At 44.2% G+C, this 121,896-nt stretch overlaps 2 protein-coding genes and 1 pseudogene across 4 annotated transcripts; all 3 read right to left on the bottom strand.

The window, feature by feature from the left end:
* Positions 1-1,499: 1,499 nt before the first annotated feature.
* LOC147058852 (USP6 N-terminal-like protein) lies at positions 1,500-44,954 on the bottom strand. 2 transcript variants are annotated; one of them, XM_085907169.1, is made up of 14 exons: positions 44,469-44,954; positions 35,422-35,493; positions 31,997-32,082; positions 31,859-31,898; positions 31,427-31,507; positions 30,929-31,036; positions 30,497-30,606; positions 28,734-28,782; positions 10,751-10,871; positions 9,064-9,158; positions 8,887-8,952; positions 7,672-7,771; positions 2,530-2,682; positions 1,500-2,182 (listed from the first exon to the last, which is right to left on the bottom strand). In XM_085907169.1, the coding sequence occupies exons 2-14, from the start codon at positions 35,485-35,487 to the stop codon at positions 1,860-1,862; spliced, it is 1,398 nt and encodes a 465-aa protein (XP_085763295.1). In that variant the 5' UTR covers positions 35,488-35,493; positions 44,469-44,954; the 3' UTR covers positions 1,500-1,859. The 2 variants fall into 2 exon arrangements, with proteins under 2 accessions (XP_085763295.1, XP_085763293.1); XM_085907167.1 differs by lacking the exons at positions 8,887-8,952; positions 9,064-9,158; positions 10,751-10,871.
* A 1,991-nt stretch (positions 44,955-46,945) lies between these two features.
* Positions 46,946-74,752, bottom strand: LOC147058850 (uncharacterized). Of its 2 annotated transcripts, none has more exons than XM_085907166.1 (10): positions 74,627-74,752; positions 72,785-73,055; positions 70,345-70,765; positions 69,608-69,715; positions 67,978-68,174; positions 65,783-65,982; positions 65,648-65,706; positions 61,903-62,070; positions 49,710-49,937; positions 46,946-49,545 (listed from the first exon to the last, which is right to left on the bottom strand). In XM_085907166.1, exons 2-10 carry the CDS (start codon positions 73,046-73,048, stop codon positions 49,403-49,405), a joined length of 1,788 nt encoding a protein of 595 aa, XP_085763292.1. In that variant the 5' UTR covers positions 73,049-73,055; positions 74,627-74,752; the 3' UTR covers positions 46,946-49,402. The 2 variants fall into 2 exon arrangements, 1 of the variants encoding a protein (XP_085763292.1); XR_015065615.1 differs by having other exon boundaries at positions 49,399-49,545; positions 49,710-49,846.
* LOC147058851 (uncharacterized) lies at positions 52,305-59,762 on the bottom strand (annotated as a pseudogene).
* Positions 74,753-121,896: the final 47,144 nt, after the last annotated feature.

Genomic DNA, 121,896 nt, shown 5'->3' with positions numbered 1-121,896 from the left:
ATCAAACCATCTGTGTCACTCTATATCATTAAATCCATCGATCAAATTCCTCGTTCTTATGTCAACAACGCCGCGCGTGCGCTTCAGAGATCTAGTATATAACTATATTGTAGCGTTAACAAAGTACCAGGAAAGACATAAACGGCTCTTTATTTAACAAAACAAGAGTTCAACGAGCCAACAATTACTGAACTGTAACAATAAAAACATCTACAAGTTGCTACACTAAATAAAATACAGTGGAGTCTCGGTTTTCAACCACAATCCGTTCCGGAAGGCTGTTCGAGAAGTGAATCGATCGAATTCCGAATCATATTTTCCCATTACAAATAATGGAAAAAAAAATTATCCGTTACAACCAAAAAAAAAAACGCCTTTTTTAAAGCATTTTTTCATTCGCGCATTTTTGTCCGATCACGCAACCGCAGCGCACTGCCAATGCGCAACCGTGGCGCGTCGCCGACCGTAGAACTGCACTGGTCGCATTATTGTGACAGAGTCGTCGCTGAAATCTAGAAAATATTTTTAAAGTCCTGATGTACTTTCCAAAATTTAAGTGGACCTCAGTGCGCAGGGAGCTTGATTTTGTCCGATCGCAAAAGAAAGCTCCGTAGAGTATGATCGATCGTGCGTATGAGCCATGTCCGAGCCCCATCCATGGTCCCCGGACAGCCACCCGGCCGAGCACCGGTCCCCGACTTCCATCCATGGAGGTGAAAGAGAGCTCCCGTCGAGAAGGACCGGGCGTGCGTAAAAGCCATAATAGTTCTTCAAACATTCTGTGTCACTCCAAATCATTAAATCCTTCAAAAGCTTCGTCCTCCATGTCACTTACAAACAAAGCCGCTAATGATGCCGGTAGTACGTGGGGCGTGCGTAAAAGCCATGTCCGAGCCCCATCCACCGTCCCCGTTATTCAACAAAACAAGAGTTCAACGAGCCAACAACTACTCAATCGTCATCTTCGTCATCCCGTGATTGAATCCTTTGCCCTTTATGTAAACAACCGCCGCGCAGCACGGGTGACGTCACTTGCAGTTCAAATGCTACATCGCGGTTTGTTTATCGCAGTTTCACTACGTTGCGGATTTTTGAATTTTGAAAATTTGTGAAAATAATCACATATAAGTCGCTCCTGGGTATAAGTCGCCCCCCTACCCAAACTATGACAAAAACCGCGACTTATAGTCCGAAAATTACGGTAATTTTTGACCCTTTTAGAGTGAATGAGCCCTAGCGCCCTCTATTGATGAGCAGCCACTGATCATGAGGCAACAAAACGAACTGTAAAACTGACTGTGTGTGTGTGTGTGTGTGTGTGTGTGTGTGTGTGTGTGTGTGTGTGTGTGTGTGTGTGTGTGTGTGTGTGTGTGTGTGTGTGTTCATTTGTGCAAAAATCTATTAGAAAATCAGAAGCCGAACTGATGACATTTTTTTGTCTAACGTTTGTGGAGCATCAGTGTCTGTAAAGGCAACCCTTTGTTGTGATTTTGCTGTGAAGTAAAGGCGTGAAGCTTGTGGATTTCTTTTGCTTCATAGTGCAGAATTGGAGATTTAAAATACTGTCCCTTGAAAATGAGAATCTGTTCTCACTTTCCTTACCTGGATAAATAAGGGTTAAATGAAACAAAAGAGTGCTATTTCTAAAGAGTGCTATAGGAAACAGAATGCGTTGCAAATGTACCTCATGCTAGCCTGTTCACAGAGCAAAGCATTTGGACAAGGCAATTAAAATTTAATGTTCATAGAGAGTAACAAGAATAGGCTGGTATTGAACATACAATGAGCATTTTCATCAAGTGTTCAGGGCTGGACCTGGGTCAGGGTCCTATTGGAGGACAGAGAATCCGACAGCTGGCCTAGGGAAGTAGGGGCTGGTAAGGCGGTGGCCCGGTAAGTGGGAATTCATCTGAGTTGTACAAGGCCTGGTTGTGGATAATAACGGGATCTGGGGAAGGAAGCGGAACCTGCTCATCATTAACAGGATGCAGATCATTGATATCTTTGCAAGGGCTCTGGTCTGGGGATATGAAATCTGGCTGGTTGGATATGATGTGGAAGCTGAGTCCTGCTTTAGGACAACCACTGGCTGAGGAGCGCTTTCCTCTGGATGGCTCCAGTGGACTCAGCAGCAATGGCAGCTCCTGGCCTAATGGCTTACGTGGTAACTCTTCAGGCTTCCCTGAGAAAACAAGTGGATAGTATTGGTGAAAGGAATATATTGTGTGTGTGTGTGTGGGGGGGGGGGGGGGGGGGGGGTATTGAGATTGGTTAGCACTCAAAACAAACAAACAATTTCAGGTCAAATATGTGTTTCCTCTTTTTGTGTGTCAGATTTATTTTGGGCTCACAGAATTTTCTATATTGGCTGTAGATGTGAATGGTTGTATCTATGTTATTCCTGTGTTGTCCTTTGAGACTGTTGGAAAAAGCACGATGTATAAGTTAATGACTTATTTTAGTGCTCAGTGTGTTGGTTGTTATGCACTAAAATAAGACAATCTGGAAGCTGTCAAAACTGTTATCTACCTGGGGGAGGAAAATCCAGCTTCATCTTTCGTAATTCAGTCATAGAGGCCTGTAGCTGTTCAATGACTATGTCGTCACTGTAAAAAAAGGTCTGAGCAATTCTCTCCAGCAGGAATTCTCGAAGCTCCTCCAAAGACATCTTCATGAGATGCTCTGTGCAAACAAAAATGCACTTGCATCAGGCTATGTTCACATCATACAAGTGATCCAAAAAGTTGTATTCTTACAATTCCTCAAAGTGATCTGAAACTTTACAGTTTCAGCTGACTGTCTCTTTTTCTTAGATGAAATGCTAAAAAAAAAAATGCAAGTATAAAGAGATAGAATGTTAATAGAAAGGTTTAAAATGTATAGTACATTTTGCTTTTGGGAGCTAAACCAAACATGTTAGTATGAATTCATTGTCACTTGACTGGTGCCTCAAATGCTAAAGTTGGTTACAGGGGTGGAGCTAGAAAATTGTCAGTGGGGTGGCCAGCGAATCACTACAAAGTGGCTTTAAGATGGTGCATGCAGCCACAAGCACACAGCTGTGACTTTACACCTCTACCAAGGCTACATGGCGCACATGGCCTAGAAGTAATTTTTATCCACAGTCAGGGTTTCATGAAATAACATGTACATATAACCAATACCATAATGCCCATAAAACACAACCTTGCCCAACGCACACATAATACAGGCAGGAACACATCAAAGTAAAAAGCAATGTTTATCTTCATATTATAGATAATGCCCTTTGCTTTGTTGTTGGCTTTTCTGCATAATTGTAGTAATTTGTGCAGTAATTCACCCTTTAACAGCTAATCAGAGTGATCGGTGTCACCACGTTTAGCATGTACCCTATTTTCTGGACAACAAATCACAGGTTTTTTTTCATAGTTTGGCTGGGGGTGTAACTTATTTTCTGGAGCGACTTATGTGTGAATTTATTAACACATATGATACCATTTTACAAGCTATTTTTACACTAAACCGCAAGAGGTCACTCTAGGCCTGTGTTGATAATTTCTGCAACTGACGAGTCTGAAGTAAGTGATGCAGAAGAGAAAGCGCCGCATCTTCTATCTTCGGAGTTTGCGAAGTAGTTTAAAAGTGACACTGAGGATGAATATTTCATTGGATTTAGTGATTTGGGGTGACACGAATGGTTTGATAAACTTGTGAGCATGTTATTCATGCTATAGTTATCTGAATAACTCTTAATATGTTATGTTAACATACCAGGCATGTTCTCAGTTCGTTGTTTATGTGTCATGTAATGGTAGCATACCGTACAATTATTCAGGCTGTTGTTGCCTCTATTCTATTTTTATTTTAAATTGCCTTTCAAGATGACATGTCTGTTCTCGGTGTTGGATTTTATCAAATAAATTTCCGCCAAAAATGTGACTCATACTCCGTTGTGACTTTTATATATTTTTTTCTTCTTCATTATGCATTTTATGGCTGGTGCGATTTGTACTCCGGAGCGATTTATAATCCAGAAAATAGGGTACTGTTGATTATCCATTCAAGTAATACCTAGGAAGCATTGCTATTAATAATGTTGATGATGTACCATAACCATTGTGGGTTGGGCAGACACCATAAGCATCGAGTGAACCATGCTGAAGTGCATTTGCAGTTGTTTTGGTGACATCAGAGTTACCGTAATTTTCGGACAATAAATTGCTCCGGAGTATAAGTCGCACCAGCCATAAAATACACAATAAAGTGAAAAAAAACATATATAAGTCACACCGGAGTATAAGTCGCACTTTTGGGGCAAATTTGTTTGTCAAAATCCAACACCAAAAACAGACACTAACCAGCAACAACAGGCTAAACGATACGGTATGCTAACGTGACATATACACAAACGAGGAGCTGAGAACGGGCCTGACGTAACATTCAGAGTTATTCAAGTAAGTATTACATAAATAATCGCTGCTCCGCTGTTTTCCTGTCTGGCCCGTGCATCATACATATTATCAACCCTGCTGTGAGCTCCATGCTCTGGTGGACTTCCCTGTCCGCCATGATTCATCCAGCATGAAGTCAACCCGGATTCGTTACACAAACGCAGTGCTTCTCCAGCTCCGGCACTGCCGGTTTGCTCCCCCACTTGCACTGCGACGCTTTCCGGACATCGCTCGCCGTCACCACCGGAGATACATCCACCGTGGAGCTCGACGCAACTACCACATCGATGACTCCACTGCCATAAACACCATCTGGTCCTACACCCGCCGCCATCCACCGAGAAACATGAATAGGAAGGTGGATCACAGTGCATTGGCTAGCCTAGCTCGGGTAGCTCAAACCAACACTGTGACGTCAATCTGGGACTACTTAACATTCGCTCCCTCACCGGCAAAGGACAGCTGCTACAGGACCTCCTCCTTGACAGCAAGTTTGACTTTCTGTGTTTGACTGAAACATGGCAACATCCTGGTGACTTTTCTCAGTTGAATGAATCATGTTCACCCGGGTTTGTTTATATGAGCAAACCACGCCTCAATGGTCGAGGAGGAGGTCTAGCAATATTTCATCGTGAGACTTGGAAGGTCTCATCTGTTTCGGTGCCAGAGACCAGTTCTTTTGAATCTGTTGCTCTGCAGCTAAATGGACCCACTCCAATTATTTTAGCTAATATCTACCGTCCACCCAAACCAAATAAGGACTTTATTTTGGAATTCACTGCATTCCTCACTCACATCTGCTCACTTTCCTCCAACATCATTCTGCTTGGGGACTTAAATATCCACATGGATAACTCCAACACCACTCTCACTAAGGATTTTATCTTCTGCCTGGACAGTTTTGGACTTAAACAATACATTAATTTCCCCACCCACACCAAAGGCCCTATTTTAAATCTAGTCTGCTGCTCCGGTGTCACTCCTCTTAACTGTTCTCCTGTTGATCTGGGAGCAGGTCTCTCTGATCATTTATTAGTTTCTTTTAATCTCAGTCTAACACTGTCCAAAATCAAACAATCACGTACCATATCCTCCCGCAATATCAAAAATATCAATTTAGCAGATTTCACCTCAGCCATTGGCAGTCTCCCCACCGTCACCCCCCCATATACCCTGGATCAGCTTGTTTCTGCTTCCGACACTGGACTACAAACTCTGCTAAAGTCATTTGCCCCCTCATAACCCGAACAGTTTCTTTCCCCCACTCTGCACCCTGGTTCTCAACTCATCTACGTCATCTGAAAGCCAAAGGACGACAGCTGTAGCGGCTTTCTCGCAAAACTCGACTCATGATTCATAAACTGTTGTACCATACTCACATAATGCAATATAAGGCTGCAATTTCCTCCGCAAAATCACACTATTTTGCGGAGAAAATTGCAGCTGGTGCGGGGAACACCAGAGCCCTGTTTTCCATAATTAATAATTCAACCCGCCCACGTGACTCCCTCCCCCCACACTTCTACTCTACCGGTCACTGTAACACCCTGATGTCCTTCTTTGACAATAAAATAGCCACTATCCACCAACAACTGACCTCTCACATGTCGAGCTATTCATCTTCTTTCCTTCCTCATCCCACCCCCACCTCTCTTTCCTGCTTCCAACATCCCTCTGCTGCTGATCTATCCAAACTCATTCGGAATTTAAAGCCATCTACATGTCAACTTGACCCTCTGCCTACTCCTCTGGTTTTAGCCTCCCTCCCCTCTCTGCTCCCCCTGATTACTGCTATTATCAATTCTTCCCTCACCTCTGGTTCTGTCCCTCTATCTCTCAAATCTGCTACAGTTACTCCAATTATTAAAAAAAACAGGTTTAGACCCCAATATCCTCAGTACCTTCCGTACCATCTCCAACCTGCCATTTCTGTCCAGAATTCTCAGATCCACACCCACCTCACTAATAATAATCTATACGAACAGTTACAGTCTGGTTTTCGCCCTCGACACAGTACAGAAACAGTCCTAATCACTAATGATCTCCTGATTGCAGCCAACTCTGGTCTCATATCCATACTCATTCTTCTTGATTTAAGTGCAGCTTTTGACACTATCTCCCACTCCCGGTCCTATTTATGGAGCTCTCTTCCACCTCCGTAGCTGGAAGTTCGGCACCATGTCCGAGCCCCATCCACCGTCCCCGGACAGCCACCCGGCCGAGCGCCGGCCCCCACTTCCATCCACGGAGGTGGAAGAGAGCTCCATAGAATAGGAGCGTGCCTGCGTAAAAGCCATGTCCGAGCCCCATCCACCGTCCCCGGACAGCCACCCGGCCGAGCGCCGGCCCCCAACTTCCATCCACGGAGGTGAAAGAGAGCTCCCGTCGAGAAGGATCGGGCGTGCGTAAAAGCCATAATAGTTTTTCAAACCTTCTGTGTCACTCCAAATCATGAAATCCTTCAAACCCTTCGTCCTCCGTGTCACTTACAAACAAAGCCGCTAATGACGCCGGTGGTACGTTGGGCCCTTCGTCATCTTTGTCATCCCGTGATCGAATCCTTTGCCCTTTATGTAAACAACTCCCGCGCGGCACGGGTGACGTCACTGCAGTTCAAATGACAGTAATCCCTTGCTACATCGCGGTTCGTTCATAGCGGTTTCACAACATGGCGGATTTTTGAATTTTGAAAATTTGTGAAAAAAATCACATATAAGTCGCTCCTGAGTATAAGTCGCCCCCCGCCACACCCAAACTAAGAAAAAAAACGCGACTTATAGTCTGAAAATTACGGTAGTTTGATGTGTTTACACCTGTCCAAGTGAACTGCACAAAGATGGAATATGAAGTCCAGTTCAATTAAAACATACAACAGGGTGGTGGTGCACTATTTTGAAAGCATGAACAAGATCATGGTGACTGAGGCAAGGATATCTTCATTTAGGATAATAAAAAAATCTTGGTGATTGGTTATTACATTATACAGAATCAAACATGAGGTTATTTTTGCGAATGGTTTTAATTCTACTTCTTTGGCCAATGATATCTCATTGGGTGATAATGTTGATTGATGAAATATGTCCCATTATCATGTAAGACAGAGGCAAAGCAGACAAATTAATGTCCTAGTAAGGTTACTTCTTTACATTACAGAAAAGATTCACTAAAGAATGTGCATTCATAAATCTGTAGTAGTCTAGTATGTCAACAAAAAATGGCAAGCTGTTTGACATCTTACTTTTGTGTATCTTCAAGATGGTGTAAGACATGGCGGTGAGGAGCCTCTCTCCCTCCAGAATGAAAACGTCCCAAAGGCGTAGGGTCAAAGTAAACGGTGTCTGCAAAAATCACATCATCACTCTGGATTAATGAATTTATGGCATCTCCTAGCATCTCCTTCTTTTGTTTTGTTTTAGCGTCCAGCAGACTATACCGAAACGGCAAAATGACTCAGTGGGAAAGAAAAGTGCTGACAGTGGTGCCAAACCCCCACCACAGGATTGTAGGCCTGAATTGGTTTGGAATAGATAGACACTTCATATTGCTTCTAATGTATATATATATATATATCTCAATAATAATGATGTTGCATGACATTTCAAAGAGATTTTGTAATGGTTTTGTTAGGACCCGCCTCTCTAAGCCTCCTTCCAGGACCAGAGGTGCTTCATCTCGCACCTGAGGCCAATCAGCAATTAACCATCTGCAGCTCATCAGCTCAGCAGGGCTATATAGCTGCCTGCCTCCCAGTCACCAGTTGCAGGTTCGTGTTGTCAGCTCCAGGGTGAGGATCTCTTCTCAGTCACCAGTGGCAGGTTTGTGTTGTCAGCTCCAGTGTGAGGATCTCTCTCTAGCTGCTGCTGCTGGATTCCTTCTTGATTTGGATCACAAGCCTCCTCTCACCTGTGGTAATTCCTGACTTTCTGTGGATTTCTTTTTGTGAATTACAAGTCTAGTTCCCCCCCCCCCCCCCCCCGAGTTTTTCCTGTGTGGATTTTTCTAGAGACTAAAGAGAATTACCTTTGTTGCCGTTATTTCCTGAGTTCTCCTAGACCGACTTGTCTTGTACTCTGAGAATTAAACACGCCTTTGAAGGCTAAGTCTCACTTCCGTTGTGTCGTGCGTTTGGGGTCGAAGACAAACCTTAACAGGTTTAGCTTTAAAGAGTGCCTGCCTGTAGTTCATCCAAAGATGGCTTGAGGTTATATAGTACATGTTCTTCCACATATAATCATCCGAGCATGTCTCTACTACCATGCTGGAACAGAAAAAGGCATTCCCCGAACTGTTGAAAAAAAATCCAATGTCCATCTTGAAAACTTTAAACCAACTACTAAGAAAAAAAACCCAAAGATGAAGATTAAAGAAAAAGATGGGTCCTATCCTTCCCTTTCAGTATTGTGTTCATAAATCTGTCTCGGTCAATGGAGTATATCTTGATCAATTTACTCACCCTATCAATGAAACACTGTAAGAACCATTTAGTACTGTAAATCCCTGCAGACATCTGTTCTTTGTCCTACAGAGAAACATTTAATGGTTAACCAACAAACCTTAATAAAATTGAAGAATTGGACACTCCACTGTGTGTTCACAGATGTACTGGTAATGTAACAGTGTCACGCCTCACCATATGTTTTTTTAGTTTGGGAATGAGTTTGGAAATGATCTGATCATGATGTGCCTGGAATCGCTGAAGTTTTGGGAACCCAGGAATAAAATGGCCTCAACGGCCAGTCAGAACCGCAATCGGCAGCTACCCGGGGACATGAACTGCAACCGGCGGCGTTCCTGGAGCCAGGGCCACAATCGCGGCACACACTGGGGACCTGAACCGCAATCGGCGGCAAACTCGGGGACATGAACCGCAATCGGGGGCAAACTCGGGGACATGAACCGCAATCGGCGGCAAACTCGGGGACATGAACCGCAATCGGCGGCAAACTCGGGGACATGAACCGCAATCGGCGGCAACTCGGGGACATGAACCGCAATCGGCGGCAACTCGGGGACATGAACCGCAATCGGCGGCAACTCGGGGACATGAACCGCAATCGGCGGCAACTCGGGGACATGAACCGCAATCGGCGGCAACTCGGGGACATGAACCGCAATCGGCGGCAACATGAACCGCAATCGGCGGCAACTCGGGGACATGGACCGCACTCGGCGGCAAACTCGGGGACATGAACCGCAATCGGCGGCAAACTCGGGGACATGAATCGCAATCGGCGGCAAACTCGGGGACATGAACCGCAATCGGCGGCAACTCGGGGACATGAACCGCAATCGGCGGCAACTCGGGGACATGGACCGCAATCGGCGGCAATTCGGGGGCATGAACCACAATCGGCGGCAACTCTGGAAGTCCGTACGCCAATCGGCGGCAACTCTGGAAGTCCATACCGCAATCAGCGGCATTCGGAAGGCGAGGCTGTGCGCAGCGGTAAGAGCCATCACGCGCCCCAGCTGTGGGAGTGGGGCCAGGGACGATCGCGGGTCCGGCGCAACTGGCTCAAATTCCGGTGACGGTCGCAGGTCCAGCGACAGCCGCGGTGGGGCCCGATGGCGGCTACGGGTCTAGCGCCGCTAGCAGGAGCTCCGGTTACGGCCGCGGCTCCGGCGTCGCTAGGATGACGTCCGACGGCGGCCGTGGAGCGGATGCCGTGGTGCCGATGCCCGATGGCGGCCAGAAGGAACTCCGATGGCGGCCGCGGAACTGGTGTCGCTGGAGCGAAGTCCGACGGCGACAGCAGAGCCGATCGCGCTGGAACAAGCTCGGATGACGGACGTTGATCGGGCGTCGCTGACGGGAGCTGGTGGAGGATGTTGGTCCATGTGCTGGTCGCTGAAGTGGTCGGATCATTCTGTCTTGCTTAGGAAATGGAGCAGGGCGACCAAGTGCAGCTTGGACCAGGGTTTATTGGAGGAACTCAAAACAGACTCGGCAAACTGACATGACTTGACAAAACGATAACATGACTGACTACCTGAAACAGACTTGAAAACGACAGGAACCAAAAAGACATGAAGACGACAGCAACCGCGACAAAAACAGACACATCCGACGGGGCATGGGGGGCAGACAGGACTTATATACATGACAGGTAACAAGAGGCAGGTGAGCATAATCAAACTAATCAGGGGCACACAGGAGGGGAGAGGCGAGCACACGGGCGAAACCATGACAAAAGACACATGGAGGAACGGCTGGGTACGAGACGTGACACATGCAGCAAACTGCAAAATAACTATTTCCTATTCTTAGGAGCGCAACATCTCAAAAAGCATACGTCATCTTCAAAACATAATCTCACCATGCATGGCGTGTTTCTGGTTTGCCAGTAGCTGTGTCAGAGCCCAGAAAGCATCTTCCTCATTCATGTACATGAGCAGTAGTGCAGCGATCTGACTCATGCCCTGGCAATAGCTCACCTCCTGCAGACCACAGGAGAAGGTGAAAACAATTACATAGACGGGTTTCCACAGCTTGCCTGATGCTGACAGAGCAGCACAGCTTAAGGATGATTTGTGGCATTGTGCACAGTAGTTGCAGCCAACAGCTGAACAGAACCTAATTCCTAGCATACCTTCCCTCTCCTTGCCACAGTACTTTAACACTATACATTCATGCACAAAAACCCTTCTTCAAAAAGAAGTAACTACAAAATGAAATGTTTGTATAGAAACTACATATGTGAATGCTCATGAGCTGACACTGAGCTGAAACACTGTGAATTTGATTGATTTGCTGAAATATAGAATGTGAGTCTTTAATTTGGAAAATTGCAGCCATAGCTAAGTGTCTTTCCTGTGCCGGTCCCAAGCCCGGGTAGTAAATGCAGAGGGTTGCGTCAGGGAGGGCATCCAGCGTAAAAATTTGTCAAAATTTCCTATGTGGCGACCCATGAGGGAAAAAGCTTTCAAAGTCTTTAATTTGGAAAGGTTTGACACAGTCAAAAAAATGTAGCAGAATGAGGTAAATATGTAGACAATCTTAGAATTTGTGTATTTCATTGTGAATATTTTGGAGATAATAACAAAATATACAGTGCATAAGTTATTCTTGAATTCACCAAGCTAAATCAATGATGAATTGCACCCCAAATTCCATGATGTACAGCCAACTCTATCACCATGGATGGCGATGCAGTCTTATACTTGGAATGCACATTTATCTTCTCCGTTTTGTAAGTGAACTCCAAGGTATGTGGAAACAGTTTCTACTAGGGATGTCACAGAATGCCAAAAAATAAATCAACATAAACCCAGAACTGAAAAAAGAACTGCAAACAACTAGCGCTATTTTTTTATGCAAATAAAATACTCTCCAACATGCAAAATAATAATAACATATCTGATAATGAAATGTTAAAGAAATGATAATATCATTGTTTTTTAGGAAACCACAATATTGATAGCTTGACTTATGGGGTGATACATTGTATAATACATTTCTGGTTTATTCCGTATTTTTCGGACTATAAATCAAGTTTTTTTTTCCATAGTTTGGGTGGGGGGGGGGGCGACTTAAACTCAGGAGCGACTTATACGTGATTTTTTTTCACAAATTTTCAAAATTCAAAAATCTGCGATGTAGTGAAACCGGGAAAAACGAACCGCGATGTAGCAAGGGATTACTGTAATTTGAACTGCAAGTGACGACAGCGGCGCGGTGGTTGTTTACATAAATGACAAAGGATTCAATCACGAGATGACGAAGATGATGAAGGGCACCACGTTTGAAGGATTTAATGATTTGGAGTGACACAAGGTTTGAAAAACTTATTTATGTTATAGTTATTTGAGGCGGCTCGGTGGGGCAGTGGGTAGCACGTCCGCCTCACAGTGCGGGTTCGATTCCACCTCCGGCCCTCCCTGTGTGGAGTTTGCATGTTCTCTCCGTGTCCGTGTGGGTTTTCTCCGGGCACTCCGGTTTCCTTCCACATCCCAAAAACATGCTTGATAGGTCGATTGAGCACTCCAAATTGTCCCTAGGTGTGAGTGCGAATGGTTGTTCGTCTCTGTGTGCCCTGCGATTGGTTGGCAACCAGTTCAGGGTGTCCCCCGCCTACTGCCCGATGACGGCTGGGATAGGCTCCAGCACGCCCGCGACCCCCGTGGGGACTAAACGGTTCAGAAACTGAATGAATGAATGAATGAATAGTTATTTGATATACAGTGGAGCCTCAGTTTTCGAACGTCCCGGTTCTCGAACAAATTCAAACAAAAAATTCGAGATTTTTTTTGCTTAGGATGTCGGACGAAATTCTGTTGTCGAACCTCGCGAGATGAGCCGAGAGGACCCGCATCCCAACTGACTCCGTTCGTTATTACATTCTCGTTACTCTGGGGATTGCATCAACTCTAATCATGCCTCCAAAGGAAGCAAGTGGGAGCAGTAAAGCCATCCTAAATCACATAGCTGGCCGGGCAACGTTAGCCTAGGCGACTCTCGCGGGCATTCCCCCGCCCGCCGCGACAGCGTATCCCCCTCCCCCTTGCTACTTTTCCGTGCTTTTTCACATTTGCCATTCTCATCCCTGTATTAAACAAATTAGCTTTCAAACATTTACTTAAAAGACCAAGCGATAATAGCCGTTACTAAAATTACTTAACAGTAAACTGACTTCCCTGGCAAAGTGCGCTTGCCCGCCATGATGGGAAACCAATAGAAACAAACCACAATAATCGCCCAGTAATTTATCAAAATCGGGGACAAAAACAGCTTTAAACTGCTTTTTGGCCTTTAATTAACCTGTAGTGGCCGATTCGGCTGGAGTTTGTTTTTGCTCCCTCTCCCCGACCCCACTTCTCCCAAGCTGGGAGACATATGTGACATTAGGTGACACCCAAGCTGACAGCGGCTATCTAGATTCTCGTGGACCAAATTCAGGATGAGGGAACTGCAGCGGATTACCCCTCCTCGAAGACACTGCCAGTACGATCGAGGGCTCCTCCGACAGCTCTTCGCTTTGGCCTGGACATCCACTTTTTGATTTCCATATTATGTATTTTATGTGCCCTCTTTGCATCCATTGCAGCCTAGTGATTCTGAAAGGGGGATCCTTCCATCTGTGGTCCCTTCTCAAGGTTTCTCATTTTTCCCCTGGTAGGGTTTTTTTTAGTTTTTCCTTGTCCTTTTGGGAGCTCAAGATCAGTGGATGCTTTGAGAATAATTGTCAATTGTTTGTCTATGTGAAGCCCTTTGAGACTGCTTGTGATTTAGGGCTATACAAATAAACTTGACTTGATTTGACTATCACAGATACATACCAGAGAGAAAGACAATGCTGCTCGCTTTGATGTCTATTGTTATGCAAATGTAGCAGGTGTTTATGCTAATGAGTATAGCATCCTTGTGTGACATCCGGTCAGGTGTCACATCCTGTGTCAGGTGTCACATCCAGTGTCAGGTGTCACATCCGGTCAGGTGTCACATCCTGTGTCAGGTGTCTCATCCTGTGTCAGGTGTCACATCCTGTGTCAGGTGTCTCATCCTGTGTCAGGTGTCACATCCTGTGTCAGGTGTCTCATCCTGTGTCAGGTGTTACATCCGGTCAGGTGTCTCATCCTGTGTCAGGTGTTACATGGTGATGCTCGTCCCATCCGGTCAGGTGTTCTATCCTGGTGTCAGACAGAGAGGCGTCATCTCCCCGTGCGTCAGACAGAAAGGCGCCATCTTGGCTGGCCAAGATGGCGTCTTCCTGGTTGTCGCGGGGGGAGATGACCCTATTGGTTATTGCGGGCGGCGGCATGTCTGGGCGGGCGGCGGCATGTCTGGACATGTATTTTTTACTTTACCAAGCTATTTTAGCTATTTTATCTATCGCCATATTGGTCATGGTTAATATTACGCAGGTGTGCATGCTAAACATGCTAATGTGTTTGATGGCCTGATGGTGCATGTATTGGGGGGTATCACCAGTCAGTGTGTAAATTGATGAAAGCGGATGAAGACAAACTGTCTTCATTTTACCAGTTCGCATCACATATGATGTGTAAATGTATTTGGGGTGTCACCATATTGGTTGGTGGTATTATAGCTTTAGCCATATTGGTGGAGGCAATGTCTGTGGCCCCACATGCTAATGTGTGGTATTTTAACACGTTAATGTATTTGGTAGCATTTCATGACTGTATCCGTGTCTCTTATAGTACCTCTATATACGGTTCTGCATGTTAGTGTGTGGTATTTTAAGCCATATTGTTGGAGGCATGTTGGAGGATGGTTATGTATTTGGTTGCATTTTTTTTCTGCTGTAGCCATGCCCTTTGGAGGCCTGTTGGGGGATGTTAATGTATTTGGTTGTAGTGTTGATGGCTCTGCATACTAATGTGTTTGACGGTATTTTATTTTTTATTTTTTTTTAGCCATATTGGTGGAAGTGAGTTGGGGTATGTTTATGTATTTGGTTGTATTTTTTGATTGTATCCATACTTCTTGTAGCAATGTCTGCAAAAGAAAGCATGGTCAATGTGTTTTTTCACATGACTAGGCCATCATAGTCGTCTCCATTTGATGGCTCTAGCCGTCTCCTTAGGGGGGTGATGATCAGACAGGATGGAGCCGTTGGTGGAGGTAAGTTGGGGCATATTTATGTATTTTGGTTGTATTATTTATTTATTTATTTATTTTTTTGGGTTGTATCCATGCTTCTTGTAGCAATGTCTGCAAAAGAAAGCATGGTCAATATGTTTTTTTCACACTACTAGACCACCGTGGCCGTCTCCATTTGATTGTCTCCGTTTCTGCATTGGTGTTGATGGCTCTAGCCGCCTTCTTAGGAGGGTTGGTGATCAGACAGGATGGAGTCGTTGTATGAGTCGTCAATGTGCAAATTGTTGAAGGTGTCTCAAGACAAACCGTCTCCGTCAACCATTAGCTTTAGCAGAGCGTTCTAGTGCAGGTTGTATCTCTGATAGTTATAATTTGTTTAGATGGGTTTATGAAAGTTGTGTAAGTTAATAGCTTTTGACTAAAAAACATGTGATACAGAGAGGTGTGGTTTGAAAAGGGGTGGGACCGGTAGCATCTATATTACGGCTCGCTTGAGGGGTGAGTTCACAGAAAAAATTTAAGCTAAAGCTACGCTGCTAAACCACAAACCTGAAGATCGGATCATGATTGCGGAAACGCCGGTCAGCATCCACCTATGCCACAAAGGCTCAGCTGGACTTGCGGATGCTCCCAAGAGGAAGAAAATGTTTCTCCAACGTGTACAGAGGCCTCCTACAGAGAAGCTTGAGCAAAACTGGCGCTTAACACCGGAGACCATGTGGGGATTTAGATTTTCTTATGAGGTTGGTGAGGTGTCATTCTACATGAGGGACGAAGCCCCGCCAGGAGCAGCCAACGTCTGCAGATTTGACGATGCAAGCACAGCATGTGGTGATGACAGCTCAAAAGGATCTTTGAACTCAAACGACTGGGCCATCGTAAGTGAGCTGGCACCCAGAGTGATGGAAGATTTTCTTGATGAATATGGAACACAGGGCGAGTTGTACATCACTTGGGTATCAAGGATTACAGCGAGCGGGAAATGTTTTTTACGTCTTAAAGTTTCTCCTCAAACTATTGATGGCCCTGAAGATGGGGAGGTGAATGAAATACTGTATTTCGCCATACAAGTGTTTAGCAGTGAATGTGGGATTTTTCAGACATTATTGAATATACCGCTTTCTGAATGGTATCAAAGAATGGAAGGCTGTGGAGACACTATTTCGGAACTTTTTCTTTCTAGCCGCGCTTGGATCAACATTGTAGGAGTGAAGCGGCGGTTAGTTTTAGACTAAATTAACTTTAAACTGTTCAAAAAAAAATCTCCCCAAACCACACCCCCACCTCACCACCCCCCTCCTTCACCTCTTGTCATAGAAAGGCGGGATCGTAGTCATTAGCATACCTGTGTAAATTGTATAAGAGAGGTCATGATCGTATGGCCCGTCCCACATGCCTTCCCAAGCCGTCACAGCTCAACCATCTAAGAGAGACCGAAGATTGAAAGCAGCGATGCCTCAAAGAAGACCAACAAGACGACTTCTGCCAAGTTTTCCTGCCATGGAGAATGGTCCAGGAGAAAAGACTTCCAGAGGTGTGCAGACCGTGCCTGATTGTACAGTTACACTCTGGTCTACTCCTGACAGCTCCGACACAGAGTCGGGTCTGGGGGGCAGCATATCACCAAACTCAGAAGGACCAAGCACCAGCTCATACGTGTCTACAACGAGGCCGCAGCCAGAGAGACCGAGCGTCGACTTTTCAACAGCTGCAACGAGGCCGAGCGTGTCACCTTCAGCTATGGGGCTGCCTCTCATCACGTCTGCAGCTGTATCCCCGTCGCTATTGCAGCAAACCGACCTGGAGGCAAAGGTGTACGCACAAGCCAGCCGATTCGACCGTCTCTTCCCAGGACCCGGCGTCATTTTGCCATCATCATCATCAGCCTTCGATGCATTTGGCAGTCCTGCAAGCCCCCCACAACCATCACCACAGAGAGGTGACGGACCACGATATGCAACAGCGGAGGAGGAGTTTTGGTCAGCGTCTCCTTCCGTAGAGCTGATTGACAACGCAGGCGTCTCATATCCGATAGCTGGTATGTACATGGCGCCATTAATGGAGGGTGACGTGACACATGTGCTCAGTCCAGACCAGGGCATCATGGTAGCCGGTGACTGTGGTTTTGCTGGCTATGAGGATGCCGTTGTGAGCCACCCCGTAAGGCCCGATGACCAACACCCCGTCATGGACCCTACAGTGGCCGGGGAGCTCACGTCAGCAGAGGACATGGATATAGGATGGTACCTTGATATCCTGGAACAACCTACAACGACAGAGGCCTGCAACAACCAACCAAAGGAGTTCGTCCCGCTGGGTGAGGATGCTGACTGGGATGAATTCGCTATGGAAATACCACAATTACCCTGGTTAGTAGTTGAAGATTACATGCGTGTCAAACTTTTGATTGTTCATCTTCTGTACAATACATTGATGGAGCATGCTAAGGAGACGTGTGACGGTTGTATTCTTGATGATCTGAGTCAAATGCATCATACCTGCCTATATGTTGAAGAGAGCTACTTTTATTTTTACAATAATTACGCTAAGATAATGGCTGAACTATGCAATACGAATTTTCTCCACACATTATCGACCATGCTTTTCTATTTCAATACAGCAGCCCCTCTTAAAACGATCCGCAGTACAGCTACATTCATTTTACAAGAACTGGCCCCAGAGTGCAGTATCTTCACGCGATTAAGGGCTATAAAAAAAGAATATAAAGCTAATGTGGAATTGACCGAATCAGACATTGATCTTCTATTCAGAACTTTTGGAAAACGAGAATGGGTAACATTATCAGGAGAATGATTGTGAGATATTACTACCGTATCCAAAATTGGACGGATATTCTAGAGAAAGTCATCTCACAAAACAATGTCAATGATGTTTCTCTCCAGAAAATGCTTGCATTAATGTCAAAAGTCCGATCGCTGTCAGAATCATTGTTTCAAACACCATGGGACAATTTAGTCATCCACTCTGTCATGTCAAGTTTAGCAGGTTTGTCTGAAAAAATGAACTGTATTCTTAATGTGTGGGCTCAAATTGGTGTAGGGCAATTGATGACTGTTTTGACTTTGTTTACAGATTGTGTTAAATTTCACATACAAAACAATATACCAATTGATATTACAGGAGAGTTAAAGAGATTTAAAAATCTAATTGAGTCAAAGGTTTCCCCCTCTGTATTATATACTCTGATCAGTGTTTTTACTCAATAGTGTTTTAATAATGTGACCTGATTGCTTTTTACTCCTTAGTAGTGTTTTTTTTTTTTTTTTTGGGTTGTTGTTTTTTTAAATAAAGTGTATTATGTTTCTTTTAAACACTAATGTGATCTGATTGTTGTTGTTTCTTTTAAACACTAATGTGATCTGATTGTTTTACTATTAAAAAAAAAAAAAGGGAAAAAAAAAAAGCGTTTCTGTGTGTGTGTGTGTGTGTTTCATTAATCCCACCACACGCCGATTTGCATCATAACAAACCTAACAATGCCTCGGAAGAGATGTCTCGAGAGAGTCTATTATAATGCTAAGAACCCAGGTAGTTTTGGTGGTCCAGAGCGTTTACATAGAGCAGCGGTTGTTAGCTGTAAAAACATTAATATAAAAAAGGTGAAAGCATTTCTATCACAACAAGACACCTATAGTCTGCATAAACCGGTCAGAATAAACTTTCCTAGAAACCGTGTTTTTATAAGAGCCCCAAAAAGACAATTTCAAGCAGATTTATGCGACATGCAATCGTTTGCCCGGTGCAACGACGGCTATAAGTATATTTTAACCGTGATTGACATTTTCACAAAGTATGCATATGCTCGAGTTCTGAAAGCTAAAACAGGAGCGCATGTTACAAAGGCATTTGAATCTATCTTATCAGATAGCGATGCTCCTTTACGGCTCCAAACAGACAAAGGAAAAGAATTCTTCAACAAGCCCTTCCAAAAATTAATGGCCCACCATAATATCCAGCACTTTGCAACGTCTTCAGAGACGAAAGCGCAAACTGTGGAGAGATTCAACAAAACATTAAAAACACGCATGTGGAGATATTTTACAGCTAAAAATACACATAGGTACGTGGACGTGATTGCGAGCCTTCTAACCAGCTATAATAATAGCTATCACAGCAGTATAAAAATGGCCCCAAGTGCCGTCACCGTTGGCAACATAGATACTGTGTTCCGGCATCTGTATGCAAATGCTCCTATCCGTCATGAAAAAAAGCCCCGTTTTGCCCTGGGGGAAATTGTTAGGATTTCCAAATTAAGAGGGGTTTTTGATAAGGCATACCTGCAAAGTTTCAGTGATGAGCTATTCAGAATAACAAAATGTCTCCGCCGTGTTCCACCCGTCTACAAGATAGCTGATTTAGATGATGTGGAAATAGAAGGTACTTTTTATGAAGCAGAATTGCAAAACGTGAAAATTAGTAATAATAAAATTTTCCGCATACAACGAATTTTGAAATCACGCGTCGTGGCGGGTAGACGTGAGATGCTGGTGCAATGGGTCGGTTGGCCGTCCAAATTTAACAGTTGGGTACCAGCGAGCAGTGTCAAAAACATATGATGCAAGATAAAACAGCCATTGTGTGAAACATACAAGATGAGTGAAGTTCAAAGAGAATTTTACGTCACGCTGGCTTCGAATGCTAGCATGCATGTTTTCAAAGATAATAGCTTATCCGAATTTAAAATTGAGTTAGCGAGACACATAGAGTTAGAGGGGTCATGGGAAGTCGGTTTATGCGAAATATCCTACGTTAATTCAATCCTCGACATCCCTGAGAAAAAGCGCAGCTTTTACCTCAAACAACCCAAGATGGATACACCCCGCGGAGATGGGCTTCAGAGCGACCTGGAATCACGTCATATGCTGAAAGTACGAGGCGGGATCTTCAAAAGCTACGACTCCTTAGCTTCTGAAATTCAAACCTTATTAAGTAAAGCTAGTAATAAAAAGACCGCTGTGAAATTTGATCATCATAAGCAAAGGTTCGTGTTTACGGGGGAAGAAGGTTTAAGAATAATGTTCAAAAGCCCTCTAGCGTTTGTTTTAGGAACTAACCATGAACATTGGATAGCACTGAAACCGGAAGGTGTCATTGCCCCCCACCCCGCTGACAAGAGAGCTGGACGTTACCACATGTTTGTTTACACTGATTTAATTCACCACCAGACGATCGGAGACGCATTCGCGCCCATGCTTAGAACAATCGCTATCGAGGGTGAATACGGTGATGTTGTTTGCAAGACATTTAATCCTGTTTACTATTTAAAAGTAAGCCGCAGGCATATTGAGACCATTACGATCAGTCTACGGTCAGATCAAAACACTCCGTTAGATTTCGAATACGGCAAAGTAATTCTCATTCTGCATTTTAGATTGAAATAAAAATAAAATAAAAATGATGCCCTTAACTACACACCCCGACTTGAACCGTTTTATAAACTATTACGAGAACCAAGCCGGTGGCTCATTTACAGGCTTTCAAGGTAGCCCGGTCCAATACGGACGAGGCCTAGGTTCTATTTTCTCTAAACTTTTCCGTTTTGTTGCGCCGATGTTCAGAAGTGGATTTAACCTGGCGAAGCCACACCTCCAAAACGCTGCTAAAAACATAGCTTCAGATGTAGCAGGCCGTGTTATACAGAGAATACAACGGAAACCGGAAACAACGCAAGAAGGCTCGGGACTTGTAGTTTTATCACGCAGAGGCCTGCATCCTGGTGGGCGGAGGAAGAGAGCTGTTAAGAATAAAAAGAAAAGGCGCTCTACCAGCCGCAAGTCAGTCGTCAGACGAAAGCGTTCGAAACGGAGTAGAGATATATTCTCTTGAAAGAAATGGCCCTCCTCCACTATCGCTCACAAGAATGTGTTCTGAGTGAGTTAGATTTGTTTACAGCGCCATTGACACAATTATCTATCGAGGACAATCAATATGTAGAGATTCAGCCTTTATCCGCTATATTGGACCAAGGTCCAATTGAATTTTTCATCCCTGGAGACGGTTCAAAATATCTGGATTTATCTGATACGCTACTTCACCTACGTTTAAAACTTACACGGAGAGATGGGAGTAATTTACCACCGAATGAACCTGTAAGCTTAATCAACTTCCCGCTAAATACAATTTTCGGTCAAGTCGATATATCTCTCGGAGATCGGCTCATATCACAATCCAGCGCTACACATGGTTATAGGTCTATTATAGAATTGTTACTAAACTTTTCAAAAAGCTCGTTAGAGTCACAATTCACAGCCTGTATGTTTGCAAAAGATACAAGCGGGCGTATGGATTCCATCGCTTTCGAAGGGGCGGGAGTGAATGAGGGCTTACTCAAGCGCGCACAGCGGGTAGCCGGGTCACGCGAGTTCCATCTCCTAGGCCCGCTTCATGCCGACATATTTTTTTCTGAGCGCCATCTGTTGAATAACGTGGATCTTCGCGTGAAGCTGACTAGAGCCCCTGATGATTTCTGTATCATGAGCCCTCCTGACAGTGATTCTTGTCTTAAGATACTTGGAGCTTCACTGTTTGTAAAAAAAGTTACAGTGTCCCCAGCAGTGGCTTTGGGTCACGCGTCCGCTTTACTTAAAAACAATGCCCTTTATCCACTTACAAGGGTGAATATTAAATCTTTTTCCATACCTCAGAACTCACGGATTTGCCACCAAGACAATCTCTTTCTAGGACATATACCCAAACAAATTGTAATAGGTTTGGTCAATCACAACAGTTTTACAGGGCGTCGTGATTTGAACCCCTTTAATTTTTTTCATCACGATGTCGAGTACCTGGCTTTGAGCCATGAGGGCCGTCAGATTCCGGCTAAAGCTTTTCAACCCAATTTCGAGGCTGGGATATGTACACGGGAATTCCATAATTTATACACCGCATCTGGACGTTTTTTAAAAGATTTACCTCTATGTATCGATCAACAAGATTTTAATCACGGCTACTCCCTTTTTGTTTTCAATCTAAATCAAGCAGATGACTCAGGAGCTTTATCGACGATTAGCAATGGTGTATTAAGACTTGATATGCGCTTCCGTGTGCCCCTCCCACACACAGCTACTCTTATTGTGTATGCAGCTTATGATTCAATTATAGAAATCAATGCAAAGAGAGAGGTCTTGATGGATTATTACTAACAAGATGAACGGACGCGAACTAGATTTGATCATGACTCGAAAACAAAGATCCCTTTTCGGAGGGGTGTTTGCATCGGATGAGATCGGTGACATCAAAGACACACACCCTAAGCATTATATTGTGAATACCGACCCCCGCCATCTTCCAGGGGAGCATTGGCTCGCCATAACACTGGAAAGCGACGGAACCGCCTCATTCTTTGATCCTTTTGGTTTACCACCGAATAACCCATACTACCCATCTACTATATATGAATTCCTGAAAAAACGCTCGAGTCGTATAACATACCACAACAGACAACTCCAACACGAACTGACGGACACCTGCGGGCAGCATTGCGTGTATTATTTGTGTCAACGCGGATACGGCCTTACCTACCTGGAGGTGTTATCTCATTACACTACTGACCCTTTAAAAAACGATGTTATGGTCCGCAATTTTGTCAAAAAACTACAAAGGCCAGATCGGATGTGTGGAGGACAGATAGCTTGCTCGCTGCATAAATTTAAAAAATGCTATTGTTTGAAACAACGTTAATGTTTTATAAACCTCTTTATTCAATAAACAATGTTAAAGAGATTTACAGAGTCATGTGTTTTTTTTCCGGTAACAGTTCGTAATACAACAAAAAAAAACATTTTCATATCTAATAACTAACCCATTTTACAGTCGACATTGTTTTCTTCCTTTTTCGTTTACTTATAACGCTTACATCTTTCTCGTAAGAAGCAGCCACATTGTCATCCTTAGCATATTTCACACGTTGAAGATCAGCACGAGCCAGGGGGTTGGAGATTGAAGATTCAGGTAGGTTAAGATTAGCTAGTGTATTTAAAAATTCGCTCCAGCCAACAGGCTGACCAGGTAGTTTTTTTCCACTCACAACTAGATGTTTTAACAGATCACTCATATGGGAGCCTTTGACCGTTTTTCCTTTAAAAATAAATTCATTTAGCGGTGTCCATTTCATGTCAGCGGCCGACAATCTTTTCAGCACATAGCTGGCGTTGCGACGATAACGGGGTCCGATGGCATCCAGAATATCTCCCCAATCTCCATCGGTTGTCTTCTCAAAAGTCTTTCTTTCAACCGTCTCCCTCTCATCGCTTTGAATCGTGATAGGTATTCGTTCGATGTCCTTTTGTTTCACCACACCCATGTAACGTTGTAGCAGAGTTTGATACATTTTGATTTTCTCATATTGATTTAAATTTTTATTTTCCAAAACCTGTTTCATTTCACGATCGAGATCGTTTTCAAGCGTATCACGTATGGTTGGTGCAGGTCGGCTTAGCTTCTCTAGCTGATAGGGTGAGATCATGTACATTTTTTGGGCTGTTTTCAAACTCATTTCTCATTTGTTTATGAAAGCGCCGGCGAGGCTCCCCAGAACAGGTGCAAAAGCGGCCAGCAGTGGTAGTATAAAACCGCCCTTCTGAACCAACACAGCTCTTTTCTTCTTCAACGTATTTTTCTTATCAGCCAGAAAGCGGATGTTTTTCTTTTGTTTTTGAAGTTTTTGATAATGTTTTGATTTTAGAGGGATATGCCCTTTCAAAAGATTCAAAGCAATCTCACACAATGCTTTCACTAGACTAGCAGGACCTCTAAGGAGTAAATGCTTACGTTTGGCAGGTTTGGATGTAAACAAAGAGCGGAGTAGCGATGCGTTTGTTTTTAATAGTTTTGTCATGGTTTTATTGTTTAGGGATATAAACAGTAGGCCACAGGTTATGTAGTACACCTGTCCGCAGTCTATATTGTTCTGGACAAGATGGTGTCAAATCTATCAGTAAATAGCCATGCGGGTCCTTTGTAGCATCCTCAAAACACTCTAGGAAAAACTTCCGATTGCTAGGGCAAATCTGATTTGCCAGAACATTCACTTGTAATTTATCGCGCGGGTTTTTGAACAAAATCAAATAATTACTGTTTAAACTGATTGTGCGGCTGAATTTCCCCTGGTGGAATACATTCTGCGTCAGCATTATAACGCTTAAATTTTTATGATGTCGATATTGAGTGAATATTCGAACCACTTCTGGATTATCTGAAGCCTGGAAGACGATGTCATCCAAAATCAGCAGATGATGTTGCTGCGGCGGGAACAGCTTCTCGTCATCAAAAGATTCAGGCAGTCCTTTGATAAATGTGATTTCTTTATTCAACCTTTTGAGCTCATCGTACATCGGTTGATATGATGTGTAGACCCACACAATATTATCAGGTTTTTTTCTCAAAACATGTTCAGGATTTTCCAATACATTTTTTACAAAAAAGGTTTTGCCACAACCAGAAGGCCCTGCTACTAAAGATGAAAAAGGAAGTTCTAATCTAGGGTCAAAATCAACCTGATTAAAAGCCATTTCCACACACACACACACACACACACACACACACACACACACACACACACACACGTATGGATAGAGAGTTGTCAATAACCAAAGGGTTCAGTGGTGCCTCGCTCGAGTAACCTCCTTTTATCATAGACCACACGAAGCCGTTTGGAGAATGACGTGTTTCTGAGATGAAACCCTCTCTTATCACGAACAATGCTGTGTTGGGGGGCGTATAGCACATCTGAGTGGGCACCTGCTGTGTCAATGTAACCCTGAACCAAACCGAGCATGCTATCGAGATTGATGTTTTGACCGCTCTCGTGAGTCTGCGTGATCCCCTTAACCTTCATTACAACGCGACCTGTCTCCCTCGTTCGGTAAGCGTACGTTTTTGGCCCTGCAGAGACAAATTCTTGAATGGTGTCATTCGAGAGCTCATCTGTCAAATCACCCAGATAATCCCCTAGAGGAAGAACACTCTCACCCGGTTTCACAGTGTACACGATGCTGTCGGTGTCTGTGTAAAGCACTCTCCTCTGTAAAACCTCCAAATAGCTATACATTTTCAAACGTGCGTAGGCTGTCGTGAAACACGCTGCAGCCACATTTGATGTTTTTGACGCAGGTATCTCTGTGTTTGTGTGGAGACAATACTGTACAATCGAAAGCTTTTCACTAATGAAGTGGAAAAACCTCACGTCGTACAGGCCTGAAAACAGAAGTTCAAAAAACTCCTCAGATTTTGTCACAATTTTGGTGTTTGCCATGTTCTCACGCTGCGCGAGCTTACCCCACAAGTTGTTTAGACAGAGTTTTGACACTTGTCTTTTTCCTGGGTTTACAGCAATTTTAGAAGGGTCGAGCTGGATACCCTGGTGAGTTGCGTAATTTTCGATGTATTTTTGTCTATCAGCTTGGTTGACCACGTGAGCCGGATAACCTGAAGACTCTTGTTTACCTTTAAGAAATGTGCGCATATAGCCCTGAAAAATTGTGTCGCTTGTTCTTGTGTAGTGCCATACTTCTGTAATACTTGCAACCGTGTAGCCAAGGTCAAGTGCCTTAACAAATTCAGGGGTTGTCCAAACACCTGTTAACGATCTTTGATCATCATCATGTCTACATGCTGTTTGTTGATTATTGAGCTCAGCGCATGTACGACACAGTGTGAAGACAAGTTTACCTTTAGCTGTTTTGAAGGGTAAGATCGGCAAATACAAACCACGTGGTGGGTTGACTGTGGCGCTGATGAAGCCGAAATACGATCTGGGGTCTTTAAAACCATCATGGATAATCGTCGGATGCCCGATGGGGTAGATGCCTGTGCTATTTATGTAAGGGTATAATGACGTTACATCAACATACAACACACGCTCGTCAGGTTCTGCTGTGTATCTTAAAACAAACGCGTTTGTTCGACCTCCAAAGAGGGCTTGCCTCGGCTTGAGAGGTGTGGGGAATTTGGCCTTTTTCAGGAATTCCTTCACCTGTATGTTCACCTTTTTCATCTGCAACCACTCGTGCTCCCACATGATTACAAGGTGCACATCCTGTTTAAGCTGTAGTTCCTGAATTTTCCTTTGGGTGCTATCAAACCTCTCCTGAAAGGGGCGTTTTGTTGTCGGGCATATTTTGGTAAGATCGTAGCATTCTGAACAGCCATGGTGATAACAACCAAAATACTCAAACACTACTTTTACACCGTCAATTTCGGTATAACCATCCACAGTGTACTTATCTATCATGACCTCACCACCGTTCAACGCATGTCTGATGTGAATATTCTGGCTATGCATGATCCATAGCAGGTATTGTATAGCATCATGTGAGAAGGCTTTATACTGACGCATATAGTTGTCTGAAGGTGTGATGGCTAGTGTTTGGGGGGTGAGGAAGTTAGCGCGAAAAACATTCATGCACGCCGACGCAATTGTCACAGCTTTGAATGGATCTGTTCCTGTGGCTTCAAAAGACTCACCCCTGAATTTCTCACTCCCCAACATTAACAGGTCAACATCATTCTTACATTAGGCTATCGCCTGCTCAGCAAAATCGAACACACCATTAGCTTCATTGTCGTACCATTCATCAAACTTAGCTCGTTGAGAGGGTGACATCCGATCGACACCGTAGTGTGCACGGTCAGGGTAACACCCTACATAGTTTAGATGTTCTAAAGAGCTGAATTTGTGCGGAAAATACCCCTTTGATTTATCTTCAAACCCGAGGGCCTTAGGCATCGCACTTAAGGGCATGGTCAGAAATGAGAGAGAGTCTATATATCGGGATTTCATGTCTAAATCGACAAATGACAAAACTTTACTCCCTTGCATCATAATGCGAGAGGTTTTGATTCATACATCTTGATAAAGAGAATGCTCGAACTCGGTATCAAACTTGACATTCTGATGCAAGGGAGTAAAGTTTTGTCATTTGTCGATTTAGACATGAAATCCCGATATATAGACTCTCTCTCATTTCTGACCATGCCCTTAAGTGCGATGCCTAAGGCCCTCGGGTTTGAAGATAAATCAAAGGGGTATTTTCCGCACAAATTCAGCTCTTTAGAACATCTAAACTATGTAGGGTGTTACCCTGACCGTGCACACTACGGTGTCGATCGGATGTCACCCTCTCAACCCAGACATGCCGCCGCCCGCCCAGACATGCCGCCGCCCGCAATAACCAATAGGGTCATCTCCCCCCGCGACAACCAGGAAGACGCCATCTTGGCCAGCCAAGATGGCGCCTTTCTGTCTGACGCACGGGGAGATGACGCCTCTCTGTCTGACACCAGGATAGAACACCTGACCGGATGGGACGAGCATCACCATGTAACACCTGACACAGGATGAGACACCTGACCGGATGTAACACCTGACACAGGATGAGACACCTGACACAGGATGTGACACCTGACACAGGATGAGACACCTGACACAGGATGTGACACCTGACACAGGATGAGACACCTGACACAGGATGTGACACCTGACCGGATGTGACACCTGACACTGGATGTGACACCTGACACAGGATGTGACACCTGACCGGATGTCACACAAGGATGCTATACTCATTAGCATAAACACCTGCTACATTTGCATAACAATAGACATCAAAGCGAGCAGCATTGTCTTTCTCTCTCATACCTGTCTTAGAACGGCAATGTTTTGTCTCTGGGATCTCTTTTCATGACGCTGCTGCGTTTTTGCATCAGTTTTCCTCTGTTTATGGGCAAAAATTGTTGGCACTGCACCAACGCTGGTGACGAGATTGGAGCCAGCCAAGATGCTATCAACTTGCTGACGTCACGCAGCTGCCTGATCTGGGCCACAAACTAAGCAACATGGATGCTCCCAGTATTTCCATGTCACACTTACTAAAAGCCATGTATTTTGTACATGAGTTGCTTTTTTTAATAAACTTCAGGGATTTGATTAAGCCATATTCGTAGAATAGAAAAACGTTAATATGGCTAATGACCAAAGGTACCCTTTAAATTTTAGAAAGTACATCAGGACTTGAAAAATATTTTCTAAATTTAAGCGACCGCTCTGTCACAATAATGCGTCCTAGCGCGGTGCAGTTGCGTGGTCGGCGGCGCGCTACGATTGCATGTTCGGCGGTGCGCTGCAGTTGCGCGATCGGACAAAATCAAGCTCCCTGTGCACTGAGGTCCACTTAAATTTTGGAAAGTACATCAGGACTTTAAAAATATTTTCTAAATTTCAGAGACGGCTCTGTCACAATAATGCGACCAGCATTACCAGCACTTTACATAAAGGACGATCGATGGATTTAATGAATTAAAGTGACACAGATGGTTTGATAAACGTGTTATTTATGTAATAGTTATTTGAATAACTCTGAATGTTACGTCAGGCCCGTTCTCAGCTCCGCTTTTTGTATATGTCACATTAGCATACTGTACTGTTTAGCCTGTTGTTGCAGGTTCTTGTCTGTTCTTGGTGTTGGATTTTGACAAATAAATTTGCCCCAAAAGTGAGACTTATACTTCGGTGCGACTTATATATGTTTTTTTTCCCGTTATTCTGCATTTTATGGCTCATGTGACCTATATTCCGGAGCGACCTTTAATTCGAAAAATACGGTAGTTAGACTGAAGGCGTGTTATGAAATGAATAAAAAATTTAATCATCTTCACTAACATTCAATGAGTTTCACTAGTACAAGAGTGGGTTTTGTGATGGAGGCAAAACTGCCACTCACTGTGTTGTAGGCTGAATACGCTGACAGAACATTGAAGAGAGACTGCTGTCTGCAAAAAAAGGTTCAAAGTAACAATGTCAGAAAATGAGTAACTTATTTCCACGTTTTTATTGTTCTGTTCGCTTAATATGCTTGTGCCCATTGTCTAGAACACTACACATCTTTCAAACATACAAATAGTACTAACATCAAATGTCCAAATTACTCACAACTAAAATGTGCTAAGATGATGTGTGTCTTGGAATCACGCTTCCTACCAATGAAACAGTTAACAATAATAATTTGTGTATTTTATTTAAAGCACTATTCGGTACACTCAGGGTCACTGTACCAAGAATTTGCTGAATGATTTGATTACAACAGTTGGACATATACATTTCAGACGTTGACCTGCATATCTCAACACAGTTTTTTTCATCCTCAGAAGTACCACTGTTTAAAAACACTGTGGAAATACCTCTTAGGTAATGCATCCAATTTCATTGAAACATTAACAAAAACTTTCTAAAGCCACTGTTCCTTCTACAGAAGCTTACAACACTGTCCAAGTCAGCGTTTTGCATCACAGATGCAAAAACACAACATCTGCAATGTATACATTCTAAATCATAAACCACAACATTAGACTGACCCTTGCTTACAGTGAGGTGAATTGAGCGATCAACTACACAGTGGCTGCAGAATTTTCTTAATAAAATGGAGCTCAAACTCGCCAACACTTTTTTTATATTCAAATCTACATTTTGCAGTTAGGTAAAGAGACTATTTGCTGCTCCATACTTTCCAGTGCCTCTTCCAAAATAGGCCTGCGACATCGCACTATAGACCATAAATTCCACTGAAACCCATCCAAAACATAGCCTGCACTTCACTCTGTCTTAGTCCACACTGAGGTCGCAAACGCAATGGGTAAGAAAACCCTCCCTGATTTCATGATGTAATGACATCTACCCAATTTAAATCAATTGATAAGATTAAGATCCTCAATCAACTCTCAAATATGTACATATATTTTCTATCCATCCATCGGTTGTCTGTACCGCTTGTCCCCATGGGGGTTGTGGCCGTGTCCTGAACCCATTGCCAGCCAATCGCAGGGGACACAGAGACAAACAACCATAAACATCCACACTTACACCTAGGGGAAATTTGGAGTGTGCAATCAGCCTACCATGCATGTTTTTGGGACTTGGAAGGAAACCGGAGTGCCCGGAGAAAATCCACGCAGGCACAGGGAGAACATGCAAACTCCACACAGAACCCGCACCCTCTGAACTGTAAGGTGGAATTGGTAACCAGTGCAACAGTCAGTGCTGCCAGATGAATATTTTCATTTTCAATATTATGGTACTTGTTATCAAATCTTGACCTCTTATCTTCCCATAAGCTCTTTGAGTGATTAACTGCTATTGGTCAAAGACACCTGAAGATGCTGATCACTTGGACGTTTCTGCAACGAACTGCGGATGCTGGTGATTACATCTTTAGCAAGATGGTGCAATGCCACACTGTTACCTCGCTGTAAGGACTCACTTCTTTTACAGCACATCAAAAATAGTGATAATGATTGAGTAAAAATCCTCACAGTCTGAATCGGCCTGCAGATATACAACATAACTGACAAATAATTACTGTCAGTCACTATGATGGTCAAATTCAAAACAACATCAAGAAGTAGGACATTTTTTCAAAAAATTATTGTATGTTTGGTCTTTTGAGGTTGTCCTTTTTTTTTTGTCTTTTATGATGATTTGAATACTTACTTGACTCCAAATCGATCCATGAACATGACATGATTGCGGAAGGTCCTGTTGATGTCAAGGTCAATCTGTTTGATCTCAGATGAGTAGAGTTTGGCTTGCTCCTTCATTTTCTTCGACATCAAGATATTATAGTCAGGTTAAGATACTCATATGTATGTTTATGAAAAACAAAATTCAATGAAAGTATGATGATTGCAATTGCTTTATGCAGGAAAAACATTATGCAAGGAAAAGCTGCATTCATAGCTTCATGCGATAACCAAAAGCTAAAGAGCATGCAGTATGGTATTTCATTTCACAATTTGTCCCATACCAGTTTTGCAGCAATGACAGTGAACATGGTATTGTCTGAATTGCTGTTAATACGTGAAAGGCCTTCGACAAGTCCTGGAACACAATGCTGGCATCGTGAATAAGTATTCTTGTCTTTACCTCATGTTTACTCTCGTTGAGCTTCTTGACGTCCTCCACATCCAACAGCAGACACCAGACACGACCTCTAAGCTGCACAGGGATGCCTTTGTACACCCTTTTCACCATCTGACAACATGAAGTTGAGCAGAGGGAGGTACAAATGTGGCAAATACAAAACCAGAAATTTTAGTCAGGCATGGTATAATAATAATAATAATAGTAATATTTATAATAATAAAATATAATAATAATAATAATAATAATAATAAAAGTGTCAGTATTTTGATGCAATAAAATTTAAGCAATTTTCAGATGCATTAAGACATCTGGGGTTATCAGAGTTTAGAAACAGCTTATTGCAAATAGCACAAAACATCAAAAACATTACTATGAAAATTTGCATTTGACTGCTGGCTCTTTTGTAGTACTCAATAATGTCAGCCCATTTATTGTCATTCGGGATAGACAGACTACTTTTACATCATTCTTTCTTTAGATATGTTGGCTGCTACTTACTCTGTCACTGTTTTTGTATTTATCCCACTTCTTCACCATCTTCAACCACTTCTCTGCTCTCACTACCGCTAGTTGCTTCAACTGTGGAAAAGCAAACAATGAAATATACAATTGAGTGTTAGGAATGTATGTTAAACTTCACACATCCCTTACACACAGCCTCAGTTACTACGTTCCTTTCTGACACTATGGACTTTATATTTTTTGAAGGTGTAGATGCGCTCGAGTGTAAAAACTGGTGAATCTGGCGCACCTGTCAATTGGAAAAACTTTGGCCTGCTGGAATCACGTGTAATTATTGGTGCAGGTAATACGTGGCTTTAGTGAATGGGATCCAGGAACACTTCAACTTCACCTTGCTCTGTTAACATTAAACGTTTCTGTGCATTGATTTTGTATTTTGATCAGGCTATTAAAAGGTGCATAGCGTACCTTTTCTTCACTAGCAGTTGGTGCAGGCAGCTCATCTTCACTGGAAAATGAATAAATAAATAAAATAATTAATAGGAAGAAAATATTAATTCCACAATACATATATAAACTCATCAAAAAGATCAAGAATCGACTTACCGCATGAACCCGAGGCGATCAATGACTTTATAGACGCTGTAGTCAGCATCTTCCCAGGGGTCAATCTTGACCCCACCCTGTCTGCCCTGGAGACACATTCAGCACCAATAGGTAAAGGTTATCTCAGGATGAAAAATAATTCAGTGGGTGTGTTGAACTGGGTGTTGGTAGTCAAATCTAGCCAATTATTTGATGGCTGGGGAGTGTTGGAGAACACCAACCCAACCCAAACCAAACAGTACAATTGAGAAGGTGAGAATTATGGGCCAATGTCAATGAATAAACTCAAGGCTACAAGCTCCTTAATAATAATTCCCATTCCGTCTGGCAGTGTTGCATCATGAATCCGTTTTCATTTTGAGAAGATAAAAATTACATTGGTTTACAATCAGTAAACCTTCGATTGTCATCATCATCATAGCTTGTCACGCCAAACAGCCAACCATTCTAGGGTGTTCTGATTCACATTCAGCAGGTCAGCGTTGTTCAGGCTGTATGATAAGGGGCGCGCTCGGAGGATATGCTCGATGGTCTGGGCGCCCTCTCCTTCTCGGAGGCACCAGACTCTGGCCTGGAAGTCAGCGGTGGGCACAATGGGGATGGGTGCACCCTGTTTGCCAAATTTCCTCTCCAGACTCTCCTGCACCGACATGAGCAGGTGGTACGCTGATATGTTCTCAAAACTGTTTCGATTGTGAAAATCAAACTTGATGTTAAGAGACGATGACGGTGATGATAAATTCGTCACTGCGCTTTTTACTTTTTACTTTATTACTTTTTACGCTTTACTACTATATCAGGCCAGCATCAATTCAAAGATAAGTCAGCCACCTCAACTATTCATTCCAAGGGACAACTTCAAAATGTTTGCACTTCAAGCAACAAACTTCAAAATAAATGCAAGGTAAGTCATTGATATCCATGTGACCCTCGCGGTGCCTTCCATAGTAGCCTATGCACAACTGTTGTCAAAGCTGGCTTGACGAGGCTCCATTCCATGCAAGACAGTGGCCAAACACGTCACTGGAGGACGACTTCAACCGTCTGTCAAAATATGTTCATGGTGCAAAAAAAGACGGCAGCCCAAGAGAACATTGCCAAGCTATCTGATCACAGGGTCCCATACTCCAAGTCAGAGGTGGTCAATTAAGTTCTCGAACGGGCCAGGCAACTCAAGTGTGCCAAATATGAATTTAATGTCTCCTTTCAATCAAACAGTAAATTGTCTCAATAAGATGCCATAGTGTAGCTAACATGTGAAACATATGTATATTCAATTATATAAAAATTGAATATCCACACATAAACCTTGCCCGGTGTGATGTAAGTCTCTAAGTTCATCCATAAAGGTCAGTGGGTCGGGGGAAATATGAGCACCAAACAACAATCTCTGGTGCTTATTTGAGAACCCTGCTAAAATGTTTAGGTGCACCTCTGATAATAATTTTTAAAAATGACATACAGAATATTGTTCAAAGTCTTGATTGTGCATTTCTGGGCATGCCTAATTCTATAAAACAATGGCAAACACATTCTATGAATCAGAAATATGCATTGAAAAAGAGAATGGGGCTTGCCTTACAATAATAGTCTTACAGTGTTTGCGCATTCAATACCGAAACTGGCTGAAATATAATAATTCCTTTTCAGTTTTGCCAAGAGTATTTTAATTGTGTTAAAGGTATCTCATGAGCAGGGAGACATGCAAAACAGGGTAAGCAGTTTATTCAAAACAATCATGCTGAGCTTTATTTTGTTCCAGCTATGATCGTAATACAAACCTTCATTAGAATGCATGAGTCTCTCCCACTGAGAATTTAGCCTGGAGTATGGGAATGTCAATCAGTGCAAAGTGTGTCTAGAGGCTAAACAGAGCTCACCCGTCCACTGCACACCCCACCTCTCAGACATTGAGCTAAATTTAACCTCACTGTCTATCTTCCATCTCCACATTAGCCTCTATAAAGCTACCAAATAACTCGATAAGCAATTCTGCTTTAACAAAAACCTTTATTAATGTACAAAAAGTATTCATTTATCCATGTGTTGGTCTACCTGTCAATCTATCCTCAAAAATCTACAAGACACTGGTGTCGTTCTGGGTGAATGATGAAAAGAACGAGTTTATGGCTCACAGAAGAACCACTGTTTAGCATTTCTTCAAACATTTCCACTCAACCAGTATCATCTGAAAACATTTCAATAAGGTTGCTTTATCTTGTTGACAATTTAGAGCTGTTTCATACTGTTTGTCATTTTAACTAATAGAATTGGTCCTCATTCCCCCCATCACATGCACAGCCACTGTAAATGCCTTTGGCAACACAAATGCATCGACCTGCGCACGGCCACACTAGTTTGTTCTGTTTTCATCCCACAAAGCAAAATACCGTGTTTTCCGGACTATAAATCGCAGATTTTTTATAGTTTGACCGGAGGTGCTCCCTCCCTAAGACAGTGCATGTTTTGATTAATAAATAATCATTTAAAAATGAACAACATATACAAATATTTTTACTTTTCCTCTCTATTGGTAGATATCTTTCTAGGGTACATTTTTTAGATTAAAATGAACATCTCAATATTATGGTTAGTTGTTAATCTCCGTATTACAAATATATAATTACTATATTCAAACATTGATGTGAATTGAATGAGCAACCAAATAAAGAAAAAATGGATGGATGGATGGATGGATGGATGGATGGATGGATGGATGGATGGATGGATGGATGGATGGATGGATGGATGGATGGATGGATGGATGGATGGATGGGCGGATGGATGGATGGGCGGATGGACAGATGGATGGATGATTTAAAGTTTAAATCAATTTAAATCTTAAACTGTTCACTGAAGGTATGGCAGACCAAAATATTAGTTTACAAAAATAATGAACAAGACTGCTTGTTATTGACCACGTCTTGCTTGCCACCCATCCCGACCATCTGCCCGTTATTGATCACGTTCTGCTCGCCGCCCTTCTTGACTCCTTGCCTGTCCCTGATCACCGCAAGCGTCCCACTTTGCTACACGCTCGCTTTGCTGCTCTCTCCACTAGGTCAGCTCCTGCCCACTTGCTTCCCAGCGCACCATAGAGAGCGTTCCACCACAAAGCCGTTGGCTAAAGTCAACTCCCACGCCGTGAGCCGATCACCGATCAGGTTCCAACCTGAGCTCCAGCACTCCAATTCCCTTTCCCGAATCCTCATTAGTCTTTGTCATTCTGGACTTGGCTGCTCCGTCTGATCTGTCACAACGTCTCACTGGACTACAAGCTGCAGGGTTCAAAGCTTGTGGAAAAAGTAGCGTCTTATAGTCCAGATACCTTTCATGTCTGAATGTTACAACTGTAGAAAATGTCGGGTTAAGTTTCTTGTGAGCTAAGTAAAAAAATTATGTTGTACTTTAAGCCACAGACTCACCGTGGCATATTTTAAAATGATGTCAGCTCTTTCCTCAGCTATGAATGTCTCAATGTCTTTCTTCATGTCAATCTGTGGAATAGAAGGAAAAAGCAGGTAAAAAAAAAAAAGAACACGAGTGCAACAGGCTAAAGAAAAGTTTGCAGTATTGGGCTCCATGTGTTAATAGAAAATATTCTATTTAGCAGCCATTCTTCTGTAATAATGCTGAGTTTCTGGTACTGTTTATGATGATTAACAGTATTATTCTGTTATACAGATATTCTCGGTCAGGAGCTGTTGAATGCTCAGGGAAATGTGAGCAGGTTCTTTGTCATGGTGAAGCATACACAAGTCAAGTCAAGTTTATTTACATATATAGCCCTAAAGCACAAGCAGTCTCAAAGGGCTTCACATACACAAAAAATTGACAATTGTTCTCAAAGCATCCTTAAGCTCCCAAAAAGGGCACGGAAAAACTCAAAAAACCTCTACTAGGGGAAAAATGAGAAACCTTGAAATATTTAAGACACGTTTAAAGACGTATTTTTATGATGTGGCCTTTAATTAACCTGTAGTAGCCGATTCGGCTGGAGTTTGTTTTTGCTCCCTCTCCCCGACCCCACTCCCCCCACCCCTCCCCGGCTGGGGAGGTGGTTAGGTGACACCCAAGCTGACGACGGCTATCTAGATTCTCGTGGACCAATTCAGCATGAGGGATCTGCAGCGGAATACCCTCCTAGAGGACACTGCCAGGACAATCGAAGGCACCTCCGACAGCTCTTCGCTTTGGCCTGGACATCCACTTTTTGATTTCCATATGATGTATTTTATGTGCCCTCTTTGCATCCATTGCAGCCTGGTGATCCTGAAAGGGGGATCCTTCCATCTGTGGTCCCTTCTCAAGGTTTCTCATTTTTCCCCTGGTAGGGGTTTTTGAGTTTTTCCTTGCCCTTTTGGGAGCCCAAGATCAGGGGATGCTTTGAGAATAATTGTCAATTGATTGTCTATGTGAAGCCCTTTGAGACTGCTTGTGATTTAGGGCTATACAAATAAACTTGAACTGAAAAAATTGAGAAGGGACCACAGATGGGACGATCCCCCTTTCAGGATCACCAGGCTGCAACTGATGCAGAGAGGGCAGCTGCCTTGTCCCAACTCTCGGCTTTTCTCACACTTTGAACTAAGCAAACGTCACAGGATCTCTTTGAAGATATGCTGTTTTATTGTCTAGCACACATTGATTGGTCAAAATCAAAGTCAAAAAGTCAAAGTCCGCTTTATTGTCAATTTCTTCACATGCCAGGCACACAAAGAGATCGAAATTACGTTTCCCACCGTCCCACGGTGACTAGACAGTACACAACACTCACATCAAACAGCACAAAGAGTAAAAACGAACAGACAAGAGCAACAAATAAGTAATAAGCAAATAACCCAAATAATAAACAATAAATAAATAAATAGACAAATAAGAGCAGCAAAATGGAGCAAGCGTGCTAATAGCAGACAGCCAGATCATAGCGCAAAAGAACAGGACGTCATGTAGCAGAGGGTGGAGGGAATTCAGGATCCGGACAGCTTGGAGCACGAAGCCGTCCCTGAGTCTGGTGGTGCGGGAGCGCAGGCATCTGTATCTCTTCCTAGAGGGCAGAAGTACAAACAAAGAGTGAGCGGGGTGACTCTCATCACACACAATCGCAGCCGCTTTGCGGGTGAGACGGGAGGCGTAAGCTTCCTTCAGGGAGGGGAGTGGAGCCCCGATGATTTTACTCGCAGTGGTCACTATGCGCTGCAGGGCCTTCATGTTGTACTCAGAGCAGCCACCACCCCACACAGCGATGCAGCTGGAGAGGACGCTCTCAATGGTGCCACGGTAGAATGTGGTCATGACGGCGGGAGGAGCACTTGCCCGCCTGAGTTTCCGCAGAAAGTACAGGCGGCGCTGGGCCTTCTTCGCCAGCAACGCAGTGTTGGTGGTCCAGGAGAGGTCCTCACTGATGTGCACCCCCAGGAATCTGGTGCTACTCACTCTCTCCACCACAGCTCCGTCGACGGTCAGCGGCAGGTGGTGGGCGTGACCCTTCCGGAAGTCAATGATAATCTCCTTGGTCTTGTTGACGTTCAGCAGAAGGTTGTTGTCCCTGCACCAAGCGGCCAAAAGGTCGACCTCCGATCTGTAGTGAGTCTCGTCGCCACCGGTGATCAGACCCACCACAGTCGTGTCGTCGGCATATTTCAGCACGCGGTTGCTGCTGTAGATCGCAGTGCAGTCATGCGTCAGCAGGGTGAAGAGCAGCGGGATGAGCACGCAGCCTTGAGGGGCCCCCGTGCTCAGCGTGATGCTGCCGGAGACACTGTCGCCCACACGCACTACTTGAGGCCTCTGACAGAGGAAGTCCAGTAGCCAGTTGCAAAGGGAGGTACTGAGGCCCAGTAATTGTAGTTTGGCTTTGAAAGATTTCTTTTGTGACACCAGTCTTATAACCTTTCGAACACCCCTCGAAGGCAACTGTGTTTGCAGCATCTGTAGCATCCGTCCATTCTCTTCCACCCATCCGGGATCAAGTCGTGTATTTGAGCTTGGCTTTGTTTGGTCCTTTACCTTATTTGGCATAAGAGACCCTAGCAGTGACACAATGCCCCAGACATCTTAGCTCCTAGGATAATTGACACAAAGATCCCTCCACCACAACAATGTGACGGTTCAGGGAGTACGTTGGTTGTCTTGTAATTTATACTGTATTTTAAGGGACGTGTATAGTATACCAAAATGTTTCACCCCACAATTTTTTATTATTGCTTTCTTTAAACTCTTACTGTGTTCTTTAAAATATATAAGATCTTCGGCAGTTGTTTTAGTCAAAACAATAAAAAGACTCCAATTATCTTAACTTGGCATAGAGAAGGGAATGGAACAGACAAGAAAACAGGCTGTGGATTAAAGAAGCAACCATTTATCGCGTAATGTGACAGTGTGGCTCCTTTTGGAAAAAACAAATCCCAGCCCCAACCAAAGAGACACTACAAAATAATCCCAATACATTAGAACTAGGGTACTACTAATCCTACTTGATCTGCATTCTGTGGGCAGATCTCCTCTAATGGCATCAATGGCAAACTTGGCACGCAACACCACAGGGCACAAAACCAAAACATTTGTATTAAGTATTTATGTCAAGTGGAATTACAGAGTTCAGTTTTGGGATGGGGGAAATAATCAGATTACAGAGCCCACAATTGGGTCACTGAATGATTATTGTTGGGTTGTGAAAAAGTTACAGAGGGTCTGTCCTTGGGTCATGACTGTGCCGATTTACGACTTTTCATTTTTCATGTTTTATATTCATAGTTTTTCATAGAAGTCATGTATTTACTGTATTTATTACTTTATTACTGCATTTTCATAGCAGAGACGCGATGCTGAGGTCCCCAAACCGAAACCCCTCAACGCCTCAGCTGCGCCTAGAAATTCTGGCCGTAAAAATTATGAACAGAATCGGTGACAAAGGGCAGCCTTGGCGGAGTCCAACCCTCACCGGGAACGAATCCGATTTACTGCCGGAAATGCGGACCAAACTCTGGCATCAGTTGGCTCGGCACCACGTGCTCCCGAAGCACCCTCCACAGAATTTCCAGAGGGACGCGGTCGAACGCCTTCTCCAAGTACACAAAACACATGTGGACTGGCTGGGTGAACTCCCATGCACCCTCGAGGCTCCTGCCGAGGGTGTAGAGCTGGTCCACTATTCCACGGCCAGGACGAAAGCCACACTGCTCCTCCTGATTCCGAGGTTCGACCTCCCGACGGACCCTCTTCTCCAGCACCCCTGAATAGATCTTACCAGGGAGACTGAGGAGTGTGATTCCTCCAATTCCTGTAATTGGAACACACCCTCCGGTCCCCCTTCTTAAAGAGGGGAACCACCACCCTAGTCTGCCAATCCAGAGGTACCGTCCCAGATGTCCACGCAATGTTGTACAGGCGTGTCAGCCATGACAGCCCAGCAACATCCAGAGCCTTTAAGAACTTCGGGCAGATCTCATCCACCCCCGGGGCCCTGCCACCGAGGAGTTTTTTAACTACCTCAGTGACTTCGACCCCAGAGATTGGAGAGTCCGCCTCAGAGTCTCCAGGCCCTGCTTCCACAATGGAAGGCGTGTCAGTGGAATTGAGGAGGTCTTTGAAGTATTCTCCCCACCGATTCACGACATCCCGAGTCGAGGTCAGCAGCACACCATCTCCACTGTAAACAATGTTGACCGTGCACTGCTTCCCCCTCCTGAGACGCCGGATGGTGGACCAGAATCTCCTCGAAGCCTTCCGTCAGTCATTCTCCATGGCCTCACCAAACTCCTCCCACGCCCGGGTTTTTGCCTCAGCAACCGCCGAAGCCGCGTTCCGCTTGGCCATACGGTACCTGTCAGCTGCCTCCGGAGTCCCGCAGGCCAAAACGTCCCGATAGGACTCCTTCTTCAGCTTGACGGCATTCCTTACTGCCAGTGTCCACCACGGGTTCGGGGATTGCCGCCACGACAGGCCCCAACAACCTTTCGGCTACAGCTCCGGTCGGCTGCCTCAACAATGGAGGCGCGGAACATGGTACACTCAGACTCAATGTCCCCCACCTCCCCCGGGACGTGGAAAAAGCTCTGCCGGAGGTGTGAGTTGAAGCTCTCCCTGACAGGGGATTCTGCCAGACGCTCCCAGCAGACCCTCACAGAGCGTTTGGGTCTGCCAGGTCGGACCGGCATCTTCCCCCACCATCGGAGCCAACCTACCACCAGGTGGTGATCAGTTGACAGCTCCGCCCCTCTCGGTCCAAAACATGCGGCCGCAAATCCAATGACAAACTACAAAGTTGATCATCGAACCGCAGCCTAGGGTGTCCTGGTGCCAAGTGCACACATGGACATCCTTATGCTTGAACATGGTGTTCATTATAGAAAATCCGTGTCGAGCACAGAACTCCAACAATAGAGCACCGCTCGGGTTCAGATCGGTGGGGCCATTCCTCCCAATCACGCCCTTCCAGGTCTCGCTGTCATTGCCCACGTGAGCATTGAAGTCACCCAGTAGAACGATGGAGTCCCCAGAAGGCGCGCTCTCCAGCACCTCATCCAGCCCATGGGAAGGGGGACCCACGTTTTCTATTCGGGCTATGCCCGGCCGGGCCCCATGGGCGAAGGCACGGCCACCAGGCGCTCGCCTTCGAGCCCCACCTCCAGGGCTGGCTCCAGAGAGGGGCCCCGGTGACCCGCGTCCGGGCGAGGGAAAACTAGGTCCATTTGTCTTTTTCATCATGAGGGGTCTTCTGAGCCGTGCTTTGTCTGGCCCCTCACTCAGGACCCTTTTGCCATGGGTGACCCTACCAGGGGCACGAAACCCCAGACAACATGCCTCCTAGGATCAGGGGCACGCAAACCCCTCCACCACAATAAGGTGACGACTCACGGAGGGGACAATAGGAATAACAATAAGAATAAGAATAACTTAGCATTTCCACATACATAGTGGTATAGTAGTTCACTGGTTCTTTGCATCTCGTCATCAATATTTCACTATAGTGACAACAAAGACTTACTCTAATTTCAGGAAAGAATATAATGTACACATGTATAGTAGTTGTTTTTTGTTGTCCATAATTGTATTAGATAAATTAGTTAAAATATTTTAGTTTTTATTTTAAAAGGGGAAACTCGTTAGCCCGATTTTCATAACCACTCCACATTATCCACTAAGGGCAGTCTTACTGTGCGAATGGGTGGAGTTTTCTTGTTTTTGATATTTTGCTTGTATGAGAAGGTAGAATGGGCTCCATTACATTTCTGTTTCCGTTCTGTTCCCTGTCAGTCTCTGACAGGCCCATAGTTTACAAAAATTGGGGACTTCTCTGAGTACAACATGAAGGCCCTGCAGCGCATAGTGAACACTGCAAGTAAAATCATCGAGGCTCCTCTCCCCTCCCTGAAGGAAGTTTACGCCTCCCGTCTCAACCGCAAAGCGGCCGCGATTGTGTGTGATGTGAGTCACCCCGCTCACTCTTTGTTTGTACTTCTGCCCTCTAGGAAGAGGTACACATGCCTGCGCTCCCGCACCACCAAACTCAGAAACAGCTTCGTACTCCAAGCTGTCCGGATCCTGAATTCCCTCCCCCCTCCACCCTCTGCTTCATGACGTCCTGTTCTTTTGCGCTATGATCTGGTTGTCTGCTATTAGCACGCTAGCTCCATTTTGCTGCTCTTATTTGTCTATTTATTTATTTATTTATTGTTTATTTATTTGGGTTATTTGCTTATTACTTATTCGTTGCTCTCGTCTGTTCGTTTTTACTCTTTGTGCTATTTGATTGTGAGTGTTGTGTCTAGTCACCGTGGGACGGTGGGAAACGTAATTTCGATCTCTTTGTGTGCCTTAACGTGAAGAAATTGACAATAAAGCGGACTTTGACTTGACTTTGAATTGGCAACCCTTCGGTCACTAATGACCTGCTTTAGTAACTGAGTCTCAGTCACCAATAAAAGAAACTCTTAAAACAGTGAGATGCATTTTAACATACAGTATTTGTTAACATAGTAAAGGCAAATTCAGCAATATGGAGCATTTTCTATACTGTACATCCGTTGTTTGATTTGTAATCTTTAATAATTCTTACATTATATGTTTATATTATGTTGTAACGTGGGGACAAAGTATGCACAGGCTCAATTTTATAAAGCGCTTTGGACACTACAATGTAGATAAAGCACTTTTTAAAATTTTAAATAGTGTTTCATCATGAGATGTTCCTTCTATTTTCTGTTTCTCTTGCATTGCGTAGTCATTTAATTGTGTATGAATTCCATTAATCATCTTCCTGTGGGTTTTTTTGTCCGTGAATTTGTCCATTTCTGGAAGGTGTTTTAATGACTCTCTCCAGCCCTCTTGGAATTGATCAAACTGTCACTGTTGTATTCAAATCAAACTGTTGGAACATGTTACAATTAAATCAGTTTGGCATTGCTGTATACAAAACAAATTGATATAAATTATTATGCAAATTTCAATTTCAACTGTATTCAAAACATTTCAACTTCCAGTTTATATAGGTATTGTTGTATGCAAATCATATGCTATACTGGTCAAATTTCAGTTTTTCTTTGTTGTCAATGTTTTATTCAAAATTTAGTTTATTTGTTACTGCTATATTCAAATCATGTTATACTGATCAAATCTATGTTTCATTTTGTTTTTCTCTTTACATGATTATAGTAGTATTATAATTAGTACTGTAGTAATTTAGATTGGTTTAGATTGGTTGTAGTCTGGGACTAGATAAGCAGAAATGCTTCAACCCGCTTCCCTTTTCGACAAGTCATCTAAAACAAAATGTAAAATGAAGTTGTAATAAGTGTGGTGTACATGCCGAGATAATCAAAATTAAAAATCCAACAATTTCAGTTTTTAAAAAACATACAAAATCTTTTGAGACTAATCACGACTGTCTCTTGAAGCAATTACATCATTGCAACATCTCAAGGTAAAAGCAAATATGGTTGACTTCACATTTCACAAATCTATACTACTGGCCAGACCTCACATGGGTCATTTATTGTGTGAAGGTCTCATTTGTTCAGTGTTGGGGGGGGGTGCTGGAACCTATGCCAGTTGACATCCCATTTGAAATCTTGTCATGTCTTTAATGTTGCAACAAATATGCTTTTTTAACGTCCATAATTAAAAAATGTAATAGTTTGGCAGATGCAAGGATTCTGCCCAATGCCATAAATATTCATCTTCATCATGATCAAATTTCTTCCAACACATCACAAGCTTCCCATGATTGCCTTTGTTAGTGAAAATTAAAGAAAATCATTTTACAATTACTCACAGAGGTTTATAGCTATGTCTGTCTGTCTGTCTGTCTGTCTGTCTATCTGTCTATTTGTCCGTCCATCCATAAGACAGAAAAGACAAGACAAACATACACATATGTTATTGTTGCCGTTGTGTTTTTTTTTTTTACCATACAGTATTTGATATTGGAGTAATTCAAAGTAATTAAAACGAATGAAGTCACATAACTTTATTTTGGTACTTTGATTACATTACTAACTGCATTTTTTAACAGGTAACTTGTAGCTGTATCAGAATACATTTTTCAAATTAACCATCCCAAACCTGCCTGTCAGTTTACTTTAATGACGATGCAAAAGTTTGTAATGGGAAGAGGTTGATGGGGTGGGTGTGAGAGAAGCTTATCTGTCAAGACTAGGACAGGTTCTACTCACATTCTGGGGACCTGGTCACACTGGTGAACACTCCAAAGCTCAGTCCTGATCTCATCATCGAAGAATGACACAAAAAAAACGAAGTGGAAGTCTCCATGCAGGTGGAGATGGGAGGAACTTTTATCTATCTCAATTTCTTTATCTTATTTAATTTATCTCTTTTGCCAGCACTCAGTATTGTTAAAATAGTTTTTTTTTTTATATTGCAGTGAATACATGATAGATATTGATAGATATTCCCTTTCTTATTGAAGTTACCGATTAAGCTTATTAGTTGGTCAGTGGTCACATACAAATGTACACGTAGATCGAAACTGTGAATAAATCAGAAATACGTTTTTTCCCATCGTTCAAAACAAAAGGACCAGGAACTATTCAACTTATTTTTGTTATACGATTGTGTATGGATGTAAAATATGTTAATTAGATTGCCTGGTCATTGTATTGGATATTTTGTCTATGAAACAAAGATCAGAAACTTAGAATATTGTAAACTCTTCCATCTTGACGTAGTCGACCACCCAACAGTTGACTACATTATAGCTGCATCAGCAGCAGGCCCAGTAGCAACGTCACCGTTTTAGTTAGAATATACGTCAACATCCAATCTGCCATTCATGCTTCTCGATGCTGATCCGGGCGTCGTAGCATGCAGTACGAGCGAACACAAGGCTGCTGATGGTAAACAAACACGCAGCATCCAATGCTGTGAACCGCAGTGATGGCACAGCATCCTTTCATCTTATCGAGAGTAGTAAAATAATATTTGGCGACACACGTAAAGGAAAAAAAAATACCGTCTTTTTGTGTTGAAATTCGGCGCTATCCGTGCAGCAACACAACTCCGGATTCTCTGATCATTCTTCGTTAGGGGTTGCTCCGACAGCACGAAGCACCTGGCTGACTGTCAACAATAGCCTGCCGTCATCAAACCATAGGTTTCAACAGACCGAAAACACAGACCCATTTCTCACTCCCACAGAGCTCGCTCAAGAAAAACAACAGTACTGTACTGGCGGAAGTGCTGAGAACAGCGTCGCTGCGTGGCACCATTGAGTATGGGGTGTAAACTCGAGGTAATTGTTTTTGGGGTTTTTTATTCATTCTGGTTTGCGCTTCATTCCCCGTGAAAAGAATCAGTCCACTATATTTCAAGCAAACTGTTAATGTTCGAACTAGTGTCAGTAGTTTACAATAATTTTGTTTTTTTTTTATTAACAGTTTGGCCTACAACGCAAGAGTATTTTAATGTGGGTCATTCCAGTTTTAGCACTTGCCAACTTTGGGTCGTGAAACATAGGTAGATTTTTTTTCCCAAGTGTGTAAAGGCCCAAGGTTTCTTTGCCAGGTTTCTGAGTGTTTTTACCTTGTTTTTAGCACATGAAGAAAAACTAGAATTTGCCATTTCTGGAGAAATTGCGTGTGTAGGCGAAATAGTTGAATAATTTTTTGGGGGGAATACTGCGGAATGATTTTGGAATGAGTTGAATTTCTCGAGAAACGTAGAATTTAGAGGTGAAAAACGGAAGTTTTGAGAATTTGGTGGAATTTCAAATTTGAAAATGTGAAATCTATGGGAAATGGGAATTTGCAGAATAGGGAAGAAAAAGATGAAGAGTTGTAAGTCGGAATGGGTTGAATCGGTGGAAAAATGTGGAAATTAGAGATGAAAAACGGAATTTTGGAGAATTTGGTGGAATTTCAAATTTGAAAATGTGGAATTTATGCGAAATGGGAATTTGGGGAATAGGAAAGAGAAAGATGAAGAGTTGAAAGTTGGAATGGGTTGAATCAGTTGAAATAAATGGAAAATAGAGGTGAAAAACGGAATTACGGAGAATTTGGTGGAATTTCGAATAAATATAAATATTTTGGTTCAATTTGGGTCACTTTCGGTTCAATTTAGGCCACTTCTGGTTTATTTGGGTCACTTCCGGTTTAGCGGAGGTCACTTCCGGTTTATTTGGGTCACTTCCGGTTCAATGTCGGCCACTTCCGGTTTAGCGGAGGTCACTTCCGATTTATTTGGGTCACTTCTGGTTCCATTTAGGACACTTCCGGTTTATTTGGGTCACTTCCGGTTCATTTTGGGTCACTTCCGGTTTGCCTGAGGTCACTTCTGGTCTATTTGGGCTCACTTCCGGTTTACCTGAGGTCACTTCCGGTTCATTGGGGGTCACTTCCGGTTCATTGGGGGTCACTTCTAGTCTATTTGGGGTCACTTCTGGTTTGCCTGAGGTCACTTCCGGTTCATTGGGGGTCACTTCCGGTTCATTGGGGTCACTTTTGGGGTCCCTGGGGTCACTTCCGGTCCAATCAGGGCTCATTGGGGTCACTTAAGGGTCAATCCAAGATGGCCGCCACATAGTGGAAGTGGGGGTCAAGGGGGTGAATATGGGAAGCATAAGGTGAATAAAGTTGGAATGGGTTGAATCGGTTGAAAAATGTGGAATTTAGAGGGAAAAAACTGAATTTTGTAGAATTTGGTGGAATTTCCAATTTGAAAATGTGGAATTTATGGTAAGTGGGAATTTGGGGAATAGGGAGGAAGAATATGAAGAGTTGAAAGCTAGAATGGGTTAAATCGGTTGAAAAATGTGGAAACAAGGGGTGAAAAACGGAATTTGGGGGAATTTGGTGGAATTTGGTGGAATTTCAAATTTGAAAATGCGGAATTTTTGGGAAGTGGGAATTTGGGGAATAGCGTGGAAGAATATGAAGAGTTAAAAGCTGGAATGGGTTGAATCGGTTGAAAGATGTGGAAACTAGAGGTGAAAAACGGAATTTTGGGGAATTTGGTGGAATTTCAAAATTGAAAATGCGGAATTTTTGGGAAGTGGGAAGTTGGGGAATGTTGAGAGTCTTTCCCAATGTGATGTGAATGTGCTGAATGGTGTGAATTTCAAACTGGAACGACGTGAATGTGAAATGTTGAATGTGCCATTGAGAATAAATGGGGAAAAACTTGTCAGAAATTTGGGAATTTTGCAGAATCTGAGAATTTTCGGAATAAGAAAAATGAAAGCGCTCATCTCGTGAATATTTGGAATGCGTGAAAAGTGTAATGGAGTGAATGGGTTGAATTGTGTGGAAGAAGAAGGACAGAAATCGCGGAGAATAAAATATAATAATAATAATAAAGTAAAAGGAGTAGAATATAAGTGTGAAGGCCTTCGCCTTCACACAATAATAATAATAATAAAGTAAAAGGAGTAGAATAACATAAGTGTGAAGGCCTTCGCCTTCACACAATAATAATAAAGTAAAAGGAGTAGAATAACATAAGTGTGAAGGCCTTCGCCTTCACACAATAATAATAAAGTGAAAGGAGTAGAATAACATAAGTGTGAAGGCCTTCGCCTTCACACAATAATAAAGTGAAAGGAGTAGAGTAACATAAGTGTGAAGGCCTTCGCCTTCACACAATTATGCACACAGAGCCATTTCCCCAATATTCAAAAGTTCTGTGTTCGAGGACAATGGATAAATCAGCAGTTTTAGCTTTTCTTTCTTTAGAAATATACAGCACATTTTACAACAGCAGCAGCTGTAAAAAAGTGCTTCACATATAGCAGCGGGACAACCACAAAGACAGTGAAAACAGTAAATTGAAACACATATGTGTAAAAATTAAAGACACCAGACAACGATGAATAATAAATAGTTCCACTGCATTTCATTTACTATTAAGTCATTATTGCACATTAAATGAAGGTGTGCGACTAAAAAAAAGAATGAATACGATCAGTCTTTTGAAGAAAGTGCTAAGGAGCTACTTGGTGATGACCACACTGGCTTTAGCACTAAAACTCCCGGGACTGTCATTTTGACGTTTTTCAAATTTTGATGTGTTGTTACTCTGGTTATATGGCTTAACGATGTTCCTGGCTTTTTGACAATTTTATGTCTTTGTATATTTAATTGTATTAAAAATATGACAATATTTATACATACGTACATCTTTATTCATCTAAAGCTTTCACAACAACATTCACAATAACAATACGAACACAATAATAACAAACGGTAGAGGAGTGTGGTACCCGAGTGGTATGAATAATCTTTAGTTTATATATCTGGATAACTGTAATATATTGTCATCAAGTGGCCAAGGCACACACACCAGAATTTCGGTTTATCATTAATTTTCAAACATCAATCCATCTGTCCATCCATCCATTTTCTGATGCACTTGATCTGATGCACCTATCCTAGCAGTCTTTGGGTATATTCTGAACTGGTCTTCAACCATTCACACTCACAATCACACCTTCAGATAATTTGAAGTGGTCAATCGGCCAATCATTCATGTTTTTTGGAATGTGGGAAAAAAACAGAATGCTAGGAGAAAATCCATGCAGCCATGGAGAGAACACAGGAAGGCTGGAGATGGAATTGAACCCACAACCTCTGCACTGTGAGACGGACATGATAACCAGTTTATCACCATGCCACCCCATTTTCAAACAAACTGCATTAACACTTGTCAGTGAATTGCAAATAAAATTTAATTAAATCCATGTTGCCAAGAAGATAAATACAGCACACTCTCAAAACTTTTTTTTCCCACTCATTTATGCAAATATACTTCAATACATGTACAACGGTGTCTATTCACAGGAAAGGGCAAATATCCATAGCCAATGAACAAGGTGAATAAGGAGTGCAAACAGTGTGTTATGTAGTGGCATCTATTTCTTTAAAGGTGAAATAAAAACATAATTGGTACTTGGTAGCAGTTGACGATATGTCTGCACGTGTCAAATAATGCTTGGAGAAGCAGTGATAATACACACTCCAAAAAAAATAGTCAAGTCCATGCTCTGTATAACATTCGAGTTTGGTGATAAGGCACTAACCTTTGAAAATACTGACAAAAAAATACTCAATCTCCATAGAGGGACATTTTGCTTGCCTCCATTGCCAAACACTTGCTCATGTAGAGTTTAGTTGTTTCACGCATGTCAAATATACCGGATTCCCCACAACTGAATTTTAGAAATTTAATACTTAAAGTGTTTTAAATTTATCCACCATTCACTTTGTGTGCTGAACAAACAAAATGAATACATTGAAACGTCTAGACATGAATAAACTGTTGAATCTTCGGAAAAAGGCTGACTAGGGCTGTCATTATTGAATATTTTTCAAATTGCTTATTTTACTGATTATTTCATAGATTAATCAAATAATCTTATCCAATATTATTTGCATGAAAACGTTTTAAAACATTTGTTAATCGATTATTTCTGTTATTTATGGTATTATATAGTGATTAAAAAAACAACTAAACAACAGTAAAGTAATATCACACTTAATTGATGGTCTGCTTTCCAAAGGAAAAGCAGATGCTTGCAAGTGACTTATTTTGATTAAACACAACAGATATAGCAGTGTGCTTTCATGAAGGACTAGATATTTCAGATAATTATGACTTCTTGAGAGCCTGAAATCAGAAGATTTGGACAGTCTTGAGTTAAAAAAATGGCTATAAACATTTACTCCATTATTAAAATATGAGGCGATTAGTTTGATAACCGTTTGTTGATGATTAATCGATTAATTTTGACACATCTAAGACTCACTTCGGAGAATGTGTAATTTTGCTCAACACTGGCTGCTGGTAAAAAATTTTTTTTTAACTTGGCTTATGTGTAACTCAAATAGAATATATTTCCTTCACAGCAACTAAGCAAGACAGCTGAACAACTTTTCAGATGTCTCTGTATGATCAGTTTATCCACGCATAGGCATACAGGCCATTCTTTTTCCACAACCGACAGCGTGCAGCTGAATACTCGTTGACAACTGAAAGCTTGCTGGACAGGAGGGCAGTGTCTCCTGGGTAAGCTGACCACTCATCAGCCATTTTACCTGTATGAGACAGACGTTTTAACATTCTCACTCGTTATGAAATAATAAATAAAGTATAATCTACAGTTAGTTTCCAAATCCCAATTTCCATAAAACTCCGTAAAAGTTTTTTATTGTGTCCTTAGTCTTTTGACATTGACACAAGAACTGAATGACACTGTTACCTGTTTTGGCGAAGTTCATAAGATGTTGTGTTACAAGATCTTGGAAACTCTTGTCCTGCTCGGAGAGTGGTTTTCCCAGAACTAACTCCAGTCCCCCAAAGAAAGCAATGATATCCAAGCAGTGGAAAGAGAAGCGGCTATGAAACGGAAGCAGAGGAATAGTTGTGTTGACTGCTCCAGAAGGTGTGTATGTCACCACATAGCGATAAACAGGACTCTGAAGGGCAGCTGCAGAAACAAAAGTTAAATTAATGGGCAGTTTGATGCAGGAATCCTACACCAAACATACTCCACAGATTTTAAATAATACATCAACCCCTCAAAAATAGTATTTGCAGACTACATGTGATAATGGTAAATTATATAATTCGTTGAATAGCTGCTTATTGAGCAAACACACACACACAACATTGGTGGAGTGTTTTTAAAATATAGTATGTTTTTTTAGATGAGATTTGCGCTGGAACAAAAATTTATTTGCTTCCATTTTTTGTGGCAGGCCACATGATTATACCTTGTCACAATGGATACTTAGTGGAATTCCAAGTTTAAAATCATGTTTCAATAGATAAATTCTTGATAAATACTGGTGTGTCAAGGTATTTGTGGTGGAATCAACAAACAACCATTTTCAGATCTATTCTATGCATTCCTCTAAATCTAGAAATTGAAATATTTAGAAGGCCTGCACCTTCTCAAATTGTGATCAAAGCTACTGCGAATTTGTGACCACATCTTAACAATAGAGGGTTGATGTATTTTAAGGGTTAATAGGCTCATGTATTTTAATGTGATATAAAGACATGCTCTCTTTGCCTTAACAACCGTGAATATTTGAAGCTTATCCTATTTGAAGCAACCCTAACGTCCCCGTCGTGAGAGATGGTAACAGGTCAAGCTGGCAAATAGGGCAATGGTAAAGCTCATAGGCCAATCACCCGTGTAGTGGATTTAAAAAACGATTACAGAAACATTGGTGAAGAAAGAGAAACCCCACAACCTAAGAGATGTAGACTCTTCAAGCATACAAGCTGAAGAGGAAATGAAGCCGCATGCTGAAAACCATTTGGAGAGGGTGCGGTGGAATCTGCTATCCCCTAGGAAACCGACCAACATAGCAACCCGGAACATCAGGACCATGTTCGCAGCAGGGAAAACAAAAGTCATTGCTTGAGAGATAAGATACAAGGTTTCCATTCTTGGCCTGTGCGAAACCAGATGGACTCAGACAGGAGAAATCAAACTAGCCAGTGGCGAGTACATTCTACTCTGGACATGCAGAGGAAGCAGCACCACACACAGAAGGAGTGGCACTCATGCTCTCCAAACCGGCCCTCATCAGTTGGGAGCCCATCAGCTCAAGAATTATCACTGCAAGATTCCAAACCACCCATAAAAGAATCAACCTTCAAATTATACAGTGCTATGCACCTACCAACAATGCCAAGGAGGAAATGAAGAATAATTTCTATTTCTATTCTGCAGTCCAGGAAGGAAAAAGACCTAACCTTACTCATGGGCGACGTGAATGCCAAGGAGGGAATAAACAACAATGGATACGAGCTGGCCATGGGAAGACATGGATTTGGCACCATGAATGAAAATGGGGAAAGACTTGCAGACATATGTGCTGACACCAACCTGGTCATAGGATTGACCACATATGCATCAACCGGAAGTTCAGACGGTCTCTACTGGATGTGAGAGTAAAGAGGGGGGCAGACGCTGGATCAGACCACCACCTACTGGCTGCAAAACTCCAACTCGAGCTAAAGCGCCGCAATACCCCTTCTGGGAACAGAACAAAGTACAACATCCAGCTCTTCCAGGACATTGGAACAACTGAGCTGTATAAAACCACCCTTCAGAACAGGTTTCAAGCCCTGCAAGAACAACCAGTGAAGGAGTACTGGAACAGCCTGAAAAGTGTATGGAAGGAGACCTGTCTGGAAGTTTTAGGGAAAAGGACAACAAACCACAAACCTTGGCTGTCAACAGAAACCTGGAAAAAAAATAGAAGGAGGGCCAAAAAGGACACACTCAACAAATGCAAGAAACGAGCCAAGTCAAGTCAAGTCAAGTTTATTTGTATAGCCCTAAATCACAAGCAGTCTCAAAGGGCTTCACGTAGACAATCAATTGACAATTATTCTCAAAGCATCCCCTGATCTTGGGCTCCCAAAAGTCAAGTCAAGTCAGGTCAAGTTTATTTGTATAGCCCTAAATCACAAGCAGTCTCAAAGGGCTTCACATAGACAATCAATTGACAATAATTCTCAAAGCATCCCCTGATCTTAGGCTCCCAAAAGGGCAAGGAAAAACTCAAAAACCCCTACCAGGGGAAAAATGAGAAACCTTGAGAAGGGACCACAGATGGAAGGATCCCCCTTTCAGGATCACCAGGCTGCAATGGATGCAAAGAGGGCACATAAAATACATAATATGGAAATCAAAAAGTGGATGTCCAGGCCAAAGCGAAGAGCTGTCGGAGGTGCCTTCGATTGTCCTGGCAGTGTCCTCTAGGAGGGTATTCCGCTGCAGTTCCCTCATGCTGAATTGGTCCACGAGAATCTAGATAGCCGTCATCAGCTTGGGTGTCACCTAACCACCTCCCCAGCCGGGGAGGGGTGGGGGGAGTGGGGTCGGGGAGAGGGAGCAAAACAAACTCCAGCCGAATCGGCTACTACAGGTTAATTAAAGGCCATATCATAGAAATACGTCTTTAAACGGGTCTTAAATGTTTCTACTGAGGTAGCAGTTCTAATATCCATTGGCAGGGCATTCCAGAGCTCTGGAGCCCGAATAGAAAATGCTCTAGCCCCTCCAGACATTTTCTTGGCCCTCGGTGTCACTAAAAGACTAGCGTTTTGCGAACGAAGGTTACGAGACGGAACATAAGGAAAAACTAAGTCGACGAGATATGAAGGCGCTAAGCCATGCAACGATTTATAGGTTAATAGAAGAACCTTGAAGTCACATCTTAAATGGACCGGGAGCCAGTGTAAATTGGCTAATATTGGGGTAATGTGATCAAATTTTCTTGTCCGTGAGCGAGAAAGGCTGCAGCCCAAAAGGACTATGAAGAATTTTTATTTTATTTTTATTTAACCTTTATTTACCCTGGCAAACAATTAAGAACAAGTTCTTATTTACAACTGCGGCCTGACAAAAGCAAGCAAACAAGGAAGTAAGTAAAAGTGCTAAACAGGACAAGAAAAACTACATTGAGGCACTGGCTAAAGAAGCACAGGAAGCAGCAGCAGCACAAAACAATCTCAAGGAACTCTACATGACCACCAGGAAACTAGCTGGGAAGTTCAGACAGAACAACACACAAATCCGGGATGAAGAGGGACGACTCCTCACCACCAAGCACTCCAAAGGTGGACAGAGCATTTCAGCGAGCTGTTGGATAAACCACCGCCCGACCAAGCAATAGAGATCCCACCAGCAGCACACCAACTCAAAATCAATTGTGCCCCCCAACAAGATCTGTGGTATAGAGGGCTATCAAGATGCTACGACGTGGCAAAGCCGCAGGGCCAGATGAAATCTCAACAGAGTACAGTGTAGGCGGGATTTCAGTGAATCGGGCGTCTGACTGTGTACTTGGGTTAGAAAAATAGCAACCAAATACCCACCAAAACAATGTTTCATGAGTTTCAGAAGAAATTAGATCACTATTGAGCTTGAGGTAATATATACACTACTGTTCAAAAGTTTGGGGTCACTTACAAATATCCTTATTTCTAAAATGAAGTTGCTATTGTTTTAATGAGGATAACATTAAACTACCGTATTTTCCGGACGATAAGTCGCAGTTTTTTTTTCCATAGTTTGGCCGGGGGTAAGATTTATAATCAGGAGCGACTTATATGTGATATTATTAACACATTACTTGATCATTAACATATTACTTACAAGTATAGTTGATCACTTCAAGTTATTTCCACTTTAGACCCCATGAGGTTGCACTAGGCCTGTGGAATAATTGGAATCACAACTTACAATGAGTCTGAATCCATTAATTGACTTCCGGAGTCAGCGGCGTTGTTTATAACACAGAGGACAGAGACTGACACAGAGGACGAAGATTTTGATGGATTTAATGATTTGGAGTGACACGGATGGTTTGATAAACTTGTTATTTATGTTATATTTATTTGATATATAGTTTATTTAGTGTAGCAACTTGCGTATTGTTAGAGTTCAGTAGTTTCCGATTGCCTGGGGAGGCCATGAAGGCAGCAGGGGAGAGGAGACGATTGTTGTTGGCTCGTATGTTGAGCTCTTGTTTTGTGAAATAAAGAGCCGGTTACCAATCCCACAACCTGCCTGGTACTTCGGTAACGCTACAATATAGTTATAATTGAAATAATTGGAACCACAACGACGGCGAGTCTGATGTCAGCGGCGAATGTACTTCCTGCGTTTTTTTTTAGTGACACAGAGGACGAAGATTTTGATGAATTTGATGATTTGGAGTGACATGGATGGTTTGATAAAATTGTTATTTATGTAATAGTTATTTGATATATAGTTGATATATAGTTATATTGACCTGTGGAATAACTAGAACCACAACTGACGATGTGGCCGACGTCAGCACCGCATGCACTTCCGGACTCATCAGCAGCGTTGTATACACAAAAGACGAAGATTTCGATGGATCTAATGATTTGGAGTGACACGGGTGGTTCGATAAAATTGTTATTTATATTATAGCTATTTGATATATAGTTTGTATATAGTTATATTGGCCTGTGGAATAACTGGAACCGCAACTGACGACGTGTCTGACGTGAGCGCCACGTGCACCGGAGTCAGCAGCGGCGTTGTTTACACAAAGGACGAAGATTTTGATGGATTTAATGATTTGGAGTGACACGGATTGATTGATTGATTGATTGATTGATTGATTGATTGATTGATTTCTTTATTTCGAACATCCAAAACAAAAAGAAAAATAAACAGAACAAATAACACTTTAAAGTGGCATATATAAGTCCATACAACAAACAAACAAAAAAAATAAACCAACAGAAAAAATTATTAAATAAATAATAATAATACATAAATAAATAAATCAATAAAGAATGCTCAAAAAGGAGTAGGAGGAAGCATAGCTTTTTGGATTCCTACCCCTTTCTCACTTTATCCATTAAACCAACGATTCAACATATACTGTAATTCTACAACAGAACACAAGTAGACCCACTTTCACACTTATTTTTCTGTTTCATTTTTACTTGTGTGTAGCCCTTTGGCACTTTTAGCCTTTGTACCCGCTAAACAACATATTTTTGTACATTCTTTTAAACTGGTGGATAATTGGACTTTGCTTGAGTTCCTCACTTAGATTGTTCAATAGTTTGACCCCGGTTATAGTTATACAGAAACCTTTTAAGGTTGTTCTTATGTTTAAGGTTTTGAAGTTGTTAATTTATAACCTCCCTCCAGATTCCGAAATAAGTTTTGGATATTTTCTGGTAGTTGTTTTGCTTTTGCCCTATACATGATGATCGCTGTTTGATAAGATACTATGTCAGTGAATTTCAATCGTTTGGATTGTATGAAAAGTGGATTTGTGTGTTCCAAGTAGTTGACTTTATGAATAGCCCTTATTGCTCTTTTCTGCAGAATGATAAGTGGCTATAGTGAAGTTTTATAAGTATTCTCCCAAACCTCAGCACAGTCATGCAAATAGGGCAAGACAAGAGAACAATAAAGTGTACGAAGTGAATGATAATCCAGTAATTCTTTTGCTTTGTATATGACTGCTTTACGTGTTTGATGTGTGGCTTCCAACTCAGCCTGTCATCTATTATAACCCCAAGAAATGTGTTTTCCTGCACTCTTTCAATTGCAGTCCCATCTATTTCTATTCGTGTCTTTATGTTCTTTTTGCCAAATACCATAAACTTGGTCTTACTTACATTTAATGATAATTTGTTCCAGTCGAACCACATTTTAATTTTTTTTCCTTTCCTCATTCAACACTGATTCCACTTGTTGAATGTTGTCACCTGAACGAAAGATATTTGTGTCATCTGCAAAATTGACGAGTTTTAGTTCTTTAGAGACTTTGCACATGTCATTTATATCTCAAAATAAATAATTTAGGGCCTAAAACTGACCCTTGTGGAACACCACGAGCTATGTCCAAATATCCAGAGCAGCGATTACCCAACTTTACATACTGTTGCCGTTCTCGCAGATAATCCTTTATCCAGTCTAATATTAATCCTCTTTGTTGGGTCTTCAACATTTACAAAGAATTTCACAGAGGCAGAGAGTTGTCTTCAATGGCCACAAAGCTTTTGCAAAAGGACGGTGATCAAACAACAGCAAGTGTTGCTCAAAAACCGTGCCCTTCTCCAGGCTGGCCGCTTTTTATTGAGTAAATACAATGGGTGGGGTTTACACAAATGTATAGCTTCTCATTGTTCACAGCACTCAGTTCAGCTCATGGTAGCAGGAAACTAAGAATGTCATTACTTAAGGCGAGCAGTATGGACCTGAACAATGATGTCATTGTTCAAACCCAAGATGTTCTTGCTTAACGACTCATGGCTCCAGGCATATGCATCCTGTCCCATGAAAAACACCATTGTCCTTTAAACATTCTATAGTGGTTGGAAACTCCCTGGACACAAGGTCAAACTGCCATACAGCGAACATCTTGCATTAAAGCCATGGAATCTAATGATAATGTATCACATTTTTCCCAACACCCTTATCCCATATTTTACTAATTTATTGAATAGTATATCATGATTAATTGTGTCAAAAGCTTTTTTGAGGTCAATGAAAACTCCTACTGCATGTCGTTTGTTGTCTATTGCATCGGTGATTTCCTCAATTGATTCCATTAATGCCTGTGCTGTTGATCTGTTTACTCTAAAACCATATTGGTTCTCTGCAAATAATTTATGTTTTTCCAAAAATCCATCCCTTCTGCTGTTAAAAAGCTTTTTCAATATTTTTGAGAGTTGTGGCAATATTGAGATACGTCTGTAGTTTGTAAAGTTGTGTTTGCTCCCAGTTTTATAAAGAGGAATGACCTTAGCAATTTTCATCTTCTTTGGGAATGTACCAGTTAAAAATGACAAGTTTCAGATGTACACAAGTGGCTTTGAAATCCCCTCAATGATTTGCTTAACTAACATCATATCAATCCCATTGCAGTCGGTAGATGTTTTATTTTTGCATTGTTCTACAGTGTTAATAATTTCATTTTCATCAACTGCCTTCAAAAACATTGAGTGAGGATTCCTTTCTATTAATTTATCTCTGTTGCCTACATCTGGCGCTGGAATCGGTATGTCTTTTGCTATTTGAGGTCCAACATTTACAAAGAACTGATTAAAACTATTTGCCACTTCTTCCATATTATAATTTTCTGTATCATTTATAACAAAATATTTAGGTAATTTGTGTTGTTCGCTACCTTCTCTAATATTGTGATTTAGGACAGTCCATATCCCCTTAATATTATTTTTGTTATCCTCTAATTTATTCTTATAATATTCTTTCTTACTTAATCTTATAACATGAGTTAATTTATTCTTATATCTCTTATATTTATCTTTAGCGCCTTTTGTTCTCTGTTTTATAAAGTTCCAACAGAGTAAATTGTTGTTTTTACAGGCATTTCTTAAACCTTTTGTCAACCATGGACTGTTCTTATATTTAGTTTTTTTATTATATTCCTTGATTGGACAATGCTTATTATATAATGAAGTGAATGTAGTCATCAATTTATGGTATGCATTATTTACATCTTTTTCTTTATATATTGCATCCCAGTTCTGTTCCATTAATTCATGTTTTAGAGTAGCAATTGTCTCATCTGTCCTAATTCTTTGTTGTTTATACACCCCAATTTCAGATTTGAAATTATTGTCCTAGACTGTAAACACTGGAAGGTGGTCAGTAATATCAGTAATTAATAACCTGCTTGTTGTCCTGTTTTCTATTATATTGGTGAATATGTTATCTATCAGAGTAGCACTCTGTGATGTTACTCTCGTGGGTCTAGTGATTGCAGGAAAGAGACTCAGGCTATGCATTAAATTTAAAAAATCATCAATATTTTGTTGCTTGTTTGGATTTAATAATCAATGTTATAATCCCCGCAAATAAAAATATTTTTGTTGCCTTTTTTGTATAATCACACTTTCTATCCATTCTGTGAATGTCTCAATGGTAGAACTAGGAGCTCTATAGACACAGCTTATAATAATGTCTTTTTTCTTTTCAACACAAATCTGTATCGTGAGATATTCAAGAAGATTGTCCACCACCTGTGTCATAGCCTCTACAATCTTGAATTTCATATTCAAATCAACATAGATTGATTCACTCCCCTCCCTGAAGGACATTTACACATCCCGTCTCACCCGCAAGGCGACCGTGACTGTGTGTGATGTGAGTCACCTCACTCACTCTTTGTTTGATCTTCTGTCCTCTGGGAAGAGGTACAGATGCCTGCGCTCCCGCACCACCAGACTCGCCAACAGCTTCTTACTCCAAGCTGTCAGGATCCTGAATTCTCTCCACCCTCGGCTGCATAACGTCCTGTTCTTTTGCGCTATATTCTGGCTGTCTGCTGTATGCGCGCTTGCTCCATTTTGCTCCTCTTATTTATCTATTTATTTATTTATTGTTTATTTATTTGGGTTATTTGGGGTATTTGCTTATTACTTATTCATCGCTCCTGTCTATTCATTTTTACTCTTTGTACTATTTGCTTGTATGTGTTGTGTAATGTGTCTAGTCACCGTGGGACGGTGGGAAACGTAATTTCAATCCCTTTGTGTGTCTTAACGTGAAGAAATTGACAATAAAGCTGACTTTGACTTTGAGATTGCAACACCACCCCCACTTTTACTCTGTCTGTTATTATGTATGAATTCATAGCCTTCCATCTCAAAGTGCATTCCCTTCTCAGTTGTAATCCAGGTCTCAGAAATAGTAATTATATGAAATGGTTGGTTGAATGTAAGTAATCCCGAATGCTACTAGAATTTTTATATAGACTCCGGCTATTGAAATGGATAATAGATAGCTTATCTTTTGTTAAGATGTCCGTATTGTACTGATCATTGCTGTAATAATAACGTGTTGTTTGTGGTGGAGAAGAAATGATTGTCTGGGTCGATGTCCTGATCTATGTCCAGAGTGCTGCTTTCATTGTAATCAAACGTTAGTTGGAGTTGTTCATGTTCTTGTATCCACTGTGTTACATGTCCATTGTTGCTTAATGTAGGTTGAGTAGTGTCCCTGAGCATTATGTTTATGTTTTGTGTTGTTATCTCCATTCAGTTCCAAGTCCATTCCAGTTGATTTTCTATTGAGGATACTTATTCAAGCTTTTCCAGTTCTCAATACTCCTCACCATCAGTATCTTGCCCTCTTCTGGTGATCCATTTAGTTTGACGTATATCTTGCAATTTCTGGTCCATGTACTCTGTATTTTTCCCATTCTTCTCAAGTGACGGCTTTCTTTGCAATATCCGCATTGGTCTTTGTCAAATGTTCATTTATGTAGAAGTCTGTGCCTTTGAGCAACTTACCCTGCTTTAGAAGTGCAACTTTGTGCTTTCTGTTGACAAATTTCAGAATGATTGCTGGCTTGTCATTACTGTTTCTTCTGGGCAGTGGATGACATGCTTCAACCTGGTTGGAGTCCATAGTTATTCCTTTAGTTTGCAGAAACGCAGCTACCTGTTGCTCGGCTGAGCTTGCATCTTCCTCACAGCCATCGTTACCTGCCGTCACTGCCCTTACATAAGATATAGGTTTAATTGCTATTCCCGTGATGACAATGTCATTTATTCTTGTGTATTGCTCAATATCCGCTACCCGACTTTCAAGGTAGGCAAGCCGCTTGTCCTTCTCAGCATTGAGCATACGGAGCGTCTTTACCTCTTCCACCAGTACCGAGATGTTTTTCTGCTGCATCCTTACAGCTGAAACTTCTTCCGAAAGGAAGTCAAGTGACCTTTTTATGTCCTCGACCTCCTCCGTGGACATGGCTAGGTTTTTTTCGGCCCCATATTGCTCACGTTAGTCGTAGCTATCTCTTTTCTGATGATGATTTGATAATTTGTTATTTATGTTATAGTTATTTGAATAACTGTTAATATGTTACGTCAGGCACGTGGTCAGTTCCTCGTTTGTGTTAATGTAACGTTAGCATACCGTATAGTTTAGCCTGTTGTTGCCTGTTCTTGGTGTTGGATTTTGTCAAATAAAGTTCTCCCTAAAATGCGACTTGAACTCCGGTGTGACATATATGTTTTTTTTCTTCTTTATTATGCATTTTATGGCTGGTTCCAGTTGTTCTCCTGAGCGACTTGTAGTCCGGAAAATACGGTAATCAAGAATACATCTCTACATTGTTGATGTGGTAAATGACTATTCTAGCTGCAAACATCTGGTTTTTAATGCAATATCTACCGTATTTTCCAGACTAAAAGTCACTCCGGAATATAGGTCGCATTAGCCATAAAATGCACAATAACGTGAAAAAAAAACATATATAAGTCGCTGCGGAGTATAGGTGGCATTTTGGAGGAAATCTATTCGACAAAATCCAACACCAAGAACAGACATGAACAGCAACAACAGGCTAAACGCTAGGTATGCTAACGTGACATAAACACAAACGAAGAGCTGAGAACGGGTCTGATGTAACATTCAGTTATTCTAATGACTATTACATAAATAACACGTTTATAAAACCATCTGTGTCACTCCAATTCATTAAATCCATCGATCGTCCTTTATGTAAACAATGCCGCGTATGTGCCGCATATGCGCCGCGCAGCTGACGTCGGACTTGTAAGTTGCATTTCTAATTATTCCACAGACCCATGTAACGATATATAAAGTATATTTCAAATAACTATCATATTACAACAATATTATCAAACCGTCTGTGTCATTCCAAATTATTAAATCCATCGATCAAATTCCTCGTCCTTTGTCAACAACGCCGTGCGTGCGCCCTGACGTCAGCCTCGTCGTTATTCCACAGATCTAGGATATAACTAAATTGTAGCGTTAACAAAGTCGACTTCCAGGCGTGCAGCGGCATGGACTTCCATCCCCGGAGGTGGCATTTCCAGCCACGGAGGTGGAAGAGAGCTCCATTGAATAGGCCCCATCTGAGTCTGTCTGAGCCCCATCGGCCGTCCCCGGACAGTCACCCGGCCGAGCGCCGACCCCCGACTTCCATCCACGTTGGTGAAAGAGAGCTCCGTAGAGTAGGACCGAGCGTGCGTAAAAGCCATGTCCGAGCCCCATCCACCGTCACCGGACAGCCACCCGGCCGAGCGCCGGCCCTCGACTTGCATCCACGGAGGTGAAAGAGAGGTCCGTCGAGTAGGACCGGGCGTGCGTAAAAGCCATAATAGTTTTTCAAACCTTCTGTGTCACTCCAAATCATTAAATCCTTCAAACTATTCGTCCTCCGTGTCACTTACAAACAAAGCCGCTAATGATGCCGGTAGTACGCGGGGCCCTTCGTCATCTTCGTCATCCCGTGATTGAATTTTTGTCCTTTATGTAAAAAACTGGCGCACTCAAAATTCTAATTACAGCAATCCCTTGCTACATTGCGGTTCGTTTATCGAGGTTTCCCTTTTTGTTTCTTTTTGAATTTTGAATATTTGTGAAAAAATTCAAATATAAGTTGCTCCTCAGTATAAGTCGTGCCCCCCCACCCAAACTAAGAAAAAAAACGCGACTTATAGTCCAAAAATTACGGTACATAGGTGTATAAAGGCCCATTTCCAGCAACCATGCCTCCAGTGTTCTAATGGTCCATTGTGTATTCTAATTTTGTTAGAAGGCTAATGGATGATTAGAAAAACCCTTGTGTTTGTTAGTTTTCATAGAAAACACTAAATTGTCAGGGTAATGGATGATCATGAATGGTAGCATAATCATGGGAAGCTTAAAACAGCATGATACAGCTCATGATCTCTCAATCAAGCCATTTTCTGCATGTTAGCTGACCTCACCATTTGTGCCTATTCCTTGTCCTTGTATAAAATTGCATCAAGTATTTTCATGATTTTAGTTGTACAGATCTAGGAAAGAAAATTGGATTCTAACTGCAAAGGTTTTTGCAATCTATCAGGACAAATTTATTCACGACTTAATGATTAAGAAGATAATTTACCTGCAGCCCTCTGGGCTAGATCATTGTTGGGACATGTCACTCTCATGTCAGAAACCATAGTCGTGTATGCTCTCTCAGGACAGCGGTCTGGTGTGGGGCAAGGGTCGGAAGAAGGATAAAGCTCTAATGCCGCTTTGGTAAGATTCTCACTGAATGACTTGAGTTTTTCTGAAAGGAGACAGGTACAGGAAACATGTATAAAAATAACATACTCACTTTAAATACATTTCTGATCATTTCCAACTCTGTTCTAGATTCTATTAAAGATTCTAGATTCTAAAATAAAGGTTTCTAGGTGCCTAATAAAATAATGTATAACATACTTTGGACAAAATATCCTAAAGATCAAGAATTACATCATCCAGCCATCCATCTTCTGAACCGCTTAGTCCCCACGGGGGTCGCGGGCGTGCTGGAGCCTATCCCAGCCATCTTCGGGCAGCAGGCGGGGGACACCCTGAACCGGTTGCCAGCCAATCGCAGGGCACACAGAGACGAACAACCATCCGCACCCGCACTCACACCTAGGGGCAATTTAGAGTGCTCAATCGGCCTACCAAGCATGTTTTTTTGGGGGATGTGGGAGGAAACCGGAGTGCCCGGAGAAAACCCACGCGGGCTCAAGGAGAACATGCAAACTCCACACACTCCATTACTCATCATAATTTTTAATTAGCCCTGTTCAGAGCAGTTTTAGTCAGCATTCAAGACATATCGAGGTGTGCACAACAAGAAAACATACTCCTGTTACCTTGGAAGTTGGCTGTTCTCATTGTCAACCTTTCTCTCACGGCAGTTTGAAACATGACTAGGACTGGGTGACAGAATATCTTTTTCTTCCACTTGGTGTCATTTAAAAATTACATTTCGCTAAAAGCTGTCACACACAAGCCTCAGCCAGTAGCCCATTATTAATTAAGAAAAGAAAAACAGGGAAATGACACTGTGGAAAGAAATTGGAGGCTGGACTCAAATTAAACTTTGATGTCAAGCAGCGGACCACCAGCTACGACACCACATTTTATGGCCAACTGCGGTCGCCGTTTTTCCTTCGCGCAACAAGGACCTGCTAGGACAAAGAGATCTAGATGCCTAGATGATGCATTTAATTCAGTAGCAATTGCTCAGAAATTACAAGGGAAACTCAGTGTCCCCTAAAAGTTGGGACGCAAAAGTGCTGCGTGACAATGCATTGATCACATGATGTACATACTCATGTATGCTTTAACAAGGAAGCTTGGGGCCAAAACTATTGTGTAAACATATTTTCATGGTTGATTTATCCAACATTATCAACTTTTTCCAGCCGTATATGATAGTGGCTCCATGTAATCTGGGTGCTTTTTGCAACAAAATGGCTGTTATTTGTCCAATTTGTGAGGGGAGAAACAAGGTGTGAGGCTAGTACTATTTAAGGGTGTATTCAGACCAGAAAAGTCCTTTAGCTGTTTGGTCCAGACCAAAAGCGGACTTCATTCTATTTGTTTGGTGCGGTTTCTATTCAGACTACATTTTGCAAGTGAGTTTCTATTCAGACTACATTTTGCAAGTGAAGTATATTTTGCAAACCGACCCATGCTTGTGATGCTCTGTGCTTCCATTGGACAGCAATGACCAGCACACAGTGCACAGACCCAGAAATGGAGGAAAACATGTCTTCTGCGCTGCATTGCTGGTCTGGATATTAGTGCTGTTGGTTCGGATCTACGCTGTTTGTATTGACATCTGATTTCGTTTGGAAGCGGACCGAGACCACTTTAAAAAGTGGATCTGTTTCTTTAATCCGTTTCAGGATTTGTTTGGGTGTATTCACACCCCCACAAAAGGTCTGGACCAGCGTTACAATCGAACCCTGGTCCGTTTAAAGTGGACCAAACAGTTAGGTCTGAATACACCCTTAATTAGCTTGGCTGTGATGTAACAGTAGGACCAAATTCTGTCCAAAACTTTTCAGAAAGTGGCAGCTCTCAAAAAAAATTGACCAACAAAGTATTTCTAAGACGTTTGAATAAAGAGTACCGTAATTTTCGGACTATAAGGCGCATTTTTTTTTTCTTAGTTTGGGTGGGGGGGGCGATTTGTACTCAGGAGCGACTAATGTGATTTTTTTCACAAATTTTCAAAATTCGAAAATCCGCAATGTAGTGAAACCGCGATAAACGAACCGCGATGTAGCAAGGGATTACTGTCATTTGAACTGCAAGTGACGTCACCCGTGCCGCGCGGCGGTTGTTTACATAAAAGACAAAGGATTCGATCACGGGATGACGAAGATGACGAAGGGCCCCACGTTTGTAGGATTTAATGATTTGGAGTGACACAAGGTTTGAAAAACTTATTTATGTTATAGTTATTTGATATATTTTATTTCGTGTAGCAACTTGTATATGTTTTTATTATTACAGTTCAGTAGTTGTTGGCTCGTTGAACTCTTGTTTTGTTAAATAACGGGGACGGTGGATGGGGCTCGGACATGGCTTTTACGCACGCCCCACGAACTACCGGCATCATTCGCGGCTTTGTTTGTAAGTGACATGGAGGACAAAGAATTTGAAGGATTTAATGATTTGGAGTGACACAGAAGGTTTGAAAAACTATTATGGCTTTTACGCACGCCCGGTCCTTCTCGACGGGAGCTCTCTTTCACCTCCGTGGATGGAAGTCGGGGGCCGGCGGGGGACGGTGGATGGGGCTCGGACATGGCTTTTACGCACGCCCGCTCCTATTTATGGAGCTCTCTTCCACCTCCGTGGCTGGAAGTTCAGTAGTTGTTGAACTCTTGTTTTGTTAAATAAAGAGCCGTTTACCAAACCCACGTCTTTCCTGGTACTTTGTTAACGCTACAATATGGTTATATACTAGATCTCTGCAGCGCACGCGTGGCGTTGTTGACATAAAGAACGAGGAATTTGATCGATGGAATTAATGATTTGGAGTGACACAGATGGTTTGATAATATTGTTGTTATATAAACCCACGTCTTTCCTGGTACTTTGTGAACGCTACAATATCGTTATATACTAGATCTCTGCAGCACACGCGTGGCGTTGTTGACATAAAGAACGAGGAATTTGATCGAAGGATTTAATGATTTGGAGTGACACAGATGGTTTTATAATATTGTTGTTATATAAACCCACGTCTTTCCTGGTACTTTGTTAACGCTACAATATAGTTATATACTACATCTCTGCAGCGCACGCGCGGCGTTGTTGACAAAGAACGAGGAATTTGATCGATGGATTTAATGATTTGGAGTGACACAGATGGTTTGATAATATTGTTGTAATATGATAGTTATATTGAAATATACTTTATATATTGTTATATGGGTCTGTGGAAATGCAACTTACAACGGGTCCGACGTCAGCATATGCGGCGCATACGCGGCATTGTTTACATAAAGCACAAACAATGGATTTAATGAATTGGAGTGACACAGATGGTTTGATAAACGTGTTATTTATGTAAGACTTACTTGAATAACTCTGAATGTTACGTCAGGCCCGTTCTCAGCTCCTCGTTTGTGTATATGTCACGTTAGCATACCGTATCGTTTAGCCTGTTGTTGCTGGTTCATGTCTGTTTTTGGTGTTGGATTTTGACAAATAAATTTACCCCGATAGTACGACTTATACTCCAGTTCGACTTATATATGGGTTTTTTCACTTTATTGTGATTTTATGGCTGGTGCGACTTATACTCCGGAGCGACTTATAGTCCAAAAATTACGGTATGTTGTTACCTGTCACAAACCACTTGTAGTCCCCCCAGGTCCAAATGGAGATATTTTCAGGTGCTGGACTGCAGAGAAAACAGCAGCTTTATTACAGTTACAACAAAACTATAAAAGAAAAACCTGAACAAGGTCAAACTTCACCTGAAGTCCACTTCCTGCTCTGTTGTCCCAATGACAAAGGGAACATCATTATAAGCTCCTTTCTTTTCCCATATCTCAAAGGGTGACGCTTCGAGGACATACCCATCCACTACTGCAACAGGGCCAAAGAACAGCCCCCTAGTCGGAAGATCAACCAGCTTATCTGCAGCCCAAGATGGGTATTGGTGCCATGGGATAGCCTGTCAAAACCGTGAGTAAATCCATCATGAGCAATACATTTCTTTTTTTTAGAGTGCTATGTTAAAAGATTATCATTTAACTTGTTGCTTAACGTTAGTACATCAATTTTTACTATTTGATATTCAGTCCATAAGCATTGCCTAATCAGAGACTGTTTGCATACACATACAATATGTTCAGTCATGGATACACACTGTGTTGATCTTGTTTTATAAATTCAAATACAGTACTTAAAACAAAGAAGTAGACCACAGATAAGAAATCAAGAGTATAATAATTATTGGTAGGCAACCGGTTCAGGGTGTCCTCCGCCTACTGCCCAATGACCGCTGGGATAGGCTCCAGCACGTCCACCACCCCCATGGGGACAAAGCGGTACGGAAAATGAATGGATGGATAATAATAATAATAATAAATGACTACAATAGGTATGAAACATAATTGCATTTGTGTCAAGTATTGATCCACAAACTGTAGAATTAACCGAGAAGACGTTGGAAAACATTTTGTTTGGGGTTTAAATTATTTGAAGTAGCCACTGCATTAATAATTTAGTTTAAATTAGTACTGACTTGTTTAATAGCGTGAGTCCTTTTAAAATAATAAAATTTAAATCAAAGTGAGGTGCAATCACAGCCTAGCAAAACATGCCTTACCTTTTTGACTAATGTTTTATGTTTTATTTTGAGCTGCTTCCAAGTCATTTCTTTCTCCTGTTGAATTGCACCTAAATGAAAATGAGATTTCATTCCTACTTAAATTCATTACTATAGACCATGCTACGATCTTATGGTTCGATGTTACATCAATGAAATAGTACATTCAAACTTGCGCATCGAGCAGCAATTTTGTCCTATGACGTCTCTCTCTTCTTCGCTATGAGCAGCTGTATGAGATGTGCGGCAAAAAAATACATTCGTACTCGCAGTAAGCCTGCATAAGGACCAATAAAGTAAAATAAGGTGATCTGTTTAGCCTCAGTTGTTATGGTGACTCGTGGTATTGGGGCTCGATTGATAATGGCTTTTTGTAGGAGTTGTGCACGCGTGTAACTCCAGGTGAACATACTCAGACTCGATTGAACTCAGATCTGCTTTTCTGGAACCGAATACTCAGAGTCCCCCATCTCAGGGTAAGTCAACTCTGGGTTCAGGGATAGACTCAAAGTGTGTTGAACCTGCTTTTTGGAATACCCCCCACCCCCCGGTCCATTGTTCCACGGCCAGGACAAAAAACACACTGCTTCTCCTGAATCCAAGATTCGACCTCCCGACTGACCCTTCTTCATGCCTTTTAGGAAACTCAAAATTTTTACCTGCAATATTTGTTTAATGGAGAGACTTCTAAGGAATAAAGAATTAATTTTAAAATACTTTTACTGGTTTATAAAGCTCTGAATGGTCTAGGGCCCAAGTATATTTCTGACCTGCTGATCCCTTATGAAACATCCGGACCTCTCAGATCATCTGGCACAGGTCTGCCAGAGTCAGAACTAAACAGGGAGAAGCAGCGTTGAGCTTATATGCTCTAAGTATCTGGAACAAACTCCCAGAGACATGCAGGCCTGCTGCAACTCTCAATGTTTTTAAGTCAGATCTGAAGACCTTTCTGTTTGCTACTGCCTATTGCTGATTTTATTTTAATTTACTCTGCACTGTAACTCTGTTTCAATCAATTGTTTTGAATGTTTTTTTGTTGTTGGTTTTTTAACTGTGCCTTGATGCTTTTAATGATTTCTTTTTCTATGATGCCTTTCATGTTTTGTGTGAAGCGCTTTGGATTGCCTTGTTTCTGAAATGTGCTATACAAATAAACTCTCCTTGCTTTGCCTTGCCTGACTTTACCAGGGAAGCTGAGGGGTGAGATTCCTCTGTAGTTAGAAAAGACCCTCCAGTCCCCCTTCTTAAAAAGGGGACCACCAGTGATAATAATAATAATTTCTTGCTGAGATTTTGTCAGTTGTTAGTTAAATTTGGGAAACTCAACATTTTTACCTGCAATATTTGTTTAATGGAGAGACTTCTAAGGCATAAAATGTCCTTGCAGCCTGTGTTGCTCAGAAAGATCAGATTGTCCGACTCAGCCTGTTCCAGAGTGGCATTGTATACATACGAGCCACTCATATCTACTGCTGCATGGAAGAGATCCTTTGCGAGAGGTGACATCATCAGGGTCCATACAGAGGTTCCACCTTACAGAGAAGAAAACATTAAAAGAAGTCGTAGTTGAGTAAACTTTTCTGAGTGTAATTTATAAAATAGCAGCAAAACATGTAACAGTGGGTTTATTTAAGATGATTCTATAAGGTCAATAACTTCCTTTTATTATATCTATATTACCTCAAGTATAAAAAATTAAAGTTATGGATTTTTTTGCAGCCAGAATACTGATTGGTAAAGCCTGGTACACAAATATAATAAACATCCATTTTGAAAATGTGAGAGACACTAGACATGATCATGAAAACTTAAGTGTTTGTTTTTGCTTTCTTAAAGTAGATACTTGGGGGGGGGGGGGGGGTGTCCAGACTCTTTTGAGTAAAAATTTGGCCTGTTGGCCTACGCTGACCTGAAAACATGGTGCAGCCAGATTTGTAGAAAATATTTTTTTTTTATCTATTAACTAGATAAAAGACCAAATTCTGTGTATTGGGGTTAATGCCTTGGAAGACACATGTGAATCCTGGCAACAGCGCAACCTTCAGGTCATTCCTAATAGGCTATCGTTCCATTGCACATGACAATCAGAGGCTGCAACTCAGATAACCTCTGTTCCACACACATACGGATTTGCAATAATCCTGGTATAGAATATTTTTGAAAAAAAAAAAAAAAAAAACTGCATTCCCTATCAAATTTATGAGTAGTGCTCCCTCACCACTTCGCGCTTCACCTATTACGGATTCGCTATTTAACTTATATATACAGCGTTTAAATACACATTGATAGAGTGGTGGTGAGCAACTGAGGACTATCGTGAGAGGCGGGGCAGCCGGCTGGGCGCAAGAGAAAGGCACCAACCGGGAGCTGAATCTTTAGAATCAGTTGACTCAAAATAACCGTTCAAAAGAATCGGTCAAAAGAATCGGTCAAAAGAATCGTTCAAAAAGAATTGTTCAAAAGAATCATTAACCGAAACCTTAAGTCACCTAGTGAAAATATTAGTTGCATAGTGGGGGAAAAAAACGATTTCCATCCATAGGCAGGCAATCTGACTATCCACCTAATAGCAGATGCTGGGTGAAAGATGTCAACAATATGGCGTCACCCAACATGGCACCGTCCATTAAAGGCCGAGCTAAGGAAAAGACCTGACAGATATACGTATAGTGACCCCAGATATTGACCTAGTATTACATTATTGCTCCCTTTCCAAAGTAAGACCTCAATGTGGGCTCTTCATGAGTACACTTTAATAAATTAAATAATCCTTTAGAAAATGCATTTTTTTGTGAGACATCAAATTGGCCAGCTGATCAAAAACTTTTAAGTGTGATAAATAAATGCAGTAAGTAGGATAAATGTGGAAGGGGGGTGGAATCAAGAAAGGTTAAAATGTTTTCATGGTACAGTCAGTAAGATTGGCATGGTAAAAAAAAAACTTCACAATCCATTCTTTTCTTACCTGAACTCTGGCCAAATATGGTAACTTTCCCAGGATCACCTCCAAAAACGTGGATGTTTCTTTGTACCCATTTTAATGCAGAAATCTGGTCCATGAAGCCATAATTCCCTATTGAGGAAGAGGAGGATTCTTTCCATTGTCCCATTTTTCAAGTCAGAAACAGACCCACTAACCAGATGTTCCTTTCAAACCAGGAGTGGATTAGACATCAAGTTCTCAATCAACACTTAACATGAGTGTATATTTACACTACTGTTCAAAGGTTTGGGGGTACACAAACAATTTAGTGTTTTCCATGAAAACTAATGGAATTGCACAAGGGTTTTCAAGGATTTTCTAATGATCCATTAGCCTTCACAATTACGCACAATTAGAAAACACTATAGACCATTAAAACGCTGGAGGGATGGTTGCTGGAAATGAGCCTTTATACACCTAAGAAGATATTGCATTAAAAACCAGACGTTTGCAGCTAGAATAGACATTTACTAATATAACACTGTATAGAGTGTATTCCTTATGAGTTTCTTGTTATGTTCATTTAAAAACTAGTGATTTAATTTAAAAAAATAAGGACATTTCTGACCCCAAACCTTTGAACATTTTAATCCAACACAATGTAAAATAGTGATCCAACACGAGACTGAAAGTCTTGACAAGACATACGAGGCTGATAAACTTGTGTTCTGAGTGAGAAACTCATGCTTAAAAAAAAAAAAAAACACAATACAACTGACCTGAAGTGTTTTTGTGAGAACCATTCCTGAGTATCTCCAGTGCCATGAAGCCAAATGCATTAAGTCTGTAGTTGAAGCTGACATAGACCATCCCAGTTTCTGCTGCAAGCTTCTCCGTGGGTGAGTAGCCTTGCTCACCACCACTGAACATGTGTAGTAGGCCTCCATGGATCCAGACCATGACGGGCAGCTTTGAGTCGGCCTTGAGCGTTGGTGTCCACACATTAATGAAAAGACAGTCCTCTTGGCCCATTACCTTGCCTGAACTTGACAGCGGTTGGACTTGAGGACACATGCTACGGAAACGGCTAGCATCAGTGACACCAGGCCTACATACTGGCTCGGCAGGTGGTGCCCAACGCAGGTTACCAACTGGTGGAGCAGCATATGACATTCCTTTAAAGGAGTAGGCCCCATTTTTCTGAAAATGAGAATAAAATTTTTGTCATTGCAAATTGAAGGCGTCAAAACAGTATTTTTGAACATAATCTGATAAAGCAAGACTGCTACAGCTACCTTTACGTTGTTCATCAATTACATTTTAAGGATGGAAATTCTGATTATTTTTTTCAAGCGTACTAGCATTAACCTAGAGAAATGTAAAGTACCATATTTTCCGGACTACAAGGTGCACCTAAAAACCTAAAATTTTCTCAAAAGCCGACAGTGCGCCTTATAGTCCGGTGCGCCTTATATATGGATCAATTTATGAATTTGTTGATCTATACTGGTTGTGCACAGTGCTCTGCCAAAATTTTCAGTACGTTTTAGTACAACTTGTAAATTAAAAGGTCGCATCGCTTACCAACATTACGGCAACCGTGGTCAGGGGGCGTCACTGAATAGCGGTTGTACCCGTGAGGGTATTTTATCTCAAAATAGGCTGCTCTGTTAATGTTTCGAGTAAATTTACGGATCGATATGGAAGGGAAACATAGGTAAGCAGTACCAAGGTGTTAGATCAAACTTTAGTCAGTTCCGATCATTTTTTAAGCCCTCGTTTAAGAAACGCGATTGTTTACACTTTGCTGAGGCTCATGGGAGTCTGCGAGCTTAGGCTCATGGGAGTTTGTGGGTGGCTAATGCTATAGTGATAGCTGTTATACGCACGAGGCTATTTCATATCAAAATAGGCTGCTCTGTTAATGTTTCGAGTACATTTACGTATCGATACGGAAGGGAAACATAAGGTAAGCAGTACCAAGGTGTTAGATCAAACTTTAGTCAGTTCTGATCATTTTTTAAGCCCTCGTTTGAGAAACGTGAATCGTGCGGGTTCGATTCCACCTCCGGCCCTCCCTGTGTGGAGTTTGCATGTTCTCCCCGTGTCCGCGTGGGTTTTCTCCGGGCACTCCGGTTTCCTCCCACATCCCAAAAACATGCTTGTTAGGCCGATTGAGCACTCCAAATTGTCCCTAGGTGTGAGTGCGAGTGCGAATGGTTGTTCGTCTCTGTGTGCCCTGCGATTGGTTGGCAACCGGTTCAGGGTGTCCCCCGCCTACTGCCCGATGACGGCTGGGATAGGCTCCAGCACGCCCGCGACCCCCGTGGGGACTAAGCGGTTCAGAAAATGGATGGATAGTTTGAGAAACACGATTGTTTACACTTTGCTGAGGCTCACGAGAGTCTGTGAGCTGAGGCTCATGGGAGTTTGCAGGTGGCTAATGCTATAGTGATAGCTGCTATACGCACAATGCTATTTCATGTCAAAATAGGATGCTCTGTTAATGTTTCGAGTACATTTACGGATCGATATGGAAGGGAAACATAGGTAAGCAGTACCAAGGTGTTAGATCGAACTTTAGTCAGTTCTGATCATTTTTTAAGCCCTCGCTTGAGAAACGCGATTGTTTACACTTTGCTGAGGCTCATGGGAGTTTGCGGGTGGCTAATGCTATAGTGATAGCTGCTATATGCACGGGGCTATTTCATGTCAAAATCGGCTGCTCTGTTACTGTTTCGAGTAAATTTACGGATCGATATGGAAGGGAAACATAGGTAAGCAGTACCAAGGTGTTAGATCAAACTTTAGTCAGTTCTGATCATTTTATAGGATAGTTTGAGAAACGCGATTGTTTACAGAGGGCTCATTGGTTATTGGCTAGTGGATGCATATCGCGACCCTAGTCAACCGCAGTTTGTTGCAGTATAGATTCTATTTTATGCGCCTTATAATATATAAAACATATATGGACAAAGTTTTAAAATGGGCTGTTCATTGAACGTGCGCCTTATAATCCGGTGCGCCTTTTGGTCCGGAAAATACGGTAAGTAATAAGGACCCTTCTTTCCCAGTGCAAATCTGACGCAAAGCATGGTCAAATTACAGTAATCCCTTGCCAGTTTGTGCTTCACCTATTGTAGCTTCACTACTACACTACTCGTATTTCTATAAGAAATTAATGGAAAAAATAACTTGCACCCAACAATAGACACTTACATGTCTTCCTCTGTATTCGCCGCAGTCAGTGGTCACTTGGACAAGTCCAGGAGGAAGTGTCTGGGCTACATAGCCCAAGTAAGTGGCCAGAATGAGGAGAGCAAGTACCCCAAGGCAGATGAGCAAAATGCAGCGTCTGGAAAGCACCAGGAAGGGGCTGATGTAGTGTCTGTGCCGAACATATCGCACCTCCACTTCATCTTCCTCCTGCACCAAGTAGCGGTACTCTCTCCTTTCCGGGACCTCAAACGCGTCCTCGCTCATCTTCAATCTACCATGAGACATAGAAAACACAAGTGTACAATATGATGCATTCCAGGTGACATGGCTTACAATGGCCTGATAAAGGTAAAGGAAGTAGGGTTTCTGCATTATTGTCCGAGATTCAGTAATACAGGATACACCCTTAAATAGTTTTGCCATAGCAGATTCATTCCACATTTGGAAGAAATGACAGAGAAAATGGATTAGCTGAATGGAAGGGTTTAGTTTCCTATTTCTAGAAATTGTTAGTCAGGCAACTACCATATACCTCATGCAGCTCAGTTCCCCAATAAGGCAGTCTAGATTTACTTTACAATTGCTAACTACAGTACTTAGTTTAAGAGAGGTGGCTCTGACCCTCCTGTTTCCATAATTTGCATGTCGTCTAAGCCAGAGTTTGTCAACCTTTTTTAATTCACGGCACACCTTTTCATTGGAAAAAATCTCGAGGCACACCAACAAAAATCTGTTAAGACGTAGCCACCTATATTAACAATAAAGTCATTCTTATCAAAGTGTCTTGATTAGGAATCAATTCAAAAACGTATTTTATCATCTTTTATATTTCTTCTTTTGAATAAAAAGTGCACTTGAAGTGCAATATTTGGAAAGATTTCACTGTTACAATATGAAAAGTTGCATGTACAAAATGTCAATCTCAGTACATTTTACTCAGTGTGAAACCTGTGCATGTTTGGATGAACACAGAGCTGATATCCTGGTTAATTCGTTTTCAAAAAATATTTTTAGTCCAATTAGGTGAAATTGGATAATTTTCTACGGCACACCTGACGATCACTCACAGCACACTAGTGTACCGCGGCACAGTGGTTGACAAACACTGGTCTAAGCAATGCTGAAAATGCTTTGGTGCGCTATCAAAGATCACACCAAATTTTAATCAAAAATAGGTTTTTGTGACCCCAATTTAAAGATGTTTTTGCTCCCCCCTCCCCCCCACACACGAAAAAGAAAAATCTGTTTTTTTGTGATACTTTCATGTTTTATTGTATTTCAGTTCAGGGATGGGGGATCTACCTGTTGCTGAGCCTAACCCTTAATTCATAAATACTACAAAATAATAACTACATCTTACACATGATACATTATTATTATTATTAACCATCCATCCATTTTCTGTACCACTTTGTTTTTCGGATGTGGGAGGAAACCGGAGTACCCGTAGAAAATCCACGCGGGCACGGGGAGAACGTGCAAACTCCACATAGGGAGGCCCAGAGGGAGCGTATTTCATAACTTCCACCCCATGCGCTCGTCAACGGAAGCATACAACCAAATCCCGAAATATACAGTTCTAAAATGTAAAATGTTCTCAAATTAACAGATTCTTCAAATAACAATACATGACGTAACGACACACAGTTACATTTCTTACAGATAGTGTATAAACAGGACTGCACTATATGCGAATCTAGCTCTAGACAGTCACAAGTAAATCATGTACCCATGTTTATCAAGTCGCGGCTTCATTTCGTAAACAACAACTTCCTCTGCAATAAGACAGCTCTTAAATTAGTTCGTGGAAAATACATTTGAATCTTCATTTTCTTTGCTTACCATGTACTGAAAAACAACTCTAAGACAAATAAACTCCAAAATGCTATCAGAAAGCTTCCACTTGAAAAGAAAAAGTCAAGCCATCCTCCACTGTCACTTTTAGTTCATACTCTGCATTACGGTAACGGTCCCAACACGTTGTTGAAGACAATTTCAAAATAAAAGTGCAAAAACCGCCAATACTTTTGATTTTTAAATAAAACGGAAAATAATCCCTATGTTAAGAAAAAGCTATTCCGCTTCTTCAAGACTGTTCACGATCCCAGGATGCAGATGTATTTTAATCAAAACTCGTGAAGCTTCATGCACTGAATACAGAACACGTTTCAAAATATTTTTTATTTGAAATGTGGCAACAAGTACGCATTTTAAAATACATACATATGACTCGCAGTAGCGTTTTTTTGGCATGGGCATCATGGGCAGTATTTATTTTTATGTCACGCCGGGGGGAGGGGCAAAAAATTCCGCCGCAAAGCGGGTTTATCACTGTGTTTATCACAGTGTGGGGAATTGGCGATTTAGCGCCCCCTTCAGTTGCAGGCCGGTTGGGCGAGCAAGTGGGGAGTTTCCGGGTTAACGTAACAAGTCAGTGAGCAAATGGCTAAGGCAACGTTATGGTAGCCAATCAGAATCATTCACTTCACTGGTTCTTTTATCTCAAACAAGGTATTTTAGGTTGATTCTCATCCCTGTATTACATTCATCCACCCATCCATCCATTTTCTATACTGCTTGTCTCCACTGGGTCACGGGTGTGCTGAAGCCTATCCCAGCAGTCATCGGACAGTAGGTGGGGGACACCCTGAACCGGTTACCAGCCAATCGCAGAGCACACAGAGACGAACAACCATCTGCATTCGCACTCACACCTAGGGATAATTTGGAGTGCTTAATCGGCCTACCAAGCATGTTTTTTGTCCTCTCAGCAGGGCGCCCTCTCAACGCAGCACACCCTCGGCTACACCCTTTCGGTGCATCTTGAGCCCCCTCTCGGCGCAGCGCGCGACCCCTCTCGGCGCAGCACGCGACCCCTCCCGGCGCTCGCGCATTTTCGGTCCAGCGCCCTCTCCGCGCCGCGTGCGCGCCCTTTCGGCACAGCACCCTATGGGCGCAGTGCGCGTGCACCCTCTTGGCATACCCTCAGCGCCCTCATGCCGCAGCGCTCGCAGCCGCGATCCCTCTCGGCGCAGTGCCCTCTCGCCGCAGGGTCCTCTCGGCGCAGCACCCTCTCGGCGCAGCGCCCTCTCCGCGCAGCGCACCCCCTCGCGGTTCGCTGCTGTTGTGCAATTCTACCGAGATAAGCTCTGTCACATTAATGCGGCCAGCGCGCTGCAGTTGCGTGGTCCGCGGCGCGCGACCGTTGCGCGTTCGGCGGCGCGCTTCAGTTGCGCGATCGGACAAAAATGGCGTGCGCTGCACGCGCTGCGCGAGCTGTGCCGTGATGGCAGGCCGAGGTTGTGCTGCGCCGAGAGCACTCCGTGGAGAGGGCGCTGCGCCGAGAAGGCTTCGCGCACCGTACGCCGATAGGCGCGCGCACACTGCGCAGAGCGGGTGCTGTGTTCAGAGAGCGCGTGCGCTGCGCGCTGTGCGTGCTTTGCGCTGCACCGGGAGGGCGCTGTGCCGAGAGGGCGCTGCACCGAGAAGGCGACCGGCGGAGAGGACGTCGGGCCAAACTCGAGGCGCCCACGCGGCCGCGCGGCGCCCACTCCGTGCGCCGAGAGGGCGCACTGCACGGAGAGCGTGCTGCGCCGAGAGGGCTCAGGCGCACTGCACGGAGAGCGTGCTGCGCCGAGTGGGCGCGCGCACTGCGCAGACAGGGTGCTGCGCAGAGAGAGTGCGTGCATAGGGCAATGCGCGGACAGAGCGTTTCTGGACTTCCTTGCAGCTTGCAATCGCAACTTGCACGCACTCTCGGTCAAGCGCCCTCTCGACGCAGGGCCCTCTTGGCGCAGCGCCCACTTGGCACGGCATGTGCGCTCTCTCGGCGGATTATGTTCGCCACGCCGAGAGGGTGCCACGCTTTGCCGTGCTGCGCCGAGAGGGCGCGCGCGCTTTACGCACTGCGCTCCGAGAGGGATCGCGCACTTCGAGCGCTGCGGCACGAGGGCGTGCCAATGGTGCGCCGAAAGGGTGCACGCGCACTGCGCGGAGAGGGTGCTGAGCTGAGACGGCGCGCGCGCTGCGCAGAGAGGGCGCCGGGCCGAGAGTCCTGATGTACTTTCCAACATTTAAGTGCGTGCAGCGGATGCAGCGCGTGCAGTGGGTGCAGCGCTCACACCCTCTCGGGCAGCACGGCCCACCGCAGCACCCTCTCGGCGCGGCGTCCTCTCAGCGCGGCGCCCACTCTGTTGTGCCACTCATCCCCAGTCAGCCCAGCACAGGTGTGGCTCATCTCAATCAACCAAGCTGTTCCAGATCATCTCGTCAGAGGCTGTCTACAAAACCCCCTGAGAGACAGTGCTCGACGCTTCGACGTTAACCTCCGTGGTCAGCGCTCAACTCCACGTCAAACCAGTGTCTCCTCCCTCCTATCCACCTTGGATCACCTTTTCGTTAGAGAAGTAAATATATTGTTTTTGCCCTAAAACCTCAGTCTCTGTGTCTTGTCTCCTGGGTCCTCTGCACTTTTGGCTCACCACCCCAGCTGAGCGTAACAGAACGTCGAAGCCATCATGAGCCAAGCCGGGACCCCGGGGGCCGGGCAGCCAAGATCATCCGAATTACGTGAGTTGGTTTTTGGTCAAGCTAAAGAGATCTCCTCACTGCAGCAAGAATTAAATAAGGCTTTCCCGACCGTCTTGTCTCAAATCACTGCTCTGGAGAGGACGTCTCAAACCACAGTTGGTTCTGTGGCAACACTTTCCAACCAAGTGCAGTCTATTGCAGGAGCTCTATCTGGCATTCAACGGTCCCTGGATGCACTTACAGTCCGTGCCTCGGCCGAAGGAAATCCCGCTCCCGTTCATGGCCCTGCCTCTGCTTCCAACCAACAACCCAGCCCTGTCCTCCCCAACCCACAGCAGTCTCAGTCCGAGCCTGGCCTAGTCAGCCCTAGGCCTTTCAACGGTGACTTCAATCTGAGCAGAGGTTTTTTGGCACAATGTGAGTTACTTTTTACCCATCAGCCCTCTAAATATTCCTCTGACGGGTCTAAAATTGCTTTTGTCATGTCCCTTCTGGTCGAGGACGCCCTCCGCTGGGCTATTGCGGCAGTTGAGAACAACCCAGTTTTTTTTACCGACTACTCACAGTTCAAGAGTGAGTTTCGGGCTGTGTTTGATCACCCTGCAGATGGTCAAGATGCTTCTAGCCGCCTGCTGGTTATCCGCCAGGGGTCACGTTCAGTGGCTCAATATACGCTGGAATTTCGGATCCTTGCTGCAGAGAGCCGTTGGAATGACCAAGCCCTCCTCAGTGTCTTTCGCAAGGGGCTGAGGGATTCTATTAAGGACCTCATTGTCCGTGACAGCCCGGAGACCCTTAACGAGCTAATATCCCTGGCTCTCAAGATGGACGCACGACTTCAGGAGCGGCGTACAGACCGAGCCCACCGTAGCCCCCTACAGTCTGTTCCCCGTCGTTTTGCTTCTGTGTTCCCCACCTCACCTTCCAGGCCAACTCATCATACTCAGGACCCTATGCTTCCCCCGTTCCTATCTACTTCAAGGTCTGGGGAGCCCATGGAGGTTGGCCGATCACGGATCTCGCCAGCAGAAAAGCAGCTGAGGCTGAGCAATGATCAATGTTTTTACTGTGGAGAATCAGGACATTTCATCCGGTCCTGCCCAAACCCGCCCAAAAGGCCCAGCTCGCCAGTAGGGGCTATACTGGTGAGCAACACCACCATTCCCCAGCCCAAGGTTTGTTCCAACAGTCTTTTCCCCGCAACCCTGGCCTGGGGCAAAGAAACATTGTCCGTTAGTGCATTTATTGATTCTGGTGCGGACGAGAGCCTTATGGACATTTCCTTCGCACGCCAGGCGGGAATTCCTTTGGTTCCCTTAGATCAATCCCTGTCTCCCAGAGCCATCGATGGTCACTCATTAGGAACCATTTCCTTCTCCACTGAACCTCTTATGCTCACGCTCTCAGGGAATCATACTGAGCCCATCCGTTTTTTTGTCCTTCATGCCCCTACTGCTCCCTTGATATTGGGGAGACCTTGGTTGGAGAGGCATGAACCTCACATCTCCTGGGCCTCTGGTCGGATTTTGGGATGGAGCACAGCCTGTCATGCGACCTGTCTACGCTCTGCCCTTTCACCTCCAAGTAGTCCCAGACCCATGCCCGTAACCCCTGATATCTCTGGAGTTCCAAGTATTTACCATGACCTTGCCTCAGTATTTAGTAAGGATAAAGCCCTTTTACTTCCCCCTCACCGGCCATACGACTGTGCGATCGACCTCCTTCCCGGGGCGCCCTATCCTAAGGGGCGACTCTACAACATCTCCCTTCCAGAGAAGGAGGCGATGCGCAATTATGTTGCAGAGTCCCTGCTCTCAGGTTTCATAAGACCATCATCTCCCTTAGGGGCAGGTTTTTTTTTGTGGCCAGGAAGGATGGCGGCCTGAGACCTTGCATTGACTACCGTGGTCTTAATGACATCACAGTAAAAAACAAGTACCCTTTGCCCCTTATTAGTTCCACTTTTGAGCCTCTTACTCATGCCCGGGTGTTCACCAAGCTAGATCTCCGCAACGCCTACCACTTAGTCCGGATCAGAGAGGGTGACGAATGGAAGACAGCTTTCAACACCCATCTCGGCCATTTTGAGTACCTTGTGATGCCTTTTGGCTTGTCCAACGCACCAGCGGTTTTCCAATGCCTGGTAAATGATGTGTTAAGAGACATGTTGAACATCTTTGTGGTGGTGTACCTGGACGACATCCTCATCTTCTCCAGGTCATTGAAGGAACACCACCAGCATGTGCGTTTGGTTCTCCAGCGGCTGTTGGAGAATCGCCTGTTCATTAAAGCCGAGAAGTGTGTCTTCCACTCTGACTCTGTAACGTACCTGGGAAACATAGTGGAGGCTGGACGGATGAGTGTCGATCCCTCCAAAGTCAAGGCTGTGGAGGAGTGGCCGCGTCCTACCAACCGGACTCAGCTCAGACGCTTCCTGGGTTTCGCAGGCTTCATACGCCGCTTCATCAAGGGATATAGTCAAATCGCTGCCCCTCTCAATGCCCTGACCTCCATCACACGCCCCTTTTCCTGGACGCCCAAAGCAGAGACGGCCTTCACCAGACTCAAGGGTCTGTTCTCTTCAGCTCCAGTGCTTGTCCACCCTGACCCTGAGAGAAAATTCATTGTGGAAGTGGATGCTTCTGATACGGGCGTTGGGGCAGTCCTCTCCCAGCGGTCGGAGGAGGATCAGAAGGTGCATCCGTGCGCTTATTTCTCTAGAAGTTACGACCCAGCGGAGAGGAACTATGATGTGGGAAACAAGGAGCTGCTGGCGGTCCATGATACCCTGAGGGAGTGGAGACACTGGTTGGAGGGAGCAAAACTGCCTTTTGTCGTGTGGTCAGATCACAAGAACCTGACCTACTTAAGGACAGCAAAAAGGATCAACTCCAGGCAGGCCCGCTGGGCTCTGTTCTTAAGCCGGTTTGATTTCACTCTCACATACCGCCCAGGGTCAAAGAACGTCAGAGCTGACGCCCTTTCCCGTCAGTTCTCTGATGAGGGCCCTGCTGTCCCGGAGATATCCGACACCATCCTTCTTCCTGCCCGTGTGGTTGGGGCAATCTCCTGGCCCATAGATTCTGTTGTAATGGAGGCCCTGCAAGCCCAACCTGACCCTGGAAATGGACCCCCGAACAGGCAGTTTGTTCCAGATGCTGCCCGTCCTCGAGTGTTAGAGTGGGGTCACTCCAGCCGTGTTTCATGTCGCCCCGGAGAGCGCCGGACAGCGGAGTTCGTCGGCCGGAGATTCTGGTGGCCCACCCTTAAGAAGGATGTCAAGGAGTATGTTGCTGCCTGTCTGTGCCCGTAGTAAGGCTTCCCATCGCCCTCCAGCAGGCCTCCTACAACCCCTTCCAATTCCGAGTCGGCCGTGGTCTCACATTGGCATGGACTTTGTCACTGGACTTCCCATGTCCCAGGGTTATAACACCATCCTGACTGTGGTCGACCGGTTCTCTAAGGCCGTCCACTTCATTCCCCTCCCCAAGCTTCCTTCTGCTGCTGAAACGGCTGACCTTCTCACCCTCCATGTCGTACGCCTCCATGGTATTCCCTCAGACATTGTGTCGGATCGTGGTCCCCAATTCATCTCCAAGGTGTGGCAGGCTTTTTGCAAGGGAATTGGAGCCACGGTCAGCCTTTCCTCCGGGTACCATCCTCAGTCCAATGGGCAGACTGAACGTGCCAACCAGGCAGTGGAAGAGACCCTTCGCTGCGTTGCCTCCAGCAACCCCTCTTCCTGGGCTAAGTACCTAGCCTGGGTTGAGTATTCCCTCAACACATTGGAGAGCTCTGCCACCGGAATGTCACCATTTCAATGCTCTCTGGGTTACCAGCCTCCCTTGTTTCCACAGCAGGAACTGGAGGTGGCAGTTCCATCCACCAGGGCCCACCTCCGCCGGTGTCGACACATCTGGAGGACTGCTCGGGCTGCGCTACTCCGTGCCTCAGTACGATCTCAGCGTGGTGCTAACCGGCGGAGGAGGCATGCCCCGGTTTACCAGCCTGGCCAGAAAGTTTGGCTATTGGCCCGGGACTTGCCCCTCCAAACCTCTCAGACGTCTACCCGCAAGTTGAACCCTCGGTTTGTCGGTCCCTACACCGTGGACCGCATCACCGGCCCTTCCGCAGTGCGTCTGAATCTCCCTCCTGCTCTCAAAGTGCACCCAGTTTTCCATGTGTCCCAGCTGAAGCCAGTCCCCTGGCACCGGCAGTTTCTGCTCCCCCGCCACCTCGAGTACTGGCTGATGGTGTTCCTGTTTGATCGGTTCGTAAACTACTGGCCGTCCGTCGCCGGGGAAGAGGCTTCCAGTTCTTGGTAGACTGGGAGGGCTTCGGCACTGAAGACCGTAGCTGGGTGCCCAGGTCCTACCTTGCTGACCCTTCGTTGTTGGATGACTTCTACCGGGACAATCCAGGTGCCCAGGGACGGTCGTCCGGTGCCTCCCCTCAAGGGGGGGGGTACTGTTGTGCCACTCATCCCCAGTCAGCCCAGCACAGGTGTGGCTCATCTCAATCAACCAAGCTGTTCCAGATCATCTCGTCAGAGGCTGTCTACAAAACCCCCTGAGAGACAGTGCTCGACGCTTCAACGTTAACCTCCGTGGTCAGCGCTCAACTCCACGTCAAACCAGTGTCTCCTCCCTACTATCCACCTTGGATCACCTTTTCGTTAGAGAAGTAAATATATTGTTTTTGCCCTAAAACCTCAGTCTCTGTGTCTTGTCTCCTGGGTCCTCTGCACTTTTGGCTCACCACCCCAGCTGAGCGTAACACACTCGGCGCAGCACGCTCGGCGCAGTGCGGTGCCTTCTCGGTGCGCATGGCATCCTCTCGGCGCGTTGCCCTCCCGGCGCCCTGTCGGCGCTGCGCTCTCTTGGCAATGCTTTACAGAGGAAGCACCGAGAGGGCGTCGTGCCGCGCCCAGCAGACGCTGCACCGCGCCTCGAGGGCACCACGCCTCGAGGGCACCACGCCTAGAGGGCACCACGCCTAGAGGGCACCACGCCTAGAGGGCACCACGCCTAGAGGGCACCACGCCTAGAGGGCACCACGCCTAGAGGGCACCACGCCTAGAGGGCACCACGCCTAGAGGACGCCGCATTGCCCTCTCGGTGCAGCGCACGCAACTTCTCGGCACATTGCTCTCTTGTTATATTAGCACAGATTCTTACAAGTATCTTAATGTTATTGAACTAAACAGACAACTTTTATTCAAAGAACGCTTGGCACCACAAATTGATCATCTCTGTCAAAACCATATGTTGTCTGCAGGTCAAATGTCTTAACCAGAGCAACTGAATACTGGTAAATCCACCTATGTTTGTACAAACCAAAAGGCCTGGGCGATAATCTGTCCCAAAACAAGTTATCCAAGATGTCACATCAGCTTCACAGTCCAAGTCAACCTGCTGTTCTTTTAGCAATTATTTCACCAGTTGTCAAAGTATTAAGCTGAACAGTTTTGACTGGACCACAGTTAATAGCTTTAAATGGAATTAATTCACAGTGGTATGCCACAGCCATCTGATGTTTTGGAGCTAGTGACTTTATCATTTTGAAATGTTTTATTGTGTTCTTGAAAAACCTGTGTTTTGATTCGAACCTCATTGCCCAAACAAGGAACCTGGGGAAAACAGTAAGCACTGTACTGCATCGCTCAGGATCATGGATCAACTCCTGTCTATGTTGGAAAGTTGTTCTTAGGCAACTAGTTAAAGGAACTATAAGATGGGAAAAGGCATAGAAACAGCAAATGTGTATCTTTTTCAGTGGGTAAGGGCGCCGGGAGGGCGGTGCGCTGCGCCGAGAGGGCGCGCTGAGGGTGTGCTGCGCCAAGAGGGCGCAGCACGCGTACCCTATCGGGTCCTCTAAACATGACACCACTCAGGGCAGCACTCTCTCGACACAGCGCGGCGCCCTCTCAATGCGGCGCCCTCTCGGCGCAACACGTCGCCCACTCGGCGTGGCGCCTTCTCGGTGTGGCGCCTTCTCGTCGTGGAGACCTTCCGGCGCACTCTGCGCAGTGCTTGTGCCCTGTCGGCGCAGCGCCCTCTTGGTGCAGCGCGCGCGTGCCATCTCGGCGCTCCCTTGGCGCGCCCTCTCGGCGCAGCGGTCGCAGCGCTCGCGCATTTTCGGTCCAGCGCCCTCTCCGCGCCGCGTGCGCGCCCTTTCGGCACAGCACCCTATGGGCGCAGTGCGCGTGCACCCTCTTGGCATACCCTCAGCGCCCTCATGCCGCAGCGCTCGCAGCTGCGATCCCTCTCGGCGCAGTGCCCGCTCGCCGCAGAGTCCTCTCGGCGCAGCACCCTCTCGGCGTAGCGCCCTCTCCGCGCAGCGCACCCTCTCGCGGCTCGCTGCTGTTGTGCAATTCTACCGAGATAAGCTCTGTCACATTAATGCGGCCAGCGCGCTGCAGTTGCGTGGTCCGCGGCGCGCGACGGTTGCGCGTTCGGCGGCGCGCTTCAGTTGCGCGATCGGACAAAAATGGCGTGCGCTGCACGCGCTGCGCGAGCTGTGCCGTGATGGCGGGCCGAGGTTGTGCTGCGCCGAGAGCACTGCGTGGAGAGGGTGCTGCGCCGAGAAGGCTTCGCGCACCTAGGGTACGCCGATAGGCGCGCGCACACTGCGCAGAGCGGGTGCTGTGTTCAGAGAGCGCGTGCGCTGCGCGCTGTGCGTGCCTTGCGCTGCGCCGGGAGGGCGCTGTGCCGAGAGGGCGCTGCACCGAGAAGGCGACCGGCGGAGAGGACGTCGGGCCAAACTCGTGGCAGCCGCGCGTGCAGCGCGTGCAGCGCGTGCAGCGGGTGCAGCGCGTGCAGCGCGTGCAGCGGGTGCAGCGGGTGCAGCGGGTGCAGGGTTAGGGTTAGGGTTAGGGTTAGGGTTAGGGTTAGTGGGTGCAGTGGGTGCAGTGGGTGCAGTGGGTGCAGCGCTCACACCCTCTCGGGCAGCACCCTCTCGGCGCGGCGTCCTCTCAACGCGGCGCCCACTCGGCGCAGCACCCTCGGCGCAGTGCGGTGCCTTCTTGGTGCGCATGGCATCCTCTCGGCGCGTTGCCCTCCCGGCGCCCTGTTGGCGCTGCGCTCTCTTGGCAATGCTTTACAGAGGAAGCACCGAGAGGGCGCCGCGTCGTGCCGCGCCCAGCAGACGCTGCACCGCGCCGAGAGGGCACTGCGCCTAGAGGGCACCACGCCTCGAGGGCACCACGCCTAGAGGGCACCACGCCTAGAGGGCGCCGCATTGCCCTCTCGGTGCAGCGCACGCAACCTCTCGGCACATTGCTCTCTTGTTATATTTATTAGCACAGATTCTTACAAGTATCTTAATGTTATTGAACTAAACAGTCAACTTTTATTCAAAGAACGCTTGGCACCACAAATTGATCATCTCTGTCAAAACCATATATTGTCTGCAGGTCAAATGTCTTAACCAGAGCAACTGAATACTGGTAAATCCTGCTCTATGTTTGAACAAACCAAAAGGCCTGGGCGATAATCTGTCCCAAAACAAGTTATCCAAGATGTCACATCAGCTTCACAGTCCAAGTCAACCTGCTGTTCTTTTAGCAATTATTTCACCAGTTGTCAAAGTATTAAGATGAACAGTTTTTACTGGACCACAGTTAATAGCTTTAAATGGAATTAATTCACAGTGGTATGCCACAGCCATCTGATGTTTTGGAGCTAGTGACTTTATCATTTTGAAATGTTTTATTGTGTTCTTGAAAAACCTGTGTTTTGATTCGAACCTCATTGCCCAAACAAGGAACCTGGGGAAAACAGTAAGCACTGTACTGCATCGCTCAGGATCATGGATCAACTCCTGTCTATGTTGGAAAGTTGTTCTTAGGCAACTAGTTAAAGGAACTAACAAAGAAACAGCAAATGTGTATCTTTTTCAGTGGGTAAGGGCGCCGGGAGGGCGGTGCGCTGCGCCGAGAGGGCGCGCTGAGGGTGTGCTGCGCCAAGAGGGCGCAGCACGCGTGCCCTATCGGGTCCTCTAATCATGACACCACTCAGAGCAGCACCCTCTCCACACAGCGCTGCGCCCTTTCAATGCGGCGCCCTCTCGGCGCGACACGTCGCCCACTCGGCGCGGCGTGGCGCCTTCTCGGTGTGGCGCCTTCTCGGTGTGGCGCCTTCTCGTCGTGGAGACCTTCCGGCGCACTCTGCGCAGTGCTTGTGCCCTGCCCGCGCAGCGCCCTCTTGGTGCAGCGCGCGCGTGCCATCTCGGCGCTCCCTTGGCGCGCCCTCTCGGCGAAGCGGTCGCAGCGCTCGCGCATTTTCGGTCCAGCGCTCTCTCCGCGCCGCGTGCGCGCCCTTTCGGCACAGCACCCTATGGGCGCAGTGCGGGTGCACCCTCTTGGCATACCCTCAGCGCCCTCATGCCGCAGCGCTCGCAGCCGCGATCCCTCTCGGCGCAGTGCCCTCTCGCCGCAGAGTCCTCTCGGCGCAGCACCCTCTCGGCGTAGCGCCCTCTCCGCGCAGCGCACCCTCTCGCGGCTCGCTGCTGTTGTGCAATTCTACCGAGATAAGCTCTGTCACATTAATGCGGCCAGCGCGCTGCAGTTGCGTGGTCCGCGGCGCGCGACGGTTGCGCGTTCGGCGGCGCGCTTCAGTTGCGCGATCGGACAAAAATGGCGTGCGCTGCACGCGCTGCGCGAGCTGTGCCGTGATGGCGGGCCGAGGTTGTGCTGCGCCGAGAGCACTGCGTGGAGAGGGTGCTGCGCCGAGAAGACTTCGCGCACCTAGGGTAGGCCGATAGGCACGCGCACACTGCGCAGAGCGGGTGCTGTGTTCAGAGAGCGCGTGCGCTGCGCGCTGTGCGTGCTTTGCGCTGCGCCGGGAGGGCGCTGTGCCGAGAGGGCGCTGCACCGAGAAGGCGACCGGCGGAGAGGACGTCGGGCCAAACTCGTGGCGCCCACGCGGCTGCGCGGTGCCCACTCCGTGCGCCGAGAGGGCGCACTGCACGGAGAGCGTGCTGCGCCGAGAGGGCTCAGGCGCACTGCACGGAGAGCGTGCTGCGCCGAGTGGGCGCAGACAGGGTGCTGCGCAGAGAGAGTGCGTGCATAGGGCAATGCGCGGACAGAGCGTTTCTGGACTTCCTTGCAGCTTGCAATCGCAACTTGCACGCACTCTCGGTCAAGCGCCCTCTCGACGCATGGCCCTCTTGGCGCAGCGCCTACTTGGCACGGCATGTGCGCCCTCTCGGCGGATTATGTTCGCCGCGCCGAGAGGGTGCCACGCTTTGCCGTGTTGCGCCGAGAGGGCGCGCGCGCTTTACGCACTGCGCTCCGAGAGGGATCGCGCACTTCGAGCGCTGCGGCATGAGGGCGTGCCAATGGTGCGCCGAAAGGGTGCACGCGCACTGCGCGGAGAGGGTGCTGAGCTGAGACGGCGCGCGCGCTGCGCAGAGAGGGCGCCGGGCCGAGAGTCCTGATGTACTTTCCAACATTTAAGTGGACCTCAGTGCGCAGGGAGCTTAATTTGGTGCGATCGCCCAACCGCCGGACGCTCACTGTCGCTGACACAAGATTCAAGAGTTTTTATTCGCCATGTTTGAGCATTCCAAACAAGGAATTTGACTTTGGTACATCACAGCCTCTGTTCAACATTTAGGTGACTAACAACACTCAAGACATGTGAAAAATGACAAATATTCTCAAACATCCCCTGATCTTAATCATTAAAGTAAAAAATCTTCCAAAATTGGAGCTTACATAGAGGCAGGATCATTAGTCGGCATTTCCATCCGACAGCGCAACTGCAGCGCGCCGGACGCATTATGGTTACATCGCCGTCAAAACTTAGCAAATATTCTAAAAGTCGGGATTTACTTCCCATAGTTTTAGTGGACCTCAGTGCGCAGGAGCTTTATTTTTTGCCATTTTTGTCAGATCGCATAACTGGAGTGCGCAGCCGAATGCGCAACCGCACTGGTCCCATTATTGTGACAGAGCCGTCACTGAAATTTAGAAAACATTTTAAAAGTCCTGATGTACTTTCCAAAATGTAAGTGGACCTCGATTTTGTCCGATCGCTCAACGGCTTTCGGCGCGGTGCCCTCTCGGCGCAGCACCCTCTCGGAGCAGCGCAGTCTCCACGCAGCGCCCTCTCGGCGCAGCGCTCCTTCGGCCCGCCATCACCGCACAGCGCGTGCAGCGCGTGCAGCGCGTGCAGTGGGGGCAGCGCTCACACCCTCTCGGGCAGCACGGCCCACCGCAGCACCCTCTTGGCACGGCGTCCTCTCAGCGCAGCGCCCACTCGGCGCAGCACCCTCGGCGCAGTGCGGTGCCTTCTCGGTGCGCATGGCATCCTCTCGGCGCGTTGCCCTCCCGGCGCCCTGTCGGCGCTGCGCTCTTTTGGCAATGCTTTACAGAGGAAGCACCGAGAGGGCGCCGCGTCGTGCCGCGCCCAGCAGACGCTGCACCGCGCCGAGAGGGCACTGCGCCTAGAGGGCACCACGCCTCGAGGGCACCACGCCTAGAGGGCACCACGCCTAGAGGGCGCCGCATTGCCCTCTCGGTGCAGCGCACGCAACCTCTCGGCACATTGCTCTCTTGTTATATTTATTAGCACAGATTCTTACAAGTATCTTAATGTTATTGAACTAAACAGTCAACTTTTATTCAAAGAACGCTTGGCACCACAAATTGATCATCTCTGTCAAAACCATATGTTGTCTGCAGGTCAAATGTCTTAACCAGAGCAACTGAATACTGGTAAATCCTCCTCTATGTTTGAACAAACCAAAAGGCCTGGGCGATACTCTGTCCCAAAACAAGTTATCCAAGATGTCACATCAGCTTCACAGTCCAAGTCAACCTGCTGTTCTTTTAGCAATTATTTCACCAGTTGTCAAAGTATTAAGCTGAACAGTTTTTACTGGACCACAGTTAATAGCTTTAAATGGAATTAATTCACAGTGGTATGCCACAGTCATCTGATGTTTTGGAGCTAGTGACTTTATCATTTTGAAATGTTTTATTGTGTTCTTGAAAAACCTGTGTTTTGATTCGAACCTCATTGCCCAAACAAGGAACCTGGGGAAAACAGTAAGCACTGTACTGCATCGCTCAGGATCATGGATCAACTCCTGTCTATGTTGGAAAGTTGTTCTTAGGCAACTAGTTAAAGGAACTATAAGATGGGAAAAGGCATAGAAACAGCAAATGTGTATCTTTTTCAGTGGGTAAGGGCGCCGGGAGGGCGGTGCGCTGCGCCAAGAGGGCGCAGCACGCGTGCCCTATCGGGTCTGCGCCGAGAGGGAGCACCAAGATGGCGCCTCGTTGCGCCGCGCCGAGAAAACGCTTCGCCGCGCCGAGAGGACACTGCGTCGCGGTTCACGACTCACAGAGCGTTTGGGTCTGCCAGGTCGGACCGGCATCTTCCCCCACCATGTGCCAAGTGCACACATGGACACCCTTATGCTTGAACATGGTGTTCATTATAGAAAATCCGTGTCGAGCACAGAAGTCCAATAATCGAACACCGCTCGGGTTCAGATCGGGGGGGCTGTTCCTCCCAACCACGCCCTTCCAGGTCTCACTGTCATTGCCCACATGAGCATTGAAGTCACCCAGTAGAACGATGGTGTCCCCAGAAGGAGCGCTCTCCAGCACTTCCTCCAGGGACTCTAAGAAGGGTGGGTACTCTGAGCTGCCGTTTGGTCCATAGACACAAACAACAGTCAGGACCCATCCCCCCACCCGAAGGCGGAGGGAGGCTACCCTCTCGCTCACCGGGGTGAACCCCAATGTGCAGGCGCCCAGCCGGGGGGCAATAAGTATGCCAACACCTGCTCGACGCCTCTCACCATGGGCAACTCCAGAGTGGAAGAGAGTCCAGCCCCTCTCAAGATGGGTTGTACCAGAGCCCAAACTATGTGTGGAGGCAAGTCCGACTATGTCTAGTCGGAACCTTTCTGCCTCACACACCAGCTCGGGCTCCTTTCTAGCCAGAGAGGTGACATTCCATGTCCCCAGAGCCAGCCTCTGCAGCCGGGGATCGGACTGCCAAGGTCCCCGCCTTTGGCCGCCGCCCAGCTCACTTTGCACCCGACCCCTTTGGCCCCTCCTACAGGTGGTGAGCCCATTGAAAGGCGGACGCACGTTTTCTTTTCGGGCTATGCCCGACCGGACCCCATGGGCGAAGGCCCAGCCACCGGGCGCTCGCCTTCGAGCCTCACCTCCAGGCCTGGCTCCAGAGAGGGGCCCCGGACACCCGCGTCCGGGCGATGGAAAACTAGGTCCATATATTTTATTCATCATAAGGGGTCTTCTGAGCCGTGCTTTGTCTGGCCCCTCACCTAGGACCCTTCTGCCATGGGTGACCCTACCAGGGGCATGAAGCCCCAGACAACATGGCTCCTAGGATCATAGGGGCACGCAAACCCCTCCACCACGATAAGGTGACGACTCACGGAAGGGCGGACAAAAACATATAATAATTATAGTTTTAACTTTCTTGTTCCTCATTCGTCGCATACAAAACAGACCATTCGGTCACTGGGATGGAATGCCCACCAATGAATAATCCCTCCCTACCTCCCTCCATCCAAAATCCATCCATCCAATCCATCCGTCCATCCAATGCATCCGTCCATCCATCCATCCGTCCGTCCATCCATCCATTTTCCGAACTGCTTTGTCAGTCCGTCCGTCCCTTTGTCCGTACATCCATCCATCCTCTGATGGACGGACGGACCGACCGACCGACGGATCGACGGACCGACCGACCACCAGAGTTAGCTTAGTTTTAGTCCTTTTCTTTCTTAACTTTTTAAATCACTAAAGTTATTTTTAAGTTAGTATTTTAGCGTGTTTTTTGCTGCTTTTTGGCGGCCCTCTGCAGCTCCCTGCGTCTTTTGGCTGCCAGCGGTGGCGGCAGCCTCCACTTCCAGCTGCTGGCTGCGAGCAGCCCCCACCAGCGAGCAGCCCCCGCCAGCGCATCCTGGCTGGCCTGGTTGGTGACGCTCTCGGGAGGGGCAGGTTTGGGTGCTTCCTGCGGCCCGACACGTGGCTTTCCATGGTGTGTGTCGACGACTGCTTGCGCGCCACCCTTGGGGTGCTGAAGGCGACTGCACGCACGCTCGGCACGCACGCTCGGCACGCACGCTCGGCACGCACGCTCGGCACGCACGCTCGGCACGCACGCACGCCACGCACGGCACGGCACGCACGGCACGGCACGCCACGCACGGCACGGCACGCCACGCACGGCACGGCACGCCACGCACGGCACGGCACGCCACGCACGGCACGGCACGCCACGCACGGCACGGCACGCCACGCCACGCACGGCACGCCACGCCACGCACGGCACGCCACGCACGGCACGCTCGGCACGCTCCATCGGCGCTATGAGCCTCTCGCCCGAAGAGCTAGTGCGGGAGCTGCGCAGGCACGTGCCCGAGCTGGAGGTCCCGTACAACGTGGACCCACCCATCCGGCAGGCCATCGCCGACCCCTGGCCGATGGACTTTGACGACTCCAACGCCAAACGCAACTGGGCCTGGAAGCACGACCTGCCCAAGACCATGCTCAACTTCCTCAGCGACGACACGCGCATGGCCTACGCCAACTAGCCGCGCGGCGCCTGAGCTAAGCTAACGCAGCTTTTTGTACATAGGTGTATAAATTGGTCACGTTTTTTATCTTGATAATCTGTTGTAATTGTGTATGTAAAGCGACTTTGAGTGTCTAGAAAAGCGCTATATAAAACCGAAAATATTATTATTATTAGTGTGAAGGCGAAGAATTAGTTAGTTATGACACATACTAAATCCTGTGCAGGTAATGTGGATAAACAATGTGGGACAAAATAACCATTGCAGTCTGTGGGCACCCAACAGGTGTTCAACACAAGCCAAAAAGGAACAGCCTTGGAGAATGGTTATCTGTGAATCAGGCGGAAGTACAAGCCGAAACATGTCAGGTAATGCAACCTAAAATATCTTGTTTGTGATAAAAGACCCAGTGAAGTGATTGACAAGTTAAAACAAAATGAACTTGGTACAACGGTTATCTGTGAAGTTAGCATTATATACCTTTTACAACTGTAAACTGTGAAGTTAAAGTTTTAATTCAAGCAGTGGCTACCTGATTGATTCGCGGTGTTCAAACTAATTTTTCTCTGTCTAAGATGAAGGCAGAGTTTTATCAGAGCTTCTCCTCTGTTGTAGTGTGGCACAAATGAAGCACCTATGTTTGTGATAATCTGCATACTCAAATGAGAAACACAGGTAAAAGTTTTCATCTTCAGTTTAAAGAAAGCATTAGCCTTTCTTTCATCTTGTGGAAGTATAGGCGCAGGTGGTGCTGCAGTTCTGCCACGGATTACCTAGTTGGGATGTTAAGTTTTACAATAGTTTTAAGTAGTGTGTTCAAACGAAAACTGAATTTCAGTGCACTACTTGTCTTAATTTGTTTTCCATAGTAATTTCCCAGCAAAGTCTCGAAAAGTCTTTTGTCAATAAAGTGTTTTTTTTTTTCTTTTTAAGATATTTTTATAACTGTGAGAGCTGTAGCTTAAGTCTTTTTCAGCAAGCTAGCTCACCCCTCTATGCCCACACGCATACTGCCCTGCTTGTGTCATAGTGAATGGTGGAAATATGCTTAAATGACAAGTTTGTTGTGCTTTGGATTCGTGACTTCCTGTGTGTTTCTGGTATCAATAACTTCTTACTTTATCTGGTTTACTTTCCATGAAGAATCGTGGAGCTTTTATGAATTATTGTTTAGGTAAGTAAGATAAATGTAAACATCAAACAGCAACAACACTGAAAACATTAACATCAATCTTTGAAAATTAAATTAATACCAGGAATTCTCATCTTAGCTGGTAAAGAAAGACATAATTACCAAAGATCTAAGGAAAGCGCCAAGCACAAACTAATGGCAATTGCAGCACAGATATCATGGTGGACCAGCCATCATCAGACAGTAGGCGGGCAACACCCTGAACCGGTTATTACAATAATCCCAGACAAAAATGCTGCTGAAAAGCAAAATAAAGCAATATTTCGATAGAATTTTTTTTTCTCTACGCGCAAAAAGGTGTACTGAAACCGTGTAAATCACGGCGCAAAAAACGAGGTACGGACCGTACCGTGGGTTATCTGTGGGTACCCTTGGATTGGACCTTTCAGAGAATTTTTAAAAAGCATTGTGGCCGTTTTGTGAACAGAAGCAGTGTTGGACAGCAAAGACCAGCTACCATGCAAGCTGGGGAAGATAAAAGAAATACAAGTTTCATTTAATTGTTGTTTTACACTCCCTCAATTTGTGGAAACGGCAAAAGCCATAGCCAATTTCCTGTTATCCAATTCACTCACTGCATGTTCGTTTTCTTTTTCAATTTTAGGAAAAGACTAAGACACCGAAACAGAATTAGACTTACACAGGTTGGTTGAGTTCAATCACAATTCTTGTTAAGAAAAGGCAACGTTCAAGGTTCTTCGGTCAGCTTATATTCAGTTGCACATGCCGGTGTGGGCCGAGTTTGATGGGTGATGAGTCTTTGGGGGTGGGGCAAGTTAGCAGGAGACTTTGATTCCATGGGAGTGGGTGGTGGTTCCGTGGGGTTGGGTGCTCATTATGGACGATTCAGTGTGTTTGACTTGGTGGAGGCTGTTGTCTTCCTTCCCGTCTTTCGGCCTTGGCGATCACCTTTGGCCGGGTTCTTGGCTGTCTTCCTCCCGGCGTTCTCCCTCTGGCACCTCTGCTGGTTTTATCTCCAAGTGACCTTCCTGTAAACGTTTTCCTCTATTCTTGCACATATACTGTTGCACCTCATCCATTCATCATCCTTCCAGTTTTGTCATTTTGTAGGGACTTATGTGAAGTTTTGGTTGTGAGTGACATCAATTGATGTTCCCTGACTATGCAATTTTTTTACTCACCACTTACCATGCATTTGTTTGTTTGTTCTTTTGACACTCGTTGTACTTGCTAACTTTGTCACATTCTTAGTTTAATCATGCTTCCAACCATATCTTTTTATTGTTCGTCAAAATATTTTCCTTTTGTCCCGTACATTCAATAGTAATTCAAGGCTGGCGTCTAGCATTAGGCAAAATATGACATTACATCAAGCATTAATCAAAACATAAGACATAATCAAATACTGAACATTCTTAGACACCTTGGGCAGTGTCCATGATTTAGAAAATACATATCAGATCATAAAGTTATAAAAACCCTTGTCATTACCACCTATCAAAAATATCTAGTTATGTCTTCTTTATTGATTTGGTGTGTAGGTATAATTATATGCTTAGAATGTTTCTTTTATTGATCTAATATGTGAATATACTTGTCTGCTTATGTACTTTATTCAATGAGGTTTGAGCATATATGTTTTTGTAGCTAACCAGGACTTTTTGTATTTTGACCCCATTTCTTCAATCACAAAGACTAAATTTAAACACAAACTAATATACAGTAGCAGAATAGCAAGGCAGTCAAAAGCCAAAGAATAAAACTGTGTCTTCAAACGAGTTTTAAAAAATGGACAATGAAATCAAATTAAACTGAGTAGAAAAGGTATGTCCCTTTCTTCTTTTTGTTTTTTTTTTAGTATTTTTGTTTTGTAAAAATGTCCCTCAGAAACCTTTGCCGACTTCCCGCTTGTGGAAACATTTGAATATCCTTTGTGGCGCACATCCGCCTCACAGTTAGGAGGGTGCCGGTTCGATTCCACCGCCGACCCACCCTGTGTGGAGTTTGCATGTTCTCCCTGTGCCGACGTGGGTTTTCTCCGGGCACTCCGGTTTCCTCCCACAACCCAAAAAACATGCCTGGTAGGCCAATTGATTACTCCAAATTGCTCCTAGGTGTGAGTGTGAGTGCGGATGGTTGTTCGTCTCTGTGTGCCCTGCGATCAGCAGGCAACCGTTTCAGGGTGTCCCCCGCCTACTGCTCGATGACTGCTAGGATAGGTTCCAGCACGCCCGTCATCCCCGTGGGGACAAGCGGTATAGAAAATGGATGGATGGATGGATATATTCAGGGCCTGAGGCTCCAGCAGAGGTGGTAGCTTGTGAATCCTTGTTACGATTGCTGAACGACAGCACATGTAAACATTGTGTTATTGGATTGACTGATTTAATTTTATCACATGAAGAACTATCTGCGAAGAAAATTGTGGCATCATTTGCATTATTCATTACAGACATTTGTGGCGAATATGGGAAATCTTTACCACGGAGCACGAACCTTAATTTAAAAGCATAAGAAAGCAAAGCAAAGCAAAGGGAGAAGGTATTCATAGTATTTAACCTGTATGATATATTAAGTAGCAACTCCCTCGTACAAGTGGTCTAGTTAATGTCCAGTCACGCCCCTGTGAGCAATGAAGGCAATCGTCCAGAGAACTCAATGCACAGATCGAACTTTAGTCAGTTCTGATCATTTTATAGGAGATAGTTTGAGAAACGCAATTGTTTACAGAGGGCTCATTGGTTATTGGCTAGTGGATGCATACCGCAACCCTAGTCAACCTTAGTTTGTTGCAGTATAGCTTCTATTTTATGTGCCTTATAATCCGGTGCACCTTATATATGGACAAAGTTTTTAAATGGGCCATTCATTGAAGGTGCGCTTTATAATCCGGTGCGCCTTATAATCCGGAAAATACGGTAGTTTGTTTCTCATAAGAGGTGTGATTTGGTCAGGCTCATGACATGAAGTGAAAATACACAAAGAATGACAAAAGTGAATAATAATTTGTAGTCTTAATAGTCACAAGTCATTTGTATAATTGTCCTGATTGTCAAATTGTTTGTGTAACAATAAAGTGACTGGAATTTATTATTATTAATAACATCAATGGTGACAAGGTTTGTGTGTGTGTTTGTGTGTGTGTGTGTGTGTGTGTGTGTGTGTGTATATGTGTGTGTGCCAAGACTTGCACACGCCTCCTCGTGGCCACACACGGTAACTGGCACCTTGCGGTCCCAGGCTAAGTTGTGCAGGATCTCGGAGCAGCAGTGGGCCCCAGAGATGTGGCATGTAGGCCCACCGGTGTGTGGACACGCCCTACTGCCCATCAGCCACTGTCCCTGCTGTGGGTAAACAGCCCCAGCTTTGGGTAAATAGTGAAGACCTCAACGGCGGACCAGGCGGAGGATGATGGCTGACCTAAGGGGAGGCGTCACAACGGCTGGGAAGGCGGATGAAGGCTACAGCAGAAAAGGGTCACCAGTCGTCTTGGTCTCCTTGCCACTGGATTCTGACCCCAATCTGTCAAGGACAGTGTGGTGACTGTCTGTGCACCAGTCTCCCCACGTTAAACAAAGTCACGCACAGGCGTCTTTTTCAGGGAATCCATTTTACATCCCAGATTAAAGTCCTGTGGCGACCAGTGAGTGGCAACGGGGGCAGGATTGTGAAGTCTGGAAGCCCCTAGTCACAAGCTGGCACATCAGGCGGTGGATGTTAGATGATCGTTGGGCTCTTGGACCGAGGCAGAAAGAGCTCTTGGGTAGCTGCATCCACGACTGAGCAGCCCTTTTTAGGATCCACTCTGCTCACCCCTGACGGGGAAGGGGCTAGAAAAGGTGCCCTAAACATAGCCTGCCTCAAACCTCCCGACTGGATTACCGCGTTCAGAGGGATCACCAATATGCGGTGAAAAACACAGAAACATGAATTTTGGAGCATGGAATGTGCGCACACTAATGGACAGTGTAACCAGAGACAGGCCGGAGAGGAGAACTGCCATCATTGCCATGGAACTGAGAAGATGCCGGATTGACATAGCTGCTCTTTCAGAAACCCGATGTGCAGAGGAAGGTCATCTGAAGGAAGAAAAGGGTGGATACACTTTCTTCTGGAAAGGAAAGGCCACAGATGAGCCTAGGATCCATGGGGTTGGCTTTGCCATCAAGAACCAACTGATCAGTCATCTCTCTGAACTCCCGGTGGGAATCAGTGAGCGCCTGATGACCCTCCGTCTGGTGCTGGCTAACAACCAGACGGCAACAGTTCTTAGTGCTTATGCACCTACCCTCGTTTCAAATGAGGAAGAAAAAGAGGCCTTCTATGCCTGTCTGGATGAGGTATTGTCAAAAATCCCCAAGGAGGACAAAATTATTATATTGGGAGATTTCAATGCCAGAGTGGGCCGTGACCACCACCTCTGGAAGGGCACCATTGGAAAGGAAGGCATTGGAAACATCAACTCCAACGGGGTTTTGCTTCTTAGCAAATGTGCTCAATACGACCTTACCATCACCAATACCATCTTTCGCCAGAAGAACAAACTCAAGGGCTCATGGAGACACCCTCGCTCTAAACAATGGCATCTTATTGACTATGTCATTGTCAGAGCCAGGGATCAGCGCGACGTGAGCATCACAAAAGCCATGATAGATTCAGAGGCCTGCTGGACAGATCACCGCCTGATACGATCCACAATGTCCATCAGACTCAAGAGGAAGAGGAGACTGCAAAAGAAGTTGAGCCGGCCGAGACTAAATCTTGAGACCCTGAACCAAACTTCCGCCCTGCAGCTGTTTCAGACCTCTCTTGGAGAAAGCCTCAATCAGGAATACCCTGACGACATTGAAGAACACTGGAGCCTGCTCAAGTCTTCCATCCTTGATACCTGCAGTGCCACTCTTGGACACAAGCCCAGAAAGCATCAGGACTGGTTTGATGAGAATGACACAGAGATAGAACAGCTCATCTCCAAGAAAAGGGAAGCCTTTCGTGTCTGGCAAAATGACATCACCTGCAAAGCAAAGAGACAGGCTCACTCCAGAGCTAAGGCTGACGTCCAGAGCCGGGTCAGACAAATTAAAAACACCTGGTGGACTGAAAGGGCACTGGAAATCCAGAGTTTGGCAGACTCTGGTGACACCAGAGGCTTTTTCAGCGCTACTAAGGCTGTCTACGGGCCAAGCCATCGCGGCCAAAACCCCCTACGTTCTAAAGACGGGCAGGAGCTGTTGAAGGGCAATGAGCCCATAAACAACCGGTGGAGAGAGCACTTTCAGGAACTCCTTAACCGTGACAGCACAATTCAGCCAGATCTTCTCAGTCATATCCCTCAGAGTCCCATCAGGGAAGACATGGGTGAACCTCCCACATTAGCAGAGGTCCAAGACGCCATCAGGAGCCTGAAGAACAACAAGGCCTCTGGGCCAGATGGGATCCCAGCCGAGGTCCTAAAGGAAGGTGGACCAGAGCTCCAGCGCCACCTCCATTCCCTCCTTTTGAAGGTCTGGGAAAAAGAAGTACTGCCCTCGGAGCACAGGGACGCTCTGATAGTGCCCATTTTCAAGAAAGGGGACAAAGCGGACTGTGGGAACTATCGGGGCATCTCGCTCCTTTCAACAGTTGGCAAAGTACTTGCTCGTGTTCTTGCCAATCGCCTACTGCCATTGTCTGAGGAAGTTCTCCCAGAATCGCAGTGCGGTTTTCGCCCATCTAGAGGCACTGCAGACATGATCTTTACAGCACGCCAACTCCAGGAGAAATGCCGTGAACATAAACAGCCTTTGTTCATGGCTTTTATAGACCTGACAAAGGCCTTTGACACGGTGGATCGCCAGACCCTCTGGAGCATCCTTCTGAGGTATGGTTGCCCAGATAAATACGTCAGAATACTGCGATTATTACATGACGGAATGACAGCCACAGTGCTCAACAACAGCTCTTTGACTGAGCCTTTCACTGTAGAGACAGGGGTCAAACAGGGATGCATCATTGCACCCACCCTGTTCTCTATCTTCATTGCCACCATACTCCATCTCATTGACAAAGAACTACCACACGGAATCCCAATTTGGTACAGAACTGATGGCAGGCTCTTCAACCTTAACAGGTTCAAAGCCAAAACCAAGATCAGAACCACCACGGTCATGGAGCTCCAGTATGCAGATGATAATGCCATTGTAGCACACTCTGCAGAAGACCTCCAGGGCATCCTGAACTCCTTTGCTAAGGCATACAGAGCCCTGGGTCTGACCGTGCACACCAAGAAGACCCAGGTGCTACATCAACCCCCACCCAACCAGCCATCTACTTTGCCCATCATAAATGTGGACAACACTGCACTTGAATATGTCCACCACTTCCCCTACCTCGGCAGCCTTTTCTCCTCCAAGGCGGACATTGACTCTGAGGTCAACCATCGCCTGAGCTATGCCAGTCGAGCGTATGCCAGACTCCGGAAAAGAGTCTTTGAAGACAGAGACCTCCGGGTTGACACCAAGCTCCTGGTTTACAAAGCTGTGGTTCTCCCCACCTTACTTTATGGGGCAGAATCATGGACAACCTACAGCAGGCACCTAAGAGCTCTTGAGCAACACCACCAGAGAACCTTGAGGAAAATACTCAGGATTAAATGGGAGGACAGACGCACAAACATCAGCATTTTGGAGGAAGCCAGGATACCGAGCATCACCACTTTAATAATGCAGCACCAACTCCAATGGACAGGACATCTCATCCGCATGGCTGACACCCGCCTCCCCAAACAAATGTTATACTCCCAGCTGGAGAGAGGTCCGCGAGCCCCGGGTGGGCAAAAGAAACGTTTCAAGGACAACCTCAAGACCAATCTCAAGAAATTCCAAATAACATCTCAGGACTGGGAGCGCATCGCCTTGAACAGGAACCTCTGGAGGGCAGCGGTGCAAGAAGGTGCAGCACATCACGAAAAGGAACTCCGCCGTGTCGCAGAAACCAAACGACAACTCCGTAAGGAAAGACAAAAACTGGCTCCAGCACACCCACAATCCATCACCACTTTCTCCTGCCCATACTGCACAAAAATATGTGGATCCCGGATCGGGCTCTACGCCCACCTGCGGACCCACAAGTAGACAACCCTGAGAAGAAGACTGTCATACTCGTCTCGAGTGACCGCCGATGATGATGATGTGTGTGTGAGTGGAGGGGGGGGGTGACGATTCAGATTCCATGAATGCAATATTGATTAGACTAGTGGGGGGTGCATAGAACATATTATTGTAGAAGATTTTGGGATCGCCTTCCCCTTTAATTTTCTTGAAGGGCGGTGTTATATCCAGTTTTCTATAGTAATTGTAGAGCAAGTCTGCTTTTTAAATAGCAATTTTACAGACACATGTACAACAAACGCAACTGGACAAAAGTTTTCTTTTTTGTGAATTGATTGTCCCTGACCTGTCTTCAAACTGCTTTCTTTCAAGTGCAATGTTTATATTGTATATTGAATGTATGTACGATATGTGTTCATTGCAACATATTTGTGAATGACAATTCTCGCCAAACTTACAGTGAATTACCATATTTTCAATATAGCATTACGCAGCATCCAAATCAGGACTGGACTAGCATATAAAAATTATCCCCGGACCGTTTAGTTTTGTTTATCTGTTGTTGTTTTACAATTACCTTCTCTATAGTTATATCTACTATAGGTAACTGGGTCCTCCATGACTGCTTACCGCACTGTGAGCCACCAGCAATGAACTGTAAATTAACACGAAGCTGAATCAAAAGTACAGCAACCCACACGTTTTTTTTTGTCTTCAAACTGAATTATAAAACTGAGTAAAATGGGAATTTGAACAGTTGTGCATCACTCATAGAAGGAAATAAAGAAAACAACAATCAGTCAAAATAAAGCGGGTAACAGAAAACCTGATCTCAAAAAAGCAGTTACTCACTCGAGGTACACGCACAACAAAACTAACCACTCACGCATAAGGTCCCTTTAGTCAGGAAAAAACCCCAAAATAACAAAGCGTGTACACGAGGGAAGCACTAACAGAAAACACGTTCTCAAGTAAACAGGTACTCACGCACAAAAAAACTAGCTGTAACACATTAAGTCCCTTTAGTTGGGGAAAAAAAATCCATAACAACAAAGCTTGTACATGAGGGAAGCGGGCTCAGGCAAGCGACTAATAGCCAATTTGATTTGATTTAATTTCACTTTATTTCTTCACACCATCATTAATCATTATTACATATACATATATCATGACATTTTAATAGGGTCCCCGAGTGAAGCTAAGTATAAGCTTATATAACGGGGCCCAGACAGAAGACAGATGGACGGACAGACAGACCCTCATTGACTGATGGATGGACGAAGCCCTTTTTATGGACAAGGATGGAGGGAAAGGATGGTAGGGCACCGAGCTCGAGATCAAAGGATACAGGACAGACTGGCGAGATTTGGTTAAGTGCCCGTCTCTGCTTACATGTATGTTTTTCTTTTCGCTTGCCAATTGTTGTTGTCACCGGTTGCCGAGGGGGCAGACTGTGTAGAAGTCTTGTCTTCTAGGGAGGTTGTGATGTGTGTTTGTGCTGTAGGGTCATACACCACTTCCTTTGGCAATACCCTAAAGTTTACTGAGAATTGTAAATCGTATCGGTTCTCGTGAATGTACATTTCTGATGGGAAGGGACAGGACAAGATGTACATAAGGGCTAGTATTAGGATTATTCCTAATACTAAAGTATTGTTTCCCTCATCGACATGAAATCATACCATGAAGTTTTGGTGACACTGATCTTATTGTGTGGCACCTGGGAAATGTTTGGTGGTTATCGAAACGCAAAATTTGATGTGTGTTGCTCCATGGACTTTAAATCCAGAAGTGAACCCCACATGCACAACAACCTAATCCTTCTTTATGTGTTTTATGTTATTTTGGGTCCAATGTCTCTGCCGTATATCCGGTGCACTGAGCAAGACAGCGGTGAAACATAAACACGCGATGTCCTGACTAACAGTCAAGTGTGATGAGGAGATTTTTATAGTTAAGGCATAATGGCTGACAGGTTTCATGAATCAATGCCAGACCTACTATGTATTTCATAATACAGTGGAGCCTCGGTTTTCGAACGTCCCAGTTCTCAAACAAATCGGTATTCAAACAAAAAATTTGAGATTTTTTTGCTTCGGATGTCGGACAAAATTCGGTTGTCGAACCTCGCGAGATGAGCCGTGAGGACCCGCATGCCAACTGACTTTGTTCGTTATTACATTCTCGTTACTCTGAGGATTGCATTAACTCTAATCATGCCTCCAAAAGAAGCAAGTGGCACCAGTAAAGCCATCCTAAAACACAAAGACCCTCATAAAGCAATGCGACAGTGAGCGCCCGGCGCGCTGCGGTTGCACGATTGGACCAAATTAAGCTACTTGCGCAGTGAGGTCCACTTAAATTTTGGAAAGTACATCAGGACTTTAAAAATATTTTCTAAATTTCAGCGACGGCTCTGTCACAATAATGCAACCAGTGCGGTGCAGTTGCACGGTTAGCGGCATGCTACGGTTGGGCGTTCGGCGGTGCGCTGCAGTTGTGCGATCGGACAAGAATGTGCAAATGAAAAAATGCTTAGAAAAGGCGTTTTTTTTTTTTTTTTTTGCTTGGAACAGATTACATTTTTTTCCATTATTTGTAATGGGAAAACATGGTTCGGAATTCGAAAGATTCACTTCGCGAACCGCCTTCTGGAACGGGTTGTGGTCGAAAACCGAGGCTCCACTGTATTTAATTTCACCTAAAAATAGACATAATCAGCAGTCCAACAATAATCAATGGCTAATAATACCTCAGGACATGAACTGTAAGCTAAATGAGGTATTTAAAGTTGTTTGGTTGACACTGAATCATCATTGTTAGCCTGTTGAGAGGTCCTCATCTTTTAAGGGGTTAAAATCTCAGATGTCCTCACCTGGTATAGGAAATTAACTTCCAGTGGTCTTTCAACAGGAGCTGAGAGTTTGTGGTCAGCATCCTTTTCCCAATTTTCTATACATATTTGAAAGATTTAAAACTTTAAACGTTTTTATTAAAACTAGGGATGTGTTCCTAGTAACATTAAAACTATAACTTTGTCAATTTTTAGGCGCTTCCTGATGTTAATAAAGGTAATTACGTTTACATTTAGAAAATATGAATACTTAAAATTGCGTATTTTGACCTTTTTGCCAGACCAGGTTCCAATTGATATTTTTACAGGCAACACAAACACCAATGGCCTTGTGCTCCATGTGTTAGCTGTTCTTTATTTTCAAGGGTAATTGAAGTAATAATTGAGTATTTTAGGACAATTGCTTGTGGGGTATTTAATGTTTCAACTATTAACAAAGGCTAAAACCACATTTCTGGGCGGGTAATTGAAGTGATAATTAATACTTTAGGAAAATTGCTTGTGGGATATTTAATGTTTCAACTATTAACAGGCACCTATTACACACGGCTTTTTGCTATTCATGTTAGGATGCTGATCCAGGGGTAAGGAACCCTCGTGTCACAAGAGCTACATATATGCTGCTTCTGCTCAAATGACCGGGATCCTTTCAGGTTTCTATAGAGCTTGTAGTTGAGCTGATCATTTGAATCAAGTGTGTTTGAGTAGGGAGAGAATGAAACAGGTAGGATATGGTTCTTGTGGGACTTGTGTACCTTTGGCCGGGGCTGATTATAACAAAATATGTGGTATTTAAACCTGTTATCAGCACGAGATGTGATTGTCAGCATGTAAACAGACAAAATATTTTGGACAAATGCATAGTAGAATTAGTAGTTAAAATGATCACATCAACACTTTTATCCCACTAATGAAAACAACAATACTTAATCACTTTCCCTTTGAGAATTATGCTCTTCTACTTGGTGAGTAAATAATGAAATGGTGTTATGTCAGCTGCTGCCTTTTTTGTGATAACAAGAGAAACGAAGGGAGAGATTGAAGTGGGTGGGCATGTAGGTGAACAAAGATTGAGCAAGACATCCTATGATTAAAAGAAGAGACATTTTATAATGATGCATGTTGTTCCTCACATGCAAATGAAACCGCACTCAATATCACTGAATGAGAAAAGATTGTTCCCTCCATTGCTGTCTTAGAGATAATTCTCCATCAGTAGAGCTTGGTAGAAATGGAGTCAGGGATCCATAGGGGAAATTCCCTCCCTTATTATGGCTAATCACCTCCAACTCCTCTGACTCTCTCGCTCCCCCCCCCCCCCCCCCCCCCCCCACCCTACCACGTTTGTACAGACATGATGTAATATTGCCTTTATTGGACTCCAATTTCATTTTGTATCATAATCACAAAGTTGTAATGTAATGCTGTGACATTGATATCAGTGGTGTTTGGTTTTGGCGTGGTTTATTCAACTCAGCTCAACTTTATTTATAGAGCTTTTTAAAATAACCGTTTCTGTATATAAGGTGCTGTATGTGGAGATTAAACGTTAAATGTTGAGGGACCTTCACCCTTCATGTTTGTCCAAGTCAAACTATGTTTCCATTTGGTCTTCTATCTAGGGAGTATTTCACGTTTGATTCATTTGGTGTCTCGTCTTTGTTACGTTATATTGCTTAGTGTTTGTACTAAATGGCAAGGCTCAAAATAATGTTTTCTTTGTGGAGCAGTTTTACTAATCACTTAATTTGATGAGCAACCTTCTCATTTTCAGAAGCATTTTTGCAGGTTAATACAAGGGACCATAAAAAATAAAAAATTATAAATTATTAAAAAATTTAAAATACAATGATATAACGGGCGGCATGGTGACACAGGTTAGCATGTCGCTTCACAGTTCAGAGGTACAGGGTTCGATTGCAGCTCTGACCTTCCTGTTTGGAGTTTGCATGATCTCCCCGTGCCTGCATGGGTTTCCTCCAGGTACTCCGGTTTCCTCCCACATTCCAAAGACATGTGTGGTAGGCCGATTGACCACTCCAAATTATCCGTAATTGTGAATGTGGGTGTGAATTGCTGGTTGTCTGTGTGTGCTCTGCGATTGGCTGGTCACCAGTTCAGGTTGTCCCCAGCTTACTACAGAAGGCAGCTTGGATAGGCTCCAACGCATCTGCAACCCTTGCGAGGGTCTTTATCACAAACAAGTGTGGCTCATAATCACCCCTGCATGCGTAATCAGAGTGATGATTTTGTGTTCGACAGCCAAGAAATAAATAATAAATGAACAAATCAGAGTCTATGTTGAATGGGTGTCCAAAGGATAAATAATCCAAGTGGTTGTTGAACATGGCATCTACAATCATTGTAATGACAGACCTTCTTCCAAGAGCTTTTTTTCCATGCGGCAGCTTTTCAATGACAGATTAACAAACCTGTGGTCAATATTGACGATACAAAATTTGCAGAAAAACTCAGATTTGTTAGAATTAGGTGTTGTCGACTCCCGAGCCCGTGTGGATTTTGGGGCCAAAGAAGAAGCAGGTGCTGCGGCATCAGCGGTGACGAGCATCCTCTGTGTCTGTCTGGGAAGCAGTGGACTCTCACTCTTCTTTCAGATAATGGCTTATTAAAGTCACTTAGTAAAAAAGACAAGATTTCCGTGTATAGACAAGCAATCTGGACATGAGCAAGTGGTGGGTGAAAGAGACGACTCTGTCAACGACACGACGTCACCGGCTCCAACATGGCACCGTGCATTTAAATTAGAGTGGGGGATTATTTTGTCTCCATGGTGTCTCCATTTTCGTGTCTCCATTCACGAAAATGGAGACACCAGATATTGACTAGACTTTACAACACGTGTCAAACTCAAGGCCCGGGGGGCAGATGTGGCCCGCCACCTCATTTTGTGTGGCCCGCAAAGACAAATCGTGCATCAAATTCATGTCATTACTAAAATTGCAAATTGTCTTCACTTTTAAAAATCACAGTTTTAAAATATTTGAACAGTTTTTACTAGTGTGATTTGAAAATGAGTTGTCAGTTTGCTTTGTATCACACACTATATATAATATAGTTCATACATTTATTTGGGTTGGCAGTCAAAATGGCACTCCGAAGGAAATTATGACTACAATGCAACCCGTGACAAAAATGAGTTTGACACCCCTGCTTTACAACATTGCTTCCTCTCTCCATCAATACCTCAATGTGGCATCTCCACAGGTACAGGTTTGAAACACTTGACTATTACCATAACATTTAAACTTGTGTTAAGAGCTACATTTCTTCTTTTTCTTCCGTGTGAGACGGAACAGGCTTTGCGAATTTTGTTAAGTAAAAGATTATGAACACCTACAAAAAATTGCATTTTCTTTCGTTTCTCAAAGACACTGTATACCACAGCGGTTAAAGAATCTCTCAAAGTACACCTTTTGTGCTGCTAACAATATGCAAGGTGACACCACTCCTTTTCCCCTGTTGTTTCTCTTTTTTCCATCACTCTCTTCCCATTTGTCAGAGGAGCTGAAAGAGAAACAAGAGGGAGCAGAGGGGGCTGAAATCAGAGTCCTCCCCTTGGAGGTGGAGGCAATTTATAGCATGTTTGTGCATGAAGTAAAGGAGTGGGAGGAGTTTTGGAGAGGAAAGGAAATGAGAGCATGAGGCGGCGACCTAAGTTGAAGAAGTGGGACAAACGCCTTCAGAGAGCAAAATAAAAGACCCATGGAGTTTATTGTTTGAATCCGAGACTGTGGAAAACTGGAAATGTGCAATAAATAGCAGAAGCAGATCATTCAATTCTGTATCAGTAGCTGACTTCATGTTGCAGGTATACCAAGTTTTGGAGAGGAAATCTACAGGTAAGGACAAAGGTCACCTCTTGCATTTGCAACCTGGTGGCTCTGTCTATGATAAAACATGATTTGATTATGATTTTTTTTTCTTACTATTCTGTTTGACATAAAAATCCCCTATTTGGATGTTACATTAGTCTTCCATGCAATGACGATACAGGAGTTACCATTCAGGTAACATCAGCTTTTAATATGATCTGCAACCAAACCTCACCGCGGGCAGCATAGTTGAAGAATAGTGTGTTGAAGGTGTTGTTGTTTTTTTTTACTGTGAATGTTTAGAGAAATTGGTTGAGGTTGTTGTACTTCAAGTTGACTGTATTTTAAACAATACAATAGACATGAGAGGGCTTAGAGACAGCAAAAAAAGTTGGTTTCTCAAAATCTCCATCTCTAGGAAATGGTAATATTTAAACAGGTCTTACAGGTCATTTTACGGATTCTAATGTTTAACAATGCTTTGTGTTTAGGGAAAACCGACAGCTTTGAATGTTTAGCTGAAGTTCTGTTGTACTCTAATCCGTGCAAAGATGAGTCGCCATTTGACCTGATGAACAATTCAAAACTCCTGAGAACACATCCAAGCTCTAAATCAATGTTTACAATGTTGCCTTTCAGCAGCAAGGTTTTGGGTTCAAACTACTTTTCACTTGTAAACAGGGTTGTCTTTAAATACCCATCTGAGAGCAGAATAGACGATCTGTAAACCACCACTATGTGCAGGGATTAGGGGCGGCCAAGACCCAATACTAATAGTTTGCGATTAATGGTCGCCCGCCCCACTCCACAATTTGTCCACGTGTGATGCAAATCAATTTGTGCTTGAGTTTTATTTAGCAAGGGATAAGATGTTAGCTATTGATGAGCTATACGTAAAGGTGGTTTGTTTGGTTAAATAAAGTAACAAATGTATGTGTAGCTTGAGTACATGGTTGTGTTATATCTATGGTTTAGATCAGGAATTGTCAACCGGTGGTCCGCAGCTCTTTAGTGGTCCATGGCGGTATTGCAGGTTTGCCGTAAAATTGGAAATGGAAAATAATTGTAACATTTTCAAAAATAAAGTGGATTTATTATTTAGACTTGATTTATTTTCCAGCTAATTTTGTGTATGTCGCTGAGATTCCCAAAATAAACATACAGATGCAAATAAATAGCTTGTTTAGGTTTATCTTTATCCTCCTTCGGTGCAAAATATCAGTTGCTTCTTGCTTATAATAACAAAACCAGTTGAAAACCCCTGGTGTAAATGCAATATAATCCGCGTTTTAAATGCTTTGTCGACATCTTTTGCCATTCATATATAATTACAACCCCCTGCTGAGGTGACATAAATTATTTATAGATTGCCACTATTCACGGCAGTTTTTGTGTTCAACATTTAGTGTGATTTTGCAACCACAGCTTGACGGTAGACAAGTGTGTGATAGATAGATAGATAGATAGATGGATGGATAGATGGATAGATAGACAAAATCTAGACAAAAATATAAAATAATTAGTAGAGACGAGACACCACTTTTGTGTCTTCTGTTCAGATTGTTACAGCCTACAAAAACATTTAAATGATTGGATTACTTTCTACTGTTTTCAGTCTATGGCTTTTCTCAGGGATCTAAAGATAAATTAGCTGAGAATCTTTTGTTTTCTCAATTAGAACTCAGGAATGTCTGTGTAGCTCTAAAAAAAAAACAAAAGGAAGGATTAAAGTCTCTGTCTACATTTCTCGTCCGTCATCTTTGAATCTTTGCTGGATTTATAAGCATTAATTGGTGTACCTCCCCTTCAACTTCTAAACCTAACACGTTCCTCATTCTATTAAGTTTTGTTTGCATGTTTCAAAAAGTACACTAACTTTTACTCATGGTGAATCTTTTGATTCACCACTCTTCTTTTTTTATTCTGTTCTATATTGTGGATTACAATTTCTTTTGACTTGTTTTTGACATTAAACTTTGAGACCTCTGAAAAAGGTCAACATGCATTTGTTTTTATCATAACATTTTTGGGATGTCTGGCACGAGAACAATTTCTCTGTATTTCTAAAAATGTTTTGCACATCAAAAGATCTGATGTAAAATAGCACAACATGGTAAAATTTAGAGCAAATTAATTCCTGAACTACAAAAGCTGTAAGTGAACATGATGAGTTGGTTTGAGTTTCATTCCTTCTCATCTCTTCATTGCCATAAAATGGTATCTCCTTTTAAAATTTAAATGCAGTCATTTCCTTATTGGGGTGAAGCAAATCATTAAACACCTGTAAGTAAGATTGATTGAAATTGCATCCTTGCTCCCAAAATTTGACAAACTTTTTGGTAGAAAATGTGAAAACCTAAAATTAAAGTTTAAAGTTTTGTTAACAACAATAAAACTAATTTCTTTCAAATTGTATAATGCGGTGCAGTAAATATCAAGGGTTCATCAGTTTCAGTTGTCCAAATTAGCCCACAATTTAACACTACTGATATTTAAGGAGATGGAATGGAAAATTACAACATTTGATATGAATGCCCACTTTGAGACGTTTAATTTTATTTCAATTAACACATAAAAAGGCAAAAGAAAAAAAAAAAGAAAAACACGTAGGTAATGGTTAGCATAAAGCACAAGGTTAACTAGGTGCTGTGTGTTGGAATAATCTCGGGGGAAGCCTTGGCCTGCCAGACCAGGAGGCCTCATCTTTTACGAGTTTACGACTCTCCTTTAAACTAAATGCTTTCTATTTTGTTAAAGGAATGTCTTTTGATCCCCGTCAGCCTTATGTTTCCTTCCTGTCCTTATGTTACTTTTGTGTTTGTTTTGTAAGAAGTCTTCACTAACAATGAGTAGGGCTTCTTTGTGTAGGCAAGATGTCCTTTGTTTAGTTTAAAGGGACTTCATTCCTTTTAGTTAACTGTAGCTTTGATTCATAGATTGTAGATGATCGAAACTGGTTATATACAGTTTGAGTAGTCACATGAAAGTTATCCCATATTTACTCAATGTTCGTTTAAGGAACTGTATACCAGTTACCTTACATTTACTTAATATGTGTTGAAATGTTTAAGTAGGCCTATCAAGCATCCCAAAAACATGCTTGATAGGCCGATTGAGCACTCCAAATTGTCCCTAGGTGTGAGTGCGAGTGCAAATGGTTGTTCGTCTCTGTGTGCCCTACGATTGGTTGGCAACCAGTTCAGGGTGTCCCCCGCCTACTGCCTGATGACCGCTGGGATAGGCTCCAGCACGCCCGCGACCCCCGTGGGGACTAAGCGGTTCAGAAAATGAATGAATGAATGAATGAATGTTTAAGTAGGGCTGGATATTATTGTTAGAGATGTTCTGACTCTAACTCATTTTGCAAGAATCACACGAGACACAGTATGCCCTTTAGGCACTTGCAAGTGGAGAGCTAGTCCGTTACTGTAGGTACAGCAATGTTCGAACAGACTCTGCCGTTAGTCTCAGACAAGAGCATATTTATTGAGAACAAGTAGGGTGAGGGTGACATTTGACATGTTTGGTGGTCACCTCAGCAAATGGTTAATCAGTGCAGAGGGTCCCAGTTTATTGTTTTACGAGGTCGTGGAAATAAAACCTAGTGGAGCATTTTAGATGACTAACTAAACAAGCACATCCACACCATTTGGAAAGTTTCAACAACTGAATGGTTAAACTTTTCAGAGTCAAGGAAAGGTAAAAGGTTCAAACAAAGTTCATCATTCTAGTCTACATCCCAACATAATCATACGATCTAGTTTATAAACCCTAACAATTATTTTTATAATTATGTGTTGTGTTAGTTTACTAAGAAGATAAACTTAGCAAGGGTTTAGTTGCATTGTTCCACAGGTAAGCGGCATTCAACGTGCTTCAAGTTATCTGATCACAGTCGAGGAGGAGTTGGCCACCCATGGAGAAGTCAACTGGTTGAGGGAAGAGAACAAACTCTGCAATCCCAATGTGGGGGTCGAGGGACGACAATTAAGTGCTAAATCACACCACACTACATTCCTTAGCTAATCAGCGTTGCTACAACCACTATCTCCCCTCCCTTTAGTGTAGCAACGCCTCTGTAACCAGGGCAACCAAAACATTAAAAAGAGGAGCACGTGGAGGAGGAACTCAGAACTGATGGAAATTGTAACTGAGCTTCCTTTCTCCATCGTTCTCCTCGCGAGTAAACTCATCCTGGTTGTCTTGTCCTCTTCGTTCCAGCATGTGATTTAATGTCTGATCATACTTAGACCTAACATTTACTTGGTCCTTCGAGCCGGATGCCAATATAGATCTATATTCCAGCTGGCGACAGCAGAGATCCAGAAAGACCGCGCGCGGGAGGATGCAGAAAGAGTAGTCAGAGAAGGCTTTAGAGGCAGAGGAAGAGGAGTTGTGCAACCTGGTCAAATAGAATGCTGGAGTTGCGGAGGAAAAGGCCACATGGCACGTGACTGCACAAATGAACAAAGTCAAGTTTCAAGTCAAGTTTATTTGTATAGCCCTAAATCACAAGCAGTCTCAAAGGGCTTCACATAGACAATCAATTGACAATTATTCTCAAAGCATCCCCTGATCTTGGGCTCCCAAAAGGGCAAGGAAAAACTCAAAAACCCCTACCAGGGGAAAAATGAGAAACCTTGAGAAGGGACCACAGATGGAAGGATCCCCCTTTCAGGATCACCAGGCTGCAATGGATGCAAAGAGGGCACATAAAATACATCATATGGAAATCAAAAAGTGGATGTCCAGGCCAAAGCGAAGAGCTGTCGGAGGTGCCTTCGATTGTCCTGGCAGTGTCCTCTAGGAGGGTATTCCGCTGCAGATCCCTCATGCTGAATTGGTCCACGAGAATCTAGATAGCCGTCGTCAGCTTGGGTGTCACCTAACCACCTCCCCAGCCGGGGAGGGGTGGGGGGAGTGGGGTCGGGGAGAGGGAGCAAAAACAAACTCCAGCCGAATCGGCTACTACAGGTTAATTAAAGGCCACATCATAAAAATACGTCTTTAAACGTGTCTTAAATATTTCTACTGAGGTAGCAGTTCTAATATCCATTGGCAGGGCATTCCAGAGCTCTGGAGCCCGAATAGAAAATGCTCTAGCCCCTGCAGACATTTTCTTGGCCCTCGGTGTCACTAAAAGACTAGCGTTTTGCGAACGAAGGTTACGAGACGGAACATAAGGAACAACTAAGTCGACGAGATATGAAGGCGCTAAGCCATGCAATGATTTATAGGTTAATAGAAGAATCTTGAAGTCACATCTTAAATGGACCGGGAGCCAGTGTAAATTGGCTAATATTGGGGTAATGTGATCAAATTTTCTTGTCCGTGAGAGCAGCCTTGCAGCAGCATTTTGTACTAACTGTAGACTTTTGATGCTGGACTTGGGAAGACCAGAGAATAATGCATTACAGTAGTCCAGGCGCGACGTGATAAATGCATGTATAATAATTTCGGCATCACCGGTCGAGAGGATTGGGCGAATCTTAGCAATATTACGAAGGTGAAAAAATGCTATTCTGGTTATATTCTTAATGTGCTTTTGAAAGGAGAGCGTTTGGTCAAATATTACCCCGAGATTAGTTACAGTATCACTCTGAGTGATAGTACGGTTATCTAGAGTTATAGCGGTTTCCTTAAATAGATGTTGATAACGAGCTGGACCAATTATCAACATTTCAGTTTTATCTGGGTTCAGACGAAGGAAGTTGAGAGACATCCATTGCTTGATCTCCGCAAGGCATGCCTCAAGATTACAACAGTCCCACGGATCTGTCATTGATAATGGCATATATAATTGGGTGTCATCCGCGTAACATTGAAAGCTAATATTATATTTACGTATTATGTTCCCAAGCGGAGTCATATAAATATTAAATAGAATTGGTCCTAGTACCGATCCCTGAGGGACACCACACGTAACTTTATAGAGCTCAGAGGACGCATTGCCATGGACCACACGGTGCGTCCTGTCCGATAGATACGAATGAAACCAGCCTAGTGCTGACCCCGAAATACCGACACTACCTTTAAGACGCTCTAGTAAAATATTGAAGTCAACAGTGTCGAAGGCAGCACTAAGATCGAGTAGTAACAATACCGATGAAGTATTTGAATCCATAGCTAAGAGGAGATCATTAGTCACTTTAGCAAGTGCTGTCTCAGTGGAATGATTAGCTCTAAACCCAGACTGAAAAGATTCATATCGATTATTAGCGACCATGTAATCAATAAGCTGCTGCGCTACTACTTTTTCAAGCAGTTTTGCTATGAATGGGAGATTTGAAACTGGCCTATAGTTACTGAGACAGTCCGGGTCAAGATTTGGTCGCTTAAGTAGCGGTTTAATAATAGCGGTTTTAAAGGCTGTTGGTACTATCCCAGAGGAGATAGACAGATTAATTATATTTGAAACGGACGGTCCTAAGATTTGAAATAATTCTTTAAATAGTTTGGTTGGAAGCGGGTCAAGTAAACATGTTGTTTGTTTAGCCGCACTAACTAATTGTGAAAGCCTTTCGAGGGACACGCTTTTAAAATTTGAAAGGGTTATTGCATGATCGTCGGCGCCGGTAATCGGCGGTCCCGACTGAGTGATCGGAATGGTCATCTTGATCTCATCCCTAATGGATTCAATCTTTCGAGCAAAAAATTTCATGAACTCGTCAGCCGAGTGAAAGGAGCCATCGGGGGTTGGCTGGCGTAGTGTTAGCTTTGCCACCGTATCAAATAGGTATTTAGGATTGTTCTTATTGAGATTAATGACCTGCGAAAAATAACGAGTTTTTGCTAAAATAAGCGCATCTTTATATTTCAGGAGGCTGTCGTGCCATGCCTGAAGGAAAACCTCAAGTTTGGTTAAACGCCATTTGCGCTCGTGCTTTCTACTTAATTGTTTAAGCGAACGTGTTTCATCTGTGAACCACGGAGTAGGCTGTCTACGGCGAGTTTTTAGACGTAGCGGCGCCACAGAATCAATGGCATTTAACAATGTAGCATTGAATTCATTTGTAAGATTATCAATAGAGCCGGTATATGAGGGCAATACGGCAGTTGCTGGTGGCAGTAGCCCAGATAGCGCAGTCGCAGTCATGGAGTTAATATTACGGCTGCTATAATTCTGATTGCTCTCTTGTCTTTGACTAAGAACTAAAATTTCAAATTTTATTAAGTAGTGATCAGACAAAACAGTAGTGTAAGGCAGTACTGTTATATTAGAGGTTGCCAGTCCTCGGGATAATACCAAATCTAAGGTATTACCATTCTTGTGCGTTGCTACCTGTACGGCTTGCGTAAAACCAAACGTATCAATTAGAGTCTGAAACGCCGAAGTAAGTGGCTCTGACGGTAAATTCATGTGGACGTTAAAATCGCCCATGATTATTATATTATCCGCGTTCGTCACTAGATCAGCCACGAATTCTGAAAATTCATCCAGGAAGCTAGCGTAAGCCCCAGGTGGACGGTAAATAACAGCAAGATAAAATGACGGTAAAGCGGTGGATCGGACAGTGAGAACTTCAAATGTTTTAAATATGTTAATCGAACGAGGCGTAAATCTAAGATCGGAATTTGAGATGAGGGCAACACCCCCACCCTTTTTTCGAGGACGCGCCAGATGCGAGCTCACAAAATTTGGAGGCGAGGCCTCATTAAGCGGTAGCAGGTCATTAGGTTTTAACCAGGTCTCGCAAAGACCAAATATATTTAGATTATGTTCCGTGATGAGGTCATTAACGAGAACCGCTTTTGTATGAAGCGATCTAATATTCATAAAGCCAAGTTTAAGTGTAATCGGTTGGTCAGGGTTTGTATTTATCGGAGGAGTTTTGAACGAAATGAAAGTGAGGTTGTGTTCTCTAGGCCTGACATCACCTCTCAATTGTTTATTCGCGCGGTGGGACGATACGACCGTAGGAATTTGATAGTAAATATTTGGTACACACGTAATATTATCTGAAACAGTCACCATATCATCAGCTATACTGGTCGGGGTGGAGCTTTTGGATTTGTCTGCCACCTCAGTAGAAAGCGCGATCATGTGGACTGTAGCACTATTCAAACTGTTACGCTTTAGTCTACACAAGGAGCTATGTGCATGCTGGAAGTCTAGCCTAGCGCTAGTTAACTTTAACTTAACTGACTCCAAACCCATCCTGACAGGTGGTCTAATCACCTGTGCTCCGGCCTGCTCTAAGGTGACCTGTCATGAGTGGCTCAAACAGTAATCTATATTTCTAGAAAGAGTGAAGGCGCCTTCACAAAAACAATAAGGATTTGCATGTCACCACCTGGTACAAAAATTTTCCAGGACCTGACAAATTGTACTATGACACTCTTATGAAGTTGTCACCAGTTGGTGCCACAATCACATATCTGTACTCAGATACTGAGAGTGTGGCATCAACAACAATAAAACTACCAAAAGAGATAGATCGGAAAATAAATAGGATGGGTTATCCACTGCATGTATGATTATTCCGGGGCAAACATATGGAATGGTAAAGAATTACAAATAGCTTCTAAAAGTAAAACAGAGAATAAATCAGACAAGTAAGATGAGCAAAAAGGTGTTCTTAGTGCTTTCTATGTAGTCTTATATGTTCTGCGTCAAACATTTGTGCTGGTGTGTGTGTGGGTGTGCGCGCAGAGGATCCTCATGAGTGGGTATGTGTGTGTGTGTGTGAGAGTGAGATGTGTGTCCTATGGAAGAAATTAAGTCATGGAGAATGTTCAGGAGGCTGTTGAGCGATAATAGGGAAGTTGAGAAGTGGACGATGGTGTGTTTAAGTTGGTTGGAGAAACTAAGATGACCGAGTTGTAGCAGTAGAGAAAATAAGGTGTGTGTGTGGCAGTAGAGAATATAAAGTGTGTGACAGAAAGTGACTAGAAAGGTGGCTTGATAGGATGAGAATAAGAGACAACAAATGTTGTGTAGAAGACAGTGAGAGATGTTGAATGTGAACATGATGAAGGGGGAACAGTAAAGTAGGCCTGCCCTTTGAGAGGGTGAGATTGAGGAGCGTGCCTGCGCTTGCGCGTAGTCGCGGATCTGGGCTGTGCACGTGAGCCTGTGCTATGCTCGTGTGGGCGGTGGAACGGCATCATGATTGTTGCAGGAAATGGCCAGCCTGTGATCAATCAACATTGATGCCGCGTCCTCCCTCGCATGGGGAGTGCTATGGCTGCGGGCGTGGCAGAGAAAGTGTGAGTTTTTCAGAGAATGTTTGAAGAAGAGTGATGCTTAAGGAAGTGGTGACAACATTTGCATGAAGGATAAAAGCCACTGATGAGAAAAAAGTCAAAGTCCGCTTTATTGTCAATTTCTTCACGTCAAGGCACACAAAGAGATCAAAATTACGTTTCCCACCGTCCCACGGTGACTAGACACAGTTCACAACACTCACATCAAATAGCACAAAGAGTAAAAACGAACAGACAAGAGCAACGAATAAGTAATAAGCAAATAACCCAAATAAATAAACAATAAATAAATAGACAAATAAGAGCAGCAAAATGGAGCAAGCGCGCTAATAGCAGACAGCCAGATCATAGCGCAAAAGAACAGGACGTCATGTAGCAGAGGGTGGAGGGGGGAGGGAATTCAGGATCCGGACAGCTTGGAGCACAAAGCTGTCTCTGAGTCTGGTGGTGCGGGACCGCAGGCATCTGTATCTCTTCCTAGAGGGCAGAAGTACAAACAAAGAGTGAGCGGGGTGACTCACATCACACACAATCGCGGCCGCTTTGCGGGTGAGACGGGAGGCGTAAACTTCCTTCAGGGAGGGGAGTGGAGCCCCGATGATTTTACTCACAGTAAAGCACTATGCGCTGCAGGGCCTTCATGTTGTACTCAGAGCAGCCACCACCCCACACAGCGATGCAACTGGAGAGGACGCTCTCAATGGTGCCACGGTAGAATGTGGTCATGACGACGGGAGGAGCACTTGCTCGCCTGAGTTTCCGCAGAAAGTACAGGCGGCGCTGAGCTTTCTTCGCCAGCGACGCAGCGTTGGTGGTCCAGGAGAGGTCCTCACTGATGTGCACCCCCAGGAATCTGGTGCTGCTCACTCTCTCCACCACAGCACCGTCGACGGTCAGCGGCAGGTGGTGGGTGTGACCCTTCCGGAAGTCAATGATAATCTCCTTGGTCTTTTAGACGTTCAGCAGAAGGTTGTTGTCCCAGCACCATGCGGCCAAAAGGTCGACCTCCGATCTGTAGTGAGTCTCGTCGCCACCGGTGATCAGACCCACCACAGTCGTGTCGTCGCCATATTTCAGCATGCGGGTGCTGCTGTAGGTCGCAGTGCAGTCATGCGTCAGCAGGGTGAAGAGCAGCGGACTGAGCACGCAGCCTTGAGGGGCCCCCGTGCTCAGCGTGATGCTGCCGGAGACATTGTCGCCCACACGCACTACCTGAGGCCTCTGACAGAGGAAGTCCAGTAGCCAGTTGCAAAGGGAGGTCTGAGGCCCAGCTTGTCGAGTTTGCAAATGAGACGCTGTGGAACAATGGTGTTGAATGCTGAACTGAAGTCCAACAGCAATCTCACATACGAGTCCCTGTTCTCCAGGTGGGTGAGGGCAGAGTGGAGGGCAGAGCAGATGGCATCCTCAGAGGACCGATTGGGTCGGAAGGCAAACTCGAAGGGGTCCATGGTGGGGGGAAGAACAGATCTGACGTGTGCCAAGACAAGCCTCTCAAAGCACTTCATGACGATGGGGGTCAGTGCCACAGGGCGGTAGTCATTGAAGCAGGAAGGAGCAGGATTTTTCGGCACAGGTATGATGGTGGCAGCCTTGAAGCATGATAGGACGACGGCCTGCCGCAGGGAAATGTTAAAGATGTCCGTGAAGACATCCATCAGCTCCTCAGCGCAGTCCTTCAGCGCCCGTCCCGGGATGTTGTCCAGGCCCGCCGCCTTACGGGTGCTGATAGCAGCAAGTGTCCTCCTCACGCTAACGGCAGAGAGGCACAGGGGCTGCTCGTCCAGATGGGGAGGGGTCTTCAGCGGGCAAGTGTGCGTCGAAGCGAGCAAAGAAGCGGTTCAGTTCGTTGAACAGAGGGACATCGCCCTCACATCTCTGCGGCGCGGGCTTGTAGTCCATGATGGTCTGAATGCCTCGCTGTCCTTGAAGTGGGCAGTAATCTTGGAAGAGAACGCCTTTTTCGCATCTTTGATGCCCCGGGACAGTTTCGCCCTAGCTGATCTCACGCCCGCTTCATCCCCAGCCTTGTAGGCTTTGTCTCTGGCCCTCAACAGCCCGAGGACAGCCCCTGTCAGCCATGGCTTCCAGTTAGCCCGAGTGACGATGTACTTAGTGAGGGTCACATCATCAATGCACTTAGTGATGTAAGAGGTCACAGAGTCAGCATACTCCTCAATGTCTGTCCGATTGTCGCAAGTGGCTGCCTGCTTAAACATTTCCCAGTCTGTACTGCCAAAGCAGTCCCGAAGAGCATCAGAGGCCCCCTCAGGCCACACCCTAACTCGTTTGCGAACCGGCCTGGAAGTTCTCACTCTCTGTCTGTACGCGGGGGTAAGCAGAACGGTGAAGTGGTCAGAAAGTCCGATGTTGAGGAGGGGGGTGGCCTTGAAAGCTCCTTTATGTGCAGTGTAGACCAAGTCCAGAAAGCTGCCACCACGCGTTGGAAAAGTAACATGCTGATGAAGCTTTGGAAAGACAGACTTCAGGTCAGCATGATTAAAATCACCAGCGAAGATGATGAGACCGTCAGGGTGCGCCGTCTGCTGATCACTGACAGCCTGATACAGTTCATTAAGGGCCGTGATCCTGTCACTTCCAACGTTGGAAGGCGGGATGTAAAAAGTATAACCAAAACGCCAAAATAAATAAATAAAGGATGATGTTTTCGCAGCGTTGTTTGTTGGTATTGTTTGTGAGCTGTGTCTTTGCTGTTTTTTGTGTTGTCTGTGTGCTGTCAGTGTTATGTGTTAAAAGGATGAAATTGGCTAAAATAGGTGCACAAAAGAATTTATTAGACTGTAGTCTATCTGATTTGCACCGCAAAACAAAAGCAATTTTGAAAGATGTGTCAAATTAAATGATAATGAAATCGTATGTAGTAATACACCTTACTACGTATGGGTTCTCTAAGTTATAAAACATACATTTTGAATTTTATTCGAATTTCTAAGATTCTTGTGATAAATGATGAAAAGATGATTGTAAAGTAACTAAAGAAGGTACAAGAAAGTGAAAATGTCTAACTGTTTGCTAGCTGTATCGCTCCCCATTCGGGGAGGCCATCCATCTATTTGCTAAGCTTTTTGTGGAAGCAGTACAATTGCCACGAAAAGTAGCTACGTATATGCGCGTGTGCAGGCCACACGTACGAGACTAATAAGATGTCAAGATGTAACAGGCTTGCAGACAGAACAGCATAGCTGCAGCGCAAAAGTCACTTCAAACCTTTATACACACAGGAAGCAGATTAAATTACTGAAACATTTTTAAAGGTGTGCAGCGACAAAGTCCATAGACTGAAATTCAATTATAGACGAAAAGAGGGGCAAGAGTAGAGAATGGCATCTATAAATGACCAGAAGACTGACCTATCCTACCAAAAAAAACGATAAAATGGGCAGCAATATTGAGCCATGGTGTGTGTCACATGGCTCAAGAGGAGGGATAGTGGGGCAGGTCAGTCAGCTTTCTACAACATATGGATTTGATTCATATTCAAAACATTTATAAAAACATTTGTTTTTGTAGAGCTTGTTTGACATGTGCTAAACACAATCCATAGGGTTATAATGCCTGATCATAATAGATGCATTCTCAAAATGGATTGAATTGGCTTCAAAATGAACACTGAATGCCTTAACAGGGGCAAAAACGTTATGAAAAGAAACAATGACGTTATTGCATGTTGGGTGGCCATCTTGGTTGCCGTTTTGTTAACTTTAACAATATGGTATTTGTGGGAACTAAGAGTCATAATGAATACGGGAGAGATGAGTTGGCAACTTATATAGAACACTCCCAAAATTATGCTGTGTTGATTTAAAAAAGATCAATTTGGCCTTTGCAATGTGATCCGCCGTGTCGCATCTGGATTGCCATGGAGAAAGTATGATGTTTATTTGTGTACTTTGTCAACAACCGATGTAGAGGTTACAGAATGAAATTAATATCTCTAAAATGAATGTGGATAAGTGGTTTCAGGTACCTATGAGTAACTGGTAAAAGAAACAATGGCAAAACAAGCTGCAAACCAGAGAACAAGAAAAAAAAAGTCATATGTATGGGTTTACGACCGATTCTTTATGTTGTACCTTTGCCATTGACCAAAGATTGTGTGAAATCTGTCACGTCCACTGATTGTGAAATGTGCGACAGAGATATATCTGTTGAGAAAAAAAAAAAAGAAACCATTGCTTTCAGAGAATGTAGTCAAGCAAAATTGTATATGTATCGACATGCCAAGATCTGGTGAAAAGCTGGTAAAAACTAAAAGACCTTTAAATTTGAGTGACGACAATGATCTGACTGAAATGGATGCAATTGGAGTCCCAAGAGGAGTTCCTGATTACCGTAATTTTCTGACTATTAGTCGCTCCGGAGTATAAGTCTCACCACCCATAAAATGCACAATAACGTGAAAAAAACATATATAAGTCGCTCCGGAGTATAAGTCGCACTTTTGGGGCAAATTTATTTGTCAAAATCCAACACCAAAAACAGACACGAACCAGCAACAACAGGCGAAACGATACGGTATGCTAACGTGACATACACAAACAAGAGGCTGAGAATGGGCCTAACGTAACATTCAGAGTTATTCAAATGATTATTACATAAATAACACGTTTATCAAACCATCTGTGTCACTCCAAATCATAAAATACATTGATCATCGATCGTGTAAACAATGCCGTGTACGCGCGCCGTCGGACTCGTGATTTGCATGTCTAATTATTCCACAGACCCATATAACAATATATAAAGTATATTTCAAACAACTATCATATAGCAACAATATTACCAAACCATCTGTCACTCCAAATCATAAAATCCATCGATCATCGATCGTGTAAACAATGCCGCGTACGCGCGCCGTCGGACTCGTGATTTGCATGTCTAATTATTCCACAGACCCATATATCGATATATAAAGTATATTTCAAATAACTATCATAAGGCAACAATATTATCTGTGTCACTCCAAATCATTAAATCCAACGATCAAATTCCTCGTCTTTTGTCAACAAAGTGCGCCCTGATGTCAGCCTCGTCGTTATTCCACAGATCTAGCATATAACTATATTGTAGCATTAACAAAGTACAAGCAAAGATGTGGGTTTGGTAAACGGCTCTTTATTTTACAAAACAAGAGTTCAACGAGCCAACAACTACTGAACTGTAACGCTAAAAACATAAACAAGTTGCTACATGAAATAAAACATAAATAGCATAACTTAGCATAACTAAATATTATAACTATAACATAAATAATAACTTTTTCAAACCGTCTGTGTCTTCTGTCTAATCATTAAATCCTTCAAACTCTTCATTCTCCGTGTCACTGACAAACAACTCCGCTACTGATGCCGGTAGTACGTGCGGCCCTTCGTCATTTGCGTCGCTGACGTCAGACTCCTCGTCAGTTTCAGTTGGACTTATTCCAGCTTTTCTGAATCCTGACAGAATGGTTTTGAGTGTAACCGAAGCCCATGCTTTATCAATCCATCCAATGACGTCCAGGAATGTTGCTCGTCGCATTCTCCCGGCTGCCGTGAAGCTGTGCTCTCCGTACATCATCCGCTGCTCCCACAGGTTACGCAGAACTGCTTTAAAGCTCCTATTCACAAAGACGTCAAGTGGCTGGAGTATTTTAGTGCAGCCTCCAGGGATGATGGCAGGTATGGAGTTGAGGTTTTTTAATTTATTTTTTTATCTCTGGCGTGATGTGCGCTCGCATGCTGTCCATCAAAAGCAGAGCTTGCATCCTAAATTGCATTGCTGCCCCTACTGTTTTTTTTTTTTTTTTTTTTAACATCACCACACTAAATTCTCTTCACCAGACCTGTGCTTTTTAAAAACTCAAAAAAACAACGCTTTCCCCTCCCAGTTGTTGCGTCACGGCCAATGGTGAAATTTAAAGCACCCTCTTCCAATTTAGTTTGAAAATAACTATATTTCTTTTTCAGTTGTTTTTTTTTTTTGTTTTATTTATTTGTTTCATGAATTTGAATATTGTGCTTTAAAGTGTGAATTGCTTTATTCATTTTTTCAGTGTATTAAAGATAATGTGTGAGGTGATCAACTGTAAGTGATGTGTTAATGATCAAGTAAAATTTTTGGAAAAAAAACACATAAGTCCTGAGTATAAGTCGCCCCCCCCCCCCCCCACCCAAACTATGAAAAAAAACGCGACTTATAAATTACGGTAATAAGAATTAATTGACCAAATTGCAGCAGGATGGGAGTCCTCCATTTGCTTCTGGTGAATGATGAACAAGAACGTTGACAGGATGAATTACATCCATTGCAACATGCAAAAATTGGGCAAACGGACACAAGCGAGACTTGAGGCAATGCATGAACAGCTAGCCTTCCCTAATGGCCTTCCAGAATCGCATTGCTCTTGATATGTTGTTGTCTGAGAACGGGGGGGTCTTCGCCATGTTCGGAGAACAATGCTGTACCTTCATCCCCAACAACACTGCCCCTGATGGGAGCCTGACGAAGGCCATTGCAGGCCTGCGGTCCCTCAACATGAGGATGGAAGAGCACTCTGGTGTGGGTACATCAATGTGTGACAACTGGACGGATGCTTTTGGGAAGTATAAAGCCTTTTTGTCCTCAATTATAGTGTTGATTGCAACATTTGCTGCTATACTCACCTTGTGTGGATGTTGTATTCCATGTCTGCGTGCTCTGTTTAATCGTCTAATCACTACAGCAATATCGCCCATGGAAGACAAGATGGCCCTGGTATGCCTAATGTCTGAACGCCAGCATGTTGATGATAATGATGATGATGGAATTCTTGCGTTTGAGTTTACAGACTTTTTCCCAGATCTGTGTGTTTCTGAATGATGATGTCGCAACAGTTATCC

The sequence above is a fragment of the Syngnathus leptorhynchus genome, chromosome 3, assembly GCF_054491065.1.
Source record: "Syngnathus leptorhynchus isolate UIUO chromosome 3, UIUO_Slep, whole genome shotgun sequence".
Lineage (NCBI taxonomy): Eukaryota > Metazoa > Chordata > Actinopteri > Syngnathiformes > Syngnathidae > Syngnathus > Syngnathus leptorhynchus.
This window is presented reverse-complemented; position numbering and strand designations above follow the sequence as displayed.

Bases quoted from the DNA above. Each gene is read 5' to 3' on its own strand.
- LOC147058852 (XM_085907169.1), bottom strand. From the start codon at position 35,487: ATGAAGAAAGACATTGAGACATTCATAGCTGAGGAAAGAGCTGACATC. The intron at 32,083-35,421 runs GTGAGTCTGTGG...ATGTGTCTCCAG, and splicing joins TCATTTTAAAATATGCCACG to GGCAGACAGGGTGGGGTCAA. The intron at 31,508-31,858 runs GTACGCTATGCA...GCTTTTCCACAG, and splicing joins CAACTGCTAGTGAAGAAAAG to TTGAAGCAACTAGCGGTAGT.
- LOC147058850 (XM_085907166.1), bottom strand. From the start codon at position 73,048: ATGAGCGAGGACGCGTTTGAGGTCCCGGAAAGGAGAGAGTACCGCTAC. The intron at 70,766-72,784 runs GTAAGTGTCTAT...TCTCATTTTCAG, and splicing joins GCGAATACAGAGGAAGACAT to AAAAATGGGGCCTACTCCTT. The intron at 65,707-65,782 runs GTGAAGTTTGAC...TTTTCTCTGCAG, and splicing joins GAGCAGGAAGTGGACTTCAG to TCCAGCACCTGAAAATATCT.